Genomic DNA, 115980 nt, shown 5'->3' with positions numbered 1-115980 from the left:
TGATTTTAAATTAAATTTGCACCAAATGGGCAATACAATTCCGAATTTAAAAGATACAAATGCTTCGGCATATTTAGTCCTTTCAATTTTAAATTATAATTATAATCATAGGGTGTATGATTGAATTCTCCCATCAAAGCTTTTAATTGTTATGTGGAGCTAAACTAAATTAGCAAAGTGGTGTAGGGTATCATAAATTCTGTCCCGCCCGACTTTAGGACTTTCTTTACTGGTTTTATATTTTATTTTTGAATTCGAATATTAATACCAATTTATTTAATTGACTTGCTTTTTGAGAACTGAAATTGATGGCGGGTTACGTGGAAGTGTAGTACCGAATTATGTGGAGGAGAAACGGAATAGATGATATCGAAATAATTTAACGCGGTCACACCAAAGTTAAAAGATAATTGCTTTTTCAAAATCGCTAAAAAATCACGAAAAAGAGATCTCACTGCAAAAACTCTCAAATCGGGAAAAAATCGAAAAAAAAATTTCAATGGAATCGAATTTTAAAATAATAGTACATTCTATTGACAAACTTTGTAAGGACCTCAAAACATTTACTGAAAAAAATCAGCGAACAGTTGAAGATTTTTTCAATTTGTTATTCTTTTTGTCAATTTGTATTATCATATTGAATTCAGTGGATTTTTGTGAACAAAATAAAGAATAATTTTTCACTATATACAATTTTTCATCAAAAAAAAGGAAATAAGTGCGACATGTACCTTTCAACTCCAGGGCCTACATCGTGGTTCAGCTGGAAGATGCGAACACATTTAAACAAACAAAAATTACCGAAAAAGCCTAATGGGACTAATTTCAAAGCGTGGACCTACTTCTTTCCTGTCACAATAATCCGTCCAATGTGCAACCAGAAAAATACCAAATATAAAGGGTGGAAAATAGTAGAGCGAATGGGACTCTTAGTAAGAAAATGATTTCTATCCTTCCAGAAATTCTTCCCAAACATTCAAGATACCTTAAATCGCTTTTGCAGGTCATGATATCGATCATAACTGACGGATAAGGGTACAACCCGATTTCATATTTATGTAACCATCGTATGATTTAAGCTATTTTTGGTGTCTTGGTCACTTTTTTAATATTTTGTCCATTATTTGGCATCTTTGTTCCTAAGGAGGTAGAGAACCTCTTCGCATAAAGTTTGGAATTTTCAGAGTAGGGCCCATTTTGATCTTGACCACATTCATTAATTGATTTGGCTAAAAATTGTATTTATGCTACCCTAGGGTAGGGAACCATCATACAGATAATTGCCACAAAGGAATTTATTTAAGTAAAGTCCCCACATTGGAGTATCCCCAAGTCCACTTTCACATCTAATGTGTGGTCAGAAAAGAATGTTTTGTATTCTATTGAATTTGTAACCCCAAAGAGAATATTGGTTGGGCTACGTTTTGGTATAACCCTCATATGAATGTATCCCTGATTTCAGCTATGACCGTGGTCTTTGCCAAGTTTTTCAACTTATTTGGCCTTTATTTTGCATCTTAGCTTTTCTATTTCGAGGGTCTTGACCACATGTTTCAATCGATTTTGCTGTATTTAGGCTACTTTGTGAGTAGAGAACCATGTTACATAAACATTTTAACATAGGTAAAAATATTGGTACAGTCCCCAGGGGCGCCGATCTATAGTGATTTTTACCGATTGGCGGACAACAACATGGGCATTGTTGACTCGTCATTGAATTTTACTATGAACAAGAACATAGACTTCTTGGGGACTCTAAAGCGCAATCTGAGATTCTATGGTAATGGGTGTAAAAGCGTAATTAACTTTGACTATTCAGAAATTATTTTGCCCTCCTTCCATAGTTATTTATTTCTATTTAGTCGAATCAAAATTTATATTAAAATTTGTTCACCTTTATGAGCTAGATTTGTGAAATGTTATGCTATGCAAAATTTGCATTAAAGACTACCACTACGGGTCGGCAACGCTGACCTGCCTTTTAACAATGTACTTGTTGTTGCAATATTGTGATTTCACTTTGTTTGTACTTGTACATTTTGAAAGAAAGAAAATCAAATATCTTATATACCAAAGCGTGAATTTCTTTTATTTTCGTGGGGCAAGTTATCATGCGATAAGAACCCAAAATGGTAAATTGCATGCCATTTAGTCGGAAATTTCGATCAATGAAGTACCGGATATCAACATATTGGGGCAATATCAAATTGTTGATAATATCCTCTGAGAACCTGGATGATTTTACCTAGATTTTTCACCAAAATCATTAAAAATTTGAAATTTGGAGTTCGCAATGGGAACTTCATATAACGGAAAATTTTCTATACAGATCCACGTCTTCGTAAAGCATTCATATTACAGAAATTCGGTATTTTATTATTCAATAGAATTATGTCAAACTTGAATTTGGTGTTCGTAATAGGTACCACATTGTCTGGCAGATTATGGGATATGGAGGTCTACGTTTTCGTATAGTCCCTCTATATAACGGTGCCTTCAGATATTCGGTATTTTAGCCATACTTTTCACCGAAATTATTTCAAATTCATCCTATGACAGAAAATTGCCAGTAGCCATAATCATAGAAATGCCGCATATTAGAAAGTATCGTTATATGAGGCTTATATGAAGACGTGGATCTATAGCCCTCGTATAGCTCCCAAATAACGGTACCTCAAAATATGTGGTATGTGGTACGCAACATCTTCTCTGGCAGATAACTGGCTATAGAGGTCCAGAGGAGGGTAATAGAAATACGGACCAGCCGAATTAAGCTGCTATGCTATACTCTATATGTAAAACCTTGTGTATGTCAAAATCGCCATTTTATATTGCCCATAAATTTTGCTATCACACAATTGCATGTGTCTTAGAATAATGTTAACAATTTTGAAATATGCAATTCAAATTTATGTTTTTTATTCTTTGAAGAGTCATTCAAAAATTGTTGCTCAATTGACAAATTATCAATTCGAATAAAATCCGAAATACTATTTTAAAAATCTTCTTACATCTGATTTGATTTAAAACAATGTTTGTAATTATTAGACCCAATGTTGTTATAGTAAAATTCAGGTGTTTGAGAAAAATCTTTTATTCTGGAATCAAATTGTGATGAGCAATACCAATTCTCGATCAAATGGAGTAAAATGACCATTACAATACTCGATTCGGGTAACGGAGTATATGTTATATATATTGACAATTTTCAAATAAATTTTGACAATCCAAATGTTGGAATCCATCTTTAGGTGGGAGTACTTAAAACACTCCTTTACTATTTTATGAAGAAGCCAGGCGATGATTTAAGCCAGTCAAATCATCGCCTGGCTTCTTCATAAAATAGTAAAGGAGTGTAGGGTTTACAAATTATGGGCCGAATTTAAAGCTCCTTTGTACTTTTAGGAAGAAGCTAGCCGATGACTTAAGCCAGACACAACAAACGATTGACCTTTGACTGATCTAAAGCGGAGCAATCATAAATGTTATTTGTATAGGGCGTTAAATGAGAACGGAGTTTACATATATTTAATATTTTCGATTAAGAAGATATTCGAACAGCGAAGCTCCGACCAGTACTATTATAAAATTTGAGCGTTTACCTACATAACTGTAAGGTTATATTAATATATCCTAAAAAACAGATATATATTTAGGAGGTAGCTTTGTTTTACCTTCTGTAATTTTGCCACGGGACTAAATTTTATGTAACTAATTACCTATTAATCTTTTTGATTTAATCCGATTATCCGTAGTGAACTAAGTCAAAAGGATGCTTTTGTTTTCATTTTTATCGGAAATAAATGGTCCTTATTTTTAGAAAAATCCAAATCTAGGAAAGCTTACAGACTAGAGGTGCAGGTTTTTTAAGACTTGATGACAATCATTTTTTTTTTAAATTTAATATGAACAAATTGGCAATGGGGCCAATATTGGATTTTGGAATTTATAGACAAACTAGCTGAACCCGGTGCGCTTCGCTACCCCTTTTGATTTTATATGCCTTCAAAATTTTATAAACGAGTATATATTGGGTTAAAAAATGAAACAAATCAAACAGTAATGCGTAAATAAACAAACAGCTCGGTCTACCAACGCGTGAACATGACAGGAACAGCTGACCATTAGAAGAACAGGAACATGCCAAAATTTGTCCGCATATATGAAGGGTTTGTCCTTCTGATTAATTAATTTCATAGCAAATGCCAAGCGTGCAGGAAACTGCAATCTTTAGAAGTTGACTGCCATTTCTGTTGCAATCAGAGAGTAATCGTAATAACCGTAATAATCGTATCCTTACGTTGTGGGTTAATGCTTCTTAATTAAATTATATCCCACCCTGAAAGATTTCAATATAATTTGGCAAAATTTACTTTTACACCAAATTCCGTCACACCTTCCATACTTCAATGAAACTGGAGGTACATACCGTGTTTGGCGCATCAAATATGTGTAATCGGCAAAGAATATATATGGAGCTATATCCAAATCTTAACCAATTTCTAATTAATTTGTCATATTTATTATTGTAACCAAATTCCGCCAAAAATCCTGGATTTCATTGGAATCGGTCAAAAGCGGTCAGAATGTTAACATGAACGACGGGGCCGACTAGTTTTCCTTTTAAAATACTTTGATGTGTAATTGGACTATTTTTCGAATTAACCTTTATATCCATCATTAAGCATTTTGCCTTGGTTGTATTATTTCTTTCGAGTTGTCGATTCGTTCGAATCTTTCAAAAGAAGCCTTACGAGTGCATTAGAGAAATGGGTAATTAATTACCTTTGGTGCAGCATCGGAAGCAATTCCTATTGTGTAAGTGAATAGTAAACGAGTTTTGGGTAATTTTCGATTCATTATAAAACAAGGATTTTAAATAACGTCAAACTTTGACCTGCGTTGCATATCGTTGTAATTATGAATTTCGAGGGGAACAAATGAATTTTCCTAGTATGCACACATACATTTGTATTTATGTTAAATACTAGGTGTGTGTGTGTGTGTGAAATTTTATATACAATTCTGCTGTAATAACAAGTGTTGTTGGTGCACCCCTTACCCTATCTGGTGTAGTGTCATTTGATTTAACCAGCTGCCGTGCTCAAAGATGTAGTTTCCATTGTTCAGTTTGCTCAAAAGCTTCTCTGTTTGTGTACTGACGAAGATCCTTTCGGTAAACTTTGGCAACAATAGCTGAGTTTCCTTGGCAAAGAAGGTACCGTTGTTTACTAAAGACAGGAGGAGGAAACAGATTTCAAAATGCGGGTTTACTTTGAAAGATTGTGTATGTAGGTATATATGGATGAGCAAGCTATTGCATGCTGAAAGGGGTGGTTGGAAACGTTTTTATTGGATACTTACGACATTCGTATCTTTTTCCTTATTTTGATTGAACAGTGGAACAATTAAATACCTAGTCATATCTATATCTTCTACCTTTGCATGTCGCAAATATTGCAGATAACATTTGTTTCTCAGAGGGTGGGATATGTCTTCTACCCGAACTTATGGCACAACTTTTGTCGAACTGCGCCCACTTTTTATACCTTGCACAACATAGTGGTAAGTGTATTATATATTTGTGCATTTGTTTGTACCATGGAGAAGAAAGCGAAATAGACCCATAGTAACTTTTGAATATCTTCAAAGAATCAATTTCTGAGTCGATGTATGTATGTCAGTCCGTCTGTTCGTCTATTCATTTATTTTTGTGAACATTTCTGAATGAAATTTTCCAAACAATATTTGTTTGACCCCAGGACAAACCTTATTGAAATTGGTGAAAATCGGTTCAAATTTAGATATAGCTCCCATATATATAGCTATAGCACACATTTATATGTGTCATCCGATTTGGTATAATATACACTCTTCAACAATGATCTTTGGTACCAGATATCAGATGCAGCTCGGAAATAAGTGTTTCAAATTTTATATAGATCAGTTCAGATTTGTATATAGCTTCCACATATATATCTTACTCAGATTTCAGGCTTATTGTGGTTGAAAATGGTATTCAACCGGATTTTTCCATTTGGTGAAACTCGGACTAAAGAGCAATGTTAGTTGGTACTGGAGATACAAAAGCCTCCGCCAAATTTGTTGAAAATCGATTCAGAGTTTTAAATAATTCTCAAATTGTGACTACTCTAAAGCCATGATATGCATTCAAATAAGGTTCATAGTTGGTGTAATCTACTTTACATAAATTCCCAATAAATAAACTTTTATGTTACGGGAGCTCTACCATATACGCCATGGTACAGTAAAAAGGTAAGGTAGAGCTAGCAGCTGATTACAATTTTTTTCTAAGTGTGCCCGACTTCTGCTAATTATGTGTATGTATTTATTATTTTGAAAAATAAAAAATAAAAATATTTTCAAAACCAATGATTGGAAGAAACCTACACTGCGGCTGGCGCATCAAAGCTATTAACCAGTTTGGCCATGAAATTGAAAGATTGAACAGTTTGGATCATATTTTTGAGGCATTCCAATAATTTTTCGCGCTATTTAACCCATTTTAAAAATGAGGAAAAATATGAAAAAAAAAAAAAAAATGAAAACAACGTTTTGTGTATAATTTTGAATGAGTCTGACAGGAAGCGGGCATAGCCTCAGGGCTGTATTTTTGTAGTTTTAAGAAGCTGTTCTACCTCCTTATTGTACCATCATATACGCATAGTGGTGTAGGGTTACATGTAGTCGGTCCCGCTCGACTTTTGACCTTCATTACTAGTTTTAAATATATAAATTTGTTAATTTGTAAAACCGTGCATTTATATAATTTTAGGACTTATATTTTTTGTAATCGCAGATTAGTCTCTTGACATTTTGGATCCCCAAAAATCAAATATCTTTTCCATATTTATCAAAGAAAGATAGAAGGTGGCAGCAAAACCCTGAAATGTAATAATAGTTTCAAATTCGATGTAGCGATTTGTTTTTTTTTACTTGTAAAGGTACCAATGGCATTTGATTATTTGGAGGGTATATTAAATTTGTTATTACGTAATATTTGTTGTAGACCGCATAGAGAATATATATTTATGATCAGCATAAAACGGGGTCCGTTTGTCTGTCTGTTGAAATCAAGATACAGCCCACAGTATTTGACATAGATCTTTTAAATTTGGGACAATATTTTGTATTGCCACGTTTTCGTATAGTTCGGAATATTTGGCATTTTGACGTTTTAAGCAACATTTTCTAACGCATTTGTATACAATTTGGTTTTTGTTCATAATGGGTTCTGACTCCGTTGGCAGAACATTGCACATATAGGTCCACGTTTAGCAATAGCGCTCATATAACGGTACCATCGGATATGCGGTATTTTGACGATTTAAATCACATTTTCTAAGGGTTTGGGTAAAATGTGGTATTGGGCTCTACAACCGGTGTCACAACATTGTACCCACCGATACTCGGGATTTTGATGATCCTAGCCATATTTTTCAATGAAATTGTTTCAAATTTGGAAAACTTTAACTGCATTCTCTCACCGATCTCGGCCAGGCCCAACTTAATGTTTTCTACATGTTTAATTTCAAAATGTAGTATGTACAATGCATATGTGTATATTGATCAGACCCCGAAACTCGACCTTGCTCGAATTTGAACAAAGAGAGAAACTCACTCGAATTCGAGAGGGAGTGCTCATGGTAGCAGAAAATTAAGAATTAAGCAAACTGAGTTTTTCGATATCGCACGAATGTTCCCCTTAGAAATTATCAAATGCTAGTTTGTTACATTATCCAACGTAAAAGTTTCTGTGAAGTAATCATACTGATCCTTATTGATTACAAGATTTGAGCGGTTTAAATTTGCAAATATATATCGAAGTTATATCTAAATCTGGAATACTTCCTACTGGAATTCAATCAAACGGTGGCAGGTGTATGGGAATTTTAAACAAAGTACCAACAAAATTAGGCTAACCTATAGAACTAGATGAGTTCTTAGTTAAAAACGTGCTGGTAGCTTGCAATAGTTGTTTTGATGATTTTAAGAAATGTAAGATCTGAGTATATCTTAAGCTTAATTGAGAATGCTCGATATTTCAAGTGTTTGCCAAATGTGACCAAAGTCATTATATCAAAAGTTTGTATCTATCTCGTTTCTTTCTCCATGTTATAAACATACGCACAAAGACATTTTACCCTCCCTGTACCACAGTATGGTGCAGGGTATGAATAGCTTATTCCTTTCAAAATGTTAAATATGGATGTGTACACTAAACATTAAACACTGTGCAATGTACATCACTTCACATCTTAGAATAAAAATTCGATTCTAGTTAAGGTTACAACTCTCGTCGGTGTAATCGTATGTATCGAAGTTGTAAGGCTGTACGTGGGCTCTCCGTCATTGAATGGTATGCATGAGTGACTGCGCCACTATTGACTTAAGACGGTTTTATTCTGAACATGCTGCGAAACTATCCGGAGCGCTTTCGTTAGACACAATCCATGGAGCACATCGATGGCGGTAGGATAACGCGGGGAGTGGGATGAAGGGCTTTGGAATTTCACAGATGGATTCACACAATCGTCACGTTTTCTTCCTTTTCGTTTCGTTTAGGAGAATTTATTTACTCAACTGATTTTGATAACATTTGGGGACCTGAATTGAATGATTATGACGAGTATTTGTTGTTTTAGGATACATTTGGCGGATGGAACGCCAATGTATACAAATGATACATAAGTACATGTATGTGAAACAAATCGGCACGCATGTTCATTTTTAATTGTCTTGGTATCATGATTTGGTTTATATTAGAATATGTTTTTGTACTACTCACAACCATATCGCGGCTTTCGTAGATAAATACTTATTTTTAATACTCAAAATCTTTGGGAGAAATTTCTAAATATGACATAAAGCAAGCTAGATGAATGATTTGAGATGTAATTTAATGCAATCCTTGAGTGAAGTTCCGTCGATCAGAGAGACGGACAGACAGACAGACGGACATCGTTAAATCTACATAGAATTTTAAGCTGATAAAAAATATACAATTTGTTGGATTCATTTTAAACGAGGTTTGAAAAATTCAAAAGAATGTTGGCTCAATTCTTTCGCCCAAGGTAGGTACTTTCTAATTTAGGCTAATTCTCCAACCGATATGTGGATTAGTTTTGAAAGTTGAAGCTTTTTCTACCCACAGCCATATGGCTACAGAAGGTATATATCATTTGATACGGCCAAAACGTGCCTTAGGTCTCTATGGACCAATTACGTTTCAAACATTTGGAGTCGATCTAGCTAGCTAATATTATTATCAAACATAGATCTTATTTGAAGATGGGCAATATCGGTCCACTCCTTCTGGTACCTTCCCACCCATCAAGTACCTCCCCCACAAAGGATAACCATTTTGAATAATTATAACTCTTATAAAAGGAGATTTAAGAGTTTGATTGTCTTGTAATTACACATATTAAAATATTTTTATTAACACCATGGTGGGATATATCGGTCCACTCCTTCTGGTACCTCCTCCACAAAGGGTCAACAATTTTTGCTTACACAAGATCTGTTGTGAAGATGGTATATATATATCTGTGAACCCATTTTGATACCTCACCCACAAAGGGTCAAAATTTTCTATACTTTTATCTGTCATAACTTGCGAAACAAGTCGGCGATTCTTTACTACTAGCTATATCTAAATATTTATTTCAACCAGAAACCTGAGAATGCGGAATTTGTGATTTCGAATAATATAGGATATAAATATTCGATTTTCTTGTAACTTTTCCCATACCAATATTTATACCCTACACCACAAAGTGGTCAGGGAATTTTGTCTTTGTGCATTTGTTTTGTAACAGACAAAAGGAAGCGAGGTAGACCCATAATTTCTTCTATAGTTAATGTTCTGTATAGAATTACATTCTAAGTCGATGTATGCATGTCCGCCCGTCCGTCTGTCCGTGTATTTTTGTAAACAAAGTACAGGTCGCATTTATTGTCCGATTCCGATGGAATTTTTCACAAGTGAAATTGGAGATAATCGGCCAAAATTTAGATATAGCTCCTTTTATTGTGCACCAAACCTGTAATATTAGCCCAAATAGTATGGGACTTTGCACATACGACCAAATTAATCCTGGAAATTGGTATGCCAAATTTGATCGAAACCAGTTCAGATATAGCTGTGGCTCCCATCTATAGTGTTAATCCGATTTGTTATTGTTGTCCTCCGCAGTCGTAATATGCACTCTATAACAACGATATTTTGGGAAATATGTTAAATACAACTCAAAACAAGTAAGCAAAGGCTACAGTCGAGCGGAGCCGACCGTTGAATATATGGCGATCATCTCCAAAAAGAGTAGGCTTCTATTCTGACCCTCATCTTATCCCAATGCAAAATTTCGTAAGGATCGGGCCTAAAATGCGATCTGTATATGATATCCTTATATCCTAATTACTTAGTTTTGTTAGCTGTAGAAATATTACCAAATGTTTAATTCAAATGCCAAAAATATGACAAAATTGAAAAATATAAGAAAATTTTACAGAATCAATATTTTCATCTTTAGAGAGATATTTTTATGCGATTTTTTTAGACGTTTTTTCTTTACTGCCAAGAGGCCATTCTGAATTAATGAGAACTGTTGAAATCAGTTCAGCCGTTCTCGAGATATAAGAGATCTTTCAAGCAGATCTTCTTTGATAGACATATATATCGCACATATTTTGCTATATATCCGATTTCTTGGATGTTAACATCAATGTAAAGATCAGAAGTAACCTTGTCATGGCTTTGTGATTTCGCCGGGATTTAAAATATTCGCGGTTTAATGAAAAATTTTGAATTTTTTCAACACAAAAGATATGGTCTATTGTACCCACTAAATATTATCCGATGACCACCCAGATTGGTAGGCTTCTTCCCTGCCCTAAACTCTAGCTACATGCGAAATTCCGCGTCGATTGGTCTATAATTGCGACCTGTATAGCTACTGCAAAATCCGACATTTTTTCAGTATTTGGTCCATTTCAACTATTATGACCCAAACCCCATCTTCGTGCAAAATTTCGTGAAGATCGGACCATAATTGCGACCTGTAGAGTGATTACAATTTAACATGGACAGACGGACACACGGACGGACGGACATACATAGCTAGATCGACTCAGCTCGGCGATCTAGGAAGATCCATATATACTTTCCTATGTGGGAAACCAATATTTCGAGGTGTTACATAATTTTTGGCCCAATCAAACTTATAATACCCCCAACACATAGTGTTGTAGGGTATAAATACCTTTGCTAAATTTTATCAAAATTTATTATCATAATTTATCAAAATGTGAGAAGTGCGCCTTCTAAGAACACCATTAAGTGTTTATACGAAAAATGTTCGACTGGTAAGGCTTTTTCTAATCCGAAGAGACCATATAAAAGTCGACCAAGGCGATCGGCCGAGAATATCGCTACCGTACGAGCCAGTGTTGAGAGGTCCCTTAAGAACATCCGCCGCTCTCAGCAGTTGGGCATGGCTCGGTCCACTTTACAACGGATTATTCGCATTGATTTGCATTTGTTCCCGTACAAAATTCAATTGACGCAAAGAATGTTGCCTGCGGACAAGCCTCGTCGATTGGAATGGGCCCTGTAGTTCCCATATATTTCTTTATTCGATTTCAGTTTAATTGTGCCCCAAATAGGCAATATAAGCCCGAATTGAAAAGTACAAATGCCTCGGCAAGTTTAATAGAAACCGATTCAGAGAAGGATATTCCTCTCATATATTAGTTCCTTTGGTCTTTAAATTATAACTTTAATCATAGTTGGTATGATTTAATTCTCTCAAATTCCCCAAAAAAAAAAAACTTTTATTTGCTATGTGAAGCTGTTTCTGTATTATATGAAGTATGGAACGTACATTTTAACATTTTCTAAAAATTTCCCACACAAAGTGAAGGAAGTAACCAATATAGTCCAGACCTGGCACATTATTTTATTTATGTCCGATACGAAATGGACAATTATGTTCCATTCCTTCCGAACCTCCTCTAGAGAGGGAAAACAATTTGATATTTAAACAATCGTACATAGACTGAGGGGATACATCTGTCGACAATACCGACTGATACTTTTTACATTGTTAAAAATACAATTCAGGGAAGTCGCTCGTCCCTTTCAATTTTAAAAATCTTTTAGGCTATTTGCCCAGTGGTGAAATCCTGCTCACTTATGAGAAACGACGAATTTCAGAAAAAGGCGTAGTCGGTGCTTTTGCCTCTAAAATAAGATCTTGGTGTAACCAATGAGTCGCATACTATTTTTATAATCTATATCTATAAAAGAGGAAAATGTTTTTATGTTTGTTTGTTTGTTTGTAATTTATGGACTCGAAAACCGCTGAATAGATTTTCCTGAAAATTTCCACATATACTGCAAAATCGACTGAAAGTAACATAGGCTATATACATTTTTGAATTTCCACTTGGAACTGGAGATATAGCATCAGAATCGGAGGTACCTCCCAAAAATTTAAATTTTATATGCACATATCTATTGATCGGTTAAAGATACAGTTTCCAAATTTGGAATGCGTAACGGAATTTTGATCCGAAAATAAATTTGTCAAATTATATTGAAATCGGTTCAGATTTGGATATAGCTCCCATATACATTTTTGGCCGATTTCATGTATTTGATGCACCAAACATGCTATGTATCTCTAATTTTAATGAAATTTAAAATAAGTAACGGAATTGGGAGCCAAAATGAATTTGTCAAATTAAATTGAAATCGGTTCAGATTTGGATATAGCTCCCATATATATTTTCGACCGATTTCATGTATTTGATGCACCAAACACGCTATGTATCTCTAATTTCAAATTATATTAAAATCGGTTCAGATTTGGATATAGCTCTCCCATATATTTTCGACCGATTTCATGTATTTGATGCACCAAACACGTTATGTATGTTCGATTCCAAAGAAATTTGGAATATGTAACGGGATTTTGATTAGAAAATAAATTAGTCAAATTATATTAAAATCGGTTCAGATTTGGATATAGCTCCCATATATAATTTCCGCCGATTTCACATATTTAATGCACAGAACACGATACGTATTTCCGATTCCAATGAAATTCGGCATGAGTGGCTAAATTTGGTACAAAAATAAATTTGACAAATTATATTCAAATATGCTCAGATTTGATTATAGCTCCCATATATATACTCAGCCGATTTCACATATTTGATGCACCCAAAGCGAGAGAGACGAAATCTGGCACCAGAAAAAATTACCAAATTATATTGAAATCAGTTGAGGTTTGGGTATAGCTAACATATATATTTCGGCCGATTTCGTACATGTTATGCACCAAACATGATATATATGACCGATACCAATGAAATTCAGAATGTGTGACGGATTTTGGTTACAATAATAAATGTGAAAAATTAATTGGAAATTAGTTAAGATTTGGATATAGTTCCCATATATATATATATATTCTCGGCCGATTTCACATATTAGACGCACCAATTTCAATGAAATATGAAAGGTGTGGCGGAATTTGGTGTAAAAGTATTTTGTTTATTTACGCATTAAAGTAGTGCAATATTTTTTTTAATTTTAATTTTTTTTTTTTAACAAACATATATTCGTAAATAAAATTTTGAATGCATATAAAATCAAAAGGGGTAGCGAAGCGCACCGGGTTTAGCTAGTGTTTTATAAATGACTGGCAAATACCCTCAACATGGCATATGTCTCATTCACTGCGAAATCTACAAAAATAATATATAAAAAATTATAATAATAAAATAATGTAGCCCATGCTCACCACGCACTCCGATTAGTTCAAGGAAATCTGCGGTTTTTTTATCCTATATGTATGAATGTATGCATACATATAAACACATAAGCACGCATACAAAATATGAATCTTCAATACATATATAAAAGAGGAAAATGTTTAGGGACTAAAAACCGCTAAGCCCACTTTCGTGCAAATTTCCAAATTTACTTCGGCATTGCCAGAAAGTAAAATAGGTTATATAACTTTTCATTTGCAATTTGTCGAATTATATTGAAAGCGGTTCAGACTTCAATATAGCTTCCCATAAAATATGTCGATGTCGTGTTTGGAAGCAACAAACACGCAATTGGCCTAAAAATAAATGTTGTCAAATTATATTAAAAGATGTTCAGGTTTAGATAATATTTTACTAAGAAACTTCGACCCACCACGCCTTTGCAATGTTACTAGCTAACAGTAAAAGGTACACAAAAATTAAATTGAGGCTAAAATTCTTACGGGGAAGTATGTATGTAGGTTCATGTGAATTGTTACCTAGAATCACTCTAATAGCAACAAAAGTACTGTTCAACTTTAAAAGATCTTCGTGTATGGGGACTAAATTTATCATGTTCCTGCTTTTCTCATGGCCAACTGTACGTTGCATGTTCATGTGTTTGTAGACCGAACGATTTGTTGGTTTACGTTTTTGATGGAGAAACTAAAAAAAATTTTCCTTTTTTTAAATTTTATTGAATAAATCAAAAAAATGTCGGAAATAGCGTCAAATTTTAGAATAAGTCTAGATTTCTTCGAATTGGTCACCTTTGGCACGAATTATGGCCTTAAACCGGTCAATGAAACCGACACACACTGCCCGAATGTTGCTCTGCGGTATTTTGGCCCATTCCCGACGAAGTGCTTGCTTGAGGAGATCGATACTTTGGTATATTTAGTGCCAACTTTGCTTTCTAAAATACTCCAGACACAATAGTCCAACAGATTGGAATCCGGAGATTTTGATGGACATTGTGCGCTAGAAAGCGAGCACTCCAGAATTTTGTAACCATTCTTGGGTGGCGCGTGCTGAGTGCGATGGTGCTGAGTCCGGTTGGAATGTCCAAGGTCTGCGGCAAAAATGTTTGCGTGTCCAAGGTTTTAATATACCCTACAGAATATTTTCGCGATCATATTCGGCTTATTGTGGCCAAAAGTGGCCAAGATCCCGAAAATAGCTTAAATCATATGATGGTTATACCAAAAGGTGATAATAGTTTGCAAGGATTGTTTCTTCTCAAATTATGGTTAAAATGTAAAATATACTTGAAATAAGGTTCAACCGTGGGTTATGATCCATGTCTTGACCTGCAAAAGCAATTTAAGGTATCTTGAAAGTGTAGGAGGAATTTCTGGAAGGACATCAATCCTTTTCTTACTAAATGTCAAATTCGCTCTACTATTTTTGCACCCTTTACATTCGGTATTTCACTGATTTCAGTTCCAATTTTGCATTCGAAGTCATATGAAAGAAGTAGGTCCACGTTTTGAAACGAGCCCCATAACGCTTTGTCGGTCATTTTTGTTTGTTAAAATGTGTTCGCGTCTTCCATCTGAAGCACGATGTAGATCCTGGAGTTGATAGCTAGATGCCAACTTTAGACATGAAAGTTCGCCATTTAACATCGTATTGCGCACTCATTTCATTTTATACCCTCCACCATAGTATGGAGGGTATATTCAGTTTGTCATTCCGTTTGTAACACCTCGAAATATACATTTTTGACCCTACAAGGTACATATATTCTTGATCAGCATAAAGTTCTATATCGATTTAGCGGTGTCCATCCGTCTATCCGTCTGTGGAAATCACTCTAGCTTCTGAACGAAAGGAAGTAAGCTGATAAAAGTTTACTCAAATGTGTATTATGTCTGCAGGACTTTTGGTATTGAAAATGGGCCATGTAGGTCCACGTCTTCGTATAACCCGCATATGACGGTAACCCCCGATATCCAGTATTTTGATGATTTTAGCGACATTATTTACCGGAATTGTTTCAAATTTGGTATTTGAAGTTCGGAATAGATGCTACAGCCTATGACAGGTCCACGCCTTCGTATAGCCCCCATGTAACGGTGCCTCCCGATATTCGGTTTTTGATGATTTTAACTACATTATTCACCGATTTTTTTAGTTTCGCATTTGAATATTGTAATGGCTTATGACAAAAGTTACCTATGCAGGTCCATGTCGTCGTATATACCCTAATATAACAGCTACATTCGATATTTTTAAGATTTTCACAGAATTTTTAACGGATTTTATTGTTTTCGAGATTGCCAAATTCGTTCCAAATATTGGAGGGTATTTACAGGTAACTTACAGCTTTTTATACCCTCCGCCTTGGAAAGGAGGGTATATTAACTTTGTCATTCCGTTTGTAAAATCCCTAAATATTTGTCGTAGACCCCATAATGTATATAAATTCATAATCAGCATGAAATTCCAAGACGATTTAACGATGTCCGTCTGCCTGTCCGTCTGTCCGTATGTGGAAATCAATCTAGCTTCCGAACGAATGGAAGTAGATTGACAAAATTTTGCTTAAATGTATGCTATGTCTGCAGGACTTTTGGTGTTGAAAATAGGCCATGTAGGTCCACGTTTTGGTATAGCCCCCATATAACGGTACCGCCCGATATTCAGTATTTTGATGATGTTAGCGACATTATTCACCGGAACAGTTTCAAATTTGGTATTTAAAGTTCGACATAGAATTTTATGCCGATGAAGAATATATATACTTTGTGGCGTCTAAAATGTGTATTTCGAGGTGTTTCAAACGGAATGATAAACTTAATATACCCTCCATACTATGGTGGAGGGTATAAAAAGGTAGACTTCAATACAGTATGTCAAATTGAAAAAATACGTCAAAAATATTTGTTACATTCATACATATTTTCACGTATTATATTTTATTTTTTTATTTTTTGCCAAGATGCCATTCCGAAATGGTATGAATTGTGAAAATCCGTCAAGCCGTTCTTGAGTTATAAGCGTAGTACCTAACATTACTTTCTTTTATATGGTGAAAATAATTCTTTATTTTGCATCCTCTTCTGAAATGATGTTATTATTCGTATAGTTCCAATTTCCCAATAAATACATAAAATATTTAAATAACAGTTTTGTTCGTTGTCGCCTTGTACTACCCTAAAAAACTTCACATCATATTAGAATTCAAAGAAAAAAACCTACAAATGAACATTCAAACCCTACAAATATACATTCAAAAACGTGGATAAAATCGTGCAAAATAAAACATTAAAATTGTATAGATTAAAATACTATAAAATATTCGCATGAATGAATATAAAATCTAAAGGGGCTAGTTCTCTATATAAAAAAGAAGAAGAAATGTTTGATACAAATATTGCTTCTCATTGGCTTTCATCAAATACTCCTCATGGAATGAAGGTTCATAGATTACTATAAACACATACATACATACTCTGGAGTACTGAGGGAAATCTAAGGCACACGCTAATCTGCAATAAAAGCTTTAGTCAATGCTAACTTTTGTATTTGTTGCGTTTGCAAATCCCTTTTAATAGCACGATTTATAGTAGCAGTTATCGGTTTCCACCTTCAAACGTGCATTTAACCGCTACTCAGCAGGACATTGAGTTGCATGCAAACCGAACACAGCTACGCAGTTAGGTGCAAATCTGGCCAAATGAACGGACACACACACCGCCGTTTGAGATTCTCTCGTTTGACGGTGCCCAACATCTGTGCCAGACAACAAGGTGTGATAAGGGGAGAGGGTTGGTATAATCCACTTCAAAAAGGTCTCTTTTTGAATAGTGACAGAATATTACATTACTCGCTCGATAAATCAAAATGTTTGGCTGCTTAACCTTAAGTCTGAATGCCCGCAATCTCCACACGCTCGTATGCCATGAATTCAGTGTGGATGGTTAATCTTATGTGGACTCTGTCATGTTGGCTTCGTATATCATGAGATACTCATATCGCGGTGTATCGTGTCATTGGTGAACTTCATTCGGATCACATTTTCCGTTCGGTACATTCTGAATTATTTTCAAACCAAATATTGTCGGTGTTAATGTTGTGCTGCCGCTATGGCACTCACTTGAGGTGCGACTATATGGCACAACTCCGGAGGCCAGAATATGGAGTTTGCTGGTGATTGCTGAAGTTGACAGTGGTTCCAACAGCATATCAGGTTATGATTTAGGTGTTGAAACGCATACTTTTTTTTTAATTGGGTAATGTTGTAAATGTCTTTAAACTTCTGGACCAAATCGTTATACGGCCAGAAGAAATCGTTAAGTTACCGTTTTGGTAATAATTGTAAACAAACAAAAACATACATACACAAGTGCTGAATTCAGAGCGTGAGTCGCTTACAGTTGAAGAACTATTGCAATTCGAATCAGATCACAATATTGAGGACACAGATAGGGTGACTCCTACACCAAAGGAATTAACATCCAAATAGTTGACTGAAACGCTTAATAATTTCGAACAGGGGACACGAATTCTACTTCAATTGGATCCCAACGAACAATGAAGTGCTGAAGTTACACGAACCGTAGCAAACACAATTTTGTGTTACACTCAACTGCAAGAGGCACATCAGAGATTTGAAGTAGATCATAATTTATTTGAAGTAGATCATACCACCTATCAACGTTTGGCTTTAGAGCAGTTATAGTTTGGTTTCAGAGGAAACTAATATTGCTATAGTATTGTTTGTAAGTACCACATTTTTTGGTAGTACACTAATCGTGTTGTCGAAGCCATTTTTGAACAAACACCTCTACTAGTCAACTTTCAACAACAAACTAAATGCAATTAGGAGACTAAGCAGCTCCTGGTACAATGAACTAACAAAACATTTTTGAAATTCAAAACTTCAAATAGAAGCCCATTTAGATTATTTCAATCTGCTGGAAACCACATATTATAACAGCTTTTGAGCGGCAACGTATCCATTCTTTTATATTTATACCCTACAACACTATTATACGTTTGATTGAGCCAAAAATGATGTAACACCTCGATATATTGGTTTCCCACATAGGAAAGTATATATGGATATTCCTATCTCGCCTAGATGAGTCGATCTAGCTATGTATGTCCGTCCGTCCGTCTGTCCATGTTAATTTGTAATCAAGCTACAGGTCGCAAATATGAACCGATCCTCACGAAATTTAAAATGGAGGTGGGGTTATGGTCAGAATAGAACCCTATTGTTTTTGGAGATGATCGCACGATATTAAGGGGTTGAGATGGACCAAAAACAGAAAAATTTCCTGATTTTGCACTTGCTCTATAGGTCACAATTATGAACCAATCGAAGCGAAAATTTATATGGAGTTACAGTTTATGAGTGGGCAGAAACCTACCAATTTGGGCGGCCATCGGACAATAATTAGCGGGTAAAATAGACCCTAACTTTTATGTAAGAAAATAGGAAAATGTCCACTAAACCGCGAATATTTTCAATCCCAGCCAAATTACAAATACATTAAAAGATCACTTCTGATCGTTAGAGTGATGCTAATAGCCAAGACATCGGATATATAGATATATAGGTACAATATATAGAATTTATCTTATTTATTCTGGTTATAAATCAAAAACCGCTGGGCCGATTTCCACAATTCCCATCAATTCGGAATGGCCTCTTGCCATAAAACGATAAAATCTAAGAAAAGCGCGGAAAAATATACCAATTTTTGTCGATTTTTTTCAATTTTTGTCATATTTTTTATCGCATGCGATTTTTTCAATTTGACTTACAATTTTGAATTGTAAATTTTCTAAAATTTTACACCCCCCAACACTACGTTTTGAAGGTATTATATTCATATCACATTTATCGTCCTATCCACACGAAATTTTGCATGGGGGTAGGGTCAGAATTAAAGCCTATTGTTCTTAAGATGTGCATTTAGAGGTGCAAATAGACTAAAAAAAATATTTTTTTTCTAATTTTGTAGTCGCCCACAATTGAAAATGGAAATGGATTTGGATATAAGGGGACTTCGAACATATTGTAGTGTTGTAGAGTATCACATGGTCGCACGACTATAGCCTTTGCTTACTTGTTTTGACATATCAATGCTTCTTTTACCATGTATGATACTATACGGAACAAAGCATTTGATAAAGTCAATCATAATTTACTTTTGTTTTGAACGTATAGGATGTGATAGAAACTTGGTTTTATGGATTTCATCCTATTTGGGCGATAGGTCACAGATAGTTATGTTTGAAGGTTGTCATTCTGAAGCTATCGATGTTCCATCTGGTGTTCCACAAGGAAGTTATATTGGACCAGTTCTATTTTTATTGTTTGTTAATGATCTACCTAGTTCAATTGAGTATTCCAAATTATTGATGTACGCTTTTCATGCAAACTTATAGCCTTTTTAATTGGTGTCATCTCAATGGCATGGAATTGAATTTAAGAAAAATGTAGGCATATGTGTTTTTTTAGGTTGAAACCTATATCGAATCATTATAGTATAAATGGATATATGTTATCAACTGTAGATTCCTTCACTGATCTGGGGCTTTTGGAGGACCCCAAATTAAATTTTAATAACCATCTTACTACTATGGTAAATAAAGCATCCGGTGTCTTAGGTTTTATTAAACGTTGGGCCAAAGAGTTTTCTGATCCATATGTGACTAAACAACTATATTCGTCTCTTGTTAGACCAATATTAGAATAGGGTTCCTCTGTGTGGGACCCTCAATATAATGTTTATTCCGATAAAATCGAGTCCGTGCAGAAGCAATTCTTGCTTTTTGCTTTAAGAGGTTTAAATTGAAACAATAGTTTTGTTTGACCCTCTTATACTAGCAGGTTAAAATTAATTATTAAAAAGTAGAACCATTATTTTTAATTCTATAATGATGTTAAAAATTTTAAACGGTACTGTACCATCTGATCTTCTTATTTCATCTATTAGAATAAATGTTCATTTTAGAACTAGAAGATATTATCAATTTTTATATACTGAATTACATCGCTCAAACTATGCAATGGGTGATCCTGTCAGTAAAATGAGTGTTGATTTCAATTATTTATATTTTTATGCAGTTTTTGGTATGGATATAGAAACAATAAAATCTAATATAATTTTGTATTTAAAAGATCAATAGATTGTATACAGATAATTGTATTTTTTACCAGCTGATGAATTTATTTTCTTTAGCTGGAATTACAAACGCTTGCTGATAACCCATTATGGAGCGGATCATGATGTGTACGCGATCCCTACGTATGAGGATGGTCACCCCCTCGGTCGACATTGGTGGGAAATGAGTGGCATTGGGAGCGTTCGTAAAAAAAAGGAATCACAGCATTTCACCTACGATTGACAAAGAGAGCTTTCAGAGAGATTTTCATTGGCTATTCACACAACTTTTTTTGTAAACTAGATTTTTTTTTTTGTATGAACGGTTCCAGAAAGGAGCTTTATATCGGTTTCGATTTTCAATTTGCAAATTTGTTGAATCTTTACCACTGTTTTCGCTTTTTCCGTCCAAATGGTAGAGGTGTTAATGATTATTACTGTAAAGGCAATGGGCAGGCATGTATGATCTGTCTCCAGTTTCGAGAATCTTTAAATGTTCGGTGGCTCTTTTAGTGCAAAGTTCCGCACCATCGGCAAAGTGTTTGTGACATATGTTTTTAAGTCATATTTAAAGCTTCTATTTGCTGCCAGTCGTATTCAGTGGGTATGACCCGCCGAAGCAACGGACGATACATGTTTTCGAGTCATAGCTGGGTATCTTAGCCAAAGTTCACTTTATAGCGATTTGTTATGCAACATAATTCATTTATCTGGATCTGTAACAAATATTCTTATTACAAAATATGGCTATACGTGGCTTTTCATCTTCTGCTTTGTATTCGCAGCCGTTCCGTTTTGCTGTCCTCATTCAGCAAATCTGCCTGGTTCCTTGTGCCCTTCTTTTGAAAAGTCATTTTCTGCATTCTGTTTGTTGACATTAATAAACGGCGATTGCAATAATTTAAGGATTTCAATGACAATCCTCATTGTTGGAGATGTTGATAGCCATTGGACAACTGCAGATATGAATTCGAAAATGCAGACTTCAGAGCTGATTTCAAAAAGACAGGCTGCAGACTACAACTCCTTGGCAATTGTTTTGTGCACTGATGAGACGAAATAAATAAAGTGTCCCTTGGTGCCAATGTTCACACGGCTCGCCGTGAAATTAGAAAGTTCAAATAACGAACAAATAAATGAACAATGTATTTGGTCCGATTCAAATCACTGCACTTCCCGTAACAATTAATTTGTAAATGAAAAAATATATAATCAATACTATTTGCTCTGAAAAATATATAGATTAGTCTTCGATCAAACAAATTATCTGCTGTATGCCGTCTGAATTGGAACATATTTTGGTAAGCCAGGTATTTAATACAAGCTGGCCCGGTTCGCGTTGCTGGCCCGCACTTTTAGTCGATAGCAATTTCTAAAAAGAAATAAATATTCATGGCAAAAATGATAATATATGTTCACCTACCGTCGGTTTTAAGTATTTTGAAAAGCCTGATCCTATTTTTCAGCCATAGGCTTTTTGCAAAATTTTCTCTTCTTACCTAATACCAACACTAGCATTTAAAATTTATCAATCCCCCATGTTGGTTGGGAACGTGGACTAAAATAAGTGCCTATGTGGAAAAGAGTAGCATAAATACAAAAACGTGAGCGTATATTTCGCTCTACTATTTTGCATAGACTGTAGATTGCCGTGCCCCTTTATAGTCGGAATTTCACTGATTGTAGTCCCAATGAATTTTGCATTTTTAATTCTCATTGAACGGATTATTCTCATATGAAAGAAGTAGGTCAACGTTTTGTGTTCGCATCTTCCAGCTGAAGCACGATGTAGGTCCTGGGATTGAAAGCTAGATGCCACATCCGTCATTCAGAATTCAAAAAAATTAAACATGTACACTTAAATATATCATGTCAAATTGAAAAAATGTCAAGCAAATACAAATAAATAAATTATAATTAAGACAAGTAAATGGAAATGTTGGTATTTTTATACCCACCACCATAGTATGGAGGGTATATTAAGTTTGTCACTCGGTTTGTAACACCTCGAAATATACATTTTAGACCCCATAAAGTATATATATTCTTGATCAGCATAACATTCTATGTCGATTTATCAATGTCCGTCCGTCTATTCATCTGTGGAAATCACTCTAGCTTCCGAACGAAATGAAGTAGGTTGATAAAATTTTACTCAAATGTGTATTATGTCTGCAGGACTTTTGGTATTAAAAATGGGCCATGTAGGTCCATGTCTTCGTATAGCCACCATATAACGGCACCTCCCGATATGCGGTAGTCCAGCCATTTTTGTCAAAATCGGTCCAGCCATTATTGAGATACAGGGTGAGATGCAACCAACTTCGTGATGGAATTCAAGCGTGATAATGTGATTTCTTTATATTTGCCTGGAAAACCACTAGTGGCTACCGTCAGAGCACTCCAGCAATTGAATATCAATAAATCCTTTGTGTCTCGCACCATCGCTCCTCAGCGTGAGTAGCGTAGCCCGACGCCAAGGAAGTGGACGGAAGAAAACAGCAACATCAGCAGAAATGGTTCGAAAAGTAAAGAAGTGACTTGATCGAAACCCGCGTCACAGTGGCCGAAAAATGGCTCGTGAGCTGGACATATGGCAATATTACATTCGGCAAATATTAAAAAATGAACTTACCACGAGTTCATTGAAATTCCAAAAAGTGTAAGAACTAGAACGCAAGAGAAAGAAAATAGAATCAAAAGAACTAAAGAGTTGCTTCGCTTGGCCGAAAGCGGTAAACTCTCCGATGAGAAAACATTTCATGTCAAGCAGTTTGTAAACAAACAAAATGATCGTGTTTACTTGGCAAAGAGGTCAGCTGAAAATGAGCACCTTTGGTTGGCCACCAGAACTCAAGCGCCGGTCATGGTGACGTCGTGGGCCGCCATAACAGTCGATGGTCGCTCTTCGCTCATATTAATCGATCGTGGCATCAGAGCAACATTCTGGCAGTGTGAGACGGTTTCATTGGCCATTTGAAGGCCATAATTCTTGCCTAAGGTGACCAATTCGAACAAATCTATGATGTCTTTTCCGACATTTTTTGCTTGCATTCAATAAAACTTAAAAAAATATAAAAATTATGACGTTTGACTTTGTTGAAGTTTTTTTATTTCAGCCTGTACATGGTCTTAAAAATTGAATTTTCGAAGATTACGTTTCTAACTTGTCTAAAATTCAAACAAACGTACCAATACTCTGTACCATAGATTGGAGTAGGTTAAAAAAATGTGTTAGTAAACAAATAGTCATTAAAATTATTATTATTATTATTATTATTATTATTATTATTATTATTATTATTATTTTGTTATATCACTCCTTGAGTACATGGGGGATATGTTTCTTTCTTTTGTGAACCAGGAGAAAAATGCGATTGGGAGATTTCATGTCCATTTTCCCCATATGTAGTAGTAATTGGAAACCACTTTTTTGATCCCAAGCAAGTGGCTAATTGTGGTAGAATTATCAGGAAACTTTATTAAATATCCAAAAAGATAATTGTTGGTATTTATAAATTTTTGGTGGCATACCAAGATTTATAGACATAGGTCGTCGTTTTTGTATAGCCCGCACATAACGATACCGCCCAATTTCGGGATTTAAAACGGTTTTGATAACATGTTCATTTTGTTATAGCTTCCATATGGAGTTATTGCCCCTTTCACGGTATTTTGCAGGTTTTGACCACATTTCCAACAGAATTAGATGAATAAATTCATGAAACTTCTAAATTGCTTTACAAATTCTCAGCCAATTATGTTGGCATATATTTCATATATTTTGTTTGTTTGTATTAGGGTATTGTATATTGAATTTGTTCACCACATATCCTTTTCAAATAGTTCATATTAGTTCTTACCCAACTATTCAGCAATTCGCAATCACCAACCCGCTAACACTATATATTACGCGTTTGGTGTACAATAAACATTGAAATCGGATATATATATATATATATATATATATATATATATATATATATATATATATATATATATATATATATATATATATATATATATATATATATATATATATATATATATATATATATATATATATATATATATATATATATATATATATATATATATATATATATATATATATATATATATATATAAATGCTAATTTGCTTAATAGAATACATGGGTCGTCGGACGGACGGATTTCCACAAAATGACTTAGTTCCTCAAAAGGAACCAGAAGTCTACCTAGATACCTTCTGCATGTTACAAACAAAAGCATAAAGATGTAACGCTCTATACCGCAGTAAGTTTTTAAAATATTTATGTTTTATTAAGTTAAACATTTATAATGTGAAGAACACACTTGGAATGATGTTCTCTTTCGCATTCACCTTCAGTCCTGTTTTTTTTTTTTTTTTGAGATTATCGATCTGAAATATTCATAGAAATGTTAAACGTATGTCTGGCAAATTCATTCTCCAAAACTTTTTTTGGTTTGAAAAATAAATTGGTATTGCAACTCAGTTTGATTGTATTTCGGCTCGGAATAAGCTATTCCAAATTTGACATTGCAACTGGATGCTCATTAAGTGCAGTCTTTGACACTGCTACACTCCGTTCGACAAAGTTCACAGTGTGGCGGTGACATATGTTCGTTCTCTAGTCCCTGAATATTCCTTGATCCAAATGAACAATACATACGCTGGGGAGATGAAGAGCCCGCTAACAGTGGTGGTCGACTAAGAACACACCAGTCGTGTAAGACAAACACATTCATACGTACCTACACACGTTTGTTTGTGTGCATATGCATATGCAGATCTGCTTTGCACCAATTGACTTCATCATTACGGCTACGCTTTGCCTTGTAGAAATCTACATATTAACGTGCATTATTATCGACAAGCTTCCACCGATGACCAGAAATCGGCTGGCTACGGCTGCGATGACGCTCAACCACTCGGCCCCGAAGAGAATATGCAACCACCCAAAAGTGGCTAATAAAGCAAAAACTTATTGACAACATTCAATGCGACAAGATGAACGACCGACGACAACTCCACCACTGGCTAGCTGCTGTCCAAAATTTGCCTACTGTCGAAGTCCTGCGACCGTACACCGGTGGTTGTAGTCAACATCTACGGTTGTGGTAGTCAACATCTTGTTGACGCACATTAAAACATGGAATTTTCGCCAATTAACACCCTGCAACATGTTGGGTAAAATTTGTACAACGTTTACGCTGCTCGGTCTTGCTTTGGTTTGTTGGCTTCGATTTGCTTTAGATTCATAAGTAAAAATGCGTTAATTAAAATTTTGGTCATCGCCCGAAGTGTCACAACGCCATTCACCTCCCCCACTCACCAATGGCCAAAGGTGTTAACAGAACCTGCAAGTAGTCGCGTCTCCTGCTCAGATCGCAGATCGAATGACCACGACGCTTGTCTCGATTCAATGAAAATGGTCCAATCGATTTGAAATCGACCATTTATTAATTGATTGCATGAAATGTTATCAGACAGCGATTGCGGCTAGTGTCGCGCGCTATTCTCTGCCGGTTCGGTAGTGCTGAACTGACATTGTGGATGACGCCTCCCAGCGGGCGGTGGAATGGCTATCGTCTATAAATTCATGAATCTACGCAAATAGAAGAACATCTTTACTCGGGAGCTGCAACGATTATTCGAACGAGCAGACATCATGTCATTTGTGCATTCGTGTTGAAACATGCATTCGTGTGGTGAGAGCATCTGCACCTCGTACCCACCTTTTCAAGTGCATCTCAATGAATCAAAGCCTATGAACATGAACATGGAAATGGACATGTCCATGTAGACATAGTTTTTCGTAATATTCCTTAAAAAATGGCCACTGTTTCGAGTCCAAAGTGTTGGGACTATGTGAATATGTTCGAGACATGAGCGTATCTGACGAAACTGGCAGACACCCTTTGGGCCTCTTTAAATAAATGATTGACAACATGTGTGAACACAAGTGCTTAACGATCTAAAAATAGAAGCTGTGTCCCAGTATTTTAAAAATACAGTGCCCGGTCGTCCTGGGTATGAATTGGATATTCCGCAAACTTAAAAGAATCAGTATCAGTAAAAATCAGTATCAGTCAATATTTTTTTAAAGTGCAAAAACATTATATAAGTAAATGTCCAAATTGAATGCTATAGCATTCACATCATTCTGCATCAGAGTGAAAATAAATTCTATAACCTTTACTTCCGCGATCGTGTTAAGTAAAATGCATGCAACAAATCCAGTGGATTTAAAATACAATTTCCATTGCGTATATGTAAGTACTGTGCACCGATTGCGTCCGAATCAAATCAATTTTAGTACACTCGGCCAGGTTTAGTCCAGAAGTATGTCTGGAAATTTTTAAGAATATGAGTTCAGAATTGCATATAGCTCACATATACAGGGAGAGATAAAAAACTGCAAACTGCTTTTTAATTTTATTGAATGAAAGCAAAAATGTCGAAAATAGCATCGAATTTTAGAAAAAGTTTGGATTTGTTCGAATTGGTCACCTTCGGCACGAATTATTGTCTTCAAACGGCCAATGCAACCGTCACAAGCTGCCCGAATGTTGCTCTGCGGTATTTTGGCCCAAACCCGGCGAAGCGCTTGCTTGACGTGATCGACACTTTGGTATATCTTAATGCCAACCTTGCTTTCTAAAATACTCCAGACATAATAGTCCAACGGAAATGCGCTGAAAGTGAGGCGAGGAATCTCCTTTTGTAACAATTCTTCGGTGGCGCGTGCTAAGTGCGATGGTGATGAGTCCTGTTGCGATGTCCAAGGTCTGCGGCCAAAATGTTTGCGTGCCCAAGGCTTCAATATACTCTCCAGAATGTTTTCGCGATAATATTCGGCATTTATTTTGATGCCACGGTCGATTAATATGAGCGAAGAGCAACCATCGGCTGTTACGGCGGCCCACTCCATCACCATGTCCGGCGCTTGAGTTCTGGTGGCCAGCCGAAGGTGCTCATTTTCAGCTGACCTCTTTGGCAAGTAAACACGATAATTTTATTTGTTTACAAACTGCTTGACAACAAATGTTTTCTCATCGGAGAAAACCAAATTCGGCAGTTTACCGCTTTCGGCAAAGCGAAGGAACTCATTAGCTCTTTTGAGTCTATTTTCTTTCTGTTCCGGTGTATGTTCTTGCACTTTTTGGCTCATTTTTCAGTATTTGCCGAATGGAATTTTGTCATATGTTCAGCTCACGAGCCATTTTTCAGCCACTGCGACGCGGGTTTCGATCAAGTCGCTTCTTTACTTTTCGAACCATTTCTGCTGATGTTGCTGTTTTTCTCCGTCCACTTCCTTGACGTCGGGCTACGCTATCAGTATCACGGTAACGAGCGATGGTACGAGACACAAAAGATTTATTCACATTTAAATGCTGGAGTGCTCTAACGGTAGCCACTTGTGGTTGTCCCAGCCAAAAATATGGAAATCACAATATCACGCTTAAATTCCATCACGAATAAATTTTTTTTCTGGAAAATTCTTACCAAAATGCTTTTGTACGCTTGTAAGCAGTAAAATGAGCTGTCACTGGAATTATTTTATCAGCGGTTGGACAAGTGGCTTAAAAAGCAGTCTGAAGTTGGTTGCAGTTTTTTCATCTCACCCTGTACATTTGGTGAAACCCCTTCAGATATAGCTTCCATATTTATGATTCATCCGAATAGGAGTTTAAGTCCTTCACATTCGGAATATGGACTCCACAACAATCATATTTGAAACCAGATATCATTTGGTTCAGAATTCGATATAGCTTCCATTTATATCTTCATCCGATTTCACATTTATTTTGCAACAAATGGTTAATATCAGCCCAAATTAAAATACAAATTAAAAAGTATACGTCGGCTTGGCGACAAATATATATCCAGCATTAATTTATGTTAACTTTTTTGGGAACACATCACAAAGATCCGAATGTTAGTGAAAATATTACAATGTGCGAAATATTGACCCTCTGAGGGAAAGATACCCAAAGGAGTGGTCCGATCAATTCCTTATTCACACTAGATCTAATATTGATTGATGTATAGCATTGTTCGAAGTTAAAAGAAGTATTGGTGAATTATTTTACATTCCACAATGAGTTATAATTATTCAGTTCTATATGTTCTTGATTCGTATGTTACAAGCGTCATATTTATTTATTGGTTCGTTGTGGTAGAGAAGAGGTGATCCGCCTTTTCCTATCTTTATACCAGATCTAGAGTTGCTAGAAATATTGGGATGTGCGGTATTGGAAGACAATCGTAATAATATTGCAGTGTACTAAGTTTTAACGAAATACTGCCATTGAGAATTATCGTGAGCTTTAGTGAATACACTCAATTTTCTCTATACTCAAAAGCCCTATACAAAAATGTTGATAAAGCGAATGAATACATTTTGTCTCCACAATAGCTTTAGTGCTACATCATTTTCGGCAATTTTGCATTCTATTTTGCGTATGCAAGTAGAAACAAAAAATGGTCTCATTAGATCTGTTAAGCAATATATATTTTTGGTATATTTTCTTGGTCAGCATTTGTCTATCCGTCGGTGGTAATTTCATTAACATAGAAAGAGGTCGACTAAATTGCTAAAATATTGTCCATATTCATTTTATGTTCGAACGCCCACAAATGTTTGTATCTCAATTTTTGTCGAACATGTGTCTGGTTAATGTGAAATCATTTAATATTTTCAGGCTTTCTCGGAACGATAACCAATATGCTGTCTTTTTATGCAGCCAATTTTATTGTTCCACAGCTGCTGAATAAAGATCTTCGCTGCTGACAACGCAGTACTTGCAATTCCTAATTTGACGAAGAATCTTGCCAAATCCGATGTGACTTTCTACTTGGTTATGATGGTACATTCATTCACGTCAATCTTCAAACAACATCGGACTGCTTGGGGGAATCCACGTTAATCCCAAAAGCTCGGCTCATGACTTGTCAAAATTAAGATCTGCTTCTCTATCTTCTGGGGGAACTCCATGCAACAGTTTCCAGTGGTTAGCACACCAATTTCGTAGTCTATACCCTGCTTCCAGTAGTAACGAATTAAGCTGTTTCTTCACCTTAAGTGCCGTTGCTAAGCTACCAGACCTTGTAATTGTCAAAAATTATTTTGAAGTACCAGCGACCCCAATGGATATTTTTGCATGTTCGTATCTGCTAGCCTTGTAGCAAGATATGGGGCGCACGCCGTACTTCATGTTAATGTATTAAACTTGAAATGTTGGAGTTCCTTGTCTGGGGTGTTTCTCCATACGAGTAGCTGATACTGCGCGTGTCACACACAGTTCCTGATATGTTCGAAATCGATCAAAGTTTTGGATTTTTAAAAGCACGATCATATTTTCGAACGGAATCGACCAATAATTGGTATAGATAGTTAGCGTTAAGTATGCCAACTTCACATTTTGCAATGGAATTAGTTATTTTTTGGTCTTAGATGAGCATGTCAACTAGGTACAACATATGCAAATAGGTCAACATCTGTACATAGTACCCATATAACGGTAACACCGTTGTACCAAATGAATTCACATGGGTCTCCTCCTAAGTTTAAGTACTTTAATGGTGCCGCTTTATTTATATCCGTATTTAGGTGCAGTTAGGTGTGTGATACAAGTCCCCTTTACGATATAGACCTCACAATATCGTAGCACTGGTCTTTTGGTTTCAACTAGTCTGACATTTTTTTCTGCATAATTTTGAAAAATCTGATTTTCTGGCAACTCAGATTTTCTCGATACCTTTACAAAGATTTTAAACGCACATGCACTTTTCCATTAGATCATCTTTCTCGGTAAAAAAAAATAGTCAGTAAATTATACTAAGAAAATTATCTCTGACCTAAAAAATTTTTCAAAAGTTTATCGAACAACAAACAGTAAAATCCGGCAAGAAAACATCACAATCGCAAAGTGAATGCGTTACGGTGCGAAATTGGAAAGTCTCATTAATCTAACTGTCGAAGTTGCTCTCCTCATCCGGAAGAAATATTGTATTTCCAAAACAAAACACTCTTCTTTTATTCGGGTTTTAAAAGCTCATTTTCTACAGGTGTTTCCCCATTTCCCATCCCTTTTTCGTCAGTAAATAATAATAAGGTAATATTAATGGACATTCCGAAATAACATTGGATATCTGGAATTGTTCGATTGCAGAGACAAAATAGCAATTAGGCCTTGCAATGTCTGGCCCAATTCTGGCGGGTATTTCATGAACTTTGTCGGAAATGCATGGAGGTGAGAGAACAGCACTCCTGCTTGCGATAGATTGCTTAAACAATTGCAAGGACGACCCTATTCAATTCCCCACTGAGTGCAGATTTGTGTGGTTACCGCACACAATTCCTTGATGGAACAGTGATGCGGTGGTGTGTCTCAGACATGAACGCACTGATTTGTCTTCTTCGCTCCGTTAAGGCAATGGATCGTGCCAAGCACTGTGCATCGCTTGGCTGATTGTTGTAATTGTTAAAGACATTTGGATAACATTGATTATTCAGCCTCCACGGATGGTGTCGATGATGTTGTTGCTTCTGTTTCTGTGTTTGCGCCGATTCCCGTTGTTAGCTGTCGCTGTTGTTGTTGATGTTTGCAGTTGGTGTTGCTGTTGTTCTTCTCTGTGTTCTTGTTTTATGACAGACGACCTGACTGGCTGGCTGGCTGGCTGGCCGACTGACTAGCAGGAGTTGCGTGTATTGCATTGCAAACACATTTAGACTTTTTACACCTTTATGCAAATGTTGGCCCAGTAAGAGGCCAACGGTCACCATGTAGTTACTGTTACCATTCCGTCCAGTTGTCTGTTTGCCTCAACAGAAGACATCCCGCAACCCGCAGCCCACACTCCGCTGTGGTCGATGTCCACTTCCCTGCAGTTCAGTGGTGTTAATGCAAACTTACCTGACTTGCATTTGTTTGATGTGCAAACATCAACCAATTCACATGCGAAGGAGAACATCATAACACATTACTTCACATCTCCAACACCACCTCCCCCAAAACCTAGTCCAAGTCGAACGGACAGGCTGTTGGTTTTCGATTCACTACAGTCCGAGTTCTCTATCTGACGTTGGCAGTTGTTTGTGCATTTGCAGAAGTCTGGATACGAGCAGGGATGCACAAAGTCAGAAGTACACGGTAGATGCGTATTCATGTTGTATTCATCGGCTTCCGACAACTTTTCATTTCTGTGTCGTGGGTTATGCAAACTGGGCACCAGCCTAAGACGACATTGCAATGCAATAGACGAGGGAGAACTTTAAGAGAGTCTATGAATTGAAGTATATATAACTACTTCGTACCAAGGTGAGTCTATCTTAGGCTTAAGACGAGACAAATTTGACCCTTAGTGCTGCCCAAAAAATAATGAATATCGCGAAGAACGTTGATAAGTTATTCGAGAAGAAGTTATTTCGAGAAGTTACAAATTTCAGAAATATATACACAAACTTCGTGCAAGAGAAAGAAAACAGCTCTGCATTGTATATATCGCTTCTCTACCCAGCGAATGTCACATCTTAAAAAATGCAGAAGAAAAATGATTTTTTTTAGTATTACATAGTATTACATAAAAAGCAATACAACTACATGCACAATTATTTGCAACGAGGCCACCAGATATCAGGAATAAATCCACGTGCAAGGTCAAGCATGGCTTGAAGTATGTAAGACATTCATAAACATAGTTTACTGTTTCATTCATTTATATCAAACTTCAATTAAAAAGCAAGAGGGCTGAGTTCTAGGGGCATTTACGTGAATATTGGAAAGTAAAGTTCGACGAAAAAATAGAAATCTCTATCTCAAAAACCGCATTTTAGAGTTATACCACTGTATGAGTAGACGAACGATAAATAATTTATGAATTTTCAGTCCTTTGTTGGGAGAAAGATCCGATATATCCCATACACTGGATATAATTTTAGCAAATTCGATCTAGATTTGATAAGTTTTATATATGTGCTGAGTTTTGACCAACCAAGCCGTTACCAATATTATATTATTATCTAGAATAACTCATTGAAAAAAAAACTCAAATGAAACAAGTAAGCAAAGGCTACAGTCGAGCGGGGCCGACCGTTGAATACCCTACAACACTGTAATAAACCATACAGTTTATATAGGCAAGATACTCGAAAGAATTCCACAAGATATTGTGTTAATTAATTAATCTTCGAATAATAGCAACTTAAAGGAATTTGCTCATTTCCAATTTATGGGTAGATGTTGCACGTAAATGGTTTTCCTAGATCTGGAACCAATGTTTCCCAAGGACCTATAATCTCTCAGAAGTGGCAAAAAATTAACATTTATTATTGGTTTTTGACTGAAACGCATCTATATGAGATACAGACATTTGAATATATTCTTCAACGAAATCAGCGTTAACGAAATAGTCAGAAGTGCGTCTTTCCTGTATTTGTGAATTCTCCAAAAAGTCACTGGAATGGACATTTTCGTATTTAGTCTACAAAAGTTGGCAAACTATTTCACACATTGAATATTTTTGGATGGCCATCCGAAACTGCTTGGCTTTTACAATGTGCGGAAGCCCCCATTCAAATGTGCGTGAGGATCGGGCGATAATTACTACCTGTTGACAATTTTGCAGTTTTTTGGTCCATTTCAACCCCTAAATATAGGGCGATCATCTCCAAAAAGAGTAGGCTTCTATTCTGACCCTCATCTGATCCCCATGCAAAATTTCGTTAGGATCGGGCCATAAATGCGATCTGTATATGATATCCTGATATCCTAACTACTTAGTTTTGTTAGCTGTAGAAATATTACCAAATGTTTAATTCAAAATGAAAATATGCCAAAAATATGACAAAATTGAAAAAATATGAAAAATGTTACAAAATCAATATTTTAATCTTTAGAGAGATATTTTTATGCGATTTTTTTAGACGTTTTTTCTTTCCTGCCAAGAGGCCATTCTGAATTAATGAGAACTGTCGAAATCAGTTCAGCCGTTCTCGACATATAAGAGATCTTTCAAGCATATCTTCTTTGATAGACATATATATCGCACATATTTTGCTATACATCCGATTTGTTGGATGTTAACATCAATGTAAAGGTCAGAAGTAACCTTATCATGGCTTTGTGATTACGCCGGGATTTAAAATATTCACGGTTTAATGAAAAATTTTGAATTTTTTCAACTCAAAAGATATGGTCTATTTTACCCGCTAAATATTATCTGATGACCATCCAAATTGGTAGGCTTCTTTTCCGCCCTAAACACTAGCTACATGCGAAATTCCGCGTTGATTGGTCAATAATTGCGACCTGTATAGCTACTGCAAAATCCGACATTTTTTCAGTATTTGGTCCATTTAAACCCCTAAACATTTGGCGATCATCTCCAAAAGAAATAGGCTTCTATTCTGACCCTAACCCCACCTCCATTTTAAATTTCGTGAAGATCGGACCATAATTGCGACCTGTAGAGTGATTACAAATTAACATGGACAGACGGACAGACGGACAGACGGACGGACGGACATACATAGCTAGATCGACTCAGCTCGGCCAGCTAGGAAGATCCATATATACTTTCCTATATGGGAAACCAATATTTCGAGGTGTTACATAAATTCTGGCCCAATCAAACTTATAATACCCCCAACACATAGTGTTGTAGGGTATAAAAAATTATAAAGAAAACATTTTTCATTTCAAATTTTCTTAGAACAAGAATCAAGCCCCTGGACTAAATTTGCTATTTAGTTTGACAACTCTGCCAGAAGTGAGAATTGTCAATACTTCATTGAATAACCGATATATACACTGATTTGGTTACAATGTACCAATAAAACTAGCTAAACGAGTGTCCAATATTCTACTTTTCCATTGATTGGCTCTTAGACCTTGCAAATTTGGTTGATCGGTTCAGATTAGGATATAGCTCCCATATATATGTTCGGCCGATATCATGTATTTGATGCACCAAACAAGCTATGAATCTTTAATTTTAATGAAATTTGGAATGTGCAACGGAATTTGAAGCGAAAATGAACATGGTTGTCATAAATGTGATGCTTAAACACGCTATGTACAGGGTGATATAAAAAACTGCAACAAAGTCAAATTTTTACTTTTTCTTAAATTTTATTGAATGAAAGCAAATATGTCGGAAATAGCACCAAATTTTAGAATAAGTTTAGATTTGTTCAAATTGATCACCTTTGGCACGAATAATGACTTCAAACGGCCAATAAAACCGTCACACGCTGTCCGAATGTTGCTCTGCGGTATTTTGGCCCATTCCCGGCAATGCGCTTGCATGAGGTCATCGACACTTTGGTTGGCAGTGCCTACCTAGCTTTCCAAAACACTCCAGACACAATAGTACAACAGATTGGAATCCGGAGATTTGTTGGCCATTGTGCGCTGGAAACGAAGCGAGGAACCTCATTTTGAAACCATTCTTGTGTGGCGCGTGCTGAGTGCGATGGTGCTGAGTCCTGTCGGGATGTCTGCGGCCAAAATGTTTGCGTACCAAAGGCTTTAATACACCCTCTGGCATGTTTTCGCGATAATATTCGGTTTTATTCTGATGCCACGGTCGATTAATACGAACGGAGAACGTCCATCAGCTATTATGGCGGCCCTCACCGGCGCTTGAGTTCTGATGGCCAATTGAACAGACCTCTTTGACAAGTAAACACGATAATTTTGTTTGTTTACAAACTGCTGGACAACGAATGTTTTCTCCTCAGAGAAAACCAAATTCGGCAGTTCACCACTTTCGGCAAAGCGAAGGAACTCATTAGCTCTTTTGAGTCTATTTTCTTTCTGTTCCGGTGTATGTTGTTGCACTTTTTGGGATTTCAATTGCTTTTCCCCGAGCTCATTTTTCAGTATTTGCCGAATGGAATATAGCGATATGTTCAGCTCAAGAGCTATTTTTCGGCCACTGAGACGCGGGTTTCGATCAAGTCGCTTCTTTACTTTTCGAACCATTTCTGATAATGTTGCTGTTTTCTTCCGTCCACTTCCTTGACGTCGGGCTACGCTACCAATATCACGGTAACGAGCGATGGTACGAGAAACAAAAGATTTATTCACATTTAAACGCTGGAGTGCTCTCACGATAGCCAGCCAAATATAAAGAATTCACACTATCACACTTAAATTCTATTACGAATAAGTTTTTTTCTGGAAAATTCTCATCAAAATGCTTTTGTACGCTTGTAAACAATAAAATGAGCTGTCACTGAAATAATTTTAACAGCTGTCGAACGGCTTAGAATGGCTTAGAAATGGCAGCAGTCTGAAGTTGGTTGCAGTTTTTTCATCTCACCCTATATTCCCAAAAAATGATTTGCCAAATTATATTGAAATCGGTTCAGATTTTAATATATAGCCCCCATATACATTTTCGGCCGATTTCATGTCTCTTATTTCAATGAAATTTGAAATATGTAACTGAATTCGGTACGAAAATATATATTTTTTAAATTATATTGCAATCAGTTCAGATTTGTATATAGCTCCCATATATATATATTTTCGTTCGATTCCATATATTTGATGCATCAAAAACGATATGTATTCCCAATTTTAATGAAATTTGCAATGAGTAAGAGAATTGGGAACAAAAATTAATTTGTCAAATTATATTGAAATCGATTCAGATTTGGATATAGCTCACATATATATTTTCGTCCCATTTCATGTATTTGATGCATGAAACACGCTATGTATACCCAATTTCAATGAAATTTGTAATATGTGGTGGAATTTGGTATTTTTTTTTTTTTTTTTTTTTTTTATTGTCAAATTACATTGTAATCTGTTCAGGTTTGGATATAGAACCCATATATAGTTTCTGCCGATTTAATATATATTTGATACATCAAACACCCTGTGTATGTCAAATATGACTGAAATTTGGAATGTTTGATTAAATTTGGTCTAAAAATGTATTTGTCCATTTATATTCAAAAGGTTTCAGATTCGGATATTGTTTAATTAAGGAACATAGACCCATCTCGCCTTTGCTATGGTGCAAGGCTAACATTAAAGAAAAAACTGTACAACAATTGAGGATAGGGTAAGTGTGCCGTTCAACTTAATAAAATTGCGAAGCGTACAGCATTTGCTATGACAATTAATTAATCTCGAGGACAAACTCTTTGTGCATGCGGAATAAATATAGCACGTTTCTGCTTTTCTCATAGTCAGCTGTTCCTGGTATGTTCACGTGAGGGTAGACCTATCGATTTATTTGTTTACGCTATTAAAGGAAACCAGTAAAGAAATTCTCACAGTCGGGCGTGGGCGACTTTATGATATGATACCCTACACCACTTTGCATATTTAGTAGAGCTTCACATAACAAATAAAAGTATTTATGGGGAATTTGTGAGAATTAAATCATACCTACTATCATGGTACAATAAAAAGGTAAGGAAGAGCTCCCAGCTGATTACAATTTTTTTTTTGAGTGTGCCCGACTTCTGCCAATTTTGTGTATGTATTTGTTGTTTTGAAAAATAAAAACAAAATATTTTCAAAATCAATGATTGGAAGAAGCTTAAATTGCGTGGCGCGCATTAGTAATATAAACAAGATTTGCCAATGAATTGAAAGATTAACCCTTTCAGTGTTTTTGTCAAATATATTTGACATTTAAAAGTACTCTCTTTCTTTGCCATTTTTTGTTTTTCTTACGAACCGTTAGTTTTGATATTTTTTAATAACAGACACGTTCGCTATTTAAAAATATTGCAGTTATATTCTATTAGTTTCGTTTTCGAATTTCTGAGCACATTTTAGTAAATTAGTACGGAATTTCAGATTTTTATCTCGACAAAAATTTTCATTGACACTGAAAGGGTTAAACACTTAGGATCATATTTTTGACAGAACATCCAGGCATTTTTTCATCTTTTGCTCTAATTGACCCATTTTAGAAATGGCCAAAAAAATATTAAATAAATGAAAACAACTTGTTGCCTATAATTTTGAATATTTCTGACAGGAAGCGGGCTTAGCCTCAGGGCTGTATTTCTGTAGTTTTACGAAGCTGTTCTACCTCCTTATTGTACCATGCCTACTATGATTATAGTAATAATTAAAAGACCAGAGGAACAAATATATGGAAGGAATATTCTCCTCTGAATCGATTTATACTAAATTTGTCGAGGTATTTGCTCCTTTTTAATTCGGGCTTGTATTATCCGTTTGGTGCCCAATTAACTTAACAAAGGTATTTCTGAGCTGTATTTGATATATGTCCCCGAATATCGTTACTACGGAGTCCATATTATAGCTATGCAGGGCAAATTTAACAAATCAGATGAACAATATGTATGGGAGCTATAACTATATCTGAACCGATTTGCACCAAATTTGACATACTGGTTTCTAGACTCAATTTGGTCGTAAGTACCAAATTCCATTTTATTTGGGCTAATATTACACGTTTGGTACACAATAAAAGGCAAAGCGGACGAAGATATATATGGGAGCTATATCCAAATCTGAACCGATCTCGATAAAATTTAGCGAGGGTATTTCTAAGTAATATCTGATATATTTCCCCAAATATCGTTGTTACAGACTGCATATTACGGCTGCGGATGACGAAAATAACAAATCGGATGAACAATATATGGGAGCTATATCTATATCTTGACCGATTTCGATCAAATTTGGCATACTTATTTTCATACTATTTGGGCTGATATTACATGTTTGGTGCACAATATAAAGCAAATTGGACGTTAATATATATGGGAGCTATATCTAAATTTTGACCGATTATCTGCAATTTCAATAGGGTTCGTCCTTGGGTCTAACAAATTATTTGTCCAAAATTTCATCTGAATCAGGCAATAATTGCTACCTGTACTTTGTTTACAAAAAATACATGGACAGACGGATAGACGGACACACAGACAGTCGGGCGGACGCACAGACGGACGGACATGCATAAATCGACTCAGAATGTGATTCTATGCAGATCATCAAAAGAAACTATGGGTCTGTCTCGTTTCCTTTTGCCTGTTACAAACAAATGCACAAAGAAATAATACCCTGACCACCTTGTGGTGTAGGGTATAAAAAATTGTATACATATGATTGCATGACTTTAACACACTAATTCTACCATGTTGGCAACTTTGACTGCGTTACATAAAATTCGACGTAGCGTACACAAATATTCAACTTCACCACTATGGTTAAATGTTTTGTACGTCCGTATTACCCAAATACGTCAGGTCCATATCGGAAAAAGAAATTGTTCAATGTTGAAATTTTATATCTTTGAAATTTCATACGCCCGACGAATTTGGGTAACTCCCATATAAGTACATGTTTTTTACTTGTGTGGTGAAAAATGTCGACTGAGTACGTCGAATTTTAGGTAACGCAGTGATAGTCTTTTGGCTATTTGAATTGAAGTATTCAAATTAGAAAATAAAAACATAATATTTATTTGTCAAAGGAATTAAATTTTTCTAAAGTTTTTGAACTTTGGTTGATTTGAATTGAGTTAGGGCCCATGCGATTTCGTGTAGTACGGCCGTACAAAATACTTCGTTATGGGGAGAAGCTGGATATTTGTGTATACAACACAACTACTTTGGTAAGGCCCTCAAAATAATATTTTCGACAATTCAAATATATTTAAAAAATCTTATTTGTGTATTGTTTTCAGATTTGTATGAATTACGATACAGTTTGTGTAAATATTGGCCGAAGCCTGTGTTACCACAAGTCCATATGAACATACAGATAACCTGAAGATCTGCTCTAAGGTTTTATCATCCTCCCCGCAAGTTCTGAGAGTAGTAAAGTCCATTTTATGTAAGTGGATATTCAAACCCATATGTGATTTAAGAAAAGTTGTCTGGCCCATTCTACAAAAAGTTTCATTATTCAAAAATGTATATGGTTATTTTAATATGCCCGCCATTAGACCATTTTAGATTGTGTGCCCCAAGTCTTAGTCTTTCCAAAACATTTTATGAAAAAAGAACCAAAAGACCCCTATGGTGACTAGCTTAAGGGTTACAATTTTAGACCATAACATTCATCGTTTTGTAAAAAAGAAATATTACTTCAGACACGGTATGCCTAAACTGCAAGAGTTTGAAGGGATCTTATTCCAATAATTTAAAAAATGTGGAATAGGTTGCATCTTGTCCTTTACACACCGATGCACGGGACTCCTATTTTTACGTCTACTTTTCTAATCTTCTGGGTTTTTTTGTAATTATATTTTGTGTCGTACCGTATAATGGTACCACAGTAACTGTAAAAATATATTTTCAATTCCAGAGCTTTATTGTTTCCGATATATATCGTCAATAAAATAAATTTGTCAAAATAATATTGAAACTAGCTAAACCCGGTACGCTTCGCTACCCCTTTTGATTTAATGTGCATTCAAAATTTTATATACGAATATATGTTCATTTAAAAAATTAAAACAAATTCAACAATTTAAAATAAAAAAGTAGTGTTATACCTAATGTGAAAATAAACAAATAGCTCGGCCTACCAACGCGTGAACATGACAGGAACAGCTGACCATGAGAAAACCAGGAACTTGCCATGCATACCCGAAGAGTTTGTCCTTCAGATTTACTAATTTTATGGCAAATGCCAAGCATGCAGGAAACGGCAATCTTTTAAAGTTAAGTGGCATTTCTGTCGCAATTAGTGAATTCGAGGTAGCAACATACTTCCCCGTAATAATCGTAACCTCAATTAAATTGCTGTGTAGTTTTTTACTATTGGCCTAATACCATTGCCATAGCGTTATTCGTCAATGCTTCTTAATAAAATCATATCCCAATCTGTACCGATTTCATTATAATTTGACAAAATTTACTTTTATCCCAAATTCCGCCAGTCCTTCTATATTTCATTGAAATTGGTGCGTCAAATGTTTGTCAAATTTATTTTTGTAGCCAAATTCCGCCACATATACTGAATTTCATTGGAATCGGTCATATATATCGTGTTTGGTGCATAACATGCATGAAATCGGCCGAAATATATACCCAATACCCAAACCTTAACCGATGTCAATAAAATTTGGCAAATATTTTTGGCACCGGATTTTGTCTCTCCGTCTGAATTTCATTGAAATCGGACATACATATCGTGTTTGCTGCATCAAATTAACGAAATCGGTCGAAAATATATATGGGAGCTATATCTAAATCTGAACCGATTTCAATATAATTTGGCAAATGTATATTCAAATTTCATTGAAATTAGAGATACATAGCGTGTTTGGTGCATCAAATACTTGAAATGGCCCGAAAATGTATATGAGAACTATATCTAAATCTGAACCCATTTCAATATAATTCGATAAATTCCTTTTTGTTTCAAATTCTGTTACGCATTCCAAATTTGGAGACTGTATCTGTAATCGATCAATAGGTATGTGCATATAAAAAATAAATTTTTGGGAATAAATTCCAAGTGGAATTTATACAAAAGGCTATACAGGGTCGCCCATATTAGATGGACCTTTGGGCCCATTCCAATCGACGAGGCTTGTCGGCAGGCAACATTCTTTGCGTCAATTGAATTTTGTACGGGAACAAATGCAAATCAATGCGAATAATCCGTTGTAAAGTGGACCGAGCCATACCCAACTGCTGAGAACGGCGTTTTTTGGGATGTTCTTGGGGACCTTTTAACACTGGCTCGTACGGCAGCGATATTCTCGCCCGATCGCCTTGGTCGACTTTTATATGGCCTCTTCGGATTAGAAAGAGCCTTGTAAATTTCAACTATTTCAGAGCGCTCGCGTGGCGTGTATTGACTCATGGTAAAAATTTGCTTGGACTGACGCTTCAAACGCGGTATGTCATTAAGCGATGTGACATCTCTGTCAAAAGTTATGGCGTTGTCAGATGGGTCCGTCGAATATGGACAATTCTGTAGTCGAGCGTGGCCGACCATGTGATATCCTACAACACTACAATATGTTAGAAGCCGCCTTATGTCCAAATCCATTTCGGAAGATTTCGCTTTTAAAATTATGTCACGAAGCACTGGCCAGATATCAACCTTAGCATTTTGACCAGGGACATTTGACCAATATTTAAGCGCTCCATCGTGCTGTTAGTTTTTGTGGTCCATTTTACAATTAAATAAAATCCAATGGTCATCCAAAATGTTAGAGTTCTTCCCTGACCTTAACTCTCTTCTCAGGCGTGTCTTTTGGCTTCAATTGTGTGATCAGGAAATTTTTCTGTTTTTGGGTTATTTGAACCCCTAAAAATTTTGCGATCATCTCCAAAAGCTAGAGGCTCCCCTGTATCTCCAAATTTAGACTCATTTGTATGATTTTATTTGGCTATATTCGTCAACTAAATCAGCATAAACAAGTTAAAAAGCAATAAGTTTGGCCGGGCCGAACTTTTAATACCCTCCACCATTTGCAACGAATTTGGAAATTTTCAAAAAATCAAATCCTTAATATAGGATTTGGATATACATAGGCATTGTTTGTCATAAGCCATTACCATATTCAAATTCGAAACTTGAAATAAACGGTGAATAATGTAGCTAAAATCATTAAAATATGGTATATAAGGAGGTGCCGTTAAATTGGAGCTGTGCGAAGATCTGGACCAGCATAGACAATTTTCTGTCACAGGCTGTAGCATCCATCACGAACTTCAAATACCACATCTCAAATAATTTCGGTGGGTATTGTACCTAAAATCGTCAAAATACCGAATATAGGGAGGTACTGATATATTGGGCCTATACGAAGACCTGGACCCGCACAGACAATTTCCTGTCACAGACTGTAGTTCCCATAACGAACTTCAAATACCAATTTTGAAACAATTCCGGTGAATAATGTCGCTAAAATCATCAAAATACCGAATATAGGGGTGTACCGTTATATGGGGGCTGTACGAAGACGTGGACCTGCACAGACAATTTTCTATCTTAGGAAGTAGTATCCATTTTGAACTTCAAATACCAAATTTGAAACAATTCCCGTGAATAATGTCGCTAAAATTATCAAAATAACGAATATCGGGAGGTACCGTTATATGGGGGCTATATGAAAGCGTGGACCTACATGGCCCTTTTACGAACTTAACCTGCATACTGAAAAAATAAACATGTGTGCAAAATTTTAGCCATCTATCTCAATTCATTCGAAAGATAGCGTGATTACAACCGACAGACAGATGGACATCACTAAATCGACTTACAATTTTACGCTGATCAAGAATGTATATACTTTGTTGCCGTGCGGGCCGACTATGTGATGCCCTACAACACTACAATATGTTAGAAGCCCCCTCATGTCCAAATCCATTTTGGAAGATTTCGCCTTTGAAATTATGTCACGGAGCACTGCCCAGCTAAATATAATCCAATGGTCATCCAAAATGCTAGAATTCTTCCCTGTCCCTAACTCTCTTCTCAGGTGTATCAATTGGCTACTATTGTGTGATCAGGAAATGTTTTTCTGTTTTTGGTTCATTTGAACCCCTAAGTTCGCCTTTTGTGTATTTCGGATATCGCCTGAAAGTAATGCTGGTATTTTTCACACAAAAGTAGAGGTGTAGTGGCGATAAAAATATGAATAAATAAAAAATGATTTAATATTTATTTAACACATATGTTATGGTCTTTTTCACCCACTAAATAGACCTGATGACCATCAAAATTGGAAGGCTTCTGCCCAGTCCTAAGCTCTAGCCCCATGCTATCTTCCGCGTCGATTCTTCTATAATTACAACACGTAGAGCAACTGCAAAATCAATAATTTTGTCAGTTAAATATTACGCGATCATACCGAAAAGCAATAGGCTTCTATTCTGGCCCTAGCCCCACCTCCATTCCAAATTTCGTGAGGATCGGGCAATAATTGCGACCGGTAGAGTGATTACAAATTAACATGGACAGACCGATGGACGGACATACATAGCTAGATCGACTCAGCTCGGCGAGATAGGAAGATCCATATATACTTTCCTATGGTGGAAACCAATATTTCGAGGTGTTACATAATGTTGTAAGGTATAAAAATTTATATAGCCTATGTTACTTTCAGGCGATGTTGTAGTATACTTGGCAATCTTCGGGAAAATCTGTTCTGCGGGTTTCGGGTCCATAAATTACAAACAATTTTCATCTTTTATAGATATAGTAGAAGAAGAAGGTTCGGATTTGGATGTAGCTCCCATATATATTTTTGGCCTATTTTACATATTTGATGCACCCAATGCGATATGTTTGTCAATGAAATTCGGACAGAGAGAAAAAATCTGTTACAATTTAATGTATGTTATGCACAATATATATATATATATATATATATATATATATATATATATATATATATATATATATATATATATATATATATATATATATATATCTATATATATAAAAGAAAGTTGTGTTAGTTACTACGCTTATAACTTAAGAACCGCTGGACTGATTTTAACGATTCATACAAATTCGGAATTGTCTCCTCTCCGAAAAGGATAATATCCAAAAAAATCGCGTAAAAATGTGTTATATTAACATTTTCATTTTGACTTTTGAAATGTACAATAGTAATGTTTTATTTTGCATAATGTTTTTCCATTTTGACTTACTTTTTTCTAATGTACATTTGTAGTGTTTTTTTTATTTTTTTATTTTTTTTTTTTTTTTTTTTTGAATTCAAATATTAATACCAATTTATTTAATTGACTTGATTTCTTGAGAAATGAAATTGATGTCGAGTTACATGGAAGTGTAGTACCGAATTATGTGGTGGCGAAACGGAATAGATGATGTCGAAATAATTTAATGGAATCGAATTTTAAAATAGAAGTACATTCTATTGACAAACTATATAAGGATCTTTAAACATTTTCTGTAAAAAATCAGCGAACAAGTTGAAGATTTTTTCAATGTGTTATTCTTCTTTTGTCAATTTTTTTTTTCAATTTGTATTATCTAATTGAATTCAGTAAATTTTTTGTGAACAAAATAAAGAATAATTTTTCACTATATACAAATTTTCACCAAAAAATTAAATAAGTGGGAAATACGATGTTAACTGACATCTACCTTTCAACTCCAGGGCCGACATCGTGGTTCAGCTGGAAGATGCGAACACATTTGAACAAACGAAAATTACAGAAAAACCCTAATGGGGCTCATTTCAAAGCGTGGAACTACTTCTTTCCTGTCTCAATAATCCGTCCAATGTACAATCAGAAAAATACCAAATATAAAGGGTGGAAAATAGTAGAGCGAATGGGACTCTTAGTAAGAAAAGAATTTCTATCCTTCCAGAAATTCTTCCCAAACATTCGAGATACCTTTAATCGCTTTTGCAGGTCATGATATCGATCATAACTCACGGATAAGGGTACAACCCGATTTCATATTTATATAACCATCGTATGATTTAAGTTTTTTTGGTGTCTTGGTCACTTTTTTAATATTTTGGACATTATTTGGCATATTTGTTTCTAAGGAGGTAGAAAACCTCTTCGCATAAAGTTTGAAATTTTCAGAGTAGGGCCCATTTTGGTTTTGACCATATTCATTAATTGATTTGGCTAAAAATTGTATTTATGCTACCCTGGGGTAGGGAACCATCATACAGATAATTGCCACACAGGAATTAATTTAAGTAAAGTCCCTACATTGGAGTATCTCCAAGTCCACTTTCACATCTAATTGGTGGTCAGAAAAGAAAATTTTGTTTTTTATTGAATTTGTAACCCCCAAGAGAATATTGGTTGGGCCACGTTTTGTTATAACCCTTATATAAATGTATCCCTGATTTCAGCTGTGACCGTGGTCTTGGCCACGTTTTTCAACTGATTTGGCCATTATTTGCTGTATTTAGGCTACTTTGTGAGTAGAGAACCGTCTTACAGAAAAATGCCAACATACGTAAATATTTTGGTACAGTCCCCATATAGTCCCCAGGCCCGCCGATCTATAGTGATGTTTACCGATTGGCGGACAACAACGCGGGTATTGTTTAATCGTCATTGAATTTTACTATGATCGTCATTGAATTTTACATAGACTTTTTTACATAGACTTTGCGCAATTTGAGGTGCTATGGTAATGGGTGTAAAAGCGTAATTAACTTTGACTATTCAGAAATTATTTTGATTAGTCGAATCAATATTTATATTAAAATTTGTTCACCTTTATGAGCTAGATTTGTGAAATATTATGCTATGCTAAATTTGCATTAAAGACTAAAACTACGGGCCGGCAACGCGGACAAATCCGAGGAGAAATGTGACAAAAATCGTCAAAATAACGAATTTCGAGAGGTACCGTTATATGGGGACTATACCAAAACGTGGACCATTTTCAATACCAACCATCCTATACACAGTACAAATTGTTCTGTTAAATTTTGAAGCTCTACGTCAAATAATGTGGGCTGTATCGTAATTTAAATAAACAGACATACAGACGGAGTCTATGACGAACATTTAGGGATGTTACAAACGGAATGAAAAAGTTAATATACCCGCATTAAAGACTAAAATTACGGGCCGGCAACGCGGACCGGGCCAGCTAGTATATATATATATATATATATATATATATATATATATATATATATATATATATATATATATATATATATATATATATATATCCGGACTAAATTTGGCATGTTCCTGCTATTCTCATGGTCAGCATCAGGCATGCTCACTCGTTTTCACCGAGCTATTTGTTTAGTTACGCATTAAAGTATTATTTTTTTGTAATTTTTTTTTTTTTTAATTTGTTTTATTTTTTTACCAACAAAGTCAATGGAGGTAGCGAAGCGCACCGGGTTCAGCTACTATTCTTATATATTTAGATAGATTGGGAAATCGAATATTTAAAAAGGGTCAACATTTTGTTATTTACATAACGGTCCACTATCTGCACCCTCCACGGCTAGGGGTAAATTATTAATAGTTAATCTCTTTTGAGACATTTTGAAGTTTTGCCAATCTTAGGAACTATCTGAAGAAGTATAAGGAAGTGAGTGACGCCTGAGATTCCTCCCCCTCCTGAGCGGCGAAAACTCATAAAGGTTCAGTAAAATCGTAATCTCATGTGCATCCTAAGCTAAAGAGACCTTTTGATATTTAAAATTGGCCATTGCCAGAGGTTACTTATGTTTCACTTAATTTGGGAGAAAATGCATCCAATTTCGAAAAGGTTTCACATGAATTGAAACCACCACATGCACATTTCAGTGTTTACCATATTCGGCTGGGGAAGCTTGGGAGTACTTTTTGGTGCATTCAACTGTGGCACTGAAAGACTTCATTTATCCGAAAGAATAATACATGACTGAGATACTTTCGATTCAACATCTTAATCATATTAGAAAAACATCCGGTCAAGTGCGTGAATAAACAAGACAAATCAGAAACGATCAAAATGTACAAATCATCACCTGCCCATACATCGAAGATCTATCTCAGCGGCCAGCCACAAGGGACACTCCTCGAAACATGCCAGACATAATGACGATATCCAATGCATTCCAAGGCATCATCATGCCACCAACAATTGGGATCTTCAAATCCCATTGCCTGGAACTGATTTCAAAGATTGCACCGAGAATGCAACGTCAGTCGTACGATCGATCGTTGTCAATAACGAAGTGAGTGTGTGAGTGAATGAGTACGAGCGAGTGCAACCCCTTCCAGCCGCGAGTTGCCCTGTCGACCGACGCCAAGACAAACAACTCATCTCTGGCGATTCTTATTTGTTTAATATTAATTGAATTATAAGCCTAAATTATGTACACACAGACATCCGAAGATGACACTACGAAAAACTGAAAGAAACGATTTCCTGCCGGGCGAGGCTTCTGCAGAGTCTCCCGCCAGTGTAGATGGGCTAGCGACCGTTCTGCACTTCACTCCAAGTGGAGGCATAGTCATCGTAATAGTTGCTGTTGTTTCTTCTTCCCCTTTCTCCTACCGCTCCTCCTCCACCTCCTCCTCGGATACACGAGTGAGCCATAGCTAGGCAAAAGATAACAACTAAATCATGTTATTGTTGAGTCAGCAATGGAGTAAACGATACCAGGTTTTCATCACTTACGACTATTTATGTTATGACTTCCATTCGACAACAATAAACGTTGGATGTTTGTTGTGTTCCTCCATGTGTGAGTGTGTATATGTGTGTGTTTGCAGTGCGTTTTCTTGTCATGTCATTTTATCGAATCAATTTGTGCTCGAACAAAGCATATTGCTTTATCACGATCGATGATAGTATCCTCAGATGAAAAGTTCCTCTAAATATGACGGTGGTGATACAACGGAATGAAAGCTGGCAATTGAGGTACTTTAAGACGGGTTATTTTGACCTTAAAGTTTTGATAGAGCAATACTATAGAAAGTACCAGGTTTTCATTTCTTGTTCTATAAAAATGTGAAATGAAAACTTTCCTTCAACGCGTTAGAAAGGTTCAGTCGGTACCACTCAACGTTATATATCCTCAGGATTTAGCTACAGGGTGATTTTTTAAGAAATATAAGAAAGTTAAAAAAATATATAAAATTAATGGAATCTTTATTTAAAATGATAGTATGGCCAACCTAATTAAATGTTTGAAGATTATTTTATGCAAGTACTGATCGCGACTGCAACCCGAATGGTAATTTTTTCCCGCTCAGTCAATTTTGGCCAACATTTCGACCGGTATTTCACCAATGATAGCTTCAATGTTGTCTCCCGAGCGGGTTCGTCTAATAGTTGAAAAGTGATAAATTGGATGACAAGTCCGGAACGTGAAATAAAATTTTCACCGAACTCTCCTCTCAATAATTGTATTGTAAAGCGTGCTGTGTGTGGCATGCGGCATCGTGTTGTTGAAGGCAGAAGACAGGCACAAAGCAAGCTCTGCAAAAAAAAATTGGTTATCATCTCACGGTAGCGCCCACCATTCACAGTTATGTTGCGATTCGCAGCATGTTTAAAGAAGTACGGTCCAATGATGCCAACAGACAATGAACCACACTAAACTGTGACTTTTTCTGGATGCATTGGTAGCTTTTGGAAAGCTTCTTCACTCCAAAGTCGACAATTCTGCTTATTTTCGTACCCATCGAATCAAAAATTTGCTTCGTCGCCAAGTAGAAAAAACACTTGATGAACATTTTTCGATGAACATTTTTAACATTTTTAGCGCTCCTCATTTGTAAGGCGACTAATGGTTAAGTTATAAACAAAACGGAAGATTTGTGACAGTGAAATAAAAAACGTTTTAGCCGGTATTGCCAAAAAGACAATAGCTAAAAAATTCCCCTTCATACTTTTTTGGGGGATCGTACTACAAAGTTTGGACCTACATTTTGCATTTTTAGAGTATTTCTAATGTTGTTTGTAATATTTCAATCTGCGAATTTTGAAAAGAAGAGAACTAGGGAATAATTTCGCATTTCGACGCTCTTTTAGTCGGACCAACCATACCTCTTGATAATCGGTATTTTGTCGATTTTAGCCACATTTTTCGTCGGAATTGTTCGACATTAAGTATTAAGTGTTTATAGATGATTCTACATCTAGTAGCGGAATATTGCACCACTATAACATTGTTCATATGGATTCACATTTTCATATAGCCCCCATAGTACTTCCAGACTCTAAAATTAAAAATTCAGCCGAACCTGGCTGTGGGATATGAACCGCGCACCTTAATGTGCAGCCAACTAGAAGTAGCCGCCTCAACGTTCAGATCCATTAACCAGTCTTCTACAGCAGCACTACAACAGGTGTAGAAGCATTGTAGTTGTTGTGGACAAAAAAAATCCATCTCTACAAAAACAAGCTTTGCCGTGAAATAGCAAATCTAGTAGAACTTGGAGTGATTCTGGTGTTTATTTCACATATGCTTCGATTAAGCATAAGTTCGAAATAAATACTACTTTCCAAAAAACGGCCCTTGTAAGCCATCTTCCAACCAAATATGCCTGATGAGCCGCTTAACCAACGGAGAAATGTGCCACATAATGATAAATGTGTGATAGTGTCTATGTGGCTTTCCTTTTCTGTGCAAACTTCAGATCATCAAGCTCGTCTCGAAAGAAATATAAACACATAAATCATAAACATATGATTTTCGTCTTAACAAGGAAAATTTCTGAAATTAGAAATTATTTACAAGTAAAGAGCAGTGTGCACTTTCCTCACAAAACCTATGGTCGCTGGCGCTCTGGGCCAGGGAAGCAACAAAAAAAAGAATAGTTTCCCGACAAACCGTAAAAAATCAGAAAATTGCATGTCCATCGAGCAAACAAAAATACAATTCAAAGCCAGTAAACAAAAGCTATAATCTGGAGGGACTGAACATGTCATGCAAAGTGTTATACCGGGCTTTGACTGAAGTAGCGAGGTCATGCACAATTTATATTGCAAAATGAAGATTTTTTCTGTTTTTGGTCCATTGTACCCTCTCCAAAAACAACAGGCTTCTATTTTGACAGTAACACTTAATCCATGTTCAAACTCGTATCGGGACATACTTTCGACATAGCTAGTTTGACTCAGCTTAGTGAGATACAGGAATATCTTACTATGGTGGGTCTAAGATCAATATTTCAAGGTGTTACAACTTGCTGGCCCAAACATCTAATGTTTTGAGCTTATCTAGCTAAAATACACATTGCAAATCTAATTACCAGTCCATTATTTTAAAAACCTTGCATCGCAAAAGAAAAGTAGCTGTTTTTTGGACACTTATTAATGCTGATTTATCGACTAAATGTCGTTATATCTGTACTTATCCATCGACTTTTAGTGGCCAGAAAATATGTTCGACATACATCCTTGCGACATGTCCATGTTGAAATAATAGGTTGTTAACCAGATTTGTAATGAAATTTTTTGCTGGGTAATTTTGGACTGGTCTATGTTAGAATGTGAGGTTAGGAGTCTGTTTTTTAAGTAGTTACGGGTGTCAAAATGTATTTGAGTTTATTTGGTATAGAGATATGTGTACCAAAATTTTGCTGGACAGAGAGTTGTCACCTTCAGACATACTTATCTAAAGACTAGATCTGACGATTAGCATAGCGTTTTGTCCAACTTGCCGTCATTTCTGTGCCACTATCCATAAATCGAATATTTTACTTGGGGCACCTACCCCGAGGAACATGATACGATTAGAGTTCGCAGTGCAATAGTCTTTTACACAGCATGACTGCTGCTATTCGTACCTTCCTACTTCTAAACATTGCGTGACTATGCACTCAAGCCGAACAGGACACACGCTTGAGATAACACCGTCATCAAATCTTTGCCATACACCGGCACCCCGCCCTCCAACGAACAATCAAGCTATGCCGCCAGCTTCGGATACCCCATATGGTGAACTTGAGAAACAAAGTTCAGCTCATAGTTGTGCCTCCTCGAGTGTGTAACCCAGTGCATTCGGCCGAATATGCAGTTCGGCATGTTGGACAGGGCCACTTCCAGCGCTAATGTCGTAACATTGAATGTTTACTTTCGAGCAGGAATATTGAGGCCAGTTCCCAAGTAAACATAAACAAATCGCTAACATCATTAATAATGGACATATTGTTCGCTTGCATCTCATAATCCGCCAGCACTCAATCTTGGCCACCCGTCAACGTGGTCCGCTGTTCCCAAACAGGTTCTCATTCCCATTTACAACTGCAGAGTTTTCAATTCCTCAATAAATGATAGATTGTGATCGTTGGGAGGTTGCTCATTTGTTTACCTGTCCCAGACAAATTCACATGTGCGATGTGGCGAGAGGAGTGCCTGGAGAAGGGAGGTGCACGGCTTGTGCTGTGAATGATATGATATTTGCCGAAATGCGATGTGTTTGTTTGCAGGCGTAAAAAGGCATGACATCTTCCTCGAAGTCTGCATTTGTTTATCTTCGTCAAAGATCTCATCTTTTCATCCGCACCAGCACCATCATCAGCAGAGCTCTGAACTCCTTTTATGAGTGGACAGCCACAAAGTGGTCGACGAATCAATGTTGTTTTCATTACATGGATCATTCTTATCGTTGTTTGCTTTTCAAGCTTAACTCGAAACAAAATAATTTCGATTCGAGATACAACTGTATCATTAATTTCCCATTGTCGTTCTATGCGCTCGAACAGGGACGAAGCGAACATTAATCATTACCATAAAATGTCCTCGCCACCGCTCCGGCTCTGAGTAGTACCTACCAATTCACGATGAAGTTTTTCGCTTTATGGATTCTTGAGATGGTGATGGCATCATTTCTCAAATTCATTCAAACACTTGTCGTTATTCTTTGTGTCTGGCCATTGTCGTCATTCGGTTTCGGATTGGAGGTTCCACTCATTGCAAAATATTAAATTAACACATTTACGTTATTTTGCAGATCTTTAATTTCCTATTCATAATGTTGCATTAAAAACTTACAGAGCATGTGGACATTTTGATAAGAGGAAGGTTTTGATCAGTTCCAGTTAAGGAATGCAAAGTTTCAAAGTCCTATTAACACCGAACATGTTTACCATTAAACGCCTTGTTTGATTGTCATTTGGTGGGCAGGCTTAAAATTCGAAAGGATTTCATAAGTATGTGTGAAATTGAAAAGAACCAAAGATATTATATAAACCTCCACTTTTATTGGGTGTCTATGATACGAATATTGTGTAGGAGGGGAATTTTGTAATTTCCTAAATAAAACAAAATCTTGGAGAATACCATAATGTAATTAAGCGATCAGGTTGTTCTTTAGCTTTGAGTTTGAAAGGTTTTGAGCATTAAGTGCGTTTTTGAAAATTTGCACAGAATTAGATAGTGAAAAGTAAGTTTGCTAACGATAAGTGGCTTTATAGTGGTATGCCCACACTCTGTGCCGACGATATTCATCGCATGTAAAGAGCAAATACCTCTGGTTTCCGATCTAAAGAACGAAGTTCCTATATCAACTCGAAATATTTCTGCTGTAGCCCGTATTTTGCACAAAGACTCTGATCTTGCGGCTTATAAAGTTCAGTTAAGACAAAAAACAACACGGCCGATCGTCAATGACATCGTGTCTTCGCTGATAGGGTTTCTGAATTGCATGAAAATGATCCGGAATTTAACCGAAAAATCAACAAATGAGACCCATTTCCAAAAAAAACTCCAGCGTTATTGTTAAGAAGTCTCTCCCTTCTCAACGTGTGACTGTTTGATACGGTTTATGGTCCGGCTTATTTATCAAAAATTAGGTTGGATCAACAGGTACGGTGAATGGATCAAGAAATGATAAATAATTGTTTTATAGTAGAGTTCTGACACACGTCTGGACAAGTTTTTTTTTTTTTTTTTTGTACAAAACAAAGCCACACACCACACAAGCAATGCTATTTTCCTAGAAAAGGTTTTGGCCTGTTATTTCTCGAAGGTCACCAAGACCTTGTGTTTTAACGTCTAGCCATTTATCTTTTTGGGCCCACGTGAAAGCTGAGATCTATGCCAATAGCTCAAGAAAAAAGGAAGCCACTTTGCAATTCTTACAAAACTTCATGAAAAAAGTGGAAAATTTCGATAATAGAAGAATTAACATCTGATTATTTATTTAAATTCCGAATTTTTCGTTGAATATCAAACAAATAAAAGATAAAGTATAGGTCTCTTGTCTCCGTCAATGACTTTCCAAATCCCGGCTGTAATAGTTCTCCTAGGGACGAGCGACATATAAATATATACAGGATCAAGCTATGTTGAGGATCTGAATGGCCGACAAGTGTCTAAAGAAGACTGATTGATGCAATCCCCCACAACTCTCACAACATCTTACTTCACGCGAGAGCATTCTGTCATCTACAACAAAACGACCCTTTAATGAAATTGCTATTTGGGCTATCAAAGAAAAGTATGGACAAGTACTCAAAGGGACTCCTGAAGAAAACATAGCTAAGCTTAGCGATACTTCGGACGACATTGGTAAAAGAAATCCCGATGAACCACCTACTGAAAAACAAAAGTCGGGCTAAACTGTGAAAGTTATATCTGAATTGATTTCCATTTAACTTGACAGAGGCAAATTTATGTTTTATGTGATCTTATAAATCAAATCCACATCTTCGCCCCCCTTCGATTCAGATAACCTACGGATCCTTCTTTTGGAGGAGGATCTAGCTTGACATAGGCATCAAGAACACTGCGTTTACGAAAACGAAGTAAAATGCTTAGTTAACAGAGGTTACAAGACCATATACAAGAAGGATAATAGTTAGCCTAGATCATGTTTAATATTTGAAAACACACTTTCTTTAGTTAGTGCACATCTACAGCAGATCCCTCAACTACTCAATTACCAAAACAGGACAACGTAGTTACAAAAATGCTAAAGACTTTAGACCCATAAGTCTCTCATCGTTCCAGCTTGAAACGATCGAAAGACTCATCGTCGTGCATATTCGAGGAAAGATGGATAACCCAAATAACACACCTTCTAGTCAACACGCTTACCTTAAAGAGCGCTCGAAAGACACAGTAGGTGGTAGTTAGAATTATTAAATATCCTTGGAGCTGCCTTTTTGGATGTTTGGAATGGTGAATCCTGGAAAACTACTATTTTCAATGTAAGATCTCGCCAAATATTTAGGCGTTATCCTAAGTTCAAAATGGGTCATTGTGCTTACAATGCAACCGTTGCACGCTACTTATGTCGTAAAATGTTTGGAAGCCATTAGAGCCTCAAACTCAAAATGGTATTACGGATGTACATCAGCATAATAAGAGCAATACTCACATATGGAGCACTATTTGGGTGACCAACAGTGGAAAAGATCAGTATGCATCGGGGTGACAGGGTCAATGAGAACTTGCCTAGCAGAAGCCCTCTACATATACAATGGTGCAAAATGGCTCTTAAATGAACTCCGGAGTTGCCTCTGGTGTCTACTCTGAAGAAACAAATATATCTACATCCACAAAGCTAGCTGAAGACTGCAGGTTTCTCCACGCGGAAATATTAGCCATAAGAGAAGCTTGTACTTCTACAGTACCATTTACCAAGTAATTAGGAAATTTTGTAAAAAGTCAAGCGCTGCTCTTAGCATTGAACATTGTCACATCACAGCTAGTGGAAGAACGTAAAGAAGAAGTGGCTGAGATAGGGCTTCTGACCATAATAGTTCTTGGATCCCAGATCTTATTGGTAACGAAAAGGCAGACGAACTAGCTAGAGTGGTATCTGCCTCTAACGAACTTCCAAAGGTGTCGGTCACGTGTCACAAGCACCAGTCCACACGGGACAAGATTGAAACTTGTAAGATATCAAAATCTGATTCCTGATTTGCCAAATTCGCCGGAACCTGACAGGACTATTGCGGTGCTAACCGGTCAGTGGCCGATTGGTTAAAATGCAAAGCGCCATATGCTGTGGGTATGTTTCTGTCGGCAAACCGACTGATACTCTCTAACTCGATATTGTTTTATTGATAAAACCAAATCTACTCTTTTTGTAGAATAAATGCATCCACTTCTGTAAGTTGATCACCTCCATCTTTTTACGAATGTTTCGCATATCCAAAATAAAAGATCGCCATCAAACATTTTTCAAAGAAGCGGAGAAACTTGCCAAAATAAATGAAAACACTTGAATGTTGTTAAATTTGAAAATGCTTTTGTATTTATTTATCTTTTCTCTTTCGTTTCTATTTTCATATAGATTTTGTGTATATATATACGAATGTGTTGTTGTTGTTGTTTTTCTTTTCATTATTATTGGTTGTTATAAATACTTTTATATGATATAGCAATTACTATTTACAAAACAAATGCCTAATTATAATTGTTATTATCTACAAAACATTTCTCTTAAATTTAAACATCTCTTCATTTAAATAATTTAACTTAGAACTTAAAGGAAAATTGTATTGTACAAAACTTTGAATCTCTCCGATACATACATACATACGTACATGCATGTATGCAAACGAAAATTGTTTTTAGTTGCGTCGCAAAGAGGGCGGGTAGAAGGGAAACATATAAAGATGCAGGGAATGTGGTCATAGGAAGTAACAGGACCGAACAAGAAATAAACAATAACAACAGTTTTATTTTTAATCATTCTTAAATATAAATTACAGGGACAAATTGTTTATCTAAATTAATTTACAGTATATCTGTCTAACTAAATACATACGATGGATATTAGCATGTAAATACATATGTATATATGTACCTACGAATGTGTGTATGTGTCTTTGTATATGGATAAAGTGTGGCAGGCTGTGTCCTCATCTATCCATAAGCATACATGTGTGTATGATATACGTAATAACTAACACCAACTGGAGTCATAGATATGCATGTATGTATGCAATGCAATGAATGCATCCGGATGCTGGCATTCGGATTTTCAGCTGTAATGAAACCATTTAGTTTTGAATATCTGTCTGTGTGTCCATAGTTGGTTAGATCGGAAATGTGCATCGAAGTTGTTGTTTTTTTTAAAATAATTTTCTCTTTGAATACACTAACCGATACAATGTGTGTTTAGCTTAGGACAATTGTCAACATTCGACAATGGTCATTCATAGTCCATTAACTTGAGTAAAATTTCGTAGTGCACACACCGGGCTACTGAAATATGTGGATGATAATAACAACTAAACAAGTTCCAGGATCTGGCAATTGGATTTAATACATGATGACATAGATACACGCACACACATGCATATGTAAATGATATAGGGTGTGTGTCGGTGTGGACAACAGAGGTATTATCACTTGTGGGAGAACTGGTCTATAAACATGACTTAGCATTGGAATCTAATCAAATCAACATTATATGCTGGCGCTACAAAATCAAAGTTGACTTAACATGACTTTTACCATAACATAGGGGATCTTAAAACACACTAAAAACTGAAGCCATTTAAGCTTCCGACTTTATCGGAAAATAAAAAATACCAAATCAGAAATGGAAGAAATAATTTGAAATATTTTTTGCGTATGTGTGTGTGTGTGTGAGGAGCCTTTAAAAGGAATGTAGGACGACCAATTAAGTTTGCTAACAGTTTTTTTTTTCATAACCTTAAATAGTTTTTTCATAACAAGAACTAGATTTTGACTTTTTTTTTTGAAATCGATGGCTAATCGAAGTAACTTAAAACAACTAAATTTCTGTTTATTTTCTGCATCAAAGATTTAGGTATTTAAGTGTAATACCAATATGCTGAGCCCAAAATTCAGTTATGGAAGGGTTTAAATAAATATTACCCATGCTATCAAACAATATTTAAAACAACTTTGCTGCCGACTTAATAAAAAATCAAACAATTAGAATGTGTATTTAAACCTATATTGCCCTGTAAACTTTTCCGTCGTTTAAAATATGGGGAATGAATTGTTTAATAGCAAATGCTTAGAAAATTCACTGTGTCTTGAGAATTCAAAAGAAAAGTGTGGTGGTATTGCTAAATACAACATTTTATACTCCTATATACAACTTCTGAAATCGAAAAATATCAACTGCTATTCCAGAATTATGTGCAGGAAAAAGTTTGCCACAATCTCCTATGTGCTACTCATCCTTTGCACTCACCAGCCAGTACGCTCACTTAAACACACACAAGCAAAATTAAAATATTCTAATTATTTTAGCAAGGACTATGAATACAACAAAGGTGGGGACAGATATTAAATTAAATTAGGTCTCATTGCATAAAATTGTCATAAATATTTTGTTAAAAAATTCCTAAGGACTTGTGTTTTTGTTGTTGCTTTTATGGTTTTTTTAACTGCAAATAGCCCATCTGTAATGTATTCCGTAGAATGTTTATATAAATATAGTCATAGATTTGACGCAAATATACAAGTGTACATACATATATATATATACATAGATACACATATGCACATATACATAAATGTCGATTAAATTTTTTATGTTGGCTGCTATTACGTTTCTCCAGACATGTATCGATTTGTTTGTTTGTTTTGCTTTTCATTTAATTTAATTTTGTTTTGTTGTATTTTTTAGAATTGGACGATTTTGCAATTTTGACTAGGATTAGGACGTTTTCATTTTGTTTTATAAAATATTTTCAATATTTCTTAAAAAAAAAGAACATAACTCTAATAATAAGGTAAGGTAATTGATCTAATTAGGTTCTAACAGATTAAGTCACACTTCACTTTGCATACAATGCACACTGGAATCCTGTGATAATTCATCCATTGAAGATTCTGAAAAGGAAGCAAAAAAAAATAAAAATTAGCCATGAGATTTATAGTAGGTAAAAATTTAAAAACAAGTATTCGTTCAAGATGCGTTTTGTTAAATTAGATTATGTAATTGAACTTTCTGTTAGATCATTGGTTTATTTAAGGGTTTTTGACGGTGGATTTCTACTAAGTCCTCCGCATAGTGATCATTTTCCTGGCCAATATCAGTCATTTCTTGTAAAATTTCCTTTAAGAATATATGTGGGAAGGAGGAAGACACTCTTAGCCATATTTTTGCAAAGAGACTACCCAATTTATATTTTTGCCTTTATAATGCTTGTCTGTTAACCTAATCAATTTTTAGAGTTGTAACTATTTACAAAGCAATCAATTAATCTCCATTTTTTTCAAGAGCATATCACTCGAAATCATTTATAGTTTCCGAGAAATCATTGTATCTTTCTTGAGCAATTCTTTCAACAACCCTCCCCTATCACTAAAACCTAATTTTTTGCCTTCCTCGATTGTAATATGTAACGAAAATCGAATTTTGAAGCACTGTCCGTCGTTCTGGAAGAGAACTATGAGTAATTGGAAGACTATCGACTATCACCTGACTAGGATTCTTATAATATGTTGACTAATTCGTAATACTTACCATGAGCTGGATACAATCCGGATTTATTGCCATTTAATTGCATGGAATTTTGAGCATTATTCTGGAACGAATAGGTAAGCTGCAGGTTGATGTGGCGGGCAAATGAATTTCCTTCGGGTTCACGCACTACAATCAAAAATATGTTGTAGAAAATATTTCTATAAGTATGTAAGTAACATCTACGACAAACACATTTAAGTTCGGATATTCAGAAAATCGGAACAAGATTGTCTGAAGGTCCATAGCTAGGGAATTCTACGTACAACTGCGAAACAAACAAAAACTCAGCATCTACATACATATGTATATGGCAAATTATGTAGGTATGTCTAGTAATATGCTACCGCTACCGCACTACAACTACTACAACACTACTTACTTTTATTCTTACCAGCATGTATGTGTTTTTTCTGACGTGCTCGGGAGTTTTGAAACCAAACTTGCGTTACCCGCTTGCTCAGGCCCGTAACAGAGGCGATACGCTCCAGGTCCTGGCCATCGGGATTGCTGTCTATTTGAAAGTTGGCCTGTAATACTTGCAGCTGTTCTTCGGTGAACGTTGTCCGGACTCGTTTCGTTTTGCTCTTGTGGTAACCGTCACCATCACAGCCATCTGAAAGGGAAACAGAATTGAATAGGTCATCATCATCATTGGAGAATATGAGGATATTGAACGAATAACGTGTCACAGAGGACAAATTTCAAATGCGCACTGAAAGAGTTTGATATTACGTTCCTGCATTCTCTTCATCCTCTATTCTATTAACAATCTTATGCAGTTTTTCTCATGCACGGGATTAAACATGCCACCAACAATATGTCCGAGTATTCAAATTGTGAATTATGCAGCATAACATGTGTATGTATGTCGTCCCAAGTCAGAACCATCCATCACGGCATGCTGAAGGCCTCGCGAATAACTGGGGAGATTTTATTTTAAATGTGTCACTTTTGGACATTTTCGCTGTCCGCATGCATGGCGAATTTAAGTGGTTTGGGATGGGAGGAAGATGAACTTCGAAGCACGTTTCTTGCCAACTTGTTGTTGGCTAAACGGTTGACTGACTGATGGACGGTGGCCGGGACTAACATGTGCATGAACGGATTGACTGTGTCAGGAAGTGTAGTAACAAAATTGACTCCGTTACCTAGTCGGCATAAATAAATGAAATGATTTTGTGGGACGAAGGAGTGTCAGACGAATGGATGGATGGTCAAATGGATGGCGTCAAGTAGTTTGTGCTTATTTGGTTTAGCTGTTTTGGCTGTGACTGACATGGTTTTGTCAGGTTCCGACATGTATTTGTACGTGGCTCACAATATACATACATTCACACAGACACACACTTTATTCGTCATGTGACAAGTTAAGCTGCTACCGTTTAACAACCACTACACAGTTTACAAAAACAAAGCTGGCGCTAAACTTACCGTCACTTGAGGTAGTGCCTCCTTCCACCGTCTCCAGATAGTGGGATTTGCACAGAACTCTGTCTTCCATTAGCGCGAATTGTTCACCAGTGGAAAGTTGTCGACCACACTGGTCGCACGCGAAGCAGGCTAAATGAAACACCAAATCACGGGCTCGTCTTACCCAATCGGAGGCAGAGATACCGCGACAACATTTCGAACATTTGGCGCCAAAATTTCTGTAAGAAAGAATAAAAAACGAAAACAAAAAATATAGATTTAAAGTGTTTTTATTTCAACAGTCGCGCGAAAGATAATAAAAAGTCTGCCACAAAAAACAATCCAAAACACATCTCTTTGTTTTTCCTGAGATGTCTGACATACCGGAAGTATGCTATTGTTATGTTCGACGTGTCGTCAAGTGTGTTGGCAAAAAGATGTCCATTGCACCTAGCCAAAGTTTGTTCTAACGCATTGGGCCTTTGGTTTGAGCGACACGACACAGCTCTACATTTTCAAACTTATTATGCTCGACTTGAAAAACAAATATTTTTACAGTCTCCTATAAACATTTGATGTTTTTCTTATTTCCGTCGGCGTGTTTGGCTTTGGGCTTTTCCTCTTTGCTCAGCACTTGCTATTATTGTGTGGCGATACTTTTGTATTCATCGCAGATACAATCGAATGCTGTTTCAACAGTGCGGACCCAGTGCGTCGGCTTGATCGAACTGCCTTGTGTCGGCACGAGTAGTTGGCCAGTCTGAGAGAAGCATGATGCATACGTCTACATCGGATGTTGACAAGACATGCATGAGTGGCAGTGGCAGGAACGCAGCGATCTATTGAATCCGAATCATGATGATGACGATGATGAAGTGGCTCACCACAACATTCATAACATCAGTTATTATTAATTTGTATCGCTTTCTCTGTCTAGCTCTCCTCGTTCTCTCACCCGTAGCACTAGCTATCTTCTGATTCTTTGACTATTCAGTCGACCTAATATTTTCATTGTCCCCCTCTTGCTATGCGTTGTTGTCGTCTTGATAGACGAAGTATGATATGAATCGGTGAGATTGGGACTCAACGCAGAGGACTGTTTGAAGTTCGTTGTTTGTCTTACGGATTAAACGCGAAGCCAAATGATGACATTTATAATTTAGATATTGAAATAAATATCCATCTATTCTCACGTCTAAGACTGAACATACAAGTCCGTGCACAGACAAGCTCACACAGGTGCTTTTGTGATGTGGGAAAATGTTTTTCTCTGAACACCTGAACATACATATTTGGGGAAAGGGAAACTATGTTTCGATCGCCGTCTGTGGGCGGCATGTGACAAAACTTTTTCTAATCTTGGGACCAAAAATAAAAAAGAAAATGTATAGACTTATATCTGGAATGGAACTTACTTGCTGTAATCCGCTTTGCAATAGACCTGGCGTTCCCTTATGAAGCAGGATTGTTGGCGATCTAGCGGACACATACACATGCAGCATCGCAGGCAATTCGCATGCCACGAACAGCCACCAACTTCTAGATAGAATCTATCTGAAATTGGCTCCCCACACGCTGCGCAAGAACGCAGCTCAGTCTGTAATGAAAATCAAAAACATTAATAAAATTAACAAAATGTTCCTAAGCTAAAATATATCAACATTTAAGAACAACTATTTGCGATTGGTTTGTTGACAAAAAAATATTGAGTTAAATAAAAATTCAAGTCATTATTTCTTAAATGGAAAACTACCTTTCAGTTCGGTAATAGATTGGTAATGGGCTGTAAACTGCAAGAATATTAGGTGTGTACGATAACCCAACTGTTTGTATAATTTATTTCTATATCCTTTACATTGAACCAAATGTCCAGTAAATGAAAGTACAATTTTGATCGTTGAGCGGATTATTTAAAACTAATTTTTATTTATTGAAATTACAATTATGAAAAGATTCTATAAACAGTCTCAAACAGTAACGCATACATTTCCCGAAACACATGTTTTCTTCGTGGATTTTACCGGATGTAACTCTTTGCAATATTTTAATGTGATAATATCGTACACCCCAATTTTCAGATATACCTACAATGAAAATAAAAGAATACATATAGCACAGATGATGACCTAGCTGGTTGGGTATTATCGAGGCTATCCCTGATCATGTTTAAAGAACTGGCTTCCGAAATACTTTGTTATCGTATTTGAAAATATAAAATATTCAATGACCATCCTTTTTTTTTGTAATTTGAGAATTGTTAATATTATTATCCATGTTCCCTGCTATAACTACGATTTAGTTGGTTGCCATTTATTTATGTTAAGCAGCCATGTCATTCTTCCAACTACTTTAAAAAAAAAATAGACAATATCTACGGACGAAGTGACCACAACTTTGTATTTAAAAATAAATATTTTCGTCATAAATCACTGGAGATGCCACCTAAAGGGTCACCAATAACAACAACGCCAGTAAAGCACACCAGTCGATGTCATCACAGCATCTTTGTCGCCCCCCGCCCTCTTCACTATGAAACATTTTGGGCAAACAAAGCAAACGTAACAGTTCAAAAGATGTTAAAACAAAATTGAATTTTAAACAAATCCGAAATTTAAATTTTACATAAAAACGATAAATCTTTGTTCGGTTCACAATTTGTAGCGGCTTCTGTTTGATAACGGCTATTCTTTTTCTTCGGCAAGGAAGAATTAAAATTAAAATGTATTCAAATAAAAAGTGTTTTTAAGCAAAAACAGCCAACAAATAAATGTTACGTCCAATGGCTGGGGACAGTCTATGGCTAGTAATACCAAAAAAAGTTACACTAATTGTAGACACGTTGAGCTAGATAATATATGTAAAATATATATACAAATTAAGGATTCCGGATCCCTTACTACAACTCTCCTTCATTGAAATTCGAACCGCAAAAACGCGGACTTAAAATAACATTGAAATCAATCGAAAAAGTTTACTCATCACACAGATCTCCAGGCACCAACGGAATCGTACAAAATTATTCTACAAAAAGTCGGACCGTCTAGCAAATGTAACCTTCTTTGGATTTCTGATCATAAAGATCTTGTGGGGTTTGAAAACTTAGAAGAATTAGCCAGGCATCAGACATTGGAACATCTCTTGTACACAACTTAAAGCGCACAATTCGGCAAAAGAAATCGGGAATTTTTCCTACTGATTTTTTTTAACTGAAATACAACAAGCCAGAAAAGTTCGCAAGGAGGAATCCCCGGACCTCAACATCTCCGAAAAGTTTACTTTTGTAAACAATTTTGTACATTTCCAATATTAACATATTCAGCTTTTATAGCAAGTTCTCTTACATTTTTTCAAACTTGTATTTTCGGGATTGGGTAAATTATACAATTTGCCGTATTTGGTAGGTTTGACGCAGTATGTGTGTACTTTAGGGTCTAGATTTTTGTTCTATGAAAATATGAAATTATTGTTCACTTGATATTTTTTCATTTACAACCGTTTTCACCTCAGATTTTGAGACCCAGTTCAAGTTTTCTAATGCAAAAAAGTACTACCAGCAACTTGCGTTCCGCTAGGTTATCGGGTTAACATTTGTAATTGCAAAAGAAAAATAAATATATATTGTTTTTTAACCATCGCATGTAAATGTTTACACTTAACGAACAAATACGTTTTATAATTAATATTTAAAATTAAAACAACAATGAATCAAATTAAACACAAACATTCAAACTAGGCGCATATTTTTACATAACTTTGCAAATAGAGGCGAAGAGGAAGGAAGAAGCAGCGCCAACAATTGTTTGCTTAAATTATTATTTAATTTGGCATAAAAACTCAATGCACAATAATTAATTTTGTTGTATGGCATTATTTGTTAGCCAAACTGGCTATGAAGCCGTTTAGCTCCAATCACTTGAATGCGACAGCGCATTTAGCTAACGTCAATATTGGCGAAGTAAAATAAAGAATTACAACAAAATATGAATAAATGAAAAAATATATATGTATACCGATTCAAATTATAGCCTACCTTTGTTCTAATTTATCTGTACTCGCAAGAACTTTGTTGTGAAATTTTAATTTCTAGAAGTGATAATATATGAAAATATTCATTGAAAATCACGATAGGGCGATGGTGATTGGATATAAACGTAGGACTACAACGCTCTACACATTTGTTTGAAATCCAGTGCATTCATTATATGTAATCATGCTTTTAGTCCTTTTTCATGTATATTATCCCGGTCTTTTTAGTCTCTCATTAATTTTTTTAGAGTCATAATTTCATTGGAGATTTTTACATTGGAGATTTTTACATTGGAGATTGGATATATTTTAAAATTAGTCTAAGGGCACCATTTCAATTTATTTCTACAACACATATTTTAACTTCACCTAATACGATGGAAAAGACCTCAAAATACTGGATATCCGGTGGCACCGTTAAAATAACACAATTTGAACAAAACATAAAAAAAATTTTGAAGCACATATGTTTATTCTTTTAATGGATACAGCGAATTGTAGAATTGTATGCTATTTAGGAAATATTCTATATAAGTTCTTAAATGATTATTTCGACAAGTTAAAAACAAAATGACAAACTCAACGAACCCTCCCTATCCTGGTGCAGGCTATAAAAGCTGTAATTGCTGTATTCTAAAACTTTCAACTCACTTTCTTTTGATGGATTTTTAAAAGCATTGTTTTCAAAAATAGCTACCGAATATCGTGTAAGAAATGGGTTTGGTAAAAAGGCTTATCGAAACACGTACTTTTTTGTGAGGACAATATGTAACACTGTGTGTAGGCCTTTTCGTAAACATACACATTTTCCTACAAGTCATTTGAGAGAATTTTGCACACTTAACATCTTTATAAGCTTAAAATGGTCAACGAATGTAGTCTATCCGAACGATTTCCATCGAACTACTCAAGAATGTAGAGATTGCTGGCAACAACGTCAATAAATGCCAATGGCATTCTCACGGTGTTTACCGTACGATTCGAAAGATATTCAGTATAAAATGAATACTGTTTTTTTTTTTATTGGAATTGTATTTCATGGTTGGTGAACAATGTTGCCTTTGTTTGTTTGTGTGTGTGTGTGTGTGTGTGTTGTGGTTGTTGCTGTTACTGTTATTGCCCCGAGGGTATGGTGAGGTGATGACAAATCATAAAAATTGTCCAAAAATTTACAAGTGATTTCTTTTTGGTCACATTTGACAGTTGTCATCGTGAACGTCTTGAGCGGCCAACCAGGGCACAGCGAATTCACTTCTGCAGGCAATGAAACGCCAGTCATTATTGATGGAATGGATATCTCAATCGACACGAAAGATACATCGATTTTTTAGTGAAATGACAGACAACGACAACAATAGGCCTTAGCAACGATTACGAAATCTTTGTCAACAATCTAAGTAACCATGCGATCCATCTATTCAAACGTCCCAGCAATCCATTCGTCGGGCCGTCGGCAGATCTGCCGACCAATCGATCGATCAATTGATGATGTTGTGTGTAAGCGAAATTGACAGTCAGATACCAACGCCAGATAAAAGATGATGTGGACCTTTTCATGCTGAATTTGTACTTTTTTATTGTTCGGATTCGATTTTTAAAGTTGGAAAGAATTTGGAAGAAAACTGGAAATCAGTAGCAATATTTGACGAAGGGAAATAATCGAATAATTGTAGATAGGCTGTGGAGATGTCATTGTATCCACAGAACTTTTGTTTTGGGTGTTTTTGTTTTACCAAACAAATGATGTTTAGAACAAGTTACCACTCGCCACTTGCTTGAAATATTGGTCAATATTTCGTAGGCATCTCAAGCATCTTGTCCGTTTTATTGAGTCAATAAAATCTTACGACTGTGTTAGCATCTGTTGAGAAACAGTGGGGTGAATTGAAGGAGTCATATAAAAATGTTTCGCTGTTCCCCCTACAGGCCATATATCGATCAAGCAACGTCTGAAAATTTATTGTACCAACAAAACCTGGACATTAGCCTTGATAACCAATAAATATGCGCAAAGGTCTTAGTTGGGCGCAAGGTGCAAGATACAATTTATGATTATGCCATACATTGTTTCCATTCCCTCGGCCATGGTTGAGTTTCCTTGTATAGGATTCAAATAATTACATTTTATTCGATTGATTACAAATATCACAAAACAAATGCAGTACATACATTTTTGCTCGGCCCAACCACTTTCCCATAGATAAAAATGGGAATTTTGAGAGCAGGAAAATGTTCAAAGAAAATATTTTTGGAAATTTCAGAAAGATGTTCTAAAGGATTATTTTTCTGCGTTGCCATTTCGTCTACACTTAACAAGGATAATAATATAGTTGCATAAAATCTTCTTCTTGCGTAACCTGTTTATACGGAAAATTTAAACAAAAACCAGTAAAGAAAGTCTTAAAGTCGGGCGGGCCGACATTATGATACCTCACACCACTTTTCACACAACAAATACAAGTTTTTATGGGGAATTTGTGAGAGTTAAATGATTAAAGTTATAATTTTAAGACCAAAGGAACTAATATATGCGAGGAATATTCTCCACTAAATCGATTTCTACTAAATTTGCCTAGTCATTTGTGCCTTTTCAATTCGGGCTTGTTGGTGCACAATTAACTTGAAGTCGGAACCGATCTCTATAAAAGTTGGCAAAGGTATTTCTGAGCTGCATTTGGTATATTTCCCCGAATGTCGTTGTTACGGAGTGCATATTACGACTGCGGAGGACAAAAATAACAAATCGAATGAAGAGTATATATGGGAGCTATAGCTATATCTGAACCGATTTCGATCAAATTTGGCATACTTATTTTCAGGTCTAATTAGATCGTATGTACAAAATTCCACACTATTTGGGCTGATATTACACGTTTGGTGCACAATAAAAGGCAAATCGGGCGAAGATGTATATGGGTGCTATATCTAAATATTATCGATTATCTCCGATTTCAATAGAGTTCGTCCTTGGGTCAAATAAATGATTTGTGAAAATTGCATCGGAATCGGGCAATAAATTCGACCTGTAATTTGTTTACAGACGGATAGACAGACGGACGGACGGAGATGCACTCAGAAAGTGATTCTATGCAGATCATCAAAAGGAACTATGGGTTTAACTCGTTTCCTTTTTTCTGTTACAAACAGATACGCAAAGACATAATTCCCTGACCACCTTGTGGTGTAGGGTATAAAAAGGCTTAACTTTCCAAAAAAAATTATCATTTCTTAAATAATTGTGAAAATAAAGAGTTTCTTTAAGGTATTTTGTTTTTTGGCTAAAAACGATTCATTTGAAACCTTCGTGCGCGAATAATAATAAATTTTTCTACAATTCCTTTACATTTGTTGGCCTCAACTAGCTTTGAGGAAATAATTAATTTATTTTAAGGAAGCTTGGAGAATCTCAAGAGGAGCTTTGAACATTTCCGCCAACCACGAATGGGAATTCTAAAATAGACTGCATGATCAAAGGATAATTGCGACTGTATGGACCCGTATGACCATTAGTTTTGGGCAACAAATGACGAACTGATTAAAAGCTTAGAATGATACATATCCGAAAATTCTGCCAAAGCGATTGAGCATTTTACACGTATCAAAGATGTATGTTTATTTATTTATTTTTTCTAGGCCAATCTTCAGACATATAGTGGAGTGTTTTTTAAATATGGCTGTGTACCCAACTCACCATTGAAAGCAGAGGTCTTGGAAATTTGAAATAGAAAGCAAACACTCTATCTGTTATTCCATAATATATTGAAACAGCTCCTAATTCACCTAGGTATATAGACATTGTCGCTTGCCGTTGTACACATTAATTAATATATTTAATAACATAATTAACGTAGCATTAATCGCATAATTAGTATTCTATTTGTAGGACTTTCTTTAACAATTTCCCCATAAGAATTTTTAAGTCTAGAACTTTATATTTGAATTTGACAAACATAAAAAGGGAACAAATCAAAAGGCAATTAAGCCGCCGTGCTGGTGATGCTTTAAATATAAAATATTGCCGCAAATTTGTTAATTTTTTTATTTAAAAAATCCAACTGAATACACACAGCCAAAAAAAAATATGGTGACGTAAAAATGCTGTTGTGCCTGGGCGGTAAAACTTCAATCGGCCACTCAACAAATTAAATTGCAAATTTCGCAATACATATGTAGCTATGTATGTATGTAGGTATTTTTGTAAAGAACCGATAAATATTTAAAGAGAAACAAACGCTCACAACAATCAATTTGCCGCCATTGACAAGTGTATTGTTTTCGCCGTCTACAAAATGCGGCCGTGTCTCTGAGCGTTAACCAACAACTGTTCAAATAACAATGTGATCCGTATTCATATTCGTCCGATGTGATGGGCCCTGTGAAGGGCCCTTGTTTCCTCTCCAATTCCCACCTCATCGAAGGCAATTCGCACCCAAGTTTCTGCGTGCTACGAATTAGTTAAACCCTGTGAATTACACTATTCAATTACGATTCTCATGAAGACAGAAAGAGCAAGGCGCTAGTGTATGGTTAGCTGCCGCAATAAAACCAAACAGAAACATAAAAAAACAACAACAATATTAAATTTGTAGTCCCTTTTTATGCTCCGACCATGGCACAAAGTCAAATGTTTTCCTTGTTGCAACACCACGCTAGACATGTCAAAATTATTTATGACATAACAAAAATACACACATGTAGTATGTATGTGTGTACAAATGTCCACAAAAGTGTGGGGTTGCGTCCCAGGTACTGTATGTGATTGCGTTCATACATAGGCTAACCACTACAACAAGGGAAGACCACAAAACACTGGGGTTCGTAACTTTTCAAGTGGTGCAACAATGGCAAATTGAAAGATACCCCTAAAATGAGATACTGTAGTAATAAGTACTTGTCAGTTTGTCTGTCTGTCCGATCAACCGTCCGTCCGTCCCTTTATGAGACCATGAGTTTGTGCTTCCAGCTGTCTGGGCTCTGTTTACGCACAACCAATGGATCGCTTAAAATGGGTAATGGTTACACACGTCCGTATTTAGGCATTCAAACATATTGTTTTTGTCTGTGCACAAACACAGGCGACACTCACGCATACAAACGCATACCGACTCACTCACACCCAATCGAATACTTGCAAACATTTACATTGACAGGACAAATATTCAGGCTCACAATCACATTAAACACTCATAACCGCATGCCTCAGCCAGGATAAAATGTCCATCCCAGGGGAGGGTGAGAGAGGAGTGAAGGAGGCCATAACTCCGTTACAACTACCAACTAAGAATAGGATACGACGAATCAAGCCGGAGTCAGTCCCGTTGACGCACGCCTGCCCTTTTAAATGAATATGAAATAAAAAAACAAAAATATTGAATAAGTACCTACGAAGGGTATGGTAGATGGAAGGACAGACATGCATATAGTGCCTGTGATGTAGATAGGTACGTATGCAACAATTTACATATGTTTGTACATTTGTACTACAAATACAAAGTAATACGATGACTTCGATTATTGCCATGTTTGTGGGTTGCTACTGTGCCAACAATTTGTTTCTAAATACATTTTTATCAGCACATATGTCTATGTACGTACATGCATGTATCTTTGCATGTGTATGTGTGTTTTCTGATAAAAGGACTAGTGTTATTTTAATTTATACAGACGAACGTGTCAGTATTTTTTACTGTTTATTACAAATCTTCGTATTGTTTGATCACACTGACGATCAAGCTACAGAATATAAGTCTTAAAACGTAGATCTGGTTGAGAATTTTTTTTGTGAGGGTTTAATATAATGGATAAAATCTAAAAAAGAATTTAAATCGGAGGATACCCCTATACGGAGACAGCAACAACGAATTGAATTATCTTACGATTTCTTTTGCACGAATATGAGTGGGTGCAGTTTATTTTCAATCCAATCTTACATGCGAATACAAAACAGACTTGGACACTATGATAAAGTGAGCATCGGCATTTTAGGAAGTAGGCACATCACCGCAATTGGCTTCAGCGGAAAGATTCTAAATTTTACATTCAAATCTATTTTTCCCAAGCAAGGTGTAGGGTCAATTTTTGAAGTATCACATAGCCATGCCCAAGTGTTATGTTGGTTTTTTAATCATTGTAATTATGTCGTGCTAATCGATATTCAAATCGATGTTTGAAAATTGAAATTAATTTAGATATTTTTCTCACTGATTTCTGATTCACACATATGTTTGCCCCAACGCAAACGCGAATATATCTGGCAGGCTATAACAAGTTCTTACATTTTGATATTCATACAGGGTGAGATTAAAAAACTGTAACCAACTTCAGACTGCTGTCATTTCTAAGCCACTCATCCGACAGCTGTTAAAATTATTCCAGTCATAGCTCATTATATTGTTTACAAGCGTACAAAAGCGTACATTTTGGTGAGAATTTTTCACAAATAAAATTATTCGTGATGGAATTCTAGCGTGATAGTGTGATTTCTTTATATAAAGAAGAGGTTTGATCGAAACCCGCGTCGCAGTGGCCGAAAGTGGTGAACTCCCAAATTTGGGTTTCTCTGATGAGAAAACATTCGGTGTCCAACAGTTTGTAAACAAACAAAATGATCGTGTTTACTTGCCAAAGAGGTCAGCTGAAAATGTGCACATTCGGTTGGCCACCAGAACTCAAGCGCCGGCCATGGTGATGGCACTCAGCATGCGCCACCCAAGAATGGTTACACGAGGTTCCTCGCATTATTTCCAGCGCACAATGGCCACCAAAATCTGATTGGGTTTGACTTTGTTGCGTTTTTTTTTATCTCACCCTGTACACATAGATATTTTATTAAATATGTCAGAAACAAATGGAATTTCAGAATGGAATTGATATTTTATTAAATATGTCAGAAACAAATGGAATTTCAGAATGGCAGCATATATTAATGTTAATATAGCATTTTCAGATTAAATGAAACCTTTTGCAGTGGAAATGAAACGTTTTGTAGTGGAAATGATTTAGATTTATAGAAGGGAAAATTACAAAAAAAAAAAAAAAAAAATTATTTTTAGTAGGTTTAAAATTAAATCAACTAATTATAACTAATATATAGTTAAAGAGGAATTTTAATTGATCATTAGTATCTATGTTTTCTTAACATTATTGCTTAAATTTTCAGCTTCCATAAAAAAGTTTTTTAAGATATTTCCTCCAAAAGACCTGAATTAGACACATTTTTATAACCTCCTCCATGGAAAGGAGGGTATACTAAATTTGCCATACCGTTTGTAATACCTCTATACAATCATGATCGAAGTTGATTTAATGATGTCCACCCGTCTGTCTATTGAAATCATGATTTTGAGATTTGATGAAGAGTTTCGAAAATTGGCACAACATTTTATTGTGTCTAGGATGTTTGGTATTGAAATCCATAATCTCCATAATCAATAAAGCTGTGAAGCTGGAATCCTTTATTAGGTAAGAATAATTGTATACTTTAACTATAAAATATTGCAGTAATGCTTAATTTCGCATTTCAGTCCTGCCCATACCTATAAAGGCCAAAATTTGTTTAAATTTCTATTTTTAGCGTTAAGCATTTGGAATCTAATAATATGGAAATATTTTATATCAAATCAATAAAGAACCATTTGTTATTACAATAATTGAAAATTTAATAAATAATATAAAAATGTAGATATTTACAATCAATAAAAATTCCTCTTTATCAAAATATTAGTTATAATTAATTGATTTAATTTTAAAACTAGTAAAAATAAAAATATTTTGTTATTTTTCCTTCTTTAAATTTAAAAGTTTCATTTCGGTTGCAAAAGATTTCATTTCCGCTGCAACAAGTTTCATTTGAATTGCAAAAGGTTTCATTTAATCTGAAAATGCTATATATATTTGGCAACGAATTTAATAGACAGACTACCGTCCAACAAGTGTTTCTAAAGAAAAATTTTATGTTTACAATATTATATAAAAGATGGGTATTATTAAAAAGAAACCATAAATAACAAGGAATTACCGCTTTCTCTAAATTTTTTTTTTAATAATTCATTTGGAAAGAACAAAAGCCAATGTAAAATATGTATTACTTTTAAACAATAAGTAAATCTTAGATCTGTCAGTGATTCAATAATTTTAATCGACTGAAAAGTTATTAAAATTTCTTTTATTAATGCAACAAAACAAGCATAAACAATGTGCAAAGTTGTTCAAAAGTTCCTGAATAGGGTCCATGATTCTATGAATAACTTTTAATCGGTTATACTTCAGAAAACTTAGATAGCTCCATTTAAATCGACTTTAAATGAATATAAATTAAAATTAAATTTTCAAATTCCAACAACATATTACAAATTAGTTTTTTTTATCAACTTTTCCAAATGTACATATATTTGTATAGACCGTTTGCATATCCCATTTTCCCCTAACCACAAAGCCATATAACACACACACACACATTGGCTTTGAGACAAAGTTACACAAATTCTGTTTAGGTTTTGTCAGTGGCATTTAACCGCATTTGACATTTTTTGCCTCAATTGGAAATAGACGTCTGCATGTTTTAGGTATTCTCGTATACATTAATGCGTATATGTCTCTATAAGTTATGTATACATACCTACATACGTTTACTAAGTACTACATGTCTGTATATGTCCGTGTATCCTTTTGCTTTTCCTGCGCTCATACATCGCGCTATTCATGTCACGGACACAATAATTACAGCAACAATTCCTATGACTTTGGCTGTTATGAGATTGCGCGCTGTCACTTTCTTTTGACATAGTATGTACCTACTTACACACAAAAAGTATATATATATGCGTTCCATTTCCAAATTCCAAATTTGATAGAAGCCTTTATTCATTTAAATCGTTATTTTTTTCAGGTGACATCTATCTGTTGTGAGTCCAAAACTCAAAGTTGTTATAAAAAATGTAACAAGAACTCATTATTAAATTGCACAATTATTTAATTCTCAATATCATATACGAATAAAAAATTAACAAAATCCTAGAATGTGACGAAATCTTGTTCTGTGAAAATGGTGTTGCTGTAGTGCGTTACTTTTATGTATAAACACCAGTTTCGTTCGAATAATTTTCAAACAAGATATTGTTGGAATTTACTTTACAATTTTAAAATGAATTGGCAGCTGGCAAGGTCACAGCTAACCGCATTGAATTTCAATACCAATCAAAGTTTATTTACATATCTGACTTATAGTAGATGACGACTAATTTTAAGTGCTGCCACTTTTGTTGAATCACCCCGAAAATAGAAACATTTGGGAGAGAAATCGATCCATTGTGTCCAAAAAAAAAAATATATATATATATTTAATTTAATCGATACAGAAAGAAAACACAAGATATATGAAGTAGTCGATCGATTCTTATTTATGACCAACATTCGTGTGAATCACTTGAGACAGAGTTGGGTTGGGAAGATTGGCGATCACTGGGGCAGAGCATAACGCGGCGTTCCGTGCCGCCGTAAAAGATAACAAACAGCTATTCGTTTGAGCCTGTCTATCTATGTGACTGTCGTTGGGACGACAGTGTGTGTGTGTGTGTCTACTTATAGATATTTTTTATTATTATTACTAAACATAAACAGAAGGTAAGATTGTACATTTTTATTGACCACATAAGCTGATCGTGTTGACAACATTTTATTGTGTCTCTCTTTGGGGTTTTGTCTGGCTGTTTTGTTTTTGTTGGGGGTTTTTAAATTCGTTTTTTTTTCTTAGCATTTGACAAAAGTTATGGGTTATGTGTGAACGGGATTACATGGAGCATGGATTGGATGCTGTTTGATATGGAGTTTATGGTCGATGCGAACCGAACGCGCTCTTAAAACTGGCCGGCCCAGTGGGCACAACGAGTGTGGTTGGCGTCGTTGTGTTGTCAAGTATTTAAGAAAAAAAGTGTTACGTTTTTATGACTTTCTTCAGTTTGAACGACAAAACTGAAAAAAAAATTTACATATTAACTCGTTGCTGTTCCTGTTAAAACAGAACAGCAACGCTATATTGAAATCGACAGCAAAATGTGTCTAAATATTTTCCCACAAAAATTACACTGGAACTGTGCCCTCGTCGCTCGCTCGCACTCACTCATTTGGGAATGGCCATAAAGTAATGGCAACACTGGCAGCGGACACAACAAACATTCCTATAAAATTACCGAGAGGCGGATGTACGCTCTCCATGTCAGATGACAGACATACATGTGTATGCAACTGGGTACAGGTCCACATTATCAACAACATTGTATTGGATTATCTCCGGTTTATAGGTTATAACGCTTTCTTCACCGAATAATGGCCATAGTGTAGCGCCCTCGAACCAGTCTCGCAACAACAACTACAGCAACAACAAAGAAATTGTCTAAAACATATCTTTACTACTGTTTATCATCTTACCTGACCATCCGACTCTTGTGGGGCTTGCTTTCGTTGTTGTCGCCATAGCTCGTGAAGAGATATTGACTTTTTATGATTTCGGTTCACTAAACTTGTTTTGGTCTTTTGTTTCTGGCCAATAACATAAAATTTATAAATAATCTTAAGTTGACATTAATTTTTCTACAGCAGTTGGACATTTGAATAACACACAAAATATGCCGCCAGATAATAGCAGCAGCGCACCAGCAGCATCAACGGGCAATGCGACAACGGGCTACTTAAATATCCAAAGTTTTGGATTTCACAGTCGCATATGCCCAATACACATTTGTGTATCGAGGAGGAAATACGAGGGTCGATTTCAAAAGTTTGATATTGAAATCAAATCGAATTAGTTGTAAAAACTTTGTTTAGTTCTACTGAAGCGAAATCTCTTCTCCTGCATTCAAATAAATATTTCCCCTCAGCAAAATAACATTGCAGCGAATTTCTGATTTGTTTATTTTTCGTGGTTTACGCTGAAGTACTTTTGACAACAAGATATGACTAAGGTCTAAATTCGAATCCTGCGTGACCTTGTTAAATTGACCTTTATTTTGTAAATAAATAATTTAAATCGTTCCATTGGTAGACCATAAGCCATGAATCGACTTCAGTTTTTATTTAGTTTTTGTTATTTTTATTTTATTTTTTTTGCTGAAGTACTTTACACATTGTCATATTTTCAGGTACAGGGGTTTCTGTATATCCTCCACAAATTTTGAAAAAATCACCATTTTGAGAAATCATACCCATATTTCTATCATTACCTGAAAATATGACAATGTGTAAAGTACTTCATGACATTTAATATATAATAAGTAACTTAGTTTTTTTTTTTAATGTCCTTAAAAAGTTAAAGCTTCGAACTATTTTAAACTAAATATGAGTATAACTATATAATTGATGGAAAAATCATAAAAAATTATTTTCTTGACATAAAAATGAAATGACGAACATTGTATACCCGTTATTTATTCATACATTCATAAGTACGTTAGAGTTGAACTAATTCCCCGATTTGTTACTAATCTCTGGCCAGAGATCTGCACCAATGGATCTTGAGCTCAAAGGTTTTAATCTGGTCTGATCAGATATGTGTTTTACTAGAGCTACCGTATGTATGTATGTACTTTGTTAAATGCCTTAAAGCTATACATTGTCCAATCTGCTATCGCACACTGCCAGCTTTTCATATGCAAATAATTTTCAAAATCAAAATTAAAATGCAAATTATGAAAAATGTTAAATATATGAAGAAAAAATGAAACGGACAAAGATTGACACAAAATTAACTACCGACTTGGCTTCACAGATGGACAAGACCATAGAAGTGTGCCCATAACACCTGACGCAAGCTATTCTTCCCATTGTTTGAGCCAAAAGACAAAGCGAAGCATGCGTCTAGCTGGCAAATGCCAGCAAATGGAGATGAGCAAATGCTCAATGCCCTACTATGAATTTGAACATTAAAAAATGTAAAAACAACAATAGCGACTACAAAATTAAAATATTTCAATAAAAATAATAATAAAACAAATGACAACGATTTATTAAAATAAAACCAGTAAGGAAAGCTCAAAAGTCGGGCGGGGCCGACTATATGATACCCTACACCACTATGCATATTTAGTAGAGCTCTCGTAAAAAGGTTTATACAGGGCATTTCAGAGCTCTATGAGATATTTGGCACAAATCAAAATCTATCTAATTCTATCGTGCATTTTACGAACTATAGCTATCTCTGAACCGGGTTTCTCCAAATTTTACGTATTAGCTTCTAGACTGAATTCGGTCTTATGTACGAAAATTCAGGTGATTTGGGCTGATATTGACAATTTAGTGCACATTTAACCCTAAATCGGATGAAGATATATATGGGAGCTATATCCAAATCTGAACCGATTTCGATAAAATTTAAAACAGCTATTCCTATGCTCCATCTAATAGCTTGTACCAAATATCACGGTTGTGGAGTGAATATTACGAATGTATGGGACTAAAACACTAAATCGGATGAAACATATATATGGTTGCTATATCTATATCTGAACCGATTTTCACTAAATTTGATATACTTGCTTCTAGGCTGAATTTGGTCCGATGTACTAAAATTCAGTCCATTTGGACTTATATCGGCCATTTGGTGCACAATTAACCCGAAATCGGATGAAGATATATATGGGAGCTATATCCAAATCTGAACCGATTTCGATAAAATTACAAACAGCTATTTCTGGGCTGTATCTTATATCTGGTACCAAATATCATTCTTGTGGAGTGCATATTACGAATGTGAGAGGCTTAAACACCAAATCGGATAAAACATATATATGGGAGCTATAGCTGTTTCTGAACCGATTTTCTCCAAATTTGTTGTATTTGCTTTAAGGCTAATCTCGGTCACATGTGCCAAAATTTGGGCCATTTGGGCCGATATTGGCCATTTGGTGGTCAATTAACCCAAAATCGGATGAAGATATATATGGGAGCTATATCCAAATCTGAACCGATTTCGATAAAATTTAAAACAGCTATTTCTGTGCTCCATCTAATACCTGGTACCAAATATCACGGTTGTGGAGTGCATAGTAGGAATGTGAGGGACTTAAAGATCAAATCGGATGAAAGATATATATGGGAGCTATAGCTACATCTGAACCGATTTTCTCCAAATTTGATACACTTGCTTCTAGGCCGAACTCGGTTGGGTGTGCCAAAATTCAGGTAATTTTGACTGATAGTGGACATTTGGTGCTCATTTAACCCGAAATCGGATGAAGATATATATGGGAGCTATATCTAAATTTGATCCGATTTTCACCAATTTCAATAGGGTTCGTCCTTGAGCCAAAAAAATGTTGTTTGGAAAATTTCATCTCAATCGGATAATAAATGCGACCTGCATTTTGTTCACAAGAATACATGGACAGACGGACGGACGGACGGACGGACGGACATGCATAAATCGACTCAGAAAGTGATTCTATGAAGGTTCTCAAAAGTAACTATGGGTCTATCTCGTTTCCTTCTCCATGTTACAAACAAATGCACAAAGACATAATACCCTTACCACTACGTGGTGTAGGGTATAAATATTAATGGGTTAGGGAAAATATATTTTTTTACAGCTTCCCAAGAAAAAAGAAGCGACGATTTGTAAAACAATGAAGAACCTGTTGGGTCCAGTGGAATTTTGAAGAGTTAAAACTGTGTTTTTATTGCACACGCACACATATCATTCAATATCTGAGGAAATTGTGTATAAAGATTGTATTTGAAATATTTAATTATGAATAATTTTTGATGCTTTTTTATCAGAAAATGCAAAACCGTCTTCAGATTCAAGTACTTTATAACCAAAAACCTTTGCCTTGCATGGGTCATTTGTTTTTCCCTCTCGGCTTCACAAAAAATACCAGAATTCCGTCATTAGAAATATTTCAGATATATTCTCTCTTTTTATTTTGACTTTTATTCCGAAATCACATAAATACATATAACACATATTTTGCCAACAGATGTTCTGCTACCAACTTGCTATTAATATTCTGAAAACAGATTTGATAATTGGTATAAATTTTATAAAAAAAATTGCATCGGTAATTTTGAATACTCTTAAAAAACCATACAAATATTCTTCAGTTAGTGTGAAGATCGTGTTTTCTTATTTTATTTGTAAACTTCTCTAGCGGGTTTTGCAAAATCGATGGTTGTCAAAGGAAAAGGTCAAAGGTAAGAAAATATCATTTAAACCGATGCAAATATGAATTTATGTATGTATTGTAAAGAATGAAATATGAACAATTCGTTGAACAAACACGTACATATGGATAAATAAACATTTTTGGACCACGTAAAAGCTTGAAATTTTTAAACATATAATTGTCTTGTTGGTATATCTAATGAAAAAGATAAATTCTAAGAAAATCGTGTAAAAATATTCCAATAAAAAAGTGAATATTTTTTTTAATTTTTTCATATTTGTTTGTCGCATGCGATTTTTTCAATTTGACTTTCAATTTTGTAAAGTTATTTTTGTGCCCTGTACAACACTATGGGTCGCAATTTTTGTCCGATCCTCACTAAATTTTTGCACAGGAGTAGGATTAGGGTCAAAACTGAAGCCTCCTGAACTTGCAGTCCCTCTATAGGTCAAAATTTGAAACCAAACGACACAGAATTTTGCATAAGGAGAATAACCATTGGATTTTATTTAGCGGTAAAATGGACCACACCTTTCGTGTGAATTTTTTTTGAATACCTATCAGCACGACAGAGAACGTATATATGGGAAAGTTTCCCCTGTCAAAAAAACAAATGTTACGTTTCGAAAACGATGGGCCCCCTTAGGTCCATTTTGTCAGATTTGTGTTGTAGGGTATCACATGTTCGGCCCCGCACGGCTATAGTATTTGCATACTTTTTTTCTTATGTGTTTTATATATTTGAGGACATGTAATGTATGTAATGATACATACAAAATCGATCAAACTGTACCATTGTGAAAACTAGCTTAGCCTTTCTTTGGTTTTGAAACAGTCACTTAATTATCAATGTCTATACGATTCCCCATTTGGCTTATTGATAGTCAATCCCTCCCACCTCATTCAGTTCAAAAAAAGAAAATAAAAACCAGTAAAGAAAGTCTTAAAGTCAGGCGGGGCCGACTTTATGATACCCTACACCACTTTGCTAATTAAGTAGAGCTCCACATAACAATTAAAAGTTTTTATGGGTATGATTATAATTATAATTTAAATTTCAAAGGACTAAATATGCCGAAGCATTTGTATCTTTTAAATTCGAAATTGTATTGCCCATTTGGTGCACAATTAATTTGAAATCGGATAAAGATATATATGGGAGCTATATCCAAATCGGAACCGATCTCGATGAAATTTCGCAAATGTATTTCTGAGCTGTATTTTGTATATTTCCTTGAATATCGTTGTTACGGAGTGCATATTACGGCTGTGGGTAACAAATATGACAAATCGGATGAACAGTATATATGGGAGCTATAGCTACATCTGAACTGATCTTCACCAAATTTGACATACTAGCTTCTAGACCCAATTCGGTCGCAAGTGCCAAATTCCATCCCATTTGGAAAAATATTAGACGTTTGGTGCACAATAAAAGGTAAATCGGACGAAGTTATATATGGGAGCTATATCCAAATCTGAACCGATCTCGATAAAATTTAGCAAATGTATTTCTGAGCTGCATTTGATATAATTCCCCAAATATTGTTGTTGCAGAGTGCATATTACGGCGGCGGTGGACAAAAATAACAAATCGGATGAATAATATATATGGGAGCTATAGCTATATCTGAACCGATTTCGATCAAATTTGGCATACATATTTTGAGACCTAATTTGAGTGTATATGCAAAATTCCATACAATTCGGGCTGATATTACACGTTTGGTGCACAATAAAAGGCAAATCGGACGAAGATATATATGGGAGCTATATCTAAATTTTGACCGATTATTTCCAATTTCAATAGGGTTCGTCCTTGGGCCAAACGAATGATCTGTGCAAAATTTCATCTGGATCGGGCAATAAATGCGACCTATACTTTGTTTACAAAAATACATGGACAGACGGACGGACGGACAGACGGACGGACGGACATGCATAAATCGACTTAGAATGTGATTCTATGCAGATCATCAAAAGGAACTATGGGTCTATCTCGTTTCCTTCTGCCTGTTACAAACAAATGCACAAAGACATAATACCCTGACCACCTTGTGGTGTAGGGTATAATGATTCCATTGTCAAAATTACGGTTTTTAGTTTATGACGTCCACAGTTTAACCAAAACTGCCACCGGTATCGGCAGAGGTCCAATCATTTATGGCCAATGGCTGTCATCCATTCGGCTAAACATATCACAAGTCTGTTAATATCCACCACTTGTCGAAAGATATCACAAGCGGACTGGCGAAACCAGGTTTTGAACTTGCTGAAATCCCAAAATGTATGGACAGCAACGAGGACGGGAGTAACGACGACAACAGCAACAACACTGTCAAATAAAATAATGTTCCGAGTGGTGTGTAAAATAAATTTTATGATTTCTTGGAGATCGAGGCTGGACGGCGGAGCTGAACGCGCTGCTGATGATAGTTGACGTGTTGTTGCTGTTGTCGCTGACAATTCTGCATTCGTTCGCATAATCTATGCTATCACAATATTTGCATACACACGTATTTCCTCGTAAAGCTGGAACCATTCCGTTTTGTAGTGGTCTCTCGATCAAAGTTCTATCCAATTTCGAATGCAGTTTCGTCTGAATGTTTTTATTAAATTATTTCGTCTCTGTGAAAAGAAATGGCCAAAGACAGCCGATTGCAGTCTCTGAGCTAGGTTGTGCTGCAACAACTTGCAGTTAGTCATGTTTGAGTGTGTGCGTGTGTGTTTGCGTGTGAGAGCAGTTAACCACAACTCTTAAAATTAATATAGCAAATAAATTTTGCGAAAACATGTTGCATGAATTGACATTAAGTGTTAATGAAGTTTTTTCTGCATCCCCTCCCCTTTTTAGAGTACCTCGTTTTCTTTTTTTAACTCATCTCTTGGTATTTCTGCAATTTAACGTTGCCGTTTAGAAGAAGTATGGAACGAGAGCGTAGTTTGGTTATGGACAAAATCGGGCCAGATTTGGTTAAGTATAGACCAAGAATTTTGGATTTATATCTTCACCATTTTTATATATTTTATTTTTTACCAAGACGTGCACCTCCCTTTCAATACGCTCCAGATTAACTTAAAATAAATAAAAAAACACATCTCTGTAATGTTGTTTTCTCATGAGGTGTAACTGTTGTTTGGGTTGAGTTTGAATAGTCTCCACAACACAGTGGAACATTCTATGGGCTAAAACGGATTAGAACTAGATTGGAACATATGTTTTGACTTTGTTTTACACTCTCTTAAGAAAATGAAAAAATGCGAACTTTGAAGTAACTATAAGTGCAACGTTCCTGTTGTTAGTTCGAATTACTTTTGCCAAATAAAGGTGAAAAGCAAAACGAGTCCTATATTCGTTCGATACTTTATTTCGTCAAGAACAAAAAAAGTGAAATTCGTAAAATTCTAAAGGTGGAAGCAAACAATTTTTGTTGCAACTTAATTTGAATATTTTATAACACTTTTGTATTATTTGAAACAAAGAATAAGTTTACTTATAACCTGCCTCCCTACAATTACAAAAACACAACTACCAGAAGAAGCCGTGTAAAAAAAGACATTGATCCTATACTTAAATGGATTATATGTTCCTAATCTCTAAAACCTATTAAAATTAGTGAAAAACAAGAATTTATGTTTATTTTATTAAATCAAATATATAATGCTTATTTTCATAAGCATAGTAATTAATGATAAAAAAGATATGCACTCTAATCTTAAAAGTAATATAAATTAAATGTATGGCAAGTTCAGGAACTAAAAAACTATGTTGTGAACGAAAAGAATAGGTTATTAAATTTTTAAGGTAAAAAATAAAATAAAATAGAATAAGTGATAATCATATATACAACAACATAAATTTAATTGCTGTCGTCATCAGTTATTCGCATTCGTTTGCTTCGACGCGTATACATTCACTATCATCGCTGGAATAATTTGGCTCTGACCAGTAAATTTTATTGTATGAACATAAAAGGAATTTCCCTAAATTAAGCTAGTGTTCGCAAACTATCTTTCATAAATACTTTTTTGTGATATGAACATACTTCGCAAAAATTAAATTTGACAGAAAAATTTAAGTACATTAAATTTCAAATCGTGCTAAATGGAATAAAATCGTGTAAAAAATTTAAAAATATTTAATTTTCAAACCGTGTTATATCAAAACCGTGTACAAAAAGACCGTGTAAAAACAGACTTAGGTGTACTGCTGTCTACCTTCTGTTGTCGAGGAGTTACTACTAAGCGGTGCCAAGGAAGATAAGAGAACATTGTTGGCGAATTACACAAACAATTCCTTCGTATTATAATAGTAATCTCTTTTATCGCGTGTGTAGATACTTTTTTGTGACTTCCAAGGAGTGACTTCTTATTTAAGAATTAAACACATGTAAGACACAGTAGTCCAGTTGTATAACACCCGGCTTTGATTCCCAAACCAGACATCATTTGAAATGATAAATTTAATGTGTGAGTAAATCTATGGCAAGCGTGGTTCCTATGGTTCCCGAAAGATGTAACTTCCGCAATGAGAAAATAATATTTCCCTCGTTTAGGTGTGACTTCTAAGTGACTTTCGGAACAGTTTTTTATGGCAGGGCATATATGATTGTATCATATCATAGTAAACGTATATGGGCCCCTCTAGTTTTCCGATTCGCCCCTGATGAAAACTATTCACTGAACTTTGGAGGTTGGTTGGTTAGATGGAAAAGCTAACCTGCGCTGGTTTATTTAAAATTCAGATAATAAAATAAATGTCCATAATTGACTCGCATAAGCAGAAATAGAACTGACAGAAAGGGGGAAACATTGGTGTGTTTCTTTTTCGTTGGCTATTTTCTTTGTGTATTTTATAGTTGTTGCACCTCTCTCTTTTTATTCTGTTGTAAATAACAATAATAAATTCAAAACTTGTTAAATTCACTTGCATTGTGTGTATGTAAGCGTGCATGTTTGTATGTACTTCAAGATACAAACATAACTGCAACTACAGAAATACCTGAAAACCAAACATGACGAGGTGGCCAAGATTACTATCATGAGAACGAAACGATGGACAAAATGTGTGTGCTCGAATATTTATCGAAATTGATTATTTTAATGAATATCAAACATATTTGTAATCCGAACGAAACAAATTAAATAAGCATCATACGAATTTTCCACCTCGTCTAAGGTTTTCCACCTCGTCTTCAAAATATGCCATTTGGAATATTTTTGCCGTAAACTAAAATTAAGAAGGAACAGTCTTTGGAAAGCTGATGAAATAGAAACAAATATTATTAATTTTTTTCACATTAGTCGAAATCTTTTCTTTTCAGAATTTCCTGTGTCCTACATTTGTTGCATAGTGTAAATTACAAGTTCATCATTTTACTGCGTTCATGCTTTGCGTGTTAGAAAACTATTTAGACATTTGATTGTACTCCTCCAGGCACATATGTACATAGCTGTGTTTCTTCTACGAATATTAAGACAAATGAATACCACGTCAAACCAACACTCCTCCTACCACGTCAAATTTGTTAGACTAGACCCCGGCAACATGAAACCGAATTCAATTTCAATCAGTTTGACATGATAATCGCCTCTCACTGAACTGAATTCGAGTAGATAGTTTTGAACAAAAAGATGGTATGGTAACTTTGAAATCCTGATGAACCTACAGCCCATATATTTTTTCCAAATACGATTCATGTTGGAATTGGTGGTAATCGGTCTAGATTTAGGTATATAGACTCAGATGTTTATTTTACGTCGCTTGTTTTTTGGCGAAACATTGTAGTCCACATCAGTAGTAGGATTTTTTTCAATAAACCTTCTTTTTATAAAATCAAAACTCTAATTTTCGAATAATAGCAACTTAAACTAATTTGCTCATTTTCAATTTATTGGTAGATGTTGCACATAAATGGTCTTCCTAGATCTGGAACCAATATTTCCCAAAGATCTATAATCTCTCAGAAGTGGCAAAAGATTAACATTTATTATTGGTTTTTGACTGAAACGCATCTATATGAGATACAGATATTTGACGTTAACGAAATAGTCAGACATGCGTCTTTCCTGTATTTGTGAATTCTCCAAAAAGTCACTGGAATGGACATTTTCGTATTTTGTCTACAAAAGTTGTGCGTGAGGGTCGGGCGATAATTACGACCTGCTGACAATTTTGCATTTTTTTTTTGGTCCATTTCAACCCCTAAATATATGGCGATCATCTCCAACAAGAGTAGGCTTCTATTCTGACCCTCATCTTATCCCCATGCAAAATTTCGTAAGGATCGGGCCATAAATGCGATCTGTATATGATATCCTGATATCCTAAGTACTTAGTTTTGTTAGCTGTAGAAATATTACCAAATGTTTAATTCAAATGCCAAAAATATGACAAAATTGAAAAAATATGAGAAAATTTTATTTTTTTATTTTTTCATCTTTAGAGAGATATTTTTTCTTTCCTGACAAGAGGCCATTCTGAATTAATGAGAACTGTTGAAATCAGTTTAGCCGTTCTCGACATATAAGAGATCTTTCAAGCATATCTTCTTTGATAGACATATATATCGCACATATTTTGCTATATATCCGATTTCTTGGATGTTAACATCAATGTAAAGATCAGAAGTAACCTTGTCATGGCTTTGTGATTTCGCCGGGATTTAAAATATTCGCGGTTTAATGAAAAATTTTGAATTTTTTCAACACAAAAGATATGGTCTATTTTACCCGCTAAATATTATCCGATGACCACCCAAATTGGTAGGCTTCTTCCCTGCCCTAAACTCTAGCTACATGCGAAATTCCGTCGATTGGTCTATAATTGCGACCTGTATAGCTACTGCAAAATCCGACATTTTTTCAGTATTTGGTCCATTTCAACCCCTAAACATTTGGCGATCATCTCTAAAAGAAATAGGCTTCTATTCTGACCCAAACCCCATCTTCGTGCAAAATTTCGTGAAGATCGGACCATAATTGCGACCTGTAGAGTGATTACAAATTAACATGGACAGACGGACGGACGGACATACATAGCTAGATCGACTCAGCTCGGCGAGATAGGAAGATCCATATATACTTTCCTATATGGGAAACCAATATTTCGAGGTGTTACATAAATTCTGGCCCAATCAAACTTATAATACCCCCAACACATAGTGTTGTAGGGTATAAATATTTCATATGTTTGTCATGGAATGAGGTACTTTCTCAAAGTATAGTACAAGGCCTACATGAGGTCGGTCAAGAAGACTACTTGTGTTCCAGAACTGCAAGAAAGTACAATATTTTACAACGATAACTGATTTTCCCTTTATGATATCAAAGAAAATTTCAAAAATAGTAGATTCTTGCAGTTTCTGGAACAGAGCAAAAATTAGCAGATTTTGTAGTTATCGGACTTCCTTTAGATTTTAAATCACAATATGTCTTTTGACACAATATGTCTTTTTTCGAGTAAAATTTTCTCATTAAACTATTGGGTTACAAGACAAATCAAGAAAATTATCGTACAAAAAAATGAAAATATGGTTTGAAGACTTTGCCACACTCTTTTCAATCTCAATTATGTACGAATGTGTTGCTTGTGAGGGGCGGGGACTTAAGACCCAATCCCGTGTGCAAGCTCATTTTAAAAGTAATGTCTACCACAACTCAATATCAATTTCAAAAAGATCAAGGTTCTTTCACGCATTGCGTATAAGATCAAACTTTCAAACTAGTTATGGGTCCGTCCCATTTGATCTTTTCCTCACAGGGATTTTTAGTAATTTTCCTTCTAAAACTAAATAGAAATAAAGTAGGAGTCGATAAAAGTGAATTTTGAAAAAAAAAAAGATTATTAATGCAACACTTGGTTATTTTCATCAGCGTTGGCATGTCAATGGCACAGCAGGAAATCTATTGATCAAAAGACGCAACATCTCGCCAGAAGAGTAGAAGGGAGCAAACGTACAGAAACACATAAAACAAATCTATGGGCCAGCCAGCATCTGAAAGCGGCAAGATTGGCCATCCATATGTTGAATATTTTTGGTTTCTGAAATATTCATAATCGTCGACTATTGAATATTAATTAGACGACTTGTTTTGTGTGGTTATGGTTGTTTTAAACATAATTTTCATATTAATTTTAAGCAAAGAAATCCCAATTCATTTTTGTGTTATTTATGAATTCGTTTTGGACCAATGGATTCGATTTTTCAATATTAGGTTTTAAAAATGGGTAAGTCACCGCTTGTTTGGTCAAATGTTTTGTCATCATTTTCAGAACTCGGAAAAAAAGACGGCTGCCGTTTGTATTTATGACCAAATCAAATTGAAGCGAGCATAAATAAGACCAAAATTGTACCCGCCCCACCATTGTGGCAACACAAATTACGCACATTTCCAATTATTTATTCATACCCCGAGAATTTGGTATGGGACAACAAACGCCGTGTGAACCCACACAAATGAGATCATTTGACTTCTTCCCAATCACATCTCCATCTTTGATCAGATGACCAATTGTTGGGCATCTGATAGTGCATATCATGGCTGCGATGCGTGCGCCAAATACAAATTGGCTAAATTTTGGAAAACACCTTTTTAAGCTGACAATGTCAATGTCCAGCGCACAGATGGCCAGTGCAATAGCCGAGGACAGATTTTCTCCCTTGTATCCCTTGAGGGTGATTAGATCTCAACAACCCTCATTATCGCTAAGGCGCTTTACGAAAAATACAAGGATTTTGAAATTCGGATTTCGTAATTGACTTACCAACCTCTATGTTGCCTCTTCCAAGACAATGGGCCAAGTTCCTTGTCTTGTGTGCAGAACAAAGAAAACAACAAAAGACCACAAAAAGCGAAGAGACAAAGCAGCATCTTGACTTGTGACAAACAACATCAAACAAACGAGAAACATATTGCATTTGCCCCTCTCTCACCTCAAGTGGAGGGCTGTTAGAAATCACACCTTTACTGTTTTATGGCCAGTTGCGCATGCGCCTAGTACAATGATCCGCTTGTCGCAAACAAACATACTGCTACTTCCCCTAAAACCAAAGCAGAACAATGGAAATGTGTAAAATCACAGGCATTTCGAAAGTCAGCATGATTTTTAGCAGGTAATTGTGAATTGTTGGCAATAGGGAACACAGACTCTAATGGAAATGAAATTGTCCAGGGCGCGCTCGCACACAAAGAAAATATTGTGGCCCAATCATTGCAACCACCTCCGACGGCGTTTGCCTTCGCCTCAGAAATGAATAACAGTATTCCCAAAACAAAAGGCATCCCTTCGAGTGGCCATTGTTCTGTGAAGCGTCTTAAATCCACAAAATAGCCTTTAAGAATGCTTGTATGGAAAACAAATGAGTCTAACAAATGCCTCTTAAAAAATAGACACGCACACACACACACAGACGTCGAGGACAATGTGTTAAATACCGCTCGCTTGCATATCCTTTGAGTCCTTTACAAGCATTTCCTCCGATAATGTTTGTGTGTACGTCACATCACATGACATAAGCATTTTATAGATAAAATTACCTTTCCTTTGTTCGGCGCCCAAACAGAACACATCTCATAATGCTACTTGAAAATCGTATTATAAAGCGAAAATTCACACCATGTCGTAGCTGGTCATAAATTCGAAAAGAGGATTCATGAGTTTTACGGCTAGTCGACCGCAACAAACCGCTGGATTAAATCTCTTCACATAGCATTGCAATTCGTCCCCTTTTTGTCCTCCATTGTACGACGGCGATTACCAATATTTTACACGGCCGAATGGGAGGAATGCTGCGGGTAAATAAACTCACACCCATGACCAACAATGTCGATGCGAGCAAACAAATTTCACTGAATCTATTTTCCCCGATGAACAATGTTTTATTGATAACTAATAATGTTTTACCCGTACAAATTCGCGGATCTTGTTTCCTAGTGGCATCCAATTGAGATCTTCGTAGGCAAAAAAAAAGAAAAAATACATATGTCTTTCGAATTTAATTCCAAAGATTTGAAGTGAACATGAATATAAATAGTTAGGTGTTTTTTATTATTTGTCCTTTTTGGGATTGAGATTGAAATCGCAATTGGGATGTTTTAAATATCAAACAAAATTTTCAAATGGTTAAAAAAAACTCCAAGTCATTTAAGATAAATCTATAGATCTCCGAAAAATTATGTCAACTTGGAATTGTTGGTACTTGGAAGATGTGGTACTTTCCCCAACTTTTAAATGTCAAAAGTGCATTTTAGAACAAGGGAATTTCTACTGAATTCATTTTTGTAACAACTACATAGCTTCTGATTTTTATAAAAATATTTTCGTCGATAAATTATGTCAGAAAGAAAAGTCTCTTATGTATACTCGCCTGTAGGTGTTCTATACATGGTGAGATAAAAAAACTGCAACCAACTTCAAACTGCAATCATTTCTAAGCTACTCGTCCGACAGCTGTTAAAATTATTCCAGTGACAGTTCATTATATTGTTTATAAGCATTTTGGTGAAAATTTTCCAGAAAAAAAGTTATTCATGATGGAATTCAAGCGTGGTAGCGTGATTTCTTTATTTTTGACCGGAAAACCACAAGTGGCTATCGTTATGTGAATAAATCGTTTGGCTATTTAAATGTGAATAAATCGTTTGTGTCTCGTACCATCGCTCGTTACCGTGATATTGTTAGCGTAGCCCGACGTCAAGGAAGTGGACGAAAGAAAACAGCAACATCAGCAGAAATGGTTCGAAATGTAAAGAAGCGACTTGATCGAAACCCGCCTCGCATTGGCTGAAAAATGGCTCGTGAGCTGAACATATCGGCAAATATTGAAAATTGGAATTCAAAAAAAGTGCAAGAGCTTACACCGCAACAGAAAGGAAATATACTCAAAATAGCTAAAGAGTTGCTTCGCTTGGCCAAAAGTGGTGAATTGCCGAATTTGGTTTCTTCGATGAGAAAATATTCTGGAGGGTGTATTAAATCTAAACTTATTCTAAAATTTGATGGTATTTCCGACATTTTTTGCTTTAATGCAATAAAATTTAAAAAAAAATGTAAAAATTGTGGCGTTTGGCTTTTTTGCAGTTTTGTTATCTCACGCTGTATATACATATAGACTACTGTCCATTTCATAACAAGAGCTAGATGTATTTGCCAGCCGTTTTTTAAATAACCTTTTAAGTAATTCCTCCTCAAGTAAGAGTTTTAACCGAACACTCAAAATACGGTTCCTCCATTTTTAGTAAATATCCGAAGGTAACCGTTTTATGCTGCAGCTAGTTAGCACAACAAAATAACTTGAGGGTAGCCTATTGGTGTATGGTTGCTCTAGTTTTCTATTTCCTCTATTCATTTTTGATTCCGCTCAACAGTATTCCCAAATGGGTTGGAACTGAATCATCCACATGACACATTGCTAATTTCCACATAAAAAATGAAAATAGATATTGAATTGTGCTGTTGTTTTATTAGTTGTCTAAAAGAAAGTACACAAGTCCAAAAAAATGTCTTGCATTTTGTCCAATTATTTATTTTTGTCACTGCACTATGAGGCCAATGGCATGTTTTGAGGCAAAAATCACAGGGATGCCGTGGACCTTAAAAAGTTCTTTTTCAGGTCCTGGCTATAATGAGAACTACATCTGCCAAATTTATTTTGGATCGGCTGGAATTTAGATATAGCTCAAACATATAGGTTAGGTTAGAGGATGCGCAGTTGCTTAAGCAATTGCTTCACTCGGAAACCTACTGGTCTATTGTGATCATCCTAGTTTAGAGAGAAGGCATCAAGCAAGTAGAGAAGTAAAGATATAGTGATATAAAAGAGATTGTGTGGAAATTGAAGAGTATTCAGGAAGAGATTATCGTTGGACAGTTGGACAATGACACAATAAATGTTCCGCAGTTTCTATCTCCTCCTCGTCTCGACAAAGTATCGTCAGCCACCAATTAGAAGTCATCTCCTTGCATTTAGCCAGAATGTTGAAATTTCCAAAAAAAAATGTTTCTATATTATCTGGCACAAGGGTGGCTTCAGCGAGCTCTCAATCTCAACAGAGAACAGTCGACTCGGAGCCACGTCTTGTCAATTCATCTGCTGACTCATTGACATAGATGTTGCTGTGGACAGGGACCCAACAAAGCTTGACAAAGGACTTCACTTTTTCCAGATCAATCCGGCATTCCAGTACTGCCATAGATTTGACGGTCTATGAATTTAGCGCTCTAGCCGCTTGACTATCGACATATATAGTCACCGGTGCGTTCAATTCAACTGTTCTATTCATCAGCAATTCTACGGCTTTCCTAGCGGCAAAGATCTCTCTCTGAAATACGCTACAATTTGAATGAGTTCAAAATATTCAGGATTTCGCAGAAAACACTAGCTCCCGTTCCACTTTCCATCTTAGAACCATCAGTATACATAGCTATATCGCTGAATTCTGGATTTACATGTCCCTGCTAGGTATGTGGATGTCCAGTATTTTGAATTGTTGCCTAGGTGATATAAAGCCACTGATAAAACCCGACTCCACATACTTCACAAAGACCGAATGTCCAAATGGTTGAATACACCATTCACGCTCACTGAGCCTCAGATCCCACAAAAAAGTTTCATCATTGAATGCTATAACAATGATATTCTGTACGCGCTTTTTCGGTACACCTTAAAAATACTTTTGACAAATTTGAACGAAATCGGTTCAGATTTACATATAACTCCTACATACATATATGAGCCAGATCAGGAAATTATTATGCTTTCCAAAATATGCATTTAAGACTAAAAATGAGCTGATATAACACATTTGGGGCACACAACTTATGAAACTGGACGACTCTATATATTGGAGCTATATTCAAACCTGATCCGATTATCAAAACAAACAAATGATTTGTGGAACATTTCATTACAATGTGTGCAATGTTTTTAGACAATAAAGGCGGATGATGATCATCAAATGAAAGGCAAAGAAATTCACTGCGACATATTACCCTGCACTGTAGTGTGGCGTAGGGAATAAAATTGATTTACAAATAATTCCCATATATATTCCCCTCATATTGATTGTATATGAAACACCAACTGTGTTATTTTTGTCCAATTAATTTGTGTCTTGGATCATACGGCAAAATTTCGTCAAGATTAAAGTCTGCCATATTTGGACCAAATCAACTCCTTTATAGCTATAACTCTCATATATATATTTCATGCGATTTTATGCCTAAAAGACACAACACATTCACCCAATTGAAAATTTACAACGTTTAACAATACACTTTATTTCGAATACAATATTTTGCACGTTGTTTTTATACCCTACACTACATAGTGGTAAGGGTATTATGTCTTTGTGCATTTGTTTGTAACATGGAGGAGGAAGCGAGATAGACCCATAGTTAATTTTGAGGATCTCCATAGTATCACTTTCTGAGTTGATTTATGCATGTCCGTCCGTCTGTCCATGTATTCTTGTGAACAAAATGCAGGTCGCATTTATTATCCGATTGAGATGAAATTTTCCAAACAACATTTGTTTGGCCCAAGGACGAACCCTATTGAAATATAGCTCCCATATATATCTTCGTCCGATTTGCCTTTTATTGTTCACTAAACGTGTAATATCAGCCCGAATAGTATGTAATTTTGCACATACAACCAAATTAGGCATGAAAATAAGTGTGCCAAATTTGATCGAAATCGGTTCAGATATAGCTATAGCTCCTATATATATTGTTCATCCGATTTGTTATACTTGTCCTCCGCAGCCGTAATATGCACTCTGTAACAACAATATTTGGGGGAATATATCAAATATAACTCAGAAATACCCTTGCTAAATTTTATCGAGATCGGTTCAGATTTGGATATAGCTCCCATATATAACTTCGTCCGATTTACATTTTATTGTGCACCAAACGTCTAATATTTGCCCAAATGGGAAGGAATTTGGCACATACGACCGAATTGGGTCTAGAAGGTAGTATGCCAAATTTGGTGAAGTTCGGTTCAGATGTAGCTATAGCTCCCATATATATTGTTCATCCGATTTGTTATATTTGTTACCTACAGCCGTAATATGCACTCTGTAACAACAATATTTGGGGGAATATATTAAATACAGCTCAGAAATATATTTGCCAAATTTTATCGATATCGGTTCAGATTTGGATATAGCTCTCTTATATATCTTTATCTGATTTCAAATTAATTTTGCACCAAATGGGCAATACAAGTCCGAACTTAAAAGATACAAATGTTTCGGCATATTTAGTCCTTTGAACTTTAAATTATAATTATAATCATAAAAACTTTTAATTGTTATGTGGAGCTCTACTAAATTAGCAAATTGGTGTAGGGTATCATAAAATCGGCCCCGCCCGACTTTAGGACTCTCTTTACTGGTTTTTACTTGTTGTTGTTAAAATAATGCGAACAGTTTTTATTGGGCGCCAATAATAATATAAGGCTTGATTAAGTTAAAAATTTCAGGAAACTTCGAAAAGAAAATTTGACATCTTTGACAACTCATGAAAATGACTAATTTCAAAAAAAAAAAAATGATTTTTGCCTCAAAAACGTTGCTTCAGCCCCATAGTGCACTGCAACAATGAGTGGGAGTTCAAAACACAAAAGTTGTTGCAAGTTCCCACGCAGGGTCAATTAGTTCCCCTCTTTTGGCATAGCGGACGACTGACTGACTAGTCGAATATAATCGATTGGTTACTGTTTTGCTTAATTACTAATGTCATCGATTATTTGGACTCTTGAACAATTTAAATATGGAAATTATGAGTATCAACAACACCTTTAACTGACTATCGACGCTAATGAAATCCGATACACAACGAACACACCGCAATACAGGCGACAATATAAATATTCACATTAAGAAAGCAAAACACACTCACACACACACACGTTCAAATGCAGGAACGCTCATAATTTTTAAACGCGTAAGAAATTTGTGTGGGTGGTATTTATCATAAACATTTGGATTATCATCGTGTAACATGGATCAGACCAAACCAAACACAAACACTGACACATCTAATCGCTACGCACACACCGACCAGCAAATGTATACCTCCGTCGAACAGGGAAATGTGTTGAAGAAATTAACAGCAAATTGAAGCATTTAAAAGTTATCAAAAATACCCAGCGGGATGGCGGCATATTTAAGCGCAAATATCTCAGCAACATCTCTGATCGTACAAAAACGGGAAACGGGTAATCGCACACACTCAGCTCAAATCGATTTCAACTCGGAATCGAAGAAAAACAGAAACGAATACACAATTCACATTCATGCTGATTAATGCGATGGATGTCCGCCGCCACCACTGCCCCGAATGTAGATTTTTAAACAGTGGAAAAAACAACGGCAAACACCAAACTTATTGTTTTTTGGCAGGAATTCAATCATTGTAAGATATGTACGTAGCAGCACACAGACTCCTCCACAGTTCTATGGAATGGAAATGATGTCCAGACCAACATGGATGAATGAATGAATGAACGACCGGGCGAATTATTTACAGCACTCACACATACACTTGTTCTGTATGGGCATTATCAAAACGATCTGCATAAACGGCGGATCGACGTTATACTAAATATATATTCGTATTAATGTGGTTACAACAATAAAATCGTCTACATTGTTGTTGGGCGATTTTTCTGCTGTATCACTCACAACCCAAGTGAATTGAATCTACACGATCCGAAACAAAAAAAGCCGACAACATCAACAGTTTTTGACGAAATAAAGAAGACTTATTCCGATAGTGTTGAATATTTTCGACAGAATCACTTTGCCGCATTGAGGTTTTGTGTGGAGCGCACCTCATCTCCCCACCACCTACTTCAACAGCATGATGCCCCACGAAAATGCCACAAACAACACAGTCCCGCAGAGAACAACAACTTATTTTCACCAATAGGCCCAACGCATTAAATGTTACTTGCCAATCTCCAGCTGGGCATTTCAAAGCGTTGATCTGCGAGACCCGCCTGTCAATAAAGTTTTGGAGTCTGTTTCATTTTTTGTTGTTCTTTCCTTACGCTTATCGTAAACTTTTTTGTTTGAATTTATGATCCATCCAACCGTCCATTGGTATTTACAATTGAAACTATCAGCATCGATGAATTTCCATCGCTCATCTTGAGTCGCTACGTCCATCAAAGCTATTCCATTGTGCTGGGTGATGATAGCTGCATCTGAATGCCAGCCATGACTCAGACGTTTCATTCGTCAATTGATCACAAAAATATTGATAATTGCTACAATCTGTTGCAATCTCAAAATATTTGTTCGTTTTTTTGTTAACGCTTTTCTCCTTTCAAAAACAAGGACATTTCAACACAGTAGTTGAGGGATAACATAGGGTGGAGCATTATTCACCAATGAAACCTCCAGGAAATGGTCAAGAAAATATATTTGGCAAAGTGAAAAAAATATTGAAAACATGGAAATTTCACATTGCAATTTCAGTGACATTCCATTTTGTTAGCGCACATTGTTGAAAAGCAACCTCTAAACGGACCATTTGTTTTACATTTAAATAATGATAAAGTCTGCATTGAAAAAAGAACAAATGAGAATTGGCACAAAAAAATTGTCTCAAATTCGAAACTAAAATCGAAAAACTAACTATACATTCCAGTAAAATTATCAGAAATTATTAGAAATTCACCTCTAATGACCAAATCAAAACAGTCTTTTGCCAGATTTTGTGTCTCAATCCAAGAACGAAAAGGATATGAGATAGTCATTTAGAACTACTCTTTGTGAAGACCAATCTACAGCACATGCTATTTTCAAAGTACTCGGATTAAATAAGAAGAAGATACAGAGGTTATGCTTGGAAGATGAACTCTTGACATTTTCAACGATGCCAACAACGTGGATATATATATAGAAATAACCCAATATGTACATGGGTTCCGTTAATGTAATAAACTGCCAGATTTCGCAATTATAGTTTGATTGCTACGAAATTGACCACAGAAGTGAATATCGCATTTTTTAATAAGGTACTGCCAATAGAGAAAAAAATCATTCTAAAATAGAGTCATGAGATTTTTTTCACAATGTTATGTGGTCCTTTCGTACGTGAAAAAAAAAACACAACGGAGGAAATAATTGGTCGGGACGAACTATTTATGCTGTCCACCATATGGGAAAATCAGTTACGGGTTTCCAGTAACGTCGGCAGGAAAATGTTGGTCGGGTTATATTTCCCGCAGAGAAGAGAAAACACCAAGATATAGGAAATTTTGAAGGGAAACTTGACTAAACCTTGTTATATGAATATGATATTTAATAGTGGGCCAAAATAGCCCACATTCCAATCTCTCTTGGCAACTACCAAACAACACATACACCCGAGTAATACATATAGATGGATCGACGTTGTAGGTTCTAATACAAACATTTTGTTTCTCAAGGAATTAAAATATAAATAATCGGAGTAAACGGATCAGTTTGCCCCATGCCAATTTCATCTTTCATATATATAGGCTGACGATGTTTAAAATATATCGTATGATTTAATGACGTTATTTTCTTTTTGCTCGATTCCTGAAAGTAACTCCCGTAGATTGGCCTTTTCGGGTCTAAAAGCCGAAAAATGGTCATTAAATTCGATCACATTGATCTTTTTATACCCTTCGCCATAAGGGCAACTTAAAGTATAACTAAATTGTTTGAAAATATTTCCATGGATATTCTACTAATCCAACCCAAATCTGGCACACACAATATTAACAATATGCATGCACATGCACAATATTAACAATACCGTTATGTGGGACTATCCAACGACTCGGATTTTTAGCAAAGTTATATTCTGTCCATTAGAAATTTCAAAACAAACAAAACAGCCAATGAGACGTTCTATTCAATGAGAACTCTAAGTGTCAAATTAAAAACAATTCGATAGAAAATTGAGGCTATATATTTTAAATACCGAAACCTCTACACTAAAAAGCTAAAAAGTGGAACTGCTTTAAATTTCTGTTGAATTAGATAGAAAACCCGAAATGTTGTAATTGGACAAATCGGGTTCTCAGTCGGTAAGTTTACTCTTTGGACACACATTTTAATGCAGGTCTACTGTTTAATGGTTTAATGGTCTCTTAACTAATTTTGAAGCCTTCCAAACATCGAAAATAAGTGCGCAATACCAAAACGTATTCAGATCAAGTCCATTGTCAATATCAAACATGATTGGCAAAATTCAAACTTTTGTACCAACCTTAAAAGGTCCAGTGTGAACATTTCCGTAATTTTCCAAATTGTAAAATTGACGCAATTAAAGAATATATTTTTGTATCTAACAAACATTAAGAGGTGTTGCCAACGAAATGGGAAATTTAGATGAGTGTTCGGTAATTGCATCCTAGTAAAAATTGTAAATAATCCATTTTAGCAAATTTATGTGTGGCTCAATATTGAAGACTGCTAAAAAATTAAATTTTCGCAAAAATTATTGTCGCATACATATTCCTATACATATGCAATAGTATGTACGTTTCCATTAAGACAGATTTATAAAATCAGCATGGGAGGATGTAAATTACATTGTTTTGTCCGTCAAGTGTATTCGTCCATAAAGGATTGAAAAGAAGACTCCATGCAATCAAATTATATTTATATTATTATGTTCATTGTTTTTGAAGTACAACCCTTATAAATGTCTTAAAAACTGCTTGTAACTCTCCGCCGGACGACAGTAACTAGCACCCATTACAATTTGAAACGAATCCATCCATAGTTGTTCTATATGCCGACGGTTAAGCTTCCCAAGAGAATCCCCTTAGATAGATAGATAATAGACACTCACCTTCATTTTAAGTGCCTCCACAATTTTGGCGGTTTTTAATCCACAGCAGAGATACCTATATAGAGATGCTAATTCCGGATATTGATCGATTATCTACTACCTATTCCGATTATGTAGGTAGTAGTGTTTAACTTTTTGATTCCGGCAGATGGATGGAGTTAAACTTTTCACAGTTTTAATGGAATTTTCTTATTTGTACTTAGTGTAATATTTTTGTACGGAAAATCTCCTTTTTATTTATTTCTTATTTTTTTTTTGTTTTGATTTGAAAAAACACCTTCAATCTATTTTCTATGTTTTATCCAATCATGTTTTAGTTGGTTTCGAAAATATTGATATGTTTGAACATTTCCCGGTCTGATTACAACATATAACGGCACTTGAAAACACCAACAATGGCGTTCCGATATTAATTTTTATGTTTCTTCAATTTATTTATTTTTTTGATTTTGTTTTTTTTTTTTTACCGTGTGATACGCGAACGCGGACGCAAATAGACGACCACGAAATTTATGTGGCTAGATCTTTCGTAATGCGCCAGCTGAAGAGGAGGACAACCACGTCAAGCCAAACACTAAAAAACTTGATGCCATTCACACAGACCCTCCATACAAAACGTCGTTACAACGCAAGACCACTCGTTGGACTGATTAGAGCCAGAAGCTGAACACAAGGCCGACAGCATTCAGATGCGGCGGCAAGAGCACTCAAACGGATTCGCTGCGACCGAGTGACGAGTAGAATACAAGTGGTTGTTAGTTGGCTAATTCTCATGGAGCAACAACAACATCAACGAGGCACAAACCAGTCTGATAAGCAGCTAACCAACCAACCAGCCAGTCAGCCAGCCAGCCAGCCGACGAATATCGACAACATCCATGTCCATGATCACAAACTCACACAAGCACTCAGTCACCACCAACATTGACAACAACTGGAACTTCATCCACCCAGAGAAATGTGAAGACATTGCAGTAGTTCGAAGTGAGTGCAGCGGCTCTGTGGGTCTTGGCCAAATAAGGGTGGTTATTGATTGGCGGATAACTAGCGAAGCACCTCCTCTTCGGCGAAATTTGAACGGAACGAGTTTGGTTAGTTGGTACGTGGAGAGACCCATTTTGAGTGGGAATTCGTTGTTATGCTCTTTTTACATTGCTTCGCTCTGAGTGCGCAGCTGTCACTTTTGAGTGTGTTTTCGCTCCATATTCTTTGCGGCCAGGGCGAATACCACCCAATGAAATGGCATGGCGAGCTCGCTCCCTTTACTGTTGGTATGTTTGTTTTTCATGATCAGATTTCAAAACACTTGCGACTGAGGCAACACAAGAACAGAAACGTCGCACTCACACACCTCCAGCCATTTGTTCCAGACTGATGGTTGATGTGCCATTAGCCAGAACGCGAATGTCCAAGTGTTTCGAGGTTCCAAGAAAATCTAGCAAAAGATACAAACAACCTGAGTTGTTTGGAAACAATCTTGTTTGGTTTGCACTTGACCAAAACCAAATGGATACAGTAACGCCCCTCGCGACGTCGCCATATCTTCATCGCTGTCACGACACCGCTACATGCACAGAGCGTCGTAATTGCCCATCGCACACCCCAGCTAAATGACATGACATGTAGTTGCCACATATTAAGCCAAAATGATTTTCCAAAAAGCACCATTGACGACCTAATTATACACGCAAAAACGGACCAAATAAAGGAGGCAAGACAAGGAAAGATATATAAAGCTGTTACTTACATCCCGGGATTCTCAGAAAGACTTGGTAAATCAAACATTTACAATAAGGACAACTATCAATTAGCGTTTAAATCTCGTAATAATGTCGACAGTCTGTTTAGTAAAACAAAATCTAAAATTAAGAATGAGGACAAGTGCAATGTAGTTTATAGGATAACATGTAATGGGGACGACGCTGACGTATGCCAAAAGTCATATGTCGGCACGACAAAGACGAAATTAAAAACTAGACTTTCAGACATATTTTGATACAGTTTATTTGTTTTTACGTTTTCGTCACATAAAATCTATATATATAAAAGAAAGTTGTGTTAGTTACTACGCTTATAACTCAAGAACCGCTGATCTGTTTTTTTTTTTTCTTGGCGGAAAAGGATAATATCCAAAGAAATCGCGAAAAAGTGTTAAATTTGAACATTTTCATTTTGACTTTTGAAATGTACAATAGTAGTGTTTTCTTTGGCATGATTTTTTTCTATTTTCACTTACTATTTTCGAATGTACATTTGTAGTGTTTTTGTTTTTTCTAAACTCGAGAAAATTGATTCGATGGAATCTAATTTCAAAATAATAGTACGTTCTATTGACGAACTTCGTAAGGACCTTTAAAATCAGCGAACAAATTTTTTCAAAGATTATTTTCTATTTTCAATTTGTTCTTCCTTATCGGCCAATTTAATATAAAGTACGATGTTTTTTTTTTCAATTTAGCTTATCATATGGAATTCAATCGTTTTTTGTGAACAAAATAAAGAATTATTGTCACCATATAAAGGAAAATTATGTTAGTAACTACGCTTATAACACAAGACGGATTTTAACAATTCATACGTGGCGTGAAATGTTTTCAATTTGACATACTATATTGAAGTGTAAATGTTTTATTGTTTTGAGTTCTGAATGAATAATATTAAAAATGAAGTGAGCAAGCAATATTATGTTAAATCTTTCATGTATAAAATTGGCATCTACTTTTACGAATAAAAATAGCAGAATAAATTGGACATTTAGTAAGAAAAGGATTTCTATTCTCCCAGAAATTCTTCCTAAACGTTCCAAATACCTTCAATCGCTTTTGCAGGTTGTAATATGGGTCATAACCCCCGGATAAAGGTACAACCCGATATCAAGTATATTTTCCATTGTAATCATATTTTGCATGCTAATTTCGGCAAATGTTGGTTATTTAAGAAGAAACTATACTAGCAAAAAATGATCACATATTTTCGGGGTCTTGGTCGCTTTTTTGCCTCTTATTTGTCATGTTTGTTTCTAGGAGGGTATATAACATATTCTCATAAAATTTTCAATTTTCGGAGTAGGGTCCATTTTGGTCTTGACCACATTCATCAATTTATTTGGCTAAAATATTGTATTTGGCTTCTCTGGGGTAGAGAACCATCTTAGAGATAATTGTCCACAAGGGCATTAATTTAAGTATAGTCCCTATATTAGTGTACCCCCAGTCCATATTCCCAACCAATGTGTGATCAGAAAATTTTGTATTCTGAGGCTAGGGCCAGAACAGAAGCCTTCTTTTGGAGATGGTCGCATAATATTTAGGGCTTAAATTCTGACCGTTACGCAGATGCCGATAATAAATATATCGGATATATATAGCAAAATATATACAATGGTTATATAAAAAGGAAGGGGGTGTTAGCTAGAATGCTTATATATCAAGAATAGCTGGACACATTTTGACAAATTTTGTCAATTCAGAATGCCCTCTTGGCATAAAAGTATGAAATCTAAAAAAATCGCATAAAAAGTTGCCCATAATGATGTTAATATAGATTTTGTAGTATTTTGTGACATTTTTTATTTTTTATCGCATTTTTTTCCAATTTATAAGTCAAATTGAAAAAATCGCATGCGATAAAAAATAAAAAAATATCACAAAATTGAAGTGTATATTTTTAATAATTTTTCACCTCACAACACAGGTTAGGGTTATTATGTACAAATTTCAATTATCGTCCGATCCTCACGAAAGGCTCAGAAGGGCTAGGCCTATTGTTTTAAAGATGTCCGCAATATATTTAGGGATTGAAAAGGACCAACAACTTCAAATGTTCCTGATTTTGCAGCCTTTACAAAGGTGCTTCCAATCTGAAATGGGATTGAAATAATATATGTCAAAGATTCTCGGATTTATTATTCATCCATACCTTAAGAGTTTGGTCCAGAAATGTGTCCTAAATTCGGTGATTTCGTTTTTTTTTTTTATCAAAGAAAATAATAAGGCAAAACTCGAAAATAATTTCTTGCTGACAATTTTCACAAAAAATCAAAACTAATTTGTCAAAAAGGACAGATTTGAGAAAAGTTTGTGAAGCATAAGTGTTTCTCAAGCATTGTTGAAAAATTATATTTTTATAATATTATTCTCAAGCCGTATTGGATTTTTGGTATGTTGGGATACGATTTTAATTTTTTTATTTTCTTGGCTTAACATGTCATCTTTATTTGTTTATGTATGTGTTTTCTTTTCAATAACAAAAAAATTGTTCAGAAAATATTCAAATTCGGGTGTTTTCAAAATGTTTATTTCAACGTATGCATCGACAAAATCTAGAGTTTTTATAGCGAAATAATCCTTTAGATATATAAAGTACATGATTTTGAAAAGAAGTGTTGACCTTTCATTCAGTTATCGCGTTTTTCAATTATTTATTCAAAATAAATGCAACAAGTTATTTGTTTTGTTATTGTTTTGATATTAATTCTGACATTACAAGCCAAGACCTCTATACCTGCAATTTTTTCAAAGTTGACCTACCTTCTCTTCATTGTACCATGATATGGACCACTACTTTTGTGTGAAAAAAATTCCAGCATTACTTACAGGCGATATCCGAAATAAACAAAAGGCGAATTTCTGTCTTATGCTAATTTCGTTGACGAATATAGCCAAATATCTTAGACAAGCAAATCATATAGATGAGTCTTAATTTGGAGATACAGCTTTTGGAGATTGTCGCTAAATATTTAGGTGTTCAAATGACCCAAAGACATTTCCTGATCACACAATTGAAGCCAATTGACAAGCCTGAGAAGAGAGTTAAGGATAGGGAAGAATTGTAGCATTTTGGATAAATGGCGAAATCTTCCAAAATTGATTTGGACATAAGGGGGCTTCTAACATATTGTAGTGTTTTAGGGTATCACATGGTCGGTCCTGCACGGCTATAGCATTTGCTCACTTCTTTTATTTTATTTTTGAATTCTAATATGATGTGTATTCTTTTTGGGCAGTAAAAAGCGACAACGGACAAAACTGTTATAGATTTTAGGTATTCATTGGGTAATTGGAACTATACGAATTATATAATTTCAGAAGAGGATAAAAGCAAAGAATTATTTTCACCATATAAAAGAATGTTATGTTAGTTACTACGCTTATAACTCAAGGACGGCTTCACGGATTTTGACAATTCATACAATTTCGGAATGGAATCTTGGCTCGAGTGAAAATATGCCAATAAAAATTTGAATGAAAACAATATTTTGCTGTAATTTTTTTTAATTTGACATTATATTGAAGTGTACACATTTTATTGTTTTGAATTCTGAATGAATAATATTAAAAATGGAATTAGTGCGCAGTATGATGTTAAGTAGCCATCTTTCATGTCTATAATCTAGCATCTAGCTTTCAACTCCAGGACTTACATCGTGTTTCAACTGGAAGATACGAAAACGTTTAAACAAACACGAACGACAAATCGTTATGGGGCTCATTTCAAAATGTGAAACTACTTCTTTCATTTCATAATAATCCGTCCAATAAGAACTGAAAATGGAAAATTCATTGGGACTGCAATCAGTGAAATACCGAATGTAAAGGGTGCAAAAATAGTAAAGCGAATAGGACATTTAGTAAGAAAAGGATTTGTTTGCTTCCAGAAATTCTTCCTAAACTTTCAATATACCTTAAATCGCTTTTGCAGGTCATGATATGGGTCATAACACCCGGATAAGGGTACAACCCGATTTCAAGTATATTTTAAAATTTAATCATATTTTCATACTAATTTTGGCAAATATTGAAATGAAATAGTAGCATGAAAAAATACGAATATTAGAAAGTAGCACGGGACCGAACATTTGTTTAGTCGTCTGGGTCTCCAACGCACAATAAAAGACAAAAAAAAAAATAATTCCCATCTAACCGTAATGGGTGTTAAAGAGCAATTATCTTAGAATATTCTGAAAACCGTCTGCCCTCAATTATAGGGTAGACAAAAGAAAATACCTACGGTATTCTAAATGTTGGAAATACAAATTCCAAATTCCAAATTACAGCTAATTTGAATGGAAAATGTAGCTAAGCTGTTTACAATACCAAAAATTGAGCTGAATTTTCAAATGGGGCTATTACAGATGTTCTATATCAGGTAGGCTTTTAACACTCAAATTAAAGCGAGTACGAAAACTATTAAGCGGTGGTAACTTTGGTATTCGAAGAAGGAATGAAAATCGTTGATGTTGTGTAAGATAGACAGACTAAAGTGTTTTTCGAAATTCTAACAATGCGTGTACCAAAAGTAGTAAATTGCACTAAATTTGGTACTATTTGGAATTAAAATCTTGACATTTGGCATGAAAATCCATTAATGAAAAATTACATAAGGAGGTCTTTTGAAAATGTGTACTAAGTGTACGAACTGTATTAGTACACGTTGGTTTGGGCTGAAATTTGGTTTGCACGGTCTCAAATCCAGCGGATATCATTTGACGCATATGCAATGGAATAAATCCACTCGATTTGGTAAGGGTAAACGTACTATTAGGGTCACTGTTCATTTGTTGTGGTTTTGGAAATGTGTATTTATGTGTCCGTCAAGTATTGGTATTGGGTGTACATTTAAAAACGAATACAATTTTGTTTTTATAAAATTTCCAAGCTAATGTGTGTTTTCCAAAATAATTAATTAATCACTCATAAATTCACCTAATATAAATTCCTTTTTCCGCATACAAAGTAGCGGTCATTTGCTGGTGAATAATAACAAACATAAACCGTTCCAATGCAAAAGATACCATCTGCATCCTGGATTTCCAATTGATATCGACATGGACAATGGTGTTCCATGGATGTGCAATTTTTTAAGTGAATTTGACACCTAAATCAACACAATAGCTCATCATCCGTTTTTATATTATTTATTTTTCATCTTTATTTACGTTTTCCCTATCCATTTTTATACCCTCCACCAAAAAAAGTATGGAGGGTATATTAAGTTCGTCATTCCGTTTGTAACTCATCGAAATAATAATTTTAGACCCAACAAAGTATATATATTCTTGATCAGCGTAAAATTCGAAGACGATTTAGCTCTGCCCGTCCATCTGTCCGTCTGTTGTAATCACGCTACAGTCTAAACGAATTAAGATAGGAAGCTAAAATTTTGCACAGATCTCTCTTTTGTCTGCAGGCATGTCAAGTTCGAAGATGGGCTATATCGGTCCACGATATCGTATAGCCCCTAATAACGGTACCCCCGATATTCGGTATTTATACCCTACAACACTTTGTGTTGGGGGTATTATAAGTTTGATTGGGCCAAAAATTATGTAACACCACGAAATATTGATTTCCCACATAGGAAGTATATATGGATCTTGCTATCTCGCCGAGCTGAGTCGATCTAGCTATGTATGTCCGTCCGTCCGTCTGTCTATGTTAATTTGTAATCACTCTACAGGTCGCAATTATAGTCCGATCTTCACGAAATTTAAAATGTAGGTGGAGTTAAGGTCAGAATAGAACCCTATTTCTTTTGGAGATGGTCGCACAATATTGAGGAGTTGAAATGGACCAAAAACTGAAAAAATTCCTGATTTTGCAGTTGCTCTACAGGTCACAATTATAGACTAATCGGAGCGAAAGTTAGCATAGGGCTAGAGCTTTGGGTTGGGCAGAAGCCTTCCAATTTTGGTGGTCATCGGGTAATATTTAGTGGGTGAAATAGACCATAATATTTGTGTTAAATAAAATTCAAATTTTCCATTAAGCCGCGAATATTTTCAATCCCGGTGGAATCACAAATAGACAAAAAGGTAAATTCTGACCGTTACGTAGATGCTAATAGTAAATATATCGGATATATATAGGGAAATACATACAATGTATATATACAAAGGAAGGGGATGTTAGCTAGAATGCTGGAGCGATTTTGACAAATTTTGTAAATTTAGAATGCCGTTTTGGCATAAAAGTATAAAATCTGAAAAAATCGCATAAAAAGATACCAATAATGATGTTAATATACATTTTGTAGTATTTTGTGACATTTTTTTATTTTTTCGTATTTTTTCTCGCATGCGATTTTTTAATTTGACTTATAATATTGAATTGTATATTTTGTAATATTTTTCATTTTACAACACAGGTTGGGGATATTATATACAGATTGCAATTATCGTCCAATCCACACGAAATGGGTAGGGTTAGGCTCAGAAGGGCTAGGCCTATTGTTTTCAAAGATGTCCGCAATATATTTAGGGGTTGAAATGGACCAACAACTAAGAATGTTCCTGGTTTTGCAGCCGTTATAATGGTCACAAATAGAAACCAAAGGACACGAAATCTCGCATGAAGTTATAGTTTAGGACGGCGGGTGGAATGGACCACTATTTTTGTGTGAAAAAATACCAACATTACTTACAGGCGATATCCGAAGTACACAAAAGGCAAACTTCTGGTTTTTTTATGCTGATTTCTTTGACGAATATAGCCAAATATCGTAGACAAGAAAATCATATAGATGAGTCTAAATTTGGAGATACAGAGGGGCCTCTTGCTTTTGGAGGTGATCGCAAAATATTAGGGGTTCAAATGAACCAAAAACAAAAAAATCTCTTCGTGACCTTATTTTAAAAGCGAAATCTTCCAAAATGGATTTAGACATTAGGCGGATTCTAACATTTTGTAGTATTGTAGGGTATCATATGGTCGGCCCCTCACGACTATAGCTATTGCTTACTTGTTTCAATTTGACTTATAATATTGAAGTGTATATTTTGTAATATTTTTGCACTTTCCAACACAGGTTGGTTTCGATCGTCACGAAGCGGTTAGAATAGACCACTACTTGAAGTGAAAAAATACTAACATTACTTATAGCCGATATCCGAAATACAGAAAAGTCGAACTTTTGGCTTTTTATGCTGATTTCGTTGACGAATATAGCCAAATATCGTAGACAAGCAAATCATATAGATGAATCTAAATTTGGAGATACAGAAAGGCTTCTTGGAGATGATTTCAAAATATTTAGGGGTTCAAATTAAGCAAACACAGAAATGTTTTCCCGATCACACAATTGAAGCCAATCGACACGCCTGTGAAGAGAGTTTAGGACAGGGAAGTATTCTAGCATTTTGGATGACCATTGGATTATATTTAGCTGATAAATGCACCACAACAACTAACAGCCCGACGGAGTGCATAAATATTGGAAAAATGTCCCTAGTCAAAATGCTAAGGGTGATATCTGGGCAGTGCTCCGTGACATAATTTCAAAAGCGAAATCTTCCAAAATGGATTTGGACATGAGGGGGCTTCTAACATATTGTAGTGTTGTAGGGTATCACATAGTCGGCCCCGCACGACTATATCCTTTGCTTACTTGTTTTTCAATGGAATTGCCCGAAATTCTTGATTCCCTGAGAGAGAATTGTCTATATAGGTCCACGACATCGTACATATAACGGTACCCCCGATATTCGATATTTTGATGATTTTACCCACATTTTTCACCGGAATTGTTTGAAAATCCACACAAGGAATACCTTGTAGGTACTTTATATCTTGAAAGAGAATTATCTATATAGGTCCACTATATCGTATAGCCCCATATAACGGTAACCCCGATATTCGGTATTTTGAAGATTTTAGCCACATTTTTCAACGAAATTGTGTGAAATTCTACACAAGGAGTTTTTGGTGAGCACTTTATCCCTTGGAAGAGAATTATCTATATAGGTCCACGATATCGTATAGCCCCCACATAACGGTACCCCGCGATACTCGGTATTTTGATGATTTTAGCCACATTTTTCAAAGGAATTGTCTGATAATCCACACAAGGAGTACCTTGTGGGTACTTTATCCCTTGGAAGAGATTTATTTATATAGGTCCACGATGTCGTATAGCCCCTATATAACGGTACCCCGCGATATTCGGTATTGTGATGATTTTAGCCACATTTTTCAACGGAATTGTCTGAAAATCCACACAAGGAATACCTTGTAGGTACTTTATATCTTGAAAGAGAATTATCTATATAGGTCCACTATATCGTATAGCCCCATATAACGGTAACCCCGATATTCGGTATTTTGATGATTTTAGCCACATTTTTCAACGAAATTGTGTGAAATTCTACACAAGGAGTTTTTGGTGAGCACTTTATCCCTTGGAAGAGAATTATCTATATAGGTCCACGATATCGTATAGCCCCCACATAACGGTACCCCGCGATACTCGGTATTTTGATGATTTTAGCCACATTTTTCAAAGGAATTGTCTGATAATCCACACAAGGAGTACCTTGTGGGTACTTTATCCCTTGGAAGAGATTTATTTATATAGGTCCACGATGTCGTATAGCCCCTATATAACGGTACCCCGCGATATTCGGTATTGTGATGATTTTAGCCACATTTTTCAACGGAATTGTCTGAAATTGTACACAAGGGGTTCTTTGTGAGGGCTGACAGAGAATTCTCTATATAGGTCCACAATATCGTATATCCCCCATATAACGGTACCCCATGATATTCGGGATTTTGATGATTTTATCCACATTTTCCAATGGAATTATCTGAAAATCCACACAAGGAGTTCCTTGTGAGTAATTTACAAACAGACATAGAATTGTCTATATAGGTCCACAATATCGTATATATATATTAGGCATTTTAAAGATTTTAACAGAATTTTTAATGGATTTTATTTTTATTTTTTTTTTTTTAATTTTCTAATTCGTTCTAAATGATGGAGGTTGAATACCCTCCTCGGCCCGGCTGAACTTACTGCTTTTTTACTTGTTGTTAATAAATTTAATAGCTATAGGTTCAAATTGTTTGTTTGTTCACAAAACCACTGATTATTAAACAGCTGATGTTACTCGATAATTCTTACTGGGGAAATTTTACCAGTAAGAATTTACAAACACTCCGTAACTCAAATGTCAAAATGTCTCTCTCACTTTGCTCTCACTTACTGGACTTTTAGATAAACGAACAGCTTCCAGTACAATTTTTTATAAAATTTGTACAAATTATCGAGTAAACTAACATTCCTAATGTTTAGTATTGTTTGAACTTCACAGGGTTACCTAAAATTCGACGCACTCGATCGACCTTATTCACCACACAAATAAAACTAATGTGTTTAAATAACAGCGTAACCTAAAATTCGACTGTAATAAAATCTTTTATACGTCCGTATTACACAAATACGACAGGTCCATACCCGAAAACCTACCAAATAATCACGTTTTTAAAACCAGTAAAGAAAGTCTTAAAGTCGGGCGGGGCCGACTTTATGATACCCTACACCACTGTGCTAATTAAGTAGAGCTCCACATAACAATTAAAAGTTTTTATGGGAGAATTCAATCATACACGCTATGATTATAATTATAATTTAAAGTTCAAAGGACTAAATATGCCGAAGCATTTGTATCTTTTAAATTCGGAATTGTATTGCCCATTTGGTGCACAATTAATTTGAAATCGGATAAAGATATATATGGGAGCTATATCCAAATCTGAACCGATCTCGATAAAATTTGGCAAAGATATTTCTGAGCTGTATTTGATATATTTCCCTGAATATCGTTGTTACGGAGTGCATATTACGGTTGTGGGTAACAAATATAACAAGTCGGATGAATAATATATATGGAAGGTATAGGTATATCTGAACCGATCTTCACCAAATTTGACATACTAGCTTCTAGACTCAGTTTGGTCGTAAGTGCCAAATTTCATCCAATTTGGGCAAATATTAGACGTTTGGTGCACAATAAAAGGTAAATCGGACGAAGTTATATATGGGAGCTATATCCAAATCTGAACCGACCTCGATAAAATTTAGCAAATGTATTTCTGAACTGTATTTGATATATTTCCCCAAATATTTGTTGTTGCATAGTGCATATTACGGCGGCGGTGGACAAAAATAACAAATCGGATGAACAATATATATGGGAGCTATAGCTATATCTGAACCGATTTCGATCAAATTTGGCATACATATTTTCAGGCTTAATTTGGGTGCATATGCAAAATTCCATACAATACGGGCTGATATTACACGTTTGGTGCACAATAAAAGGCAAATCGGACGAAGATATATATGGGAGCTATATCTAAATTTCGACCGATTATCTTTTCAATAGGGTTCGTCCTTGGGCCAAACAAAAGATCTTTGCAAAATTTCATCTGGATCGGGCAATAAATGCGACCTGTACTTTGTTTACAAAAATACATGGACAGACGGACGGACGGACATGCATAAATCGACTCAGAATGTGATTCTATGCAGATCATCAAAAGGGACTATGGGTCTATCTCGTTTCCTTCTGCCTGTTACAAACAAATGCACAAAGACATAATACCCTGACCACCTTGTGGTGTAGGGTATAATTAATACTTTAATAAATTCGCCTCATTGTAATATTTTCCGATGTATACTTCATTTCTATTTTAAGCACCCAAACAAGAATCGTTTTCATTGTCAAAGTTGAACATTTTCAAATGTTGTACGTCCGATGTGTTTGGGTAACTCTCATATAAATACATGTGTTTTACATATGTGTGGTGAATTACGTCGACCGAGTACGTCGAATTTTAGGTAACGCTGTAAAGGTGAGGGTACATAAGCAGCGTGGCATCATGGCTAGGCATATTAATGTCAAATTATAAGGGAGGATGACGGCAGGATTCGAGTGCGGCTCTGGCATCGCTTTATGATATGTCACAAAATATACCATTCGAAAACTTCAAGCTGCTTATGTACTCTCACCTCAATGCAAGCCACACACGATAGAACTGGTTGAACAACTTGGAGAGGTTGTATTCAAGATTGTATCGTTTGTGGGCCGATTGTACGAAATTATGTTTCGGTTGCACAAAAAATCAAAAATTGTTGACATTTGGCACAATGTACCAACAACCCTCAAAGTGGTACCAACGGTTGTATCGTGTGTGCCTTGCAAAAGAGTCACCTAAATACGTCGGTTACCCAAATACAAAATTTCCGTGTTGAAAAAAGAAATGAAGTAAACAAAAAAGGGGAATGTTTTTAATTGGAGAATGCTACAATTGGGAGAATTAACAAAAAAGTATAAATGCTTACAGCGTTTTTATTCGTAGATAATTTGGGTAATACGGACGTACAAAATATTTTACCAAGGTGGGGAAGTTGAATTTTTTTATACACTGTTAGAGTCGAAATACTCTCAAAGCGACTAGCTGCGTGTCGGAACTGTTAAGTAAAATGTTAATTTTCAGCGTTTTTATACCCTCCACCAAAAAAGGTATGGAGGGTATATTAAGTTCGTCATTCCGTTTGTAACTCATCGAAATAATCATTTTAGACCCAACAAAGTATATATATTCTTGATCAGCGTAAAATTCTAAGACGATTTAGCCCTGTCCGTCCGTCTGTCCGTCTGTTGTAATCACGCTACAGTTTAAACGAATTAAGATAGGAAGCTAAAATTTTGCACAGATCTCTCTTTTGTCTGCAGGCAGGTCAAGTTCGAAGATGGGCTATATCGGTCCACGATATCGTATAGCCCCCATATAACGAGGCATAAAGTACCCACAAGGAACTACTTGTGTGGATTTTCAGACAATTCCATTGAAAAATGTGGCTAACATCATCAAAATAACGAATATCGGGGGTACATATATATCTATATAGGTCCACAGTATCGTATAGCCTCCATATAACGGTACCCCAGGTATTCGGCATTTTGATGATTTTAGCCACATTTTTCAATGGAATTGTCTTAAAATCCACACAAGGAGTTCCTTGCGAGTAATTTACCCCCTGAGAGAGAATTATCTATATAGGTCCAAAATATCGTATAGCCCCCATGTGACGGTACCCCCGATATTCGGTATTTTGATGATTTTACCCACATTTTCCAACGGAATTGTCTGAAAATCCACACAAAGAGTTCCTTGTGGGTACTTTATACCTCGGCATTGAATTGTCCATACAGGTCCACGATATCGTATAGCCCCCATGTAACGGTACCCCCACGGTATTCGGTATTTTAATGATTTTAGCCACATTTTTCAATGGAATTGTCTGAAATTCCACAAAAGGAGTTACCTCCTCAAAAAGAATTGTCTATATAAGTCCACGATATCATATATCCCCCATATAACGGTACCCCCCGATATTCGGTATTTTGTTGATTTTACCCACATTTTTCAACGGAATTGTCTGAAAATCCACACAAGAAGTTCCTTGTCGGTACTTTATACCTCGGCAGAGAATTATCTATATAGGTCCACAATATCGTATAGCCCCCATATAACGGTACCCCCCGATATTCGGTATTTTGATGATTTTACCCACATTTTTCAACGGAATTGTCTCAAAATCCACACAAGGAGTTTCTTGTGGGTACTTTATACCTCGGCAGAGAATTATCTATATAGGTCCACAATATCGTATAGTCCCCATGTAACGGTAACCCCGGTATTCGGTATTTTGATGATTTTACCCACATTTTTCAACGGAATTGTCTGAAAATCCACACAAGAAGTTCCTTGTCGGTACTTTATACCTCGGCAGAGAATTATCTATATAGGTCCACAATATCGTATAGCCCCCATATAACGGTACCCCCCGATATTCGGTATTTTGATGATTTTACCCACATTTTTCAACGGAATTGTCTGAAAATCCACACAAGAAGTTCCTTGTGGGTACTTTATACCTCGGCAGAGAATTATCTATATAGGTCCACAATATCGTATAGTCCCCATGTAACGGTACCCCCGATATTCGGTATTTTGATGATTTTAGCCACATTTTTCAATGGAATTGTCTGAAATTCCACAAAAGGAGTCCTTTGTGGGCATTTTACCTCCTCGAAAAGAATTGTATATATAGGTCCACGATATCGTATATCCCCCATATAACTGTAACCCCCGATATTCGGTATTTTGATGATGTTAGTCACGCTTTTCAATTCATTTTTTTTTTCAATTTTCCCCGAGAGAGAATTGTCTATACAGGTCCACGATATCGTATATCCCCCATATAACGGTACCTCCCAATATTCGGTATTTTATGATTTGACCCACATTTTTCATCGGAATTGTCTGAAAATCCACACAAGGAGTTCCTTGTGGGTACTTTATACCTCGGCAGAGAATTATCTATATAGATCCACGATATCGTATAGCCCTCATATAACGGTACCCCCGATATTCGGTATTTTGATGTTTTTAGCCATATTTTTCAACGGAATGGTCACAAGGGGTTCTTTGTGAGCACTTCACCTCCCATATAACGGTACCCCACGATATTCGGTATTTTGATGATTTTAGCCACATTTTCCAATCATATTGTCTGAAAATCCACACACTGAGTTCTTTGTGAGCACTTTACCCCTGAAACGGAATTGTCTATATAGGTCCACAATATCGGTATATTCGGTATTTTGATGATTTTAGCCACTTTTTCCAATGGAATTATCTGGAAATCCATACAAGGAGTTCCTTGTGAGTACTTTACACGAAAACATAGATTTGTCTTTATAGGTCCACAATATCGTATATCCCCCCATATATCGGCACCTTCCTATATTAGATATTTTAAAGATTTTAAAAGAATTTTTATTGGATTTTATTTTTTTGAAAATTTTCTAATTCGTTCCAAATGGTGGAGGGTATTCAAAGTTCGGCCCGGCCGAACTTACTGCTTTTTTACTTGTTCTTTTTTTTGTACCTCTGGAAGCCGTTGATGTATAACGTGTGATAACCTACAGCACTACTACTTACGTAAAATTTCTATAGATGTGTTACCCTTGGAATACAACGAAAGAATCCCTCAAGACATTGAAATATACAGGGTGAGATAAAAAAAAACTGACAGACTGCTGTCATTTCTAAGCACTCGTCCGATAGCTGTTAAAATTATTCCAGTGACAGCCCATTATATTGTTAGCAAACGTACAAAAGCATTTTTGTGAGAATTTTGCAGAAAAAAAGTTATTCGTGATGGAATTCAAGCTTGATAGTGTGATTTTTTATATTTGGCTGAAAAAACACAAGTGGCTATCGTTAGAGCACTCCAGCATTTAAATGTGAATAAATATTTTGTGTCTCGTACCATCGCTCGTTACCGTGATACTGGTAGCTTAGGCCGACATCAAGGAAGTGGACGGAAGAAAACAGCAACATCAGCAGAAATCGTTCGAAAAGCGAAAGAAGCGATCGAAACCCGCGTCCCAGTGGCAGAAAAATGACTCGTGAGCTGAACATATCTCAATATTCCATTCGGCAAATATTGAAAAATAAGCTCGGTGTAAAGTCATTGAAATTCTAAAAAGTGCAAGAACTTACACCGCAACAGCGAGAAAATAGACTCAAAAGAGCTAAAGAGTTGCTTCGCTTGGCCGAAAGTGGTGAACTGCCGAATTTGGGTTTCTCCGATGAGAAAACAGTCGCTGTCCAGCAGTTTGTAAACAAACAAAATTATCGTGTTTACTTGCCAAAGAGGTCAGCTGAAAATGTGCACCTTCGGTTGGCCACCAGAACTCAAGCGCCGGCCATAGTGATGGTTTGGGCCGCCATAACAGCCGATGGTCGCTCTCCGCTCGTATTAATCGACCGTGGCATCAGAATAAATGCCGAATATTATCGCGAAAATATTCTGGAGGGTGTATTACAGCCTTGGGCACGCAAACATTTTGGCCGCAGACCTTGGACATTCCAACAGGACTCAGCACCATCGCACTCAGCACGCGCCACCCAAGAATGGTTACAAAATGAGGTTCCTCGCTTCATTTCTAGCGCACAATGGCCACTAAAATCTCTGGATACCATTCCGTCGGACTGTTGTGTCTTGAGTATTTTGGAAAGCAAGGTTGGTACTAATAAATAATACCAAAGTGTCGATCACCTCAAGAAAGCGCGGGAATGTGTCATAATACCGCAGTGCAACATTCGGGCAGCGTGTGACGGTTTCATTGGCCTTTTGAAGGCTATAATAAATGCCAAAGGTGACAAATTCGAACAAATCTAAACTTATTCTAAAATTTGATACTATTTCCGACATTTTCTGCTTTCATTTAATAAAGTTCATTTCCAATTTAAAAGCATGATGATCATATACTTGCAACCAATATTTGGAAAAAAATATACGACCTTTAAAAATTACAAAAGCAAAGTATCCGTATTAGACGATACATCACCGCAATTGGCTCTAGTGGAAAGATCACAAATTTCACATTCAAAGCTTTTTTTTTATTCATTTCATAGTAAACTTTTTCCAAGCTCAATGAATAGTTCATGAATTTCAAACGTATGTATGTTTCTGGTCCATGTCATTCAAGAAATAATGTCGCATAGCTATGTAAACCGCATATTTTTCGTCACATATTTACGTCCTCTGTCGTGCCTATGGGTATTCATTACAATAATTTCAATTATTTTTTGCTCCGTACCCCATATCTGACTATAGACTTCAACGAAATCTGCATCAATTTTAAGGTCAGACGTGCCCTATTCATGTACATATCATTTCGCCAGGAAACATACAAAATATTCGCGATTGAATAGAGATTGTAGCATTTTTCACACAAAAACAATGGCGCATTTCACCAGCCAAATATTTCTTCAATCGGTCTATAATTTTGACCTATACCGGATCGGAAAAATTCGATCATTTAAATATATTTTGACTTCCGTTATGATTATTCAAACTCTTCACCCTCTATGGAGTGGGTTCTGAAGGAATAGGCCTATATTGTCCATTTCATATCGGACCTAAATTAATACGATATAAATATTGTGACGTCCTAGGTTTCGTCTATATTGGAAACATCATCATAAAATCCATTTTCATCCCAAGTTTCAGGTTGAGAGAAATATTTAAATATAGCAAATTGTAAAGCTGACTTGCTGACTTGTTTCGCAAGTTATGACAGATAAAAGTATTGAAAATTGTAACTCTTGAACATGGTACAATAAAAAGGTAGGGTAGAGCTACCAACTGATTACATTTTTTTTTCTCTAAGTGTGCTCGACTTCTGCCAGTTTTGTGTATGTATGTATAGTTTTGAAAAATAGAAACAAAATATTTTCAAAATCAATGATTGGAAGACACGTACATTGCGGGACGCGCATTGAAGCTATTCGCCAGTTTTGCCATGTAATCAAAAGATCGAACTATTTAGATCATATTTTTGAAAGAAAACCAAGCATTTTATTCATTTTTCGCGCTATTTAACTGATTTTAAAAAATAATGAGGAAGAATATTGAATAAATGAAAACAACTTGTTTGTATGCAAATTTGACAGGAAGCGGGCATAGCCTAAGGCTGGAAATACATAAAGAGCATATTTGGCTGGCTTAACCCAACATACCAAAAATACAATACAGCTTGAGAATAATATTATGAAAATAGTTTATCATAAGAATTTTTCAACAATGCTTGAGAAACACTTTTTTGCACAAACTTTTCTCAAATCTGTCCTTTGTTGACAAATTTGTTTTGATTTTTTTTGTGAAAATTGTCAACAAAAAATTATTTTCTTTGGTTAAAATCAAAATCACGCGAATTTAGGACCCATTTCCGGACGAAACTGTAAGGTAATGATGAATAATAAATCTGGGAATCTGTAGTATAAATTATTTCAATCTCATTTCAGAATGGAGGCGTCAAAAAGTTGCAGGAATTCAACAGAAGTGAAGAATAAGTGGAG

General features: G+C 35.6%; 1 protein-coding gene and 1 long non-coding RNA gene across 4 annotated transcripts; one reads left to right on the top strand and one right to left on the bottom strand.

Moving 5' to 3' along the window:
* Positions 1-39276: 39276 nt before the first annotated feature.
* Positions 39277-71901, top strand: LOC109612172 (uncharacterized). 2 transcript variants are annotated; one of them, XR_002194367.2, is made up of 5 exons: positions 39277-39373; positions 39455-39595; positions 39668-39816; positions 71418-71719; positions 71782-71901. It is a non-coding gene; the product is annotated as an uncharacterized LOC109612172 (long non-coding RNA). The 2 variants fall into 2 exon arrangements; XR_002194366.2 differs by lacking the exon at positions 39277-39373 and having other exon boundaries at positions 39395-39595.
* LOC101892319 (LIM/homeobox protein Awh) lies at positions 56432-98544 on the bottom strand. 2 transcript variants are annotated; one of them, XM_005181336.4, is made up of 6 exons: positions 97259-98544; positions 61648-61829; positions 60254-60471; positions 59202-59435; positions 58823-58948; positions 56432-58185 (listed from the first exon to the last, which is right to left on the bottom strand). In XM_005181336.4, the coding sequence occupies exons 1-6, from the start codon at positions 97262-97264 to the stop codon at positions 58124-58126; spliced, it is 828 nt and encodes a 275-aa protein (XP_005181393.1). In that variant the 5' UTR covers positions 97265-98544; the 3' UTR covers positions 56432-58123. The 2 variants fall into 2 exon arrangements, with proteins under 2 accessions (XP_005181393.1, XP_005181394.1); XM_005181337.4 differs by having other exon boundaries at positions 59214-59435.
* Between the last annotated feature and the right edge of the window lie 17436 nt (positions 98545-115980).

Source organism: Musca domestica, unplaced genomic scaffold (assembly GCF_030504385.1).
Source record: "Musca domestica strain aabys unplaced genomic scaffold, Musca_domestica.polishedcontigs.V.1.1 9, whole genome shotgun sequence".
NCBI classification, from domain to species: domain Eukaryota; kingdom Metazoa; phylum Arthropoda; class Insecta; order Diptera; family Muscidae; genus Musca; species Musca domestica.
Note: the sequence above shows the minus strand (reverse complement) of the source record. Positions and strands in the feature narration are given on the sequence as shown.

Bases quoted from the DNA above. Each gene is read 5' to 3' on its own strand.
- LOC101892319 (XM_005181336.4), bottom strand. The intron at 60,472-61,647 runs GTAAGTTCCATT...TCTTTCTTACAG, and splicing joins TGCAAAGCGGATTACAGCAA to AAATTTTGGCGCCAAATGTT. The intron at 59,436-60,253 runs GTAAGTTTAGCG...TTTCCCTTTCAG, and splicing joins AGGCACTACCTCAAGTGACG to ATGGCTGTGATGGTGACGGT.